The sequence below is a fragment of the Solea solea genome, chromosome 4 (genome assembly GCF_958295425.1).
Source record: "Solea solea chromosome 4, fSolSol10.1, whole genome shotgun sequence".
In the NCBI taxonomy this organism is placed as follows: domain Eukaryota; kingdom Metazoa; phylum Chordata; class Actinopteri; order Pleuronectiformes; family Soleidae; genus Solea; species Solea solea.
Genome location: NC_081137.1, coordinates 22,608,660 through 22,712,533, shown reverse-complemented (window position 1 = coordinate 22,712,533; position 103,874 = coordinate 22,608,660). Strand labels below are relative to the sequence as shown.

The following is a 103,874-nucleotide window of genomic DNA, read 5'->3' as shown; positions in this document are numbered from 1 at the left end:
ACACTTAACCCCATGTTGATGCGTGTGAATGAGTGAATGGCAAAACTATAGTTGGGTGGAGAAACACAGACCATTACCAACGCTTCTTCTTCTTCTGATTTGAATTGGTGGTAAAGAGTAACAAAGATAGTTAGGAGGAGTAAAAGTCAAAGTTGCGAGAGGTAAAGTACAGATACGTGAATTTTGTACTCAAGTACAACCCTGTCTCTAATTATCATCTCTCACACAACCTGCGTGTGATAACAAGTAATAACCCACAGAGTTTTGATAAATGAGCTCAGCAGAACATTTCATGTGCTCTGTCAATGCTTGATATTATGGTTTACAACCCACTTGACTCACAGATAACAAAAATAAAACACATGTGTTCACTTTTTCCACATCTTTTAGTACAGATTTATTTTTGTTTTGCCTCTAAATTCATTCATTTTCTTATTTATTTTTACTTCATAACCTTACACACTCAAGACAACAGGTGGCGCCTTCTGCCCAATGATCCCTGAATGTGATCATCATTACCAGTGTTTCTCTCTCTCACTTCCAGGTCCTGGGGACCCACTGTAGGGTTAGGGTTTAGGGTGTGTTGGAACAGGGAAGCATGGGTCCCCAGGATCAGGATCAATTGAGAAACCCTGATCTATGCAGATTAAATCAGTGGCATATTTGCAGTTGTGGCCCATATCACCTTTCTCTCAGATAGAAATCAGTAAAATAAAGTGGTAAAAAAGACAAATGAAATCATTGTTTGTTTGTTTTTACCTCTGAATTAAAAAATAATGAATGAATTCACATGTTTATTTCACTGATATGTAAAACAAACGACTCTTTGTGTGCAGCCCACTTTGGCCAGCGGGTGTAGCTCTTTCACCAATGTACATTATTACACTCAAATGTGTTTTCCTATTTCCCACAGTGAGTGAATGAATGAGTGTGATCAGTGCAGGTGCAATCTGTTATATTTGCAGAACATTCCAGCTTTCCCACACGCAGCAGCGTTCTCATTGCACAATAATGCAGACTACTCGTGTCGTCATATTTACTGTCAATAAATCTGGCTTTGTTGACACAACATGGTGTTTTTGCCGTGTGCTGATCACAAAGGTATTTTATGAGCCTGAAAATAGGACGACCGACCATCAGGTAATGTGATATAATTACACAAAGGAGAACCAAACACCTGTCAGGTGACACACGGTAAAACATCCACCTCTGATTAATGGTGCCACAGACAGTGTTTTGTGAGTTTGACGTCAGTGCACACCCGTCTGACTCTGTGGCATCATGTTTTGCAGAGTCACATGATCACAAAATGACTAGAGGAAACGTATACGCATGTACTCGCACCCAGTCATTTTAGGTGAGGTTAAGGCTTTCCAGATGTTTCCCATGCAGCGCTTCCCTCCTCCTGAAGGACTCACGCTGCACTTGGCTCAGGCTGGTGAGTTGTGAATCACAAGAGATCACAAGGTCAAAAATGCACAGAGAGAGAGAGAGAGACATGTGTACATGTGTCTTCTCTCCTAACATACTACCTGTGCTTTTTGCTTGTGAGTGAGCCTGAGTGATTGTGAACACACACGATGCAACGTTTTGGGTTTCAGACGCTTTAATCAAACCTCATCAGCTGAACTCAGCGGGCATGACAGTGACTCCGGTGGTCTGTGTGCCATTTATTTCGCCCTCATGTGAGTTTAAATAACACAGTAAGATCTGTGTGTGTGTGTGTGTGTCTGCTCCAGTGACACACGACAACCAGGTAATGAGGCGGAAGAAAGACAAAGGAGGGATTCACTCTGCAGAGCTACAGTCGCAGCATTCCCAGGAGTTTCCTCTCCGTGTGTGTCTGAAATCATGAAGTAAAGCATTAACACAGCGTGTATCGTCGTGGTCTCTCTCCCTCTCTCTCTCTCTCTCTCGTGTGTGTGAGCCATGATGAAGCGATGATTCAGGCCTGCCGTATACCCGAGGGTTGGGTTACATGAGCTGTCCGTCAGCACAGACAAAACGAGCCCCCTCAGGGCACAGGAGACAGTGTTGTTCCCACCTCGCTGATGTCAAATGTGGTTAGGGAGTAATCCTTCAATCCGAGTCCCAAATGGATGTTTGTGTTTCACACCCAATACCTTTTTACGCAACTTTACCAACAGTCCATCCACTCTCTATAGCCACTAATCATGTCCGGGGTAACGAGGGGCTCGTGAAACTGTGGACACTCTGTCACCGCCAGCCAGAAAAAGCAAAAACATTCACAGCTACGGGCGATTTAGATTCACTCGCTCCTCTAAAACTTCACCTCTCTGTAAGTCACTGGAGTGGTAACTGAATGCTTTCTTTCCACAGGGTGTATTATCTGATTTCTTCAATAAAATAATAGATAAAGAGAGAAGTCAAGTATCATAGGTTACAGTGCACCGGATCACAAAGAGCTGAGAAGGCGTGTGAAAGGATGATCTGATTGTCTTTTTACCTTAAAAACGTAAACACAGTATAGACTTTATGTATCTGGTGCTTCATAAAAGCTATGGATTATGGAAAAACACCTAACCACACTTTATATTTACAACACATCAGAGATAAATATGTAGTAGTAATTAGAAGCGTTTGTAATTATGACTGCAGCGACCACATGACACAAGGAGAAACGCCTTCAGCTGGCATGACCCAGTTGCAAGAAGTTTCCCCATTTTCCTGTAGCTGCATCTTCTTTTTCTCTTCTTTGCTCATTTATTTTTCCCTCAAACTACTCAAATTGAAGACAAGAGGGAGGCAGGCAGCGGCCTGTGTTTGACATCTTGATTGACATCAGACAACAGATCTGCGGCCACAGCACGCCCTCCTTCTCTGGCACAGCAGTCACATAAAATAAAATGTGGGTGTCTTATATTCTTTTTTTCAGCACAACCTAGGCAATGAGAAATGGTGAGAAATAAATAATAATACATTTAAACTCAAAAAGTTCTCAAAATATTTAAAAAGGGATTGAATTTGTGAAATTTGGACGTACGTCACAGTTCAAAGGTCACTTGGCTTGTTTTTATGAACAAGAAGAAAAGAAAAACGGGTCTAATTTTGTGACTTGTGCACAATTATTGCTACGTTATATCACGCCTAAAAACGTGATATAAAAAATTAATCCTAACTTTGACTCAACATGTAAGAAGACGAGAAAACCACACATTTTTTGTAAAGCCTGATTATGTGACCTATAAACACACACACCTACAGAATGTCCATATAAGGAGTTGTGTATTATTCCCACGGACACCTGGTCACCCTACTTCTCACAGTGACTCCTGACTGATCTTTAGTAACTCTTTCTCTATTACTTTACTCATTACTTGGTATCAAAAGAAATAAGTAACATTAATATATACAAAACCAACAATAATATGTTCTAAATACAGTAAAAAACTTTTGGAGCAATAACGAGTGGTAAATCTGCAGAACTGCAAACATGGCAGTGTTTTCTGCTTATTCCTTCAGATGTGACTTGCTCTGACCTGCAGCATGAACACACCATCCCATCATAAGCTGGTAAATTAATACAGTGATACTACTGTTATTACTGCCTGACAATGGTCATCTTGTCATTCCTGCTTGTGGATGAGCACCTCCTGTAAATCACTGTCTGCGCTCATCCGACACCAAAGGAACGATCTCTAACAATTCAACTTATCAGTGAGTTACGGCTTCGGCCAATATTTACACAGCTCTTTCCAGTGAAAGACAAAGAACACACGCACAGGCAGGCAGCTGGAGCAGATGCACAAACAGGTCACACGGCCTCTTATATTAGTTGTGAAATACAGGAAGCAGGAAAAACGGGAGTTTGAAACAGATCCTCACTTGACGAGGCCGTGCGTGACGTCATTTGAACAATGCACCACAAAAGCAAAAATGTGTCAGCATGATAGAATCAGTAATGGAAACAAAACTGATGACATCTGTGACTTTAACGACTTTATTTTCAGACTGAATTCTCCCGTCAATAAGATCGACTGCACCTATGATCTGACGCTACTGACTCTGTCCAAGAACTTCTCCCATAACACAAACAAGGCAGTCGTCAAGCGAGGGGGAAACAAAGTATGTCTGTAGGACTGTGGACACTAGGGCTGAAACGATGACTCGATTAATCAATTACTAAATTGCAGAAAGAGTGTTTTCTAAAGAATATAAAGCAGTTTACTGTGATTTTCCAGCTTCTTTAATGTGAATATTTTCTGGTGTCTTCACTCCATTATAACAAAGAAATCATTAAAACGGACTCATTTTGGTTTATGGACAAAATAAGCATCATCATTTCTAGGTTTGGTCTCAGAAAATGCAGAAAAACATTGATCAGTTGATCACTGGTCAATATTTTTGAGCATTTTCTGTCGATTAATCGATTATGCAAATAATCACTGGTCCCTCACGTCTGCTGTGGCCGTCGTTTTTCCCACAGCAATAAAAGACACGGATGAGAAAGGCAGATCAGCAGATGCTGGTTGAGGAATAGACGGTGCTTTGTGACCCACTTGGCCCCGTTTCCTCAAATCAGTGTTTTTTACTCGAGCACACGGACGTTTTTCTTTTCACTTTATTTCCCCCTCTCCGACATGAGAGTGTGTCTTTTTTCTTTTGAGACCACTGACTCTGCCAACACTACAACTCTTAACCTGACTCACACATTGGCAGCAGTCAGGCAACAGGTTCCCATTCAGAAAGCAGGTCGCTCACATAATCCTTGTTGTTTAGAATGATGAGCCGACCAAATCCACAGCAAAACACATTTGCCTGACCTTGGGCTTTTGCAGCGCTGCTGCTGCTGCTGCTGCTGCTGCATCCAAAGCACTTTTATTCTCATTTGGAAAGGGTGGTTGACCAGTAACAGCGCAAGCAGGCATAGAAAAACACACTCCCTCAGACATGTGCTGGAGCAATCAAGCACTGGAGACAACGGAGAGGGAGAGAGGGAGAGAGGGAGAGAGAGAGAAGAGGCTTCCAGGTCTTCTCTCTTCATACTGAATCACAGCTGAACACTTGAAGCCAAAAACCACATGCGTCTTTAAACCGCTGCCTGTTAAAGGAATAGAGGCAGATTCCTGTGAGAGAGAGGAGCACTTTGAGCGATGCCAATCAGATATGACAGTGTTTATTCACTAAGTTAAAAAGATTGAAGGGATTTTCTTCTTCTTCTTCTTTTTTTTTTTTTAGCTGTGTGTAATATTGTAGATCTGAACCTCTCAATCTCTATCTGTCCATCTGTGGCGGAGCTTTTTCTTTTCCGCTGGCAGAGAGAGCAGACATGATGTCACTGACATCAGCAGGAACTGTTTAGCTAAGTAACTATAAAAGAGAAGAAAAAAAGAGGGTGCACCTGTAAGTGAATTAAGTGCAGAGGGTGGAGATTCAATTACATGATTACATGCGAGGAGAAGTTTGGTTAGTAACTCTAATCGCTCCATAGTGGCCTGATTGTTCAAGTTCAGCTACCAAAGAGTTGAGCAGGCAGGGTTCTTAAATATCCTCACTCTGAGTGTGGCCTCTATTTCTGTCCTGGTTGTATGAAGGTGGAACTTTTATGAGGACCCTCTTTTTTTAAAAAAAGGGCCAATGGAAAAAAAATGTGTCCTGACTGGAGGCGACCTAAGTCTGAGAAACCTTTGTTTCTGTGGAATCTGCTTTAATGAATCCATAAAGGCCATAACACCGCTGACTCATTTATTTTAATCACGTCTAAAACCTACTGAGTACTTATATTAAATATTCCAAATTCATAGAGTTTAATTATTTGAATTCATGTCCAATCCAACTTTATTTATAAAACACAGTCGGTACAAAGTGCTGTACACAGACGTGACAAATACATAAGTGAAACAATAAACAACAGAACAGCAAAAGCCAACATCCCAACCTGAGTTAAAAATGTGTTTTAAGAGACTCTTGTGACTTAAAAACAGGAAGTGAGTCTGATGTGCAAGGGCAAACTCATTCCACAGCGACCAGAGCAGGTACTATGCCAGTGGAAACGCAACTTAACTGTGCCGTGCCGTGCCGTGCTGTGCCGAGTGGTGCACTGCTAGTGGAAAAGGGGCTTAAGCGAGTCGTGATCAAAGCACGGATTATAATATCAAATTTAAGTTTTCAAGCTTGATTCAGAATTGATGAACCCCTCAAACTAAAAGCAATAAAAAAAACATTCCTCCCTTTAAATTCAGATTTTGCGATTGCACACACACACACGCACCGAAACGTTGGTATTATGATGGTGTTTAATTTTCAAGTAATAATAAGCAATGTCATGAAAAACTGTTACAATCAGGCATTGAGTTTCTCTGTGGATTTACAGTCTCGTTTTGCTTTCATAGCATATTTTAACTCCAGCGTGGATAGTTTTTGTTGACCCACCAAATATAGCCAGCACAACTTGTACGAATGTCTCCGTTTGGCTTTGTTCGAGACATAAATCAGTCAAACACTAAATCCCCCGGCCACGCCATAAAAATTTGGTTTACTTTGGGGGTTAACTCAGTGATGGACCCTGACTGGGGGTATGCAGTATGGGGGGGGGGAGAGAGAGAGAGAGAGAGCAGCATGTGATGGAAGTCTGGAAGTCATTACTCAAAGGAAACTGTCCCTCATTTCATTCCTCTGAAGCAACTGAAGCCTCCAGGAGGCTGTAAACAGGTTCTCAGATTCTTTACATCCCCACATCCAAACAACACACACGACAATACACTTCCCCTGGAGCCACAGCAAACACACACACACACACACTACACACTTAGATATCGCTATTCTTCTCAGGACACTGCGGTAATCCATTCCTTTGGTCATCTTAAACGAAGCCTTAACCTAAGTACAATTAAAACCTGCAGAAATGAGGTTCTGCTTTAATAGGACCAGGTTTTGGTTCTCATTAAAACCTCTTTTTGACGTCCCTGCTCGAAAATGACATGCAAAAACTAAATAGGGTGTATCTCTGCAATTACAAGCTCTATGTTAATTATATTGGTATCAAAATGCAGATGGAACTCAGCATAAATGAAGCCTTAAAAAATATTACATTTAAAAGTAAATATCACCTTTTAAAATATGCAGTAGGAGCTTAAACACTCAACATCCTTACAAGATGACAGAAAAGCTCTGAAAGAGGCTACAAATACAAGTATACACACACTTTATGTGTACTTTTGTGGTACTTTTGTGGTACCGTCCAACGACCAAACCTTCACGATGTCGGCTAAAATCAAAAATAGTGTCATTATTCAAATTTTGGTATCCAAATCTGGTTAAAGTCAGTGAGCCAATGTTGTTTGACTGAGACCAAACATGAACAGTGCTCATGATTGGTCATCGAGGTGAAAGAGACAGATTTCTGTAACCACGGGAAAAGAGGAAGACGTGTCTGAACACGTGTGTGTGTGTTTTCTTAATGTAATAATGAATGTGAATGGAATAAATACGAGAGCAAATAAATATGCTCTGTGTTTGTCTGGGCTGTAAAAAAGTTTTTAATTAATACCCAGCTCGGGTGGAGTAACATGCAGTAATATTACCTCATTGCTGTTGCTATGAAACTGAAGAGGTGACAACATCTTTTTATTTCCTCCCACGCTCGATACACATTTCGTGTTGAAAGCGCTGATTATTTTTTGCGGTCGGCGCTCAGTAAATGTTTATATGAAACGGAATCAAAAATGTCCTTAATTACTGTATTAAGTTTAATTTCTGCTCCAGTTCCTGTGAACAGGTTTGATGTTTTACACATTGCTCGCGGAGACGTTGCTGGACGGCACGAGCGCAGGCTGCTTTAGCTCAGCTGAGGCTTTTTGCGGCACAAAAGTGGGACGACAGGTAAACAAGCTTTCAAGACACAAAATGAAACAAAAGCCAGACGTGGAGTCATTTCCTGTGAGTGTGTGTGTGTGTGTGTGTGTGTGTGTTGTTTGGTGGTCTCTTTTATGTCGCTCTTTCACAAGTGTTGTCTGACATTCCTTTACAGGGCTCCATCCCAAAAGGATGACAGGAATAACAAAGGTTTAACAGGAAAACATACTTTTATTTATTTAGGGCATGAACACTAATCTTACCAGGACCACTAGTCCTCATGAAGACCAAAACCTGGTCCTTATGAGGCAGAACCTCATGTCTGAGAAACTGGTTGAGGTTAGGGCTGAAGTGTGATTTGTGGTTAAGGTTAAGGTTTCGGGATAAAAATGTGGTTGTTGAACAGAAGTCAATGTCCTGAAAAGGATCGCTGCTGCTGCGTGTGTGTGTGTGTGTGTGTGTGTAGTGCAGCTGTTGACCAGTAGCAGTAATTCATGCCATGTTCCAGAAACTCCTCAGAGAGGAACACTGTGATCTTACAACGTGGACACTTTTTTTTTTCTTCCTCCAGCTTAACTGACTGTGTTGTCTGCAGACAGCGCTCATGTTAAAACCGGAGTTATTTAGGAGTCCAGTGGGAACCGATCGTCATACTTACTTCCACAACAGGCCCAAAAAAGGTCACGTTCGAGATTCAAACCTACTACTTGTTACATTTTCAGGGACATATGAGGTGTGCGTTTCTCTCCCCACCAGTTAAGACATTTATATTTACACTCACTCAAAGACTGACATGTGTGGACTCTCAGTGTGATAATGCAGAAAGTTGGTCCTAAGTCTGTTTGGGGGTCTCTTACATGGACTCACATCCCTGTGTGCATACGACAGGTCACTGGTTCACTTGTGAGTTACTTTCTGTGTTCAGTAGAATGTTAAATACATGCAGGATTACTTAATTCTCTTGCCACACCTTATCTGGGTATCAGGCAAGCGACTATGAATGGTAATATCTTCGGAAATCCAAATAAACGCCGGAGAGAGGGTTAAGGGCTGTAACCCTAACCCTAAAAATATAGTGTCATACTTATACTTTACATATTGTAGAACATGTTTTAACCTAGACGGGCGAGGAACCATGTATGTATAAGTAAAAAAAGGTCCCGCAATGACACTCTAGGGTCAGTATTTCCAAGTTTTTCAATGCAATAAAGTGTTTGAGGTTTATTGGCTTCAACAAATTCACATCTCGTCAACACAAAAAGTACAACCATCAATTAAAAAAATAAAAGTAATCTTGTTTCTGCCTCACACATGCAGAAATGGTGGTATCGGGGATTTCCACCTCTGCTTTTATGACGTGTGTAATCTTTTAACACCTGTTCCTCCTCCTGTGTGTGTGTGTGTGGGGCCTCACACTCAAAGACAGTAATGTTTGTGGTTTGTGTTTCAACTCTGAAGCAAAAGCTGTAAAAAACAGTTGTGTTTTTTTTACACAAAACAAAATGCTCGGGACACACTGGAAATAAATAAATAACCCCGCCCCAGTCCTTAGTGGTAAAGGGTTTATTTGCTTCTTTTTAAAAGGTAAAGTCAACAACGCCACAGAGTGTAACGTTCCAATAATCAACAAAGACTTTTGCAATTACTAACCACAATTAACAGACAGGGGGGATTACAGAGCTTTGAGCTCGTTAAATCCCATAATACCCACTTTGTGGCAGCAATTGCAAAAACATACAGTGAATGAACAGTTTCATGAGGGAACTGGTGGCATGTACTGTTGTTTGATGTGAAGGTGAATTTATTTGCAATTGTTGTGCTCAAACCGTTATTTATTAGTTTTGGTGGATGTTTGGGTGCAAATAAGTGCTTGAAGTAAATGTATAGAAACATCAGAACTGATTTATTTCCATCTAAGATGCGTCGAGAGGCGTTTCTTCAAAATAATTCTGTCACATGTTTTGACGTTCGAGAACGGAGAGAGCAAAACTATATAAAACATTGACATATATGTTATTATTGTTTTGGATTAACATCAATGAGTGTGCTATATATGTATATATATATATATATATATAGAGAGAGAGAGAGAGGCAGGCATCCACAGAGGCACGTGTGCCAGCTGGCATCAGCAGTGCAAGCTTTCAACTCCCTGTTATTGCACGTCCACTGTAAATAAACACAAAAGAAGTGAATGTGCTGAACTCAGTTGTTGACAGCTTGCATGTGTAACGTGAAAAAAAACAAAAAACATTTAAAGCCCAGAAACATCCAGAGTATACGTCACGGTGATCAAATTAGTTAGTAAATCAATATCAGATGATTGTGAAGCCAGAATCAAGCCTCTGGAGCTTTTTGACTCCAGCAGCAGGGGTTCACTTTCTGGTATTAATGTTATATTAATGCATTAATATAACTTCTGCTCCCGACGGAGGCACCTTCCACATGAAATCCAGACTGTTTCCACTTCTTTTCTGTCAGATAAAACTCTATCTGTGGTAGCTTTAATTAAACTAAACGTACGTAGCTATGTGTTTAGTTTCTCAGATATGGGAATACAGGTGAAACACAATCACAGAAGTGGGAAAAGTCGACAAAAAACAGCCGAGAGACACGAAAAGTTTAAGCCAGGAGGTAATGGAATATAGAATTTGGAGCAAATCTGGAGTCAAAAGGTTGAAAAGTCATGGCTTCACAGGCTTTCAAATAGCATAATGATGTAATGATGAGGGCCAGTTCCATCATTGATCTTTATATGTGTCTGAGTAAAAGGTTTAAATGAGCTTCAGATTGGCTCACACTACGCTGTGGGAGCTTTTGGAACCAATTAGGGTTTGTGTTTGAGATACTGGAGAGGAGCTGTCTGACGCTCATTTAACTTTCAGTGGTGGAAATGGTTTGATGATTCATCCTGGTGAGCTAAATTAGACGTTCTGTGTGTGTGTGTGTGTGTGTGTATGAGGGAGGGAATTAAAAAAAGGGAGGGAGAGGAAGGGAAAAGTGTGAGAAAGAAAGAAAGTTTCCCTGAAGATAAAGTCTAATGTGAATGTGAACTAAAGATGGTTAAAACCTTTACATTTAAGGGACAAAAGTCTGTGTCATACAAAAATAAATCATTATTACAAAAGAATATAAGGTTTAGTTGGGTTTTAGGCCCAAAAATGACTGTTTTGAGGTCACTTTGTTGCCATTTTTAGAGACTGACAGTATAGGAAATTAGGAGCAAACAGCAAGTCTCCGTTATTAAAGTCAGAATATTTGTGGCTCGACAGCAGCCACCTGATTGCAAACGTGTGTTTTTTTGTAAATGGGTCTCACACTTTTACACTGTTTTCCGAGTACAGATAAAAAACAATAAAGCACAAAGTCAGCAATTAAACCTCAGTTACTGTTCAAAACAAACCGCTTTTGTATAAACAGGTGACCGACAGCAATAATTATACATTTAAAAGGTTGATTGAGGTGCATTGATAAAGCAGCAACAACACATGAGACTGTAACCACATATAAACAACAGTAAAATTGACTTTTATTGATCTATGATTTGTTCCATAACCCTCTCGCCCATTATCATGACCACAATAACCTCAGGGGAAAAACTTATTATAACCCAAACCATGTTCTTTTCCTTCACTTAATAGTTGCTGTTGTGCCTAAACCCATCCAGATTGTGACCATGGCAATAAAGTTCTGATGATAAGCCAGCGGTTGGTCAGACTGTTTCCGAGGGTGCGGACAAACAACCTGTTCCGTCATTTAGGAGATTTAGGACAGGATAAAACTTCTTGGTAAACTTTGTCTTCCCCCTAAAGTAGATAAAAGGATGCTCCGTGTATTCAGAGAACAAGCTCTCAACATCCTAACATAACCATGTTTGCCACATCCCCAAATGGGAACACTGACGTTGGGCGTCTGTTGTGATTTGTTGCAAAAACAAAAACGACATAATACCATGTTTTAGACGCAGAGAAAAGCAGCTGACCTCTTGCAACCCACTGTACCTAATTATATTGTTTTATGAAAGGCATGTGCATGGTACGGAGAAGGTCATCCTGTGTGGGGGCAAAAACGCCTCCCCCCCTTCACTTATATGTAATATTTCACTTCACTAGTGAGTCCTACAGCTGCAATTATGACCATGTTTTCAATCTGTTGTCAGTTGCTGAGTAAAAATACTGGAATTTACAAGTGCAACGAAAGCAAATTCGACAAAACCTATTTCTAAACACTCACGATGTCATTGTTAACTCTGCACTCGGTCTGTCTCGCGTCCAGGTCAGCGCTCGGTCTCAGCAGAGAGTAAATATTTAATATTCTCGCTCTGGTATTTCATATTAATGGAAGCACATTGCAAAAATCACATCTGTTTGTGATTCCGACAACAGTAATACTGTAGCACCACATTTAATATTCATGGCCAGCATCTGGTCAGAGTGTGTGTGTGTGTGTGTGTGTGTGGTAAAGAAATAAATGTGTGTTAGCATAAATAAGCGGCGTAAAACGGCAAATTTTTATGTTGATAAACAATTTCCAACAGCAAAATAAAAGCACAAAAAAGACCAATAAGTGACATGATTAACTTTGAATAAAGTTGTTCTTTTTTACTGAGCACACAAAAGCTCTTAAGTCCTTCATATTTACTGTATACACTAATACAAAAACACAGCTGATTGCAATTTTTTCCTGAAAGATTGAGGAGTAAATGCGAGTATTGTTCACATAAAGATTAACATTCCCTCCATCGTGTGCGCTCTCGTCCATGCATAATTCATAATCGAATCAACGTCCTATAAGTATTTTATGTACATGTGCATGTACAGTTATGTGTGTGTAGCGTTCTCATGGGATGGTTCTGGGTCTGCGGTGGTCCCTACACGATGAAATCATCTGTTTTTCATTTGTGACTCAGCAATAATGTGACCGCACAAATTAAAGCTTCATGATCCCACGATTATAACGACTCGCTTTCGCCACGGGGAGCTGCAGGCACGGCTTTTCGGTAAGTGGGCACCATTGTTTCACTGCCATGTGTCGTAGCGACCAGTGAACCATTTTTCAATGCGGGGGACATAAAGCTTCTGATTGTTGAGCGAGCTATGTGTTTCTGCGAGCGCAATAAATGTGGCACCAATCAGAAGCCACTGGACATCTGCTGCTAAAGCTGCCTGCCACAAAATTCTGTTCATGATATAGCAAAAATTTTTAAAAGATTAATGTGGGGCATTGGAACTGTTAAAGGAATGCTTCACCGATTAGCATTTAGCTTTGTATTACTAGTATTTTTGAAAAATTGTGTTTCCCAACCTCAGTTTCCCATGAGTTGATAAATATCTTCATTCTTTTCTTTGTAACGTGCCCACCAGTGACACTTGGTCATGTTAGCATAGCTGTTAGCAAAGATGGCGGACACTGTTTACATTCTGGGAATGAGGTTCCATTACCCTACGAGTGGGTCTAAAAAGTGCGTTAAAGTTTCAAGCCTCGGACTAAGTGTCACTAGTGGGCACGTAACAAAAAAACAACGATATTTCTCGACTCAGGGTCCTGTTAGCGTAACTGTTAGCAAAGATGGCGGACACTGTTTACATCCTGGGAATGAGGTCCACCCTACGAGTGCCCACTAGTGACACTTGGTCCAAGCCTTACTCCGAGGCTTGAAACTGCGACGCTAATTCCCCACTTATTAGACCCACTCGTAGGGGGACGGGACCTCATTCCCAGAATGTAAACAGTGTCCGCCATCTTTGCTAACAGCTACGCTAACAGGACCAAGTGTCACTGGTGGGCACGTAACAAAGAAAAGAAGATATTTATCGACTCAGGGGAAACTGAGTTTGGAAAGCACAATTTTTCAAAAATACTACCCCTATTCTACTAATACAAAGCTAAATGCTAATCGATGGAGTGTTCCTTTAAGACTGGTACTCCACAAAAGCATGACTCAAAACAGTTCAGATTTCAAAAACAAAATCACATTACCTGTCTCAAAGGGCAGGTTGTTCAGTACAAACAAATCCAGTCCAGGAAAACTAGATCACGATGAACGACCAGAAAGCTGGAATGTTTGACACAGAAGGGAAAGGGAACACAGCTGGAGGGAGACATCGAGACACAGGTGAATCTAATGAGGGGCGGGGCAGACAATCAAGACTCACAGGGGCAGGAAGTGAAGGGATGTGAAACGAGAGGAGAGGTAAATTTCACAATAAAACAGGAAACAAGAAACATGAGCTTAAGGGGAAGGCCGAGATGTAGCATCAACACAACACAAACTTCAGTCAATGCTTCCACAACACAAGCTGTAGACCAACACTAAGATATTATTAGTTTGTTGATGTGAATAATTTAAAATATTTTTTTAATCTATTTTTACTTATTTTCCTTTATGGAGCAAGGAAGGTCATATTGAGAGTCCTGGTCAAGATAGCAGCACAAAAATAATACTATAAATAGTTTCAGAGACAAAACAATGTCAGATATGATATAAAACACACAGCAGAGTATAAAAGCTGAAGGAAAAGGAAGACATAATAAAGTAAAGTGCAGCAGAATACAGGCCATACTGTACCAATAAGATCCTGAATCCATCCCTTCAAAAACACCATGATGCTCCATAAAACACTTTTGAAGGTGTTTAAAGAAGACAGTGTCTCCAGTGAACCACCACCTGGTGTCTACTTGATGAATTCCGGTTAAATATTTGCATTTTGTACTTAAAATATTTAAAATCGGATTGAATTTGTGAAATTTGGAAAGACGTCACAGCTTTTATGAACAAAAATGAAAGAAAAAAGCAGTCTAATTTTGCAACATCTGCACAATCATTGTTACTTTATATCGCGACTAAAAAAATTGATATAAAATAAAATCATGACTTTGACTCAACAACACATAAGAAGCATTTTGTAAAGCTTGAATATGTGACCTATAAACAAACACACACCCCCAGGATGTCCTTATAAGGAGTTGTGAATCATTCCCACGGCAACATGTGAGCACTAAGGGTTAAAAGAACTATTTAATCAGCTGTTAATTAACGGCTGTAAATCATCCACTGTAAACGTTCTGTACTAATTCCTAAATGTGGCACAATTGGGCCACTAAAAAGCGTTTAAACCCAATATATACTATGAAGAATAAACCTTACTCAGCGCTTGGTAACACATTTTTTGGAGATGAGTGGGAATCGTCTGACGACACTAATAATTCCCGCCGTCTGTTTACAGCCAGTGAATAAAAACACAGGTAATCGACATTTGTGCAACAGCTCAGGTGACGTCGTGCTCTCTGACACCGCGTGATTACAACACTGCTCGTCCTGACCTGCTTCCTCCACGCTCACCTCTGTGACGTACATACAGTGCGAGTTGAAATAATAACAGAGTAAGTAGATTTGTTGGCATTCGAGAAGACTTCTTCTTCTTCTTCTTCTTCTTCTTCTTCTTCTTCTTCTTCTTCTTCTTCTTCGAGCGTCCAATAATGACCATGTGTGTGGAGAAGGAAAAGAACAGAGAGATATGAGTTCTCTGTAGTTTGACTCAGATTTATTGGCGACAAGCTTTGAAGAAGATACATATCCGACATGTCATCCGCGCCGTAAATCTTCAGCACAGGCTGCAGCCGCCTCGTCCCCTCTCCTGTTCTTTGGTTAGTCTGCCTTTGATGTAACAAGTGACAAGCGGTCTACAGATACTGCTGTGTTTTTCATTTATGGTCACAAGGAACCAGGGAGACAGTAAAGTGTTGTGTGTGTTAAAAAATAAAGTGTCTGCATGATTTTTTTTGTCAGTTCATTTCCTTCCTTGAAGAATCTAACTCCTTGGATCATTGTCACGTGCGTGAATCTGCGATTTACACGAGAACATCGCGATGCACGCATGAATACACCTGACGTTTAAATGCACCTGGTTTGACATCAGAGCCTCTTTTTCCTTTTCTGAGACAGTGTAACTGGGACGAGTGACTCAAAGTGAGTCAGAGACGCTTGGACAGAGCGACACACGTCTGCTGATGTCTGAACGATGTCTGAGTGCAGGAATGTCGATGAGCTCATTCCCCTCCTCTCACAAAGGTTGTGCTCTGGTTTTAGCGACTCACTTCTTTTTTTAATTGGAAGTGGAAATTTTAAAAATCAAGATGTAGTGCATTGGCGGCCTTTCACTGTTGACTGCTTTTGCTTAAGACCTTCATCAGTGAGCTGCTGAGTGGCATTAGCTGTAAGAGGATGTCTGGATTATCTTCTTAGGACAACACATGTCGTGGAACCCCCCTCGAGTTTCTTTGTTTCTTTTGACTCAGACACCAGTTTGTGTCTCTTACATGTGGGAACATTTTTTTCTTTAATGTCTCAGCTACTCAGATTCAGGAGACTGCGCCACACTTTAGTTTAAACTATTTATTTAAGCTTTTTTTCCTGCGTTGGAGAGGCTGCCTTCTGGTCGCAGGCCACGGTGTCCGGCCTGTAGGACCCAGAGGAGGAGAGCGACGTGTGTAGAGCTGAAACAATTACTTGATTAATCAGTTTAAAGCTTTCTTCATGATTAAAACAAGTTTTCTCATTGTTTCAGCTTCTTAAATGTGACTATGTTACTTCAAGTCTTTGCTCCAGATGATTGTGGACAAATGATTCGAGAACATCATTATTTCCATGTTTGACAAACACTGAACACACATTTTCTTTGTTTAGTTTTCTGACATTTTATGGACCAAACGATGACTCCATGAATCGAGAAAATAATCGACAGATTCATCGATTAAGGCTGTTCTCCTTTTGAACTCTCTGAACTTTGTATATATGCCGTATATTCTGCTACACATGTCAATTGTTCCACTGCAATATTCCTCCATGTCTGATATTTTGTATCCCTCAATGTTCCGCTCTTTGACTTTGAAATAGATAAAGTTTCCTGGAATTTCAAACACATTTTGCCCAATAATTGCATCCGAATGAACATAAAAACATGTCACATTTTCTTTTTTAAATAATATAGATTTGTAGCCTCAGTATCAGCTTATAAAGAAAATGTAGTTCTTTTGTTGGTATTTTGTGTACATTATTTTGTAAATCATTGACTAAAAAACAGGACAGCAGTAGCCCATGAAGATCATTGAATGAATGAATGACTGAATGAATGAGCAGGAGATGAAAACACTGCATTCAGCTGATGATGATGGAACAGTTACAGTATAATGCTGAGTCCACATTTGTGGCTCCAGTGTTGAACAGAGAGCAGATTACTGTGTGTGTGACTTCCCGCTCCGTCCCCTCCCACTCCACACAGTCAGTCCGGGTGAACGGGAGGGGGGGAGGGAAGGGGGAGGCAGGACGAGCCGTCATCCCACGTCAGAGGCGGCTTTCGTTATTTAAACTTGAATCAAAGAGGGGAGGAAGGTTTTCACGGCTCGCTCAGTGTTGCCTAGCAGCCAGGCTCAGGACTCCGGCTACTCCACTCCACTTCACTTCACTCCACTCCACTTTGGCTACTTTTTTACGGGCTTATCGAGGAAGCGCGCGCGGACATTTCCCCTCCTCAGTCCTGTCTGTGTGTCAGTCATTTGTCTCGCAGTCTCTATGCCAAACATGGCCCAGAGCGTGACTCTAAAGGGACCCTCTCCCTGGGGCTTTCGGCTGGTGGGAGGACGGGATTTCAGCACTCCGTTAACCATCTCCAGGGTAAGTGAAGTAGAGAGTAGTAAGAGTCTGCTGCGCGTTGTCTGTCTGTCTCTCTGGCTCGCCTGTGCTGGGTCCATTCATCCAGCGCCGTGCGTAAAATACGCGCAGAGAGAAGGCTTCTCTTTGGCAACTCAGTTACTGCGCACTAAATCGTGATGATCACACTGAATTATGAACTTCAAATATATATTATGTGTGATTTTTGGATGAATGAACATGAGAAACTGACTGAATTCTCAAATTCTGACACTTTTTTGTCACACTTATTGTCACAATTTGAGTTTACTGACCTTATATTGTACTATACTATACTATATATAAATATATTTAATATGATTCATGTCAAATAGTTTATCCTTGATTTTTGAAATGGATGACTTAAATGAATAAAGTCTTACAATAACAAAAAGATGTTATATGATTGTGTTGTTTAATGATACTGAATTACCACCTCATCACTGCAAAAATGCCTCTAAAAATCTGCCAGTGCAGCAAGAAAATGGCACAAAAACACCTTGAAACAAGTCAAATTATAAGTCATTTCAGCCTTAATAAGTAAATAAGTCCAAAAATATGGTGTGATTATATAAATACACTGAATTAAAGTCAATGACATTAGTTTTTTGCAGTGTTGACATCGTTTCAGGAAGCTCCACTCTTGCTACTGCCACCATATTCTTGACATTGTGGATGATTATATAGATGCAGTTGTGGTTGCACTCTTCTCTTCTGAACACCCCCCGCCGTGAACTTTCCTGACCCTTAGAATATGGGTCAAGAGTCAGAGTGCTGGCAGTGGATCTGGCAGTAGCCTTTTTAGTTTATCCCAGCCAGGGTAAACACAGTGCGGTCCTGCTGCAGGGCTTGTAGAAAGAGAGAGAGAGAGAGAGGTTAGGGGGCTGCTGCTGACATTTGTTTTTCATCAGAGCTCATTGGTGCTGCTGAAGGATTCCAGGTGTTTGTGCTGCTCGGCTCGATCACCAGCCCCGGACTGACCCTTTAACTACAGGGGGCACCTAGCACTTCAAACTAGAGGTGTAATTTTTAGATTTATGCCGGGGCAATTAACGACTTTGGACCTAGAAGCAGACGACTGCTTCAGGTCACCTGAAGTGCTCTTTGTGTTTAAAACACATCAGTGGTGACTCTCTGTATTTGACTCACTGTGGGTGCAAAGTCTATACGGGCAGTTTTGGATTAAAGTGGAACATAATAGGTGAACATTTCATATTTAAAAAGAAAGACAAGAACAAGAACAATGCATGGTAAATATTTTGTTTGAATATAGTTGCTGAAATATTGTGAAATCAGCGTTCTGTGGAGAGGATCACTCACTTTCTCGGAGTGGGAAAATGGGAATTCTTCTCTCTTTAGAACCCAGAGTATTTAGGCTGCGTTTTTTTCCATTACTTTGTCAAAACTTATATGCAGAGGCGATAAGAATGTGCAAATTAGAGTGTCCTCTTTTTCCAGTACAGCCTAAAGTAGGCCAGGGGCCTCAAACTCAAAATGACCTGTGAACTTCTAGTCTGTTCAGGAGGGTCAAGTGAAAAAAGTCCAACAATTCTCGGAAAAATTAGCGGTTTAGTGATTAGAAATTAAAATTATATCCTGATAATTCGTCATGGTGTTGCACTTTCAAAGTAAAAGTGTTTGTATGACGCAAAATGAATCTGTAAATAACAAAAAACCCAGACAGAATTAAAACATGAAATCAAAATGTACATATATATAATTAAATGTTGAATTCAATCATTTCAAAATAAGTGTAGGGCCACAGGACATCGACTGGCAGGGCCACATGTGGTCCCCCGGCTGCAAGTTTGAGACCCCTGCTAAAGGCAATCTGATGACGTGATTTTTTTTCCCTAATTTTCACCAACTATATAAACACACCTGAGCAAAAATCTGACTGAATTTGTGAAATTTGTGAAATACGTCACATTTCAAAGTTTGCTTGGCTTGTTTTTATGAAGAAAAATGGTCTATTTTGTCTATGTAAGAGTTGTATATTATATTATTTTTCCCACAGCAATTTTAAGGGTTAAAGCACAGGTCAAGTAATTTGTACAGTAGCTGTGGTTTTGCTCTAATCAATCAAACAATCACTTGTTGGATTAATCCGTGCATACTGTACTTGACTGCCAGTATATCACTACCACAGAATGTACAGCAAGGAATTTCTTTTGCATTGTGATCACCGTGTAACCCAGTGATGGCGCGACATTAGCTAAATTAATGACAGGGTTTCATTTTCGCAGACACTCGGGTGCCAATGAAAAGCAGCGCTCACATGGAAAAGGCTTCTTGCAACAATAAATAAGGGAATTTTTGGCCCAGATCTTGGCTTGAAAGCCCGAGAAGGAAGCAGCTGTTGAGATGCAAGCATATTTAGCAAAACATGTCATGTCAGAGGCATAAATACACAGTCTCTTGGCAGCGAGCAGCAGCATTACACCTCTTGACGCCCCTTCTTTTTTTTTTTTGCCCTCCATCAACCATTCCAGAGCTGCTCAGTGTCTAATTGAGCGTTTAAACCTCGGCTGTCAACACAAAATGTAGGTCATTGGCAGCACTTATGTAATTGTTTTATTCTTGATGAATAAATACAAAATAAATGAAGGGGTGGAACTTAACAAAAAAAATGTAAGTAATGGAAAAGGAATCCTCTCTCCTCGTCTGCTGGGAAACGGCTCGTCTTTGGAGTTAAAGGCGAGACGTGATTGATCGCCGCTGATAAACTCAAGTATCTCTTCGACTCGCCGCTCCATCATATTATCCCTGCTGCATTCTTGCAGAGCAGTGCGTGCCCCGGGACGGTAATTATACTGTGTCGGACGGGGAAGACAGAGCGTTATATATGGCGGGAGACGAGGAGTGTGATTGTAAAAGTGTTTCAGAGAAGGATACTTTATGTCTTACACGATCCCAAATGCTCCTTGGGGGGAATTTAGTGTCATCTCGGCTTCGTGGAGGGTCCGACGGCGTCTGCTGTGAGCTAAAAAGCTTTCTTTGCTCTTGGTTTTCAGACTGATGCCCTCCCTTTTTTCCCCATGCATACATAAATTAAAGTTAAATGCCATGAAACACCTGCACTAGGAGAAAGTTGTAAATACCAGAGGACGAGTTCTGCGATGGCAGCAGCTGGTTCTTAGCTTCAGGTGATAATATCCCAGCCAGGACAGAGCCATTAGTCTCCTGCCAGCCCGTTACAGCTCCAGCCACTTTATGGCACGTCTACTCCACTCTGGAAACATTTGGTCTGATAGTGTCTGTGTCTGTGTCTGAGTCTGTGCCAGAGAAGAAATATAAAATCACTTACAGTATGTAACTGCCCAAGCATTTAGAGAAGATACGCTGGATATGGCAGCTGCGGTTTTAAGGCCTTTTGTAAACCAATGTCAAGACAGAAGGTGACGCAGGACGCTCGTCAGTCGTGCCAGCTGGCAAACACTCGTCCTCCGGACAGGAATTTACAGCTGAGTGTTGGTCAAATAACAAATCTCCTCTTTAACTGACGTTTCTCTCTCTACGCAGGAACTCAATTCTGTCGTCTTTGGATTGACGTGTGGTTATTTCTTTTATGGTTTGTGTGTATGAAATTGTTGAAATTGAAGGAAAACGGAGGAAACAGTTGCCCAGATCCCCCCCCCCCATCCTCCCCCCGTGTAATCTCTCCAAATACAATTCAAACTAGAAAGCGATTTGGTCGTAGTCGGATGAAATGAAATGAAAATGAAATGAAATGCACAAACAAATCCTCGAGTTTAAGAAGCTGGAGCCGGATCATGTTTATGACATTTATGTTTTGTTGAGCCCCAAAAACCAAGGTTGGGATATTTTCAACACTTGGTTGTTTGGTCTACAAAACACAAGGAAGGAAAAATGTGAAACATGCAATATGGATATCTTTGGCAGTGAATCCAATAAGAAAGTTCAGTTCACTTAGGGAAGGACAGAGAAAGAACTGGGGAATGTTAGTGTTGTTAATGTTAGTTAATACATAGGCAAACTTAAGTCACACCATCTGTAGCTCCTATTTTTCCTCATCTGAACACAATCCAAAGTCCAACCTCAGGCCGGCTGATACATTATCTAAGTAGGACAGGGACCTGTGTCTGTGTGGTCGCGTGTTGTTTATGCATTTAAAAGGATTGGGTACATTTCAAGCACTGTAATGCCCGTATCCTTTTAATGGGGTGGTGGGCGATGCGCCGTAATTGCATCCTGTTCAAAACTCGACCACAAAATAGACGTCTCCTTGTAGTGGTTTGAGTGGTGAATGGATTACAGCACAAGTATGGACTTGAGTAATGATTATGAGGAGCAGAAACTCTTTAAAGGAATATGGTGAACATGTCTCCGAAGGAAGAAATGAGAGAGAGAGAGAGAGAAAGAGCTGGATTGGAGTGGTATCTGCACATTCCTTGCCGTTAATCATTCCCTACCTGTACGCGCTCCACATTTTCCCCTGTTCATGGAATTTCTGGAATTTTATAGCACTGAAGACAGAAGACTCGAGTCATAGCGCTTCATTTTTTTGCATATTGTACGAATTATCTGCGTGTATACTGCGTCAGGAGTTGTCTGTCAAATGAATTTAACGTCCTTTTGTGCCCTCTAATCTCTCGTCCAGCTCTCGGCCCACATACCAGAGACAGAGCATGTGACCTCAAGCCACATGGGTTGTTCCCTCTCACTCTGTCGGTTGTTATATAGCCGCTGCCGCTGCTGCTGCTGCTCTCTCTTCCACAGGCTAGAATTACAGACGCTGAAGAAGCGGAGCTGAAAAGATAACAGATGGTACTCTTGGAAGTATTTCCTGTTGTCATCAAAAAGCTGTGAAGATCCTGAGAAACTGTGAAGGCAACAGAGAGGGAACAATGCGGGTCCTTGGGTTGTTGCGGAGCATTTCCTCCTCATCTGGCTGTGTCGTGTATGGATGTGAGCAGTGCCTTGAAAACACCAAAAAATAGCACCAGTTTATGAATTACAGCTTTGGGAATGAATCTGCTCCTGTACCATTTCATTTTATATTAATTGGACTGAAAGCCGGCTGCAGCTCGGCCTCAGATCTCCTCTAAAGTCATGAACTTTAGTCTTCAGTCATCTGTCTCTCAACGATTCTTAATCCATAAACATGTTGAGGCGTCACACAGCAGGGAGACAGACATGTGAGAAACCCTTGTCATGGTGATTATTCCTGCAAATCCACAGACTTATTGATGAGTCATAAGTAATGAGTAATAATGTGGTCCTAACAGGGCTGTCGTTCAGTTCCAGTGACTCTCCCGTCTCATTACAGTATAACCTCACGTATGAAATCATAAGCGGCGGTGTTGCGGCTCGCTTGTTGCTCTTGGCAGATTCCAGCCTCTTTGTTTGAGTGTGCGTGATAATCACACACTATTCAGAAACTCACACCCGGCGCGATGTAACGTCGTCTCTCCAAAGCGTCACCAAGGTCATAACCATGGCTCTTATCGCGGGACCAAACAAGCAAAACAAAGGCTGTTTGACTCGCTGCCAGCTTCTATTCCGTCTGTTGTTGAGACATGAAACTCAGTATTCCCATAGTGGAAAAGTGACTTAATGGAATTTCTGGTCCTAATGATACATCATAATATAATATAGTCCTGGAAAAGTCAAGGTTAACTATTGTGTGTGTGTATTTTATTTTTATATTCAGCTTTAACCTTGACATCGGTGTCTGCATATGCTGCATATCCAAAAAGAGGAAGAAAATCATTCCCTTGAATGAACTCAACGCTGACTGATTATGCAACTGCAAGAATTACGACTCGTCATATACTGAAATTCCCATGTAAATCTGAGAGGAAGTCCTATTCGACGTCCAGAACAGAAGCTGTTTTCTCAAAGAAGTATTTGATCCTCGACCGGGATCATAAATTTGCTTTACATACAAATGTTACAGGGAAAAAAAAACTCTATAAACACTATAGATCTGCTTCTGTGTCCTCAGCCTCTCTCTCACTCTCTCTCTCAGTGTTTCTGCCTAAGACACCAAAAGACAAAAACACCCACAGTGAAACCACACACATTCATTAGGCGTCAGCGGGGAATCTGTTCGCAATTAACTATGTCGCTGATTTCGATGGGGACTGCTTTTATTGCACCAAAACTCACGATTAGCGCTCGAGCAAATCGAAACAATAACACCGCTCTGGTTCTGCTTCCGACGGCACGTGCGAGGCGACATATAAGGTCATTTCCCGACGTCCTCACAGTAACATAAAGTATTTAAATGTGTCTGTTTTAGATTGGAACGACATTACGAGTGGGTATGTGTTCGGCTGCAGTCGCACACGTGTTAGTGCTGTCACTTCTCGTTTTATTTACTTGACTTAATTGAACTGGTTCTCATTCGTGCCAACGCAACACGAGGGCCAAGTGGAAGTTGTCACGTTTTATTCTAACTGGCAGTTTTGTTTCGGAGTAAGGGCGACAAAAATAGAAAGTAAACAAACACAAAGTGTGGGTCCTCTCATCTGAAGCTGCTGGGAGTAGAATGCCCCCTTGGAAAGAGTTACTTTAACGTGACCAAATACACTCGGACACGGGGGTAATTTCACTCTTTCAGTGTTGATTTAACTGTTTTAAAGCTCCGTCGTTTGAAGTTCATGACATCACCACATCTGCAGGGTAAATATAGTCGATTGGGTTGATGATGTCTGACACCACACAGCGCTACACCCTTTTGCGACGACCTCAGTCATGCCATTGTGGCACCGCTGTGTGTGTGTCTGTGTGTGTATTCATGACCTGACCCTGAAGTACTCACTCACTCACTCACTCACTCACTGCACTTAACACAACCCAGGCAAAAAAAACACAACACACACACTGTTCAGTGTCCGTTCACGCGTAAACTCACGCACAAGAATAACTAACTCACAAGAATCTGCTACGTTTCACAAAACCCCGTTCTTGTTTCCTGCTCGTGGCCCTTTAAAAGTCTGCTCGTTGGAAAACCTCATTCGTGTGATTTATGTCACATTTCCTCACAAAGTGTGCATGAATAAGAGCATGCGGAGACTCACACACACATTTTTCCAGAATGCCACTGACCTCTGACCTCGCCGGAACTGAGTCAGGGACACTTGGGCAGGCAGTCAAGAGCTGTAAATTAGCCACTGCACGTCTGAGCCGCACGACTTAGCTCTTAGAGCTTCATGGGGCGTGAACTTGTGTGCCTTTGCTCGTCCCACTTAACTTTGTGTCTTTTTTTTTTCGTTTTCTTTTGCACAAGCAGCACAACCCTTTCTTCTCCTGTCTAATGCTGCGAGGACAGATCTGTTTTAGACAGTTACGTCTCAATGTTTCTTGGGTTGAATTACACGATAGGTGTTATTTTTACTATTCTAGGTAGGTGCAAACTCTCAAGACGTTGTGGTCAGGGAGTGGGATAAAAGAATCTTTCCCACCTGCGGTTCCAGCTCGCCTCGCCTTGGCACGGCACGGCACGGCAAGGTTTAGGTTGTGTTTCCACAAAGGGGGCGGAGTCATCACCGCGACAGGCAACACACACACACAAACGAGTGACTAGTGACTCGTAAAGCAGTTGTTTTCAGTGTAACTGAATCATTAGAATCAGTTCATTGAATAATATTTGTTCAGTAAATCACATTTTAGAAAAGTAATTTTGAGATTTTAGACATTTCCCTGGTAATTGTTGGAGATTAACCCATGTTTTTTAGGATTGTTAAGTCTTTTTAACCGATCTACAGTTCGGCATTGTTTGGCTTGATTCTTGTGTCGGACGTCTCTTCCTGTGATGGCACTCTGACCAATCAGTGGCCCAGTATCGCATTGCCTCACCTCGCTTGGAACCTCGCCTGAGCAGGAATTAAAAACGTTTATAGAAAAATGCAAAATAACCGTACCGAGACGAGTCGAGTCAAGTCAAGGTCGTGGAAAGACGCTTAAATGCACTCAAAATTCACAGATGACAAAGACTCATTAACAGGAACACTGTCATAAATCTTATCTTGTGCCTGTGCTGTGCAGTGATCGTGGTAAAGTGTTGGAAAAGGAATTCCCTACAAGTTAATTTTTATTTGGTGAAATTTCCATCAAGCTGTCCAGACACAAATAATAGTTTTATATCATTGATGTGTTGGACTAATGGGCATATTTTTAGGCTCCTGGAAAACTGTAATGTGTTTTTTGCATTTTATAAACAAAGCCTTACTGGATTAATAGAGAAAATAATTATATCCCATCTGTCACATTCCCGTGCCAAACATTCCTCCTCCACTGCAGAATCTTCTGGCTGTGTTTAAATGAACGGGTTAAAACCCGTTTTGATCTTCAAACAGGGATTAGCAAATCTCGCCATTATGTAGGTGAAAATGTTGCAGATTAGTGAGCGTCGGGATTCCTCCTCCAAAAGAACAGTACGACTCCTGCAATTGAATCCAGCTGCAGAAACCTTCCTTCCTCACATTTTTTGGTTGGAAAAATACTGTTAAACTAATAATCGCACATGTCGGGACTTGACAGCATGTGCGGCACACAAAGACAACTGGAAACACGTGGATAATTGTTCACATTTGAGGACATTTTTTTCATCTCGTTGCTCGTAAAAGGCATTCTTTCCCTCGGCAGCTTGCTGCCATATGACAGTCACTGTGGATGTCTTGGTTTTGATGGAGGACGATTTGATTGGTTTCCAGTCAGAGGCCTGGAAACAAGGGGAGCATTTGTGCCTGTCAGTGTGTGTGTGTGTGTGTGTGTGTGTGTGTGTGTAATAATGGAAAAATAGTTATCATATGTTACTTAGTGTGTCTAAGAAGGTGAAACATACCATCTGGGACACCCGTCCTCCCCCCTGCTCTGCCCCCACGAGGGGGCTCAAATGTCCTCAGAGCAGCGTGTTTGTGGAATGAAGGAAAGATCACAGGGAGGAACCTGCGCAACCATCCAGCGAGATCATCCTCAAAATTTAGAATGATGTGGACATTAATGAAAGTGAAAAGAAAAAGCCAAGAGAATATATTAAACAGATGCTTGCAAATGAATTTGAACATTACACAGATACGGTTATTAAAGAATCAAGGTTCAGAAACCTTGAAACCGCGTCAGTGTGAAAGGAATACTTCACTGATTAGCATTTAGCTTTATATTACTAGCATAGGGGTCGCATTGTGGAAAAACCTCAGTTTCCCCTGAGTTGAGAAATATCTTCTTCATTCTTTTCTTTGTTACATGCCCACCAGTGACACTTGGTCCTGTTAGCGTAGCTGTTAGCAAAGATGGCGGACACGGTTTACATTCTGGGAATGAGGTCCCGTAAAAAGTGCGGGAATTAGCGTCGCAGGTTCCAGCCTCGGACCGTGTGTCACTGGTTTGGCACGTAGCAAAAAAAGAATGAAGATATTTCTCGACTCAGTGTCCTGTTAGCGTAGCTGTTAGCAAAGATGGCGGATTTTGAAAATGTATACCCTCGGTGCTGCCCAATGCAATATGACATGAATCAAGCCAGAATAACTGCTTATGTTGAATTTGGCCTCTGTGTTATTGACACTACCACACGAAAAGGATTCTGTATTTTCTTTGGCGCTTACACAGTTTGACACCACTTATAATTTTCTCTCCTTTGCTTTTCTTGGGTTGTGTGTGTGTGTGTGTGTGTGTTATCTTTAGGTAACACCAGGCAGCAAGGCGGCCCAGGGCGACCTGTGTCCAGGCGACACCATCCTGGCCATCAACGGTGACAGCACGGAGCACATGACACACATGGACGCTCAAAACCGGATCAAAAACTGCGTTCAGCAGCTCACGCTCAACATCATCAGGTACGAAATGCACACGTTGACTCTTCCTGTCACCACAAAATCATTTTGGTGGAAGTATGTTTTCAATTGCCTGTGGTTTGTGCATCATGGAGCTGTTGCAACCATAAACACACTTCATGAGGGCGACGGGGGATAAAAGTTCTGACATTTCCTCCTGGGACTTTGGCTCTTAATCAGAGTTTTGTTCTCTGAATTAAGACAAAAGACGCCGAATTAACAAAACACATTTAACATTTAATGGCTCCTTTGAAGGAGACCTCTGCTGGGTTGTTTTCTCTTTTTTTTTGTTGTTTTACTGCCGCACATGTGTAAACAGTTGTATAGAGCTGTGTGAGCTCAGATAAACTGCCTCAAGTGAGTGGATCACGTGGTTAAAAAGACTACAATGTTATTAAATGAATAAAATCTGGGGGTGCGCGGAGTTAATAGAAAACGAGCTTACCAGGCCTCAGAAGCTGCTGTTCCTGAGGCTTGAGGTTTGATTATTTTCCACACTGGAAGACTGGTGGGACTTGTAATGTGCAGAATAAACCGATATCAGGAGAAGTTTCAACATTAGTCACTTGCCGTTCAGAAAATTCCCTGGATTATTGCTTTGACCCTGAGTGGAGTCTGCGTATGGTTTTTGCTCAAGTCTCATTAAGTGAATTGAGTTGAAAAACCTGACTCATTTTTACGTCCGAGGTAATTTACTGCTTCTCGTCCTGGAGCACATATTGTTTCTGTTTCCTGTGGGTCCGTTTTCGAATTGGCACGCTGGAGTCATACGCACGGATGACAGGTTTACGGCGGTTAAAACGATCGACTCGCTGCTCCTATAGAGCGCCGTCAATGGGGCTTGCGCATACAGCGATGCAGACGCTGACCTTTTGCAAATGGACTTTACGGGTCTATGTTGTGCATTTTACCACTTCATGGAGTGGAAAATTGTCTTTGCAATCTTCACACTGGTGCATTATTTTTAGACCCCGGCGTCTGAGAATGGACGATTTGACCTTAAGTACGAGACAAGAGCAATTTATTCCTGTCAACGTTAACAGCGGGAATGGAAATCGTCCATCGAAACAGTTAATGACACAGAGGTGGGGAGAAAAAAGGCAGTGTCAGTTGCTTCCCACATTTATATTAGATGGTTTCTCTGGGTTGCCAGAGTGCTGGAAAGTGATGAGTGAATCTGGCAACCTCTGAACCCCGACTTCTCAGATGGGACACTGCGGTTTCAGCCTCACATTACAAGTGACAATTGCCAAAGTGGTGCTTCAGCTCTCTCCTTTTAGGGCCATGGACAACACTGGAGCACGACGTCTACCTGCACATACAGTGGAAATAAGATTTGGGAGTAATCAGACCCGTCAGGAGACGAAAGACACTCTAAATTTAGACAGAAAATACTTTTTTCCTGCCGTATACTCCCATTCATTCATTCATACAGTATATCAGGCTGAGCGCCTGAGCGTTCAGTGGCTTGTCCACATAGGAATAGAGAATTTATTTAAGGATACATAAAGTAGTATTTAGTGTAAAGAGCCGGGGACGCTCCTCCACAGCTGCAGGAGCACAAAGAAAGGACACTCCCACACACACACACATGAACCATGTTTCCCAATTCAACTTTAATTTTCCCCCAAAGTACTAAAAAGTTATTCAACACAACGGGGGAATGAAAAAAATGATGAAGTCTGACAAGAGCATAAGTGATAGATATGCAGTGGAAAATGGATGCAATTGGCTGACACGTTTGCCCTTTTTTTTTAACACTTTACTGGAACCTAAAAGACGTGACGCATGCTTTTCATTGCTTCTTCTTAATTTCCCCTTCTAAAATGACAAGACAACAGTTGAATACAGGCTCATGTGTCATCACAGGCAATAAAAATGCTTCCTGGACTGGAGGAGGAGGAGGGTCTTGGCCTGAGAGATAGGAGGCATGCACCTTTAGCTTCAGTGCGTGGAGCTTAAATGAACTGTTGGTGAAGGAGAAGAAGACACTTTGAAAACACTTATGGTGTCAGTCGTCAGGGAGCGGCTGTAACATGAGAGACAGAGGAACAAAGAGGAACAATAAGAAGAGAGAGAGAGAAAGAGAGGGAAAGTAAAGTCAAGGAGAGGAACAGCGAGAAATCCACATGGGCCCTCTCCTCTGCGCAGAATGCCGTTTTACAGCCAACGTTTTTCTGCTTCGTGCTTTGCTGGAAATCCAGTTACTGTGACCGGTGGAGCTCAGAAATGTAATTCCCTCTCATAAGACATCGTTGGGTTTTTAAAATAATCTATCCATGCGTTGGCTGGGGGAAAGGAGGTGTTGGCACGGTAAAGACTCGTACCAAGCGTTTGTTTGTAACCAGAAGCCAGGCGATGAAGGCACTGACATCCAGTGTCCTACCATGTGGTAGCCCTTTTTCTTTTTTTCTTTTCTTCCCAATGAAAATTGCTGCACAGGAAGTTATGTGTTAACAAACAGCAACGGTTACTACGACGGAGCAGACAAACAAAACAGAGGCATCTATAAAAGGCCCAATTCATTAATATGGAACAAGAGAGTCACAGCGTTGGCGTTGACAACGGCCAAATTACCAGCAGATAACTCACAGTAATGGTAAACAAGGAAGTACAAACGAATACGGGGGACATTAAAACTTTATGTCATCGACCACGTCCTTTGATGTTCATTATCCAGACAATGGGATGTCAAATTTAAAAGTCAAAGACCATTTCTAATTATAGTTATTTTCCAAAAGAGCTGTGAAAGATGGGACTTTCAGTTTATTGGAAACACTCCTCAACTGTGGGCTCCAGCAAGAACCGATGATTATTCAATTACAACCATTGATTCTGGAGTCAAAGAATAAAAAAATGACTTGGGAGTGACTTGGGAAGCCCACGCTGACTCACTAGAAAATGATATTTTGGAGGACATCAGTTTTCAGCGCTCATTAAAAGCCTACGCTGTAAAGCACTCCCAAACACAGAGTCACGTAGTCATAGAAGGAGAAAACAGAGACCTGTAATTTTGTGTTGCTGCCGATGGACAAATAGACGAGTCCGCACGTCTGCTGTGAACCAAAATTACAGCACGCTGGATGCATCTGCACTCGAGGATCTCGTGTAAAGCAAGAATGTTTCTGTGTATCGTTCCCTCATTTATTTATTTCATAAACTCCACAGCTCCACATCTTCTGCCTCCATCTTGCCCCATCCTCCGTCACAACATCCATGATGACACTCGTCTCCACCCACTCCACCTTCCTCTCCTCCTTGCATCTTCACCGTACCACCTCTCTCACTGTTTCTCCTACTAACCTTCATTCCTCTCTCTCTCTCTGTCTCTTTCTCTTCCATCTATCCCCTACTCTCACTACAGATTACAATATCATCTGCAAACAACATAATCCACAGAGACTCCTGCCTGACCTAGTCTGTCAACCCGTCCATCACCACTGCAAACAAAAAAGAGGCTCAGAGCTGATCCTTCACCTTCCATGAACCCATCTGTCTCACCGTCCTCATAATTCTGTCCTGCACCACCCTCACATACTTCTCTGCCACTCCCGACTCCCTCATACGATACCACAGTTCCTCTCTTGGCACCCGATCGTGAGCTTTCTCGAGATCCACAGAGACAAAGGCAACTATGATGAGCTTCATGCCACTGGAATTACTACAGTCCTGCACATCGTCCTTGTTGTTTAGTGGTACTTCATTTTCTCTCCCTCGCTCTCCAAGATGGTGTTAAATAATTCATATTAAGGAGCAAGCTGCTGCGTATTGGAGGGTTTCTTGTGAGTGCTCCTCTGAGGATCATTAAAGATGAATAATTATGGAAAAAGAGGGGATTTGGGCATGTAACCTTCAAACTATACATGTCAGATGTCATTAATCTTTACTTTCCAGAGTTTATTTTTGTTGTGATTGAACACCCTACCACCGCCATCAGCTAACGCAGGAAATCCTGCTTTATTACCTGCATTTAGGTCTGAATTTCATTAAAACACCATCTGTCGATCGCATTAAATTCGGATAAACTGAGGTTGACGTACTGCCGACGTACTACTGTTGCATATCATATCTGTCCTGGTCGGATTTCTGTTTGTTTCTCAGAAAGATGAGAGAATAAATGAAGTGGATTGATGGGTGAGAAGGGAGAAAAAAACAAAAAAAAGAAAAGAAAGATTGAAGGCAGGACAAGGAAACAAAAAAAGCACTGTGAGGCACCGTGAGGTCACCACTTTAACACAACTTTTCATTTTCCATCAGGCCTTATTATGCTGCAGGCCTGTCAGCACTCGACTGTGAGTTAAAACACTTTTTTCACTCCTGGCATCGGCGATCAAATGGAACTCTGTCGTCTTGATGGGGAGGGAAGAGCGGCTACCAATCCCCCCCCCCCCCCCCCCCTCTCCGCAAACGCACACACCCTAAAGTTCACTGTAATGTCAGAGGACCTGGACAGACACACTGGGCTCTTACTGGAATGTGTCACTGTTGCTTCGCTCGGGCTGAGCCTCTGGGAATACATGAACCCGGCTGTTTTTCAGGCGTCCAGACTCTTATCTTAATCATCACACTCCACTAATGTGACTCTGTTGATTCTAAATTAGAACTCCTTTCACTCTTCCCATTTTTTTCCTTCTTCGTTTCTTCACTCTCTGACCTCACGTCCCTTCCCCAACTTTCTTCCCCGGCTGCCAGGACTTGTTGGAGAAAAAAAAAGCGATGTGGTGTGGTTGCAGAGGCCGGAGAAACACGTGACGGTGGTTTGGTGATGTGTGTTTCCACTGCTGGTCAAGCTGTCCGGAAAGAATCATGCTGGGTGGCAAGTGAAATGTGCCGAGAAATAAGTCATGAGGCATGAGCTGTGTGTGTGTTTACCGCGTGTCTATAGTTCTTTTACTCAATATGAAGGTGCATATAGGGGCACCCTCACTTTTGTCTGTCATTTAACCGCAGAACTGTTGTGCAGATGGTTTCCAACTCAATGGTTCTTCGTTCTTGCACAGTCCTGGAACGTATCGAACACATGTTGTCGCTTGATTGTACGAATCTCTGGTTTGTTAGGAGAATTAATCTTAACTTGGAATAAATGACTTGGTGGAAAGTTGCAGCTCAAGCGAAGTGATTCAATGCTTATATACAATTAAAATGAATGTGGAAACATGTGTTCACTTAGCTGGTTTTTACCCTTTGGTTACCTCAGTGTAAACTATAGGATGCCCGATAACAAGTCTGGTGTCGGTTCAAAGTTGGGAATGACTCAAAGGAAGCAACTGGTGTGCTTGCAAACGCGATCAGGAGAGTGAAATCCAAGTGAAACGTTGCTGCGTGGATCGTTCAGAGACAAAAACAGAGAAAAGTCACAGGGTAAGACCTCTCTGCGCTAGGATTTACCCCCACTGTCTCACTCTGACTCAAAGACCCGTGACTCACAGCTGAGGAAGCTGCTGTGACCAAAGGAATACAGGACTCCAGCTGGGACCCAAAAAAAGGAACCCAACTCATGCCTCACACACACACATGCCTCTCCACAACCAGTGTTACCACTGCTTCTCCTTCATCCTTTCATATCGTCATTCCTCTCACGCTCTCCCAAGGTCTCTTTTTTGTGGTGATTATAAAGGAGCTTTAGAGTCTGCCCTGCAGAAAGGGAGGATGGGGGGAGGGGGGGGTAGGCCACAATCCCTCCCTCCCTTTAAGTTCCCTCTTGCGTCGATCTTGTCATCACCCAAATGCAGATTCTCTCCCTCAGGTCGAGACCCTGATAATTGCTCTTCAAACAGTGATTTTCTGCCGTTACTTGTGGGGGGGGGGAGAGTGCGTTCGGGCTCGTCTCGCGTTACAAAATTACATAGGAGCAGCTTTAGCGGTATCTGATGTAAGATGTGCCTAAAAAACCACGCTCGCTCGCTCGGGTTTGATGAGGTGAGGCGAGACTGTGAAGTGAACCCTGTAAATGTTCCGTTGGTCTTAATTTGAAGGCACTCGCTCTTCAGACGTCTGCCTCCCGCTCTCCTCCTTGAACATGGCGATCCCGCGTGTGCAGCCAAAGTAAACTCGTTCAGAACGGTGAAAATCAGGAAATTAAACCTGCCTGCAGAGGCTCGGATGCAAACTGTAAGACCAAAGCAAAGAGCAATGAATTAGCGAGGACTTTCATTGTCTTTTGGTCGTTTTATGAATGGGGCCTTTGCAATTGTGTGTTTTTTTTTTTTTATTTATTATTAATTTATTGTATTATGGTTTATTATGTGGGGTTTCAGAGATTATCCGTCTTTGGAACATTCTTCTCTCTGCTTGTCTGGATTTAATCTCACTCGACAATGATGCATACAGTAAGGAGGAGGAGGAGAAGAGGAGCCAGTGGTTGGAAATCAAAGACAATGCTGTTGGAATGAGGTCGGGACCGTTTGTCCACGTCCAATTTATCATTGTGAATCTCTTTCACGAAGCTGCCGCTGTTATGATTAATCCTCTTTTAGTGCACTGGAGGGGGGTCTAACTGAGGACCATATAAAGTTCCTTCGTCTGCGGCTTGATTTTGAGCTTGATCTAGTTTCCATGAGCCTTATCCAGTAGATCCAGTTCGCTCCGGCTGGATTCATGATTGGATGAGACAGGCAGGAGGAAAGAGAGAAGAGGAACACTTATGAACATTGGAAATTAAGCTTCAATCTTAAATGTAGACTCTAGCACTAGTTCTCATGTAGGTTTCCTGTGCATAATGCTCTGTGTTTGTGACCTGACTGCTCACCTGCGCTGAACCCGCTTAGAACAACGTGAAGAATTGTGTCTGAGCCTCGCATTTAACCACTCACCACTGTGAGGAGGTGTGATCATTTGTCTTTGTGCTGGATCCAGATTCCCTCCTGGACGGGCCCCTGTGTTACCGCTCACACAGCGACCCATTGTGGACTTGTTTCTGCCTACGTTTGTGGAGCATGACATCTGAGTCTAAGTCAATTGCTCAGTATCTGTGAGTTAGAAGCATGAAACCTGATAACACCAAGAAAACAAAGGACGTGAGTGACTTCACACTGAGTGTCCCGAGTGTTGCACTCGCAGACCCGAGTCTGTCTGCGAGTTTCCACTCACTCCACTCACGCCTCTGCGTTCACTATGATGGATGGATGGTAATCTTGTGTTTCCAAAATGTCAGTTCAGAAAAGGCCTCAGTTCAGTGTCTGAACTTTCTCTTGCTCTTCAATAGGCCGTGTGTGTGTGCGTGCGTGCAGCAGTTACCATCGAAACCAAACAATCTAAAAAATATGAAGGCTTTCTGTCCCGGCATCATTAGGAAATGGCAAAGAGGAGTAGGGCGGGGGGGAGGGAGGGGTCTGTGGTGTCGGGGGGTCATCCTACGCAGTAGCTGTTACTTGTTTGCCAGACACTCGGCGCCTCATAAGAGCGTCCTTGATAGCAACACCTCCACGGCTCATATTTGAAGCATTGCTTCAGCTCGGCCAACGCCGTGCCAGCTGCAGTCTGATTACCTCACACTGACAAACCCACACACACACACACACACACACACAGTGTCCTGTATAGTTTGAGCAATGTCCCGCAGTTGGTAGTTGGATGCTTTCCCGCTAAGCAGCCCACGCCATGGCAACAAAAAAACACCATGAACCAAAGGCCTCTCCCTCCCTCCCTCCCTCCCTCCCTCGCTCTCCTCAGACGGATGAAACGGCAGCGTGTGTGTGCGACTCTGCGAGCGACGCTCGTGATGAATGGAGAGGAGGAACGAGCTGCGCGCTCTTCAGTTTCACTCGCTCGCCTTTTAATGTGCAAAATAAATGATGTGCACCCCCCTGCTCATTGGCCCCCGTTCTGCAGCGCAGTAAATAATGTGTTTTATCATTCCTTGTCGTCAGCGAGAACACACTTTTTTTCCCTTTTTTTTAAAGAATGGCCAACTGGAGTCAATTACTGGTAATCTCAAATCCCACTAATTCGCTTATCGCTGCTTTTGAAGGGTTTACGGTGCCAGAGTGCAGCAGTGTGTTCTCTTCAAGAGTAGAAAGAGCATAAACAGTGGAGTTATGATGCGATGATGTCCTTATCTTTGCACCAGTGGATGTTCAAATCCACATGTCACTCATTTGCATGTGTGTGAATGTATACTCGACAACATTATAGGATGTGATGTGACAGAAAAAACCCCAGCTTAGAGTAAATCTCAGAGGATTACAGTCTAAGTGTCTTTCAGATGTTTCTCAGGAGGAATGATTGCATACCTGTGTTTGGGTATTACTCACTTTCTCTCTCCCATGGGTATTGACTTTTAGGTCGGGATCAGGAGACAGAGTGTGGTCGCCAACTCTTAGCGAAGATGGCAAGACAAGCCCTTACATGGAGCCTGACTCACAGGTAACCACTGTTTTCTCTGGATTTGCAGAAACACAAGTTGACGGCGTTTTCGCCCGGATTGAAATTCACACCCACTGCAGATCCTGCAGGAGTTTTCTCATGCACCCAACACAACACAATCTCTCTGTTAGGACTTTGGCCATTGGCCCATTTTATATCACTGTCTGCCTTTTTGGCTGTGTGGCAAGACAAGCAAGTGCTAATGTCACAAAAACAATATATTCATGTTTTTGTCAAATAAATGTGTTTTACTTTAAACAATAACCCCAGTGTTATACAAACATGTGATCCTGTGATGATCTCATGGGAGAGTAATTATATTCTGTCCATCAACTGTCCAAACAGACACACACAGGTTTTAACTACTACAATACCCATGAGCCTCGGCTGCCACGGCTGTCACGAGTGGCAGAGCTGATGCTTTGAGGCTTTGTTGGTGAATTATTTCTATGAAAACATTTTCACCACAATTCAAAACTGTGGCAAACACACTGCATGCATACATTTGTTTTATCAAACAACCAGGCACTGTCTACAACAGCAACAGTAGTATTTTTGATTGATGAGCCCAAAGGGAGAGTTTCACATCCATCCAAGGCACATAACTTTGGTGTAAATTAATATGCCTTTTACCAAAGGTTTTTCCAAAAGGTTTATGATCTTGTCCAGTAATGGCGTCTTTTTTTAGTTCCTGCTCTGACGAGGTTCCAAGAGCTGAGGCGATACGATGCCTATCGTCTCCAGATTTCCGGCCACTGAGTGCAGTCACAGGAAGAGACGTCCTACACAGGAATCAAGCCGAACTGTAGATCAGTTAAAAAGACTTAACAATCCTTAAAAAAACTTGGGTTAATCTCCAACAATTACCAGGGAAATGTCTAAAATCTCAATATTTAATGGAGGAGTCTGGTGTATTTAGTGACAGCACTGATGATCGCGAGTGGTGAGCAAATATTTTTAATTAACTGATTCTAATGATTCAGTTACACTGAAAACACGCTTGTAAAACAAAGTCACCGCAGTTTCATACAGCCGTGCAGTGATGACTCCGCCCATGCTGAGTAGGTACTTTTTTTGTAGTGGAGATGCAACCTAAACCCGTGCCGTGCCGCGCTGTGCCGTGCTGTGCCAAGGCGAGCCGGGACCATAGTGGAAAAGGGCCATAAGTGTACTGTCACACCAATTTAAGGAAAGCGGAATCTAAAGGCTGCATTTCAAAGTTATACACTGTAGATGCCATATTATTCAAGATTAGTGTTGGTAATAAGTGCTCTGTTCTGATCATTCTGAAAATCATCCACATTCATAGGCTGGTGGCGATCCAGCAGCGTGTGATATGGGTGATACAACGTCACCCCCATATCAGTGCATTCTGCATGGGTGTGAGACCCACTTCTCCTTAGTCTGTTTACATCATAAACAGAGTCCATGGAAACTGGCACAACCCTTGATCTGTAAATTGCACATATACACTATAATACACGTGATTATAAGGGAGATAATGTGTCCCACTGTTCGCTCGGTCTTGACATAGTGTCTTGATTGTTCTCCGATCATCCCGGCTGCCAGAAGGAGGGATATTCAGAGCAGGATGAACTCAAGCAAAAATGATCTTTATCCAAAGTTTTCCAGCACTGGCATGCCAGCAGGTTTATGAGCACACATGCTGTGAGTATGTGGAGTGTGTGTGAGCTCAACGGACAGACAATGAGCATACTGTGGCTCAGATATGTGCGAGATGGACCGTTTGTCAAGCTTTGTGGAGTCAGGCGCTGATCTGCGTGTCCTTGTCGAGACAGGGGTGTTCTTGTCCCAGAAAAAGGGCGGAGCGGTTACACAAAGAGCTGAGGTGAAATCGATCCGTCCGACTCATCAATGGGAGTTTGACACCCAATAGGAAAAGTATTGTCTTCAGGGGCAGAGACAAAAGTGAAGGAGGCTCCGGTGTATGTAATAAATCAGTGCTGTTTGTGGTCATGTGACCAGAGTTCTCAAAAGATGATTATACTCGTACTAAAAGGCAGACTAATAGCTTCCCACGGGACTTTAACGTCTGGGAAACCCAATGACGACGCAGTCCGACAACACAAATCTAACTATTAGCTCCAAATAAACTAATATCTCACATCTTTTAAGCTCGCTAGCCTTCTATGTCAAATCAGCAGTGTTCAGCAGCTGCAGCAGTTTTCATATCACAGCCTCAGCACCAGCTCTGGTCTTGCTTTGATTAGAGGAACCTGAGGGGGCGGGGGTTGGGGCGTGGGGGGGGGACCATCAGCTACAGCGGTTTATACAAACACAGACATGCATGGCAGGAAGGCTGTGCATGTGGGTAACACGAGAGCAGCAAATCTGTCTCTCTCATGCTTGTTTTTCCCCGTATCTCCACAACATCCTAAATTGTCCTCCTCACTCGCTCACAGACCGAGGTTTGAAAATAAAATGTTCCCCCGGCGTCTCGTTTAATGAAGTGAGGCCTGGACGCCTGGAAACTTCTCCGTCGGAGCTTCACGCTCAGGTAAACTTTGTCTTTGCATGAAGAAAGGGAAACATCTGACCCCCAGGGGTCACATACAAAAGGCCCAGGCCCTTTTTCTTTTCTTTTTTTCCTGCTGTGCTAAGACACAGCTCGGAGCGCTGTTCTGACACAATGGTGATTGCTCCTCGGACACATGCTGAGGGCCAAATTTAAACCAAACCATTGGGGATGGAGATGTGCTGATTCTGGTTGAGGTGCTTGAAGCGAGCTTCTGGAAGACTTGATTGCAGGTCAAGATCAAGGTCCGCCTTAAACCACACCAGCCCGTCTGGTGCCGCTCTCATCCGGCAGTTGGAGACTTGAAGGTTCCAAACCTCCCCGCTCCACCTGGATGCAGTTTAGTGTCACACCCATGGACTGGCCGGACAGTTCTGCTTATGTATAAACAAATTCTTCTGGAAATGACCACCCGTATCTCAAGCCTACATGGCACTGACATTTTTGCAAAAGGAGCAGCAGATGGCATCGCACTGTTGTTGTTTTTCTTCTTCCTGCAGAAGTGTTCGCACAAAAACTAGAGAGAGGAAAACCGTTTGTAGTTCCCGACCAAACTACCTTATAGCTCCAATCTAGGAATGTAGGAAGTGACACGCGGAAGCTCCGAGGTGTTTCCTCTCACCCTGGAGAAACATAATACACGATATAAAAATGCATGAGGACATGTTGCGTCTTTGTTGAAGTGACAGATTAAAAGCAAACCCATCGTGGAGTGTTTGTTTTGTCTGTCTGTCTGTCTGTCTGTCTGTCTGTCTGTCTGGGGGTTTTCTATGATGTGTTTCCAAGGAACTGCTCTCATGTCTTGGCAAGACTGTCCGTTGGATGTCATACACAATTTCCTGAAGATAAACAGGCCTGGCAGTGGTCGTGATGATGATGATGATGATGATGATGATGTACATACAGTGCATGTGTAGTTTTGACAACCTAGGTTTGACCTAATCTCCATCACATAATCCAGGTAAAACAAATGAGCTGTAAGACAATATTTATGATTGAAAAAGCTTGAATAACATAAATAAACCATGTATATTTAATAATATTTGATATACTAGATGTATCATTTGGGGAAAATACCCTGAAAAGTTGACCTTTTCTTCCTGCAGAAGCCTCTCCGTCTTGTGCACAACCCAGCAAAAGCCTAAATCTCTAAATCTCGATCCTCCCTCGGCCCACCCTTGATTTGCTTTTTTCTTTCATGAATCAAATCCACTTGTAAGCGCTCCACAGTCCCCCCCCTCCCCCGTTCTTGTTAATTCCCACATCATGCGGTTCATGTGTTTGCGTCAAAATACAGACCCACGTTGACTTTTAAGCAAAGACAGTCAAAGATTTTAGGAGTTTTTATTGTTGTACTTTGGACAAAAATAGTTAACAATAATGAGTTTTCATGCCTCGGTTTATTCGTCATGAGTAATCAGATGATATCTGAGTGGTCAAACCTGCAAATGATCACTTGAAACAATAATCAAAGCACAATTTCCAGTATTTCTTTGAAACTATTTGACCAGTATGCTAAGTGCATCTTTCCAGTGGAAAAGACACTGCTTGAGAGTTGATGCCTCCCTGGTTTTATGCACCAGTAAAACAATACCACCATTTATTGACATTTCAGGCTTCACTTTCCCCCCATAAATACTTTCCATTAAATTACACAGTGGTAGCACAGATTAGGTGGGAATGGTGTATCCGTCAGTCAAAGCGTGTTGGCAAGCGCATATCAGAATGCCACTCATGTCGAACTATACCCCGTTATTAAAGTGACGGCTATTGTGGCCTCCTCGCACTTCCAGGGCCCTCTGGAAAGAATGAGGCTCGGCAATGCGGAAGCAGAGCGCCGCGGATCACACGTCACACAGAAGCTTCCAGTCTCAGCGGCCGGGAGCCGGCAGCTGGAGGCGAATTCTCCGAGATGACATTAACAGGAGCTGACAGACGGAGTCCTTGCATGACTTACTGACACAGTCATTCCAATACTGCATGGAATTAAAGTCCAATATACATCTGCCATTGAGAATGATCTAACTTAAAAGCATTAAAAGAGAATCTAAACTTATATTTACATAATTGTAAAGTAGGTGATAAGAGTTTTTGTTTTGTGCTAAAAATCCTTGAACTCACTCGGAGCCAGGATATGTGCACTGTTACCTCTGCCTCTTAATCCCCTGCCAGGAAATCTCAAGTCGAGTGGAGCGTTTCTGAAAAAGCCTTTGCAGTTCCACTTTCATTCTCACAGCAGGCCGTTGAAATCACAGACCCTTTGACCCGACCCCCGCCTATTTGGTTTGTTTGTGTTCACAAATCAGCCAGTAATCCCAGAAATGTTCAAATCGCTCTTTTGGTTTTCAGTGAGAGAGGATTTTTCCCACTCGGCTTGGCTGTCAGCATGCGGGGGTCACTGGTAATCCCATTTTAGTCTACTTTTAGTCAACTAAATATAATCCCATTTTAGTCGACTAAATATAATCCAATTTGTCTACTTTTAGTCGACTATAATCCTATTTTAGTTGACTAAATATAATCCCATTTTAGTTGACTAAATATAATCCAATTTGTCTACTTTTAGTCGACTATAATCCTATTTTAGTTGACTAAATATAATCCCATTTTAGTCGACTAAGTATAATCCCATTACAGTCTACATTTAGTCAACTAAATATAATCCCATTTTAGGCGACTAAATATAATCCAATTTGTCTACTTTTAGTCGACTATAATCCTATTTTAGTTGACTAAATATAATCCCATTTTAGTCGACTAGTCACTGAGAGCACTCGCAGCGGAGTAGAAAGCTCCAAGGAGGGCAATCTCAAGCTCATTCAGATTTGGCGCAAATTTATATAAAGATTTGATATATATATATATATATATATATATATATATACATATATATATATATATATATATATATATATATATATATGTATGCATGTGTGTATATGTGCAGCCATTTTTCTTCCCCCTCTAAATCATGTCACGTGTAGTTACAGCATCCTGTTAACCCAGGGAGTTAAACATATACATTTAGTCCATTATTTAAACTGCTGCCTCCTGATGAATTACAATCCTGAAATTGGCTCCATCATGACACACATTTAATTTGATTTAATCCAATTTAGAAAGTTGAAAAATTGATACATCGCCACACATTTCATGAATTAGACACCTGGACATTAATCTTAATCTACACCCCCACCACTGCCACAGTGAGGCACCCAGACCCAGGCCCAGAGAGCAATGAAGGGGCTGATTTGTGTTTGTTTAGCGGTGCAGACTCAGCGTCACGTGAAAAAAACCTTAATTTCAAAAGGTCCAGAGGGATTAAACCGTGCAGGAGGCAGAAGAGTGTGCGGCAGACATCGGCCGAGGTCCTGGTCTTCAGTTAAACACAGGCATATGATTTCAATTATGGTCGTCGTCCCCCACCTTTTTTCTCTTCTCGTCACTCCCTCCCTTCTTTTCCTCTGGGTGCCCTTTGCTGACCAAACTGTGGCTGTAGCTCGACGTCCTCGTCCATTCAAGTCCTCATTAATCACACGGACTTTCCGTCAGGTTGATGATGAATAGATAACTCTTGGCTTGAAATGTCCTCCGTTTAATACGATTCCCCTTTTTGAATTTCTCTCCTTCTTTGGCGCACACAGACACACGGTCAGTCACCCTGAACCATTAGTCATGCTTGGTTAACGTTGTAAAACAGGTCAGTGAAATCACACAGCAGCCTGGATTTATTGGCATGCAGCGGAAAACACTGCTGCTTCTCATACAATACTCTAGTTATAGTCTTTTATTCCTCCATTTTCAAAGTTTTAGACAATTTAGGAGAAAATGAAAGAGGAGAGAGGAATTAGAAAGTAGAACGTCTCACAGATGTACTCATGCTGCTTATGTAAACCGTTTGGATTATACTGTAAAAACAAGATAAGGTGGCGGGTGATAAGGCTTTCGCGTTAACTATTAATCATACATGTAGTCCAGACATTGAAAGTAAAAAGAAACTGTGCCACTTTTACCTTTTAGAACAACCTGAATGTTACTAAACTGGCATTTTTATAAGGTATAAGCACCAGATGTGCTGCCTTGTAAATCTGCCGTCCAGCCAAGGTGAATATCTGGGCATGTGAGGCATGTAAGGCATGAAGGGAAAGTGTACTTTTATATGAGGAAGAAAGCGGGGAAGCAGAAGGAGTCGTATCGTACCAGGCTGTGAGGAGTGTGAGGGTGAAAATGGCATTCATGTACACACTATAAAGGCCGTAAATGATCGTTGTGACTGCTAAATAAAGCCATATTCTTAAGAATTCTGACCAGGAGGTCATGAGAGACTTTATTATTTATTATCTATTTTTATAACAAAATCCATATTCGTATCCTTTCATTATCCGAGCTGAGGGAGCGCCCGGATTCTTAAAGCCCATCTGTGACAAATTTGTGATTTTTGAGGGCCATGGAAATAAAAAACGACTTTATTTCTTTGACAGGGTCACTTCCCCTGCGGTCCATAAAACAAGATGAGCATGGTCTTTTTTTAAAAACAAAACAAACACATGTTAGCGTGTGATTACCTGTCCTGTGTCACACTGTCATGCCACTGTGTGTAATGTAATACACTCAGGGATTTTCCTCTGCTTTATTCTCCAAACACGGACGTGAATAAACTTGCCTGCTTCATGTGCTTAAATATGATAAATGAATAACGGGTTTCTATCGAGCCCTGAAAAGGCATGCAAGGACAACGAGCTTCCCAGCTCTGGGCTTGTTCTCAGGAAGTTTAAAAAAAAAAAAAAAAAAAAAAAGGACATGAGATGAATTGGCGGTGAGATAAAAGATTGCAAGAGGTTGAAAGGGCACTTTAAAGGAAAGTCATGTCATCTGAAAATGAAGCGTGCATAGAAAACACTTAATATCCAGGATTAGGGCTCCACGATTCTCGAGAATGGACGACTTTTTTCCACAAAGCTTAGGTTTATTGCACTCTTGAACAAAAGATTTTAAACATTTAATTGGAAATTCAAGTAAAACGCCAGACAGTGTGATTCCTTTAGGCCCCGAAGATACAGTAAATGAGCTTAAGTGACATATGGCGTGTCATAACCAGGGAAAATGGGGGCCGTGCACTGATTGGTCACTGAGTGTTGTTGTCACTGGAGGAGGCACAAGAATCAAGTCGAACAATGCCGAACTGTAGAGCCGTTAAAAAAGACTTAACAATCCTGAAAATGTGGGTTAATAAGTCTGTAAACTTTCCTCTGATTTGTTTTGCATTTTTATCACAGAAAAATCCAAGAAAATCAAACGACGTGAGTCTGAGTCAGAAAAAAAATAAAGTAAATTCAGAAAGAAGTCCAGGTTTTTTTCTCCAATCTTTGCTACACACCTGACTCAATCACGGTGGGATCGACGTCAGCTCCCGTTTACGTCACAAAGGATCCGCTCCATGTTTTTTTGATCACATCCTCAGCTGCTTGCACTTTACCTGTAATCCCCGCTCTTATTATAGGAAGTAGCAGAATGTTATAAAAAGTGTTTCATAAAATGTGATATTTAAGGCAGCGGGTGAAGGTCGGATTAGTCACAGCCCACCAACTGTGTGGCAAACGGCACTGGAGCTATAACAAGTAGGATCTGGTTTTGTGCTGTGGTGAGAAACCCGGCTACAGAGGGGAACCGGGGTGTTTTTTGATATTCTGTCCAAAGGGGATTGGCTCTGAGGGTGAAGCTACAGTACAACGAGGGCTGACTTCCCAGCCGACTCCTTAGAGCCTGAACCAGGACTGGTTACCCGTCTGTCCTTATTGCACAAGGTTTTTTTCTATTTCCAGGGAAAGAGACGGAGGAGTTCTTGGCAGTGACAGGATATGTTTTAAAACTCAAGAAGTGAGCTTGTGTGTGTGTCACTGTTTGTGTGTGTGTGTGTGTGGTCCCAGTCAGGACAGGAGGACAGGAGGACATGCAGCAGTCCCATCTGTTGAAATGACAGGAGTCCTCCTGTCTGGTGAGGCTGTGAACTCCTACCTCCTGTGGCTAAGCCACTTTAAAACTCGCCCAGAGCGCACAGCCACACACACACACACACAGTCTCATGTAGCCGCGTCGCCTGCACTCGTAAACAACTCTTGTTCCCAGTTGAAAAGTTTATAGTGCATAGATACTATGTGTCATCATTCAAATCCGCCCCGGTTATCTCCCCGCATACGAATCACATCATCAGAAGTGGTGACATCATCGCTGGCCACGCTGTAAAACTTTTATCTGTTAAAAAAAGATTTTATCTCAGAAGACAGACAGAAGTAGAAGAGGGAGCTGGCACTTAGCGTCAAGTTTGGCTGATAGCAGCGGTAAACACTGATGATGTCATGGTGTTGACCTCAGGATGAACACACAGTAGAGTACAAAGTCTGCTACAGCATGTCACAGCGCTATTATCAGTAATATTATTGTTATTGTTAGTAGTACATCAGCTCTGTCGGCTTCTATCAACTGTTTTTTGAAGGTTTTTCAATATTTACTACACACAAGTTCACTTGTTTTGACAGAAACACAATGCACACGCACTTAATAACCCTCACTATTAAAAGTCAAAATGCAGAAATATAAATAAAGTGGAACAAATGGAACATTTTCTCTCAAACCTCACTCCCACAAAGCCACGTTTGGGGAAAAAACATTCTTTTATTTTGTAAAGATGTGTGGGTTTTTAAGTCAGGGTGCCACCACACTGGTCAAGAGGGGATCAGTCTAGAGAACAAAAAGTGGGGGGAAAAACAGCTGTTCTGTAGCGGTTAAAACTGCTAATAAATGAAAATAAATCTATTAATATCATTTATTTGTGTGCTGTATTCTATCTCCTCACCTACATTGTCACTGCAGCAAAGACAGTAAAGATACATATAATAAACAATAAACATGCATTTCCACATAATGTGAAAGTGCAACATAGAAAGATATTAACAATATTAAGTAGTATAATAATATAATATAAAATAGCTTGATATTTAGTGTATAAACACGGATGTATATTGCAATGTGCTGTGTTCATGTTTTCATTATAACATGATATTAAGTGGTGGGCCGCATGTTTGACTCCTCTGGATTAATGGAACAACCTCATTTAACCATCACCTCTCTCCTTTCTGCACTTTGTCTGTAGAATTTCCGTCCCATCACCAGTGGACACAGCGGTTACAGCCGCAAAACTTCATACACACCTGAGCTACAGTCCCCTCAGCCGACTCAGCTGACCCAGCCGACCCCACCGACCCCGCTGACCCCGCTGACCCAGCCCGCTCACATGAACAACGGACACTCCAAACCGCCGAGCTACAGCCCCACCTCCGTGTACGGAAATGGATCCGGGCACAACCAGTACAACAACCCGGCGGGACTGTACGGCGGCGGCAGCGGCAGCAACGGCGACCGACATCTGCCCAACAAGATGGGGAACCTCAGCCTTAGCACCACGCACAGGTAAGATAGTAGTTGCATTATCACAATAGGAGTTGAATACATAGTTTTTCAAGCATTGGGAGTTACATTCAAGAAGAAATACTCATTTGGATCAGGTGTTTTGGAGCAACATCTAAAACATGCAGGCCAGGTGACCCTGAGGACCAGGATTGGGAAACACTGGCTTAGCCCATTAGAGTAGCTTAACCTCCCCCTGCAAGCTTTACTTAGGGTGCATTCATTCACACCAGCCCGGTTTGCTCAGAAAGTCCGGTTCGTTAAGGGAGGTGCAGATCTCCCTTAACGAGATCAGAGTTTGGTGCAGATCAACCGAACTCTGATCTGCACCAAAGAAGCCTAAACTCTGGTCCGCCTAAGAACATAGGTCCATTAGGAGACCATTAGGTGTCAAAACGACTCCTACTTCCACATGGCACCGTCTTCTCCGGTAGTTAGTTTGAGGTTTACGGGGGTAATTATGTCTAAATTGACTCTTCCTGTAGAGTTTACCGTTGTCTGTGTTTTTCTAATGAAATACAACACAACAATGTCACATATGGCAGCGTTTTTTTATTTTATTTCTGCTAAAAAAGAACAGAGAAAACAGTGCATCAGATCCGTTGCTGTGTGTTAACAGTAGGAAGTGTTGTGTTAGGGTTAGTCGGATGTCTCCTCCTGACACACCTGCACACATGGCAGAGACATTTGTTTGTTGTTGTTGTTGTTGTGCGCCCCCTCAAGTGGACGATAAATGTGTGTTTAGTCTCTCAGAGAACATCCTCCCTCAGAGTTCCCCTGGACTGGCCCACACACACACACACACACAGAGTCTGGTTTCCAGGACTTCAGAGGACATTACATTCATTTCCTTGGAGCCTTACTCTAACCTTAACCATAACTACTGCTCGCCTAATCCTAATCTCAGTTTCACCCTAACCTCATCGTAACCATGCAACATGTCGTAATTTATGGCTTGTTCTTTTTGAAGATAATCCCACAGCATGTGAGTAATACCTGGAACACACACACAGTGTTTCCTTAGAGTCACATGTGTCAGAATTTAAAGTCATCCGTCAGCAGCCGTGGTTTTTTGAACGTATCACATGAACGCGATCCATGCTGCGCGGTCGGTCGGGGAGTAACTTGATGGATGGATGAACGCGGCGGATCCGCACAGAGCAGCGCCGTTGTGATACTTTAGAGTCACACGGCGACTCTAAAGTATCCACTACAAGAAGAGAAAGATCTACGACACTAAGATCTGTTTAAGGAAAAGAGATATGCTGGGTTTTTTCAGCTGCCTGTCACTCAAGTTGTCTGTCTTCCTTTGGTGGTCTGACATCTGTTCTTCTATCCTTTTGTTTAGGCTACTCCAGCTACTGTCATTCCTTCCTCCCTTTACTGTGCACCACCTGTTAAAGAAATGGCCCCAATTAGACATCGTGAAAAGAGAAAAAACCTTTCCTCTCCTTGTCTCTCTTTTCTTTCTTTTAGCCCAGAGCCTCCCGTGCACTCTCCCACGGGCCGCAACGGTGTCGACACACAGTCGGACGTCTACAAGATGTTGCAGCACTACGAGGAGCCCGCCTCTCAACCCAAACAGTCCGGCTCCTTCAAATATCTCCAGGGAATCCTGGAGGCCGAGGACGGAGGTATGGATTTCTGCTCTACATCTCGTGCTTGTGTTTGCAGGAACGCACAAATGATACTTTTTAAGAAAGTCAATCACTTTCACTTTTTAAAATCTCGGATAAACTCCGTGCCTGACAGTTATAACTCGTCTACTTATGTGCCAACATGCACATGTCATAAAGTGCACTTTATATCTACATGTGGAGACATCTGAATAAATATTATCCTTCCGCGTGGAGATGGAAGCGACTCCTGCTCACGCTGCTTCTCCTCTCAAATCCTCCGTCTTCACTGGCATAGTTTTCCTTATATAGAAAAGACACACAGAGAGAGAGAGAGAGAGAGAAAACAAGACACGGACAGAGGAGCCGGAAAAAAAAAGTACGGTGAATTGCTTACGTGCAGATGAACAAGGGAGGGAAGTTTTCGTAAAAGGCATTTTACTGCAAAAACAACTTCATAAAGGACATTAAAGTGAGAAATACGGCTTTCCTGTCTGCCTTCTGACCACTGAGCCGTTCAACTTTTGAGACAAGGGTCATGTGACGCTGACAGCAGCAGAGCACTGATAATCCCTCAGACTAAAAACCCTCTCTTCTCTTCTGGTTCCTTGTTTATCACTAAACTAAGGGGGCGTGAAGTTGTGAAGTTGTTGTAAATGTCACAGCAGAAGAGACGAGGTTACGACCTCTTTGACCTTTTACCCTCGGCAGCTTAAAAAGCTTATCTTCAACTGAATGCTTTTGGTTTTGTGTTTTGTGAATTTTCAGGAGAGCTTTTTTGTCTGTCCACAGTTTAATATTCTGTGAGAGTTCACTTGCACTGCGGTTCTCAGGATTAACTCTTGTAGGTTTCGGATTCCAGTGGCGGCGGCGCACATGTTTTCGTTTCGAGAATCAAATGGCCTGATACTTTGTAGCAATTTGAGTTTTCCTTGTGCAACAACAGGACAACAAAAAAAACGTTGAATTTGTAGCACGAACGCACGAACGCGGTGCCTTTGCATCCTTTCTCTCTCGTCATGCTTCGATTTGAAGGAAATCACAAAAGACGAAGCAGAAACACAATACATGAACACGGGATAGCACAGTAGGGACAGTAAAGGTTTAAATGTATGAAATATAAGGAGTTAAGTCATGTGTGTCTATTAAAAGCAGGAGATAACAGATGACCTGGACGACTGAGAACATTCTCAGACAAACAGATAATAGATAGATTTAATAGATTTAGATTTTATAGATAGACAGATAACTTCTCCAAATGGAGATTCAGCTGGAAAAGCCTCAGGGTTTTTTGGTTTTTTTTTAACATTGTAGGGGGGCGGGGGGAGGGAAAAAGAGTGATGACTGATCCTCTATCTTTCTACTCCTGGGTAAGAATGAAAACCTTCCTTTTAGGTTATCACACCTCTGGGGTCAGCGTTTGATGTGAGGATAATCCACAGCACATGGAACAACACGGCCTGCTCCCGCAGTGAAGCCGGGGACTTCTGCCAGACTCTTTCAAACAGAATAACATAATTTACTGCTTAATAATACACTGCTTAAAGCAATGAGAGGGAGGGAGGGAGGGAGGGTGCTAATGATGGACAATGGAGCTGATGGATTAAAGAGATTAGAGGGAAACTGTTTATCTGCTGCCAGGCATCCTCCTGTTTAGGAGACGGGTTGATTGACAGACTAAGTCCTTGATGAAATAAAGGTCATGAACCTCGCGTTCATTTTTAAAAAGCTACCTGTCTCCGCGTTCACGTTCGGCGCCGTCACTTAATCTCCGCCCTCGCGTTGTTAATTGCACATTAGGAGAAGAAACCGAGTCGGATTAACGAGTACGATCCGTCCCGTGTTTGCGTGCATACCTTGTTGTCAGGCTTTTAAATCACTGTAGTTGCTCCCTGTTTGAAAGGAATCCCCCTGCAGAGGCCATGTTGACTTTCAGGGGCTTTTAAAGTCAAAGCAAACACGAGTGTCAGTTTACCCAGAATTCCACAGGCCTTACCATAATTGGATTGCAGTGTCGATGGAAGAGGGTGGAGTTTTGAAGCAATAGCACACTGGTAGACTGTAGAAAGTTGTACCTGTCTGTTTACACTGCAAAAAATGCCTCTAAAAAACATGAAAATATAAAATATAACCACTATTAGTGGAAATAAAGTCAAATTATCTTAAGTATCTTATTTTAGATTAGATAAATACACTTAATTCAAGTCAATTACACTGGTACATATTTTAATTTTTTTTGCAGTTTTTTCATGAAAACACACACAGATTTTCTACCTTATGCTTGTTTATTTCCAGAAAATGGGGTATTTTTCACCGTATGGCAACACTGGTGAGCGATGGCCACAAAGTTTCATTACACACAGTGAATTAAAACATCCACACTGCAAAAACTCAAAATATTGCCAAGTATATTTTTCTAATTTCTAGTCAAAATATGTCATCACACTTAATATAAGACAAAATCACCCAAAGAGTAAGATTTAATGAGATAAAGGACCTCGTTTTTAGACGGTGCATATTGCCTAATACGAGTCAGGAACTTCAAGACATTTTGTCTCAAAATGCCAGTTTCTAATCTAATTTCAAGTAGGTGGTGGACTTCAATTGTCACAATTATAGAACTAAAAATGTGTTATATACACTTGAAACAAACAGGATGACAAAAAAGATGCTACTTTTGAGGTGAAAATACTATTTTTGAGCATCACAAGCTTATTATGAGACACAAAACATCACCATACTCGTAAAATATAGCTAAAAAGGAGTTTTCCCTGCTAATTTCAACATCTCCTATTTTCACCTGTTCCATTGGCAGATGTTTTTTTGCTTATTTTTGGAGTGGCCTGTTTTTCCAGTGCATCATCATCTGTCAGGGAACGTTACACTTTCAGAGAGTGTGATTATCGATCGCCTGCAGGATAATAAAACGTAAACCCTGAAATGCTCACATAATATAAGAGCCGTTAGACCTTCATGGTCTTTTGCTCATGTGAAACATATGGCCGGGTTTATGTCGAGTGACCCACAACTCACACAGGCAAAGGCCAAGGCCGGTGTTTATTTGTGTAGCACGTTTGACTAGCGAGGCAAGACGAGGTGCTTTACACAAAACATACACAAGAGAAGAAGAAGAAGAAGAAGAAGAAGAAAAGAAACAGTTACAATGTTAAAGTGCAAAAAAGAGAGAGAGAATTTCCAAATCTGTGACTCTGGGGACAAAAAATAAACCTGCTGCTGCAAATTATAATTTTATTCAGGCCGTGAAACTGTGAAGTGCTTTATAAACCGACTTGATACGATCTAGTTTATTTATAGGTTCACTGATGGAGAAAAACAAATCACATCCATAATGTTCCCCCCATTTAAAGCCACGGCAGAGGAATTCAAAATCCTGGACGTGGATGTGAAGTTTTTAAAGAAATATATCAAGTGACAGCAGAGGGAATGTTCTCGCTCACATAATTATTCCACAGGGATGAAAAGATATGAGATTTAAAGCCTCTGTAACATTCCTGGTCCTGTGGTTGTTAAACGGGAGTTCAAGGGTTAACGCTCCAACTGTCTGATGGCACATTTATTTCTTCTAAATAAAACAAATGCCCTGTACACTCAGTTTGCAGTGATAGGCAACAAACACAACTAAACCTTGGTTTTAGAACATTAGCTTTGACCTTTTTTTCTTCCTTCTTGTGCAAACATTTTCCCCGAGATTATCATCATACTTCTTCCTTAAAAATACATGTTTACAAACTCTTGGACGATTTGAAAAGCTGTCGTCCATGCGATGGAGAACAAATCAGGACTTTGTCTTAGTTGTAATGGAATTATTTCCCAGCAGCCGTATAAACTTACATTATTACAGCTGTTTATTGTGATTCACTTTTCGCCCCGAATTCCCCGCGGCTCCAAACTCTCGCTCTCGATTGGTCCGCGTCACACGGAGGAGCAACGTGAGCGTGTAACTGTTTTACGATCACGTCTGGTCGAGGTTAGTCACAGTGAGGGACACACTGTGCGCCGGGATGGTTTTGGTGGGGCGAGATATTTGTTCTAGTTTGCCAGCTCGTCACGCTGGGTCGGATAAAATGTGGTGCGGGTCTTAGGTTTGTGTACAAGCAAGCCCCCCCCCCCCCCACACACACACACATTCCTAACTTTGAAGACTTTTTATTAGTAAACTTGCAAACATAAAAGCTTTATCCTAAGGTAATAGAATCATTAATCCCAGGAACAGCATAACTCGCTAATGTCAGCTCCTTAAACGTCTAACGCCTTTGAGTCATGTGCCAAAATGAAAAGGTAATTAGTCTGTGGTGGTTATCAGGGATCGTGGCCTGTGGGGACGGACAGCCTCTCTGACACATTAGCAGAGTTTATGACTTCTGTTCTGCCCCACTGATCCACCGCGGTGTGCCGGGGAACCACTGAAGAAGTTCCAGATATCCAGCATTAAGTAAAACCCCCCTCAACACTTTCCAGTCAGGCTTTAAAACAATGCTTAAAGGCAGCAACCGCCATCCAATCTTAGTCATATATGGAGAAAATGGCCCCAGCTCATTGAGTTATGTGAAATAAAACTACAAAAAGGTTTGTTTCTTATAGCTATACGTGCCTTAAACAACATTTTGGAAGGCCATGAGCAGAAATGGAATATCTATTATACCCATACGTATATTTATGCAAGTGTATATTCACTTTAAACTCAAACTTGTTTATTTTAGCCTGAGATTAAGCCTTGTTTATGTACTTTTTAAAGTGTATCTACTGTCTATTTATTCTGTTGTTGTTGTTGTTGTTGTTATTTCCAGGTGTGTCTCCGACAGAGAGAATGAGAAGCCTGAGGTCTCCGGTCCGATCCCCAATCCCCAAACTGGGAAGCCCCATTCCCACCGTTCCCAGCCCCATGCCTGGTCTTCAGAAGCTGCCCCAGTGCACACGCTGCTGTAACGGCATTGTGTAAGTGTTACACACACACACACACACACACACACATTTGCTTTATAGTGTGTCAAGCACCACATCTTAAAAGAAATGGTTCAGTCCTCACTGCAGCAGCTTAAGCTTTATCTTTCTCTACTATGGACCGATGATTTACTCTTAGATATTATTTTTATTAAGCCGTTTCATTTAACATCTGGAAAGGATCCGACTTGTTTAATCGCTTGTGGTCGTAAAAGTGAAAAAGTTGAGCTCCATCAGGTGACTCATGTTTCTTCCCTGGAATAAGAAGTAAACGTGTGTAGGTGGACATGCACCGACAGGCCTTCAAAAACACACAAAAAACGATTCCCATTTATCATTTTAATGATGAAACCACATCCTTTCCCACACACGGTTTCTTACCTGCACATACACAATGGCACACTAAGATTTATCACACACACACACACACACAAAAACCTCCTCATCATCATCATCATCATCATCATCATACACCGGTAATCCCAGCAGCTGCAGGTAAGCACGGTGAAGTCATTTGCTTGCTTTGCACATGAATAAGAGCACATTCATTGTACGATTTTTTTTTTGTATGGCGTAATAAAGCGAGCTGTTAAGACCTGGCAGCAATTTACAGGTTTTTTTTTAAACAAAGTATGTCAAGAGTTTATCCAGCGAGTGATGTGGTTAAAATCAAAGACTGGACCCAAATTCTCAGTGCAGAAAGGGGAAAATCTGACATAGGGAATTAACGACTGCAGCCACTGTGACACTGAGTAAAGTTCCCTGAAGTATGAGATATCATGTGGAGATATGTATTCAAATGCTTGCTTGGTTACAGTTGCTATATAAAACGCAGTAAATGTTAGTTTGCATATAAAGATAAGATAATAAGATGTGCTTCACTTTGTAGAGCTTATAAAAAGCAAATAAATGTTTCTGCTAATCTTTCACATATATCTGGCCATAATAATCCAGCCAAAAATAATCCAGTTTGCTGAAAAGAATTCATTATTTTGTGTTTTTTGATCAGAAAATGAAGGTGCATTATGAAAAAAAATTTAAGGGTTAAATGTTTAAAAAAAACAATGTATGGACGGGACTGAAATGTTTACAATGTTTATAGCATCTGCACAAATATCACGCAGTTTTCTGTCAAAATAATCGAATTAGATGTTTATTCAAAGTTCTTTCAGCCCTATTTATGAGCCTGTAAAGATGAGAGGGAAAACAACTCCATGTCAGGCGTGAGTCACCTCTGCTCCGTGTAATCTAATCTGTGATAATAATGATAATGAAGGCAATAACTGGATCTATGAAAGAGCCTCTTTCAGTTTGCTCAACAACGCACCGTTTCATCCACAGGAGCGCATCACCATGTTTGGCTATTTTTGTTTTGGTTTTGCTTCCACTCATACGCATATAAGGCCGTGTTATTCCTGTACGCTGCTAGTAAAAATACTCCAAAACACTGAACTCATCACTCTCAAGATGGATGTAGAAGGACGGGGAGTTGTCGTCCAAAAATAAACATAAAAACACACCAGGAAATGTTAAAATTAAAACATCTAGAGCTACAGTCCAAGAAGTCAAGATACAACTATTGTTCTTTATTGGTTTTTCTTCCTAACTCTTCCGTCTCCCTTCATGTCTCCGTCCAGTGGCACCATCGTGAAGGCCAGGGACAAGCTCTACCACCCCGACTGCTTCATGTGCGACGACTGCGGCGTCAACCTCAAGCAGCGCGGCTACTTCTTCATCGAGGACAGTCTGTACTGCGAGACCCACGCCATGGCGCGCGTGCAGCCGCCCGAGGGCTACGACGTGGTCGCCGTGTACCCCAACTCCAAGGTGGAGCTCGTCTGATGTCGTCGCGTATCTGCTATGATAACGTTAAACCCGGGAAACACAAAAATTACTGAGCGTCGTAGCCTCACGTGTATCAGGTTCTGTCGGTCTTGGACCGGCGTGTCTGCGACGACAGAGCCGACTCATGCTATGTATATTCAGCATTTTCACACCTGAAAACTCCCAAAAACTCCATTTACAATCTGACAGTCGTCATCTCTCAATCAGCGATGTAGCATATATATATAAATAACTGTGTTTTACCAGATTATCTCGTATGATAAACATGGAATGAGATTGATGCGAAACAAAACAAACACAAATCCGAAACACTACGCCAGCAGCCGTCTGTTTTCTCACTGACATTTAAATCACCAGCATCATATTCATCATAACATTGTATCACTGTCTGTGTTTGTGCCTTCTGAGTGATGGTGCAGTGACGTGTCGTTTAGAGTTTTGATTCAGGTCATTTCATTTCTAAACTATCTTGCAGTTTTTACTCCTGTTGCAGTTTTGACTTTCGCAGAACATACTACTACTTTTCAGACTTTTATCACAGAGGATCACCTCGAGTTAAGTTCACTTTTCAGTTAACCGTCAATAACTATAGTTCACTATGTGCGGCAGTGCGCTTCAGGGTGCAGGTTTTTAACTATAGCCTAAAATCTCTTTGTAGAGTGATGTAAGTGATGAACACGCCCTGACAGGTAGACAAAGGACATGTCATTTTAGGATTTGTGAGCGTCTAAATCTACAGAAACGGTTTCCAGCTTGTGATCACAACAGCCGATAACTCGGCAAATCTCCATTTCAGAGATTTGACATTTTCAACAATGAAGATAGAAGAATTCAGGTTACGTACAAAAGAGAACGCAGCTGGGTGTTTTAATTCAAGAACACCTGACGTTAACACACCAATAATCTAATAAACCATAGGAACATGTCAGAAACTCCTAAAGTGGCAAGAGCAGAGATTCACGACGATGACGTATAGACTGGTTTCCTCTTTATGGAAGATTGGAAAAAGACGGGGGGGTTTATCGTATAGTTTTAACTTTAATTTAGAAATGACATCTACATTTCCTGAGAGAGCGAGGAAGGGAAGGACAAGGGAGCAGTGAACAGGAGAGGTGACACACATTCAGAGAAACGTGTCATTATCGCTGCATCGCTCTCAGCATGTTGTGAATAGTGGGGGTGAATCTGGGGTGAATAAGAGTAATAAGAATGTTTTTGGTGTTTATTTCCATCATTTCTCTTTTTCCTTTTCTAAATGTCAACCGTGTTGTGTAGCCACTGGTATGCCACCTGTACTAGTCCACTTGTAAATGATGTGAAAAAATTATATTGCCACAACGTTGTTGTCTCTCTGGTCTTGTATATATTTGTTCTATTGTTGATCGACTTTAATACGTTAGTAAGTAAGTAACACGACGTCACTCACATGCCTCTGCATCGTCTGTGTCTATGAATGAATGAATGATTGAATGAATGAATGAATGAGTGATTTTCTCTTACACAGCGTCGTCATCATCTTCTTAACTTATTTTTCTACCAACACATGATGTTTCTGGATATTTTCCTGTGTGCTTTTTTGTTTCTAAACTCTAAATAAAATGAGAAGTGCATCGACTTGATTGTTTGTTGTTTTTAATGCCAGAATTTACTCATTTACAAAAGCACTGTATTTATATATCATATTATATTATATTATATTATATTATATTATATTATATTATATTATATTATATCATATCATATCATATCATATTATATTATATTATATTATATTATATTATATTATATTATATTATACAATGGTCAGATACAAAATTCACAAGGATGAGGAAAGTCATCTAATACCTCCATTAACCCTTAGAACACACTTAGTATTTTTGGCTGTTTTTTTCCCCATTACTATGTTTAAACGTTACAGTATATGCAGAGATTATAAGATTATTTATCATTTTCACCAACTATATAAACACACCTTGAGCAAAAAAGTACTCAAATGTTTAAAAACCGGGTTGAATTTGTGAAATTTGGAAATATGGCACAGTTTTAAACTTCACGTGACTCATTTTTATGAACAAAAATGAAAGAAAAACGGTCTAATTGTTGTGACTGCTGCACAATTATTGCTACTTTATATCACAAGTTATGATTCACATATAAAATGAATCATAACTTTGGCTCAACGACACATTTTTAAAACCTTAATATGTGACCTATAAACACACACAACCCAGGATGTCCATATAAGGAGGCAAATTACCATGAGTTAACTGCAGAATTTCCTCATTTACAAAAGCACTATCTTGCTACAGTGTGTCTTACAAACACTTTACATGTGACTTAATTCTTTTTATAAAATTGTCAGATACCAAATTCACACATTCACAGAGCATGGCACGAGTTCAAGGATGTGGCAAATCATCTAATACCCCCATGAAATGACTTAAGTAAAAGTTGAGTCAAAACTTTAAAGTGAATGAATGTCTGCAGATTTCTAAATGAGAGACATCCGTAGTGTCTGGAAACAACAAATAATTGATCCTCTTTTGGGGTTTTCTTATAAATCAGCATTAGCATGTGGGAAACATTAGTAAAAAATGTTCAGAGTTCAAGTGGGAACTTTTGCCACAGGCAAAATTCAGGTGACTGGAGTTGTGAGTGTGTTTGTTTTCTTTCATGCAGGAGGTTCATGCACGCTCAGTGCAAAGGGAATTTCATATTCCAGGAAAACAGACGTCGAGATACTGGAGAGCACGCTCAGCCCAGAACGCACATATTCATTTACTCTTTCAGGGAAAATATGAAAAGGCCTTAAAATTAGTTCACTTAACAGAACTGAGAGAGAGAGAGAGAGAGAGAGGGGGGGAGAGAGAGAGGGGTGGGGGGAGAGGTTCATGCCTGGAAAGAATTCAGCCTCACTGACATCTATAAACATTTAGTCCATTTTAAACATAAACATTTCAAGTTGCACAGAAACAGATCTGACTGTGTTCTGTGGAGAGAGAGAGAGAGAGAGAGAGAGAGACGGCCTCATCGCTTCTTCTTCACCGGCGTCCCGTCACATCTGTGAACACTGAATAATCTAACAAACCGAGCGACCTAATCAAATAAATTCTTCACGTGGACCTGTGGAGACATCATAACTGTGTCCCTTTGTGTTTCTATTCATTCATTTCAAACATGCAATTTGGTGTTGTGCAAGTGAGGGATTTTCCCACACTCCAAACTGACCGTACTCCAACCAAGTTTGTCATCAAGGAACAAAATCACATTAGATATGAAAATATTTTCTCTTCATTCGTCAGATTTCCCTTCTGCTGGCGTTTTGTGAAGTTCTGTTTTGAGTTCTTTTTCTTCTTTTTCTTAAAATGAAGAGAAACTAACTTTTTATTTTGAAAAAAAACAAATACAATTGAAATTTGAACTGTATAAAACTATTTAAAATTACATTAGTTTGAGTCTTTGTGTCCATGTCCAAAAACAGGCCAAAAAAATGGAAACTATGTATAGCCGTTTTTCCAACTCTACATTATGGTCCTTACTCGACTCGCCTCGGCACGGCACGGTTTAGGTTGTTTTCCTCAACAAAAAAAGTACCTAACTCAGCGTGGGCGGAGTCATCACTGCACGGCTACACACACACACAAACGAGTGTCTAGTGACCGGATACACCAGACTCCTCTGTTAAATATTGAGATTTTAGACATTTCCCCTGGTAATTGTTGGAGATTAACGCACGTTTTTTAGGATTGTTGAGTCTTTTTAACTCACCTACCGTTCGGCATTGTTCGGCTCAATTCTTGTGTCGTTACATTTCTTTCTACTCTTTCATGTTTACTCCTCCCATCTTTATGAGGCATGCATACATACATACATACATACATGACGTTCTTCCGCGGTTTGCAGGTTCCATACGGTACCAACCTGTTCGCCCCTTGACAGCCGTGATTTGTGAAGTCCTACTGGACGAAACGCCGGGCCATACCTGGGCGTAGGACTCGTAACATACAGCAGAGCAACATTCTGGCCATTCCTCCAGAGAGATATATGTTAGAGACATGAACTATAACTCAAGAGGATTTTATAAGCGGCACATAAATCCTGGACATATGTGGAGCGCTGTTAGAAAGGCATTTTGGTGGATGATGAAGATGTCTGGAGATGATCATTTGGTTTAAAGCCGATTATTGTGCAGGTTCATTCAAATTGCCGCGGTGTTACAGTGACTTTAGTTGTACGTATCAAAGATAAACTAACTGAGAATATTCTCCAAGACTGGATAAATAATCTCAGAGAGAAGACGTCCGGCCTCAAGCCTGCAACCGTGAGATCATTTCAGTGTGTCCTTTACTTTGTTTACACTTTATTTTGTTGTTTAAAGGGAATTTTTCTGTCTTTCTAAAAATATTGTTTATGAAAATTTGCCAATAAACCAATGTTACCAAGGACAGTTCAGGAGTCGTCTGCAGGGTCATACTTGAAACTTGCTTTGTAACGGTTTTTCTTTATTATTAGTTTATTTTTAGTTTAGTATAGTTTTGAATGGAAGTTCATTCTAGCCTGCATAGTCTTTATTTACACTTTTTATACAAAGATCCAAAATAGTGAGCCAGTCTTTTGAACGTCTCATGATCCGGCTCCCTTCAAAGAGCCATAAATCCCATCTCTAGGCCCTTATCATGCAGTCCGAGTTCCCACTGATTTCCTCTGCACTGCATTCAGTTATTCACAGTCACATGTCCGTGGCTCAGAGCACCTGCCTCCCAGTGACAAAGATCGGAAGTCATCGTCAATTCACAATGACGGCGTAATCCCATTTTCCGATCGAAAACAAGCAAAAGTGCATCCGCCGCTTTGAAGTTGAAAGGTTTTTTTGGTGAGAACCGAAAACACAGCGGCATCTGTTTGGTATTTATTTCCCCACGTTGATTTAAACAGATTTGAGAGAGAGGATATGTGTTGCATGTGTCTGGAGAGTGGAACGCACTGTGTGGTGATCGCTTTTTCTCGTTCAGCGGCCGATGGCCACGTTTGGCTGTTTACGCTCGGCAGAGTAAACAAAGGAGCTCTTCCTCTGTTTGACAGCACATGTAACGTAGGTTGTGCACATCGTCAACGATGCCAACACGAATAAATACTGACGGGGAGTTTAACTGAGTCTTCAGAAAGACTGACGTTATAACTCGATGCCAAAGCCACAGACGTTTCAGACTTTTCTGACGATTCTGTCGAGATCTTTGAAACGCATAATTGACAGATGCGTCAAAAGAATGTCTGATTTTTTTTACACTTCACCACATGATATTGATTCAGTCAACATCTTTTTAAGTTTGTTTATCTGACAAACAAACAGGACTGAAGTAATAACAATTTTCTTTCTGTGACTGAAGATTTTGTTTGTGTTTGTTATGGGCAATTAATTCCCTTTTAAATATGACATTTTTCCACCATGCTCAGATTAAATTGGGTTACGCTTTTCGCTCAAAAGCAAAGAGGCAGAAAATGTGCGGGCTCCTCTGTGGAGCACAACTTGTCACTTTCATTCATTCAAAAAAATGTACTGTATTATATCCTTACGGCACATTATGTGCCATCATCTCTCCATTAAAACCTGCAGAACCACATGTCTCCAGACCCATTTAATGAGAATCCTAGGCTCGGTCGAAGCTTCACCAAAACAATAGGAGACACACACAAATAAAAAGGTATGGACGTGTGTGAATCATAACTGAGGAATGACCGAAATTCACAAAATTGCAATCACAAACTCGCTCACTTATGTAGGGCGCAAATCGCCAAAAATGGACGTCCAAATTCAGAATGGACGACTTCCTGCTGAGTTTAGGCCACGGTTACGGTCGACTTTTTTGTTTGTCTCGGTCTATAACATCTTCCCACCAAGTTTCAGGAAATTCAGTGGATCTCAATTTTGCCTTTAGGGGGCGCTACATAACCCTTGAGCAACGCACAGGTCCGGGAACTATATGCGGATGTCACATTTTCGCCAGACCTGACCCTCCATGCAAAGTTTCAATAGTTTTAATGCACGTTAATGCCCTGAAAAATGACCGGAAATCCACAGATATAAAGATAATCTGAAGGATAGGGTTAGGCTCCTCCCACAAATTACCAAACAAACGTGCAAGAGATTAGAAGAATAATTACTTATTATTACATAAAACATAGTAAGAAAGGAATCATAACAATGATGAAACTATATCAATATTTTTTTTCCCGGATGTATATGTGGAAGTAAAATGATATAGGGAAAGGTCAAAGGTCAGGGAACCAGTAAGCTTGGATATAATTTAGGGACTGGAAACATCCAGAATTCATTCAGAAAAATATGAACTTTATTGTTACCAAACCGTACAATCCAAAAAATGTGTATAGGAAATTCAGAGCACACTTATCTAATGGATTAGATACAAGCAATTTAGAATAAAATGTGTGTTTTGTTAAGATGTAGTAGTCAGATATTTCGTTCGGCCATTATTTTGTTTTAAGGGTCCGTTTAAATTTGACTCCACATGATTTGACGAGTGTGAAAGACTGGGCACATACAGTAAGACTGAGGCCGCAGCTCTGATTCACATGTTAGGATGTTATCTTGCATGTGACATGTATGTAGAGACACTACAGTGTATGAAACCTGGTTCTGGTTCTGGTCAGGACTCATTATCTTGCAAATGTAGGCAAAGTTAGAGAGAGATGTAGAGACAAAAAAAACACAAAAGAGAAATAGCAGTTGTGCTAAAGCAATACAGGCCAAGAAAACAACAAACAGATGTCAAAAACTTTCAAAGAAAATCCCTTTGCCATTTTTGTCTCCTTTACTGTCTTTTCCCCTTTTTATCCGAGCCTTAAACTCCTTTATACTACTTCCCCTGATTCTCTTTAACTTTTTTTAACGGTTCTTTTTAACGACACGACTGAAAAACACCACCACGATACCATGGCGGCGGGTTGACGAGGCTCTGTGGATGTTTGGTTCCGTCGGACAAACACTGTGCAGGATACAAACAGCAGCTCTCTCTCGTTCCAAGTCTTTCATCCTAAGTCAGAAGTCTGTAACTGAGTGTAAAAAGCCTTCATTTCTGCAAACAACTCAGTCTGGGCCTCGTGAAGCAGACACGCGATAGATGCAATCACTGCGGGAGCTAAGTATAGTACGAGGCCACTCCATAATGCTAACATTGGCTGTGCTTACACTACGCATTACAGCGATCTCCTCACTTTAAGAGAATAAATCATCTTCAATGAATTGAATTGTTTCATAAATGGCATAAATCACTTGAAACAAACTAAACTAAAAACTGTAACCAAAGTGTACTCAGGCCTTTCAGGACTGGATTCAGCAAAGTGGGAAATTAAATCACAAAAATCAGCAACAGCCGTGGGTAAGAGACGCTGAACCGGACAGAATACAAGCATCCACAAAGGGAAATACCGTGATCTGCAGAGGTAAATTTCATTATATATGATTGGCTATCATCTACTCAAGCTACCAGTGGTTTGTCATGCATTCATTTTCCTTCTTTTCAAAGTCCAAACATGCAGTAACTTGATTTTGTCATTGTTTGCTTCAAAAACTACACGTTTCATAAATAAAGAAGCGTCACAGTCACAGAAATGTCTCCATTTATTTGAGTCAGAATCCATGACTCGTATCAGCCTTGAGTGACATTATTTAAACAGCGTACTGTCAGGTTTACACCACACACACACACACACAGTCACTCAGCTTCAAGTTATCCACCCTGTGTTAATGACAGGGAGTTTCTAATTATAGTTGTGATAACATGACATAATCTTCAATCCATGCACAGATGTGAGGGACTTTTCTTTTTTCTGTTTTTCCCTTCAGTACCGACTGGAGGAAACCATGCTGCAGGAAGTATGAGCTCATCTCCATTTTCAGACTTCAAGAGTGATTTTATGTTCTTCTTCTTCTTCAGCGGTCTTGTTTTTCCTTTTTTAAAAACCTGTACCACTCTCTTTCTCTGATTGGTTACATTGTCTCTTGGTGTGAGGCTAATTTACGACCTCTACTGTAACACTTGGTACAAAACAAACTTTTCAGACGCTCTAACTGCAGCACGTGAACATCTGTCAGGGCAGACACATCAGTAACACACCATCATTGTCAAACAGTACATTTATAAGATTATTAGCCTGATTTTTGCCTGATAACCGTCATTCTCTGCTGACTTGAAAAAGGACGCGACAGGATTTTGATATGGTTCAGTTCAGAGAGTAAAAAGAAAAAGGAGAAACCATTACTACATCACTTGAGTGCTGTAATTCCACAATAAACCTCTTTGTGTTTGACGACAACAACTAGCGTGCTGCCAAATCGAGAGAGAAGCACATAAAGCGGTCGTGTCACTGCAGCTGTCTGACACGACTTTCCAGTCCGACATTAATCCCAATGACCCCGGGTTCCATTACTGGCAAATATAATGCACTTTTAATTCCCACAATCATCCAGTTGAGCTTCACCTCAACTATGAGAAATTAGTCAAAGTGGGCGAATAAAAGAGTTTGAGCAGTTTCCCACAACCAAAACCAAACAATCAGAACAATGGGAAAAATAAAATGATGTCATTAGAGCACAAGCCACTTATTTGTGACAGTGCTATTAATATTGGAACATATTGTCAGCAGAAATTAGAGCATAAAAAAAATCATTGTCCATCTCATCCAAAACAGATATTTGGAAAGTCCCTAATGCCAAACCCTGGCATTCCCAAAGTTGTTGCGTTTTTTTAATCAAATAAAATTATCTTAAATCTTAAATCGTAACTTATTATGAGCAAAATATAAAGCCTGCATAATATCACACTTCATTAGAAGACAACTGCTGTGAGAGATTATACTGATATTCTGCTTTTCAAACACAGATTAAAGTAAATCTAGGGCAAATGTATTGATAACAGCGGCCTGGTACAGTAGATCTCACACGGAAGCCATAAAACTGAATGTCTGCCAAAAGGAGCAAACATGCGTTTGTTTTGGCGTTTCCACGGTAACCGTGGGGCAGGGCCTTGAAGAAGCGGTTGTGTTCAATTTCTAGTACGTGCACTTCCTCATCACATCACACATACACACAAGACCCTCGATTTATATTCATTTCATTCGACTCCCAAGATTGTTTTTTTTTAATCAGTTGTTTGACTGAGTGCTTTAAAAGCAGCGGTTTCCTCTTCCTTTGTGCCTCTGAACTGGGCGGGTCTGGGTGTTCACCTGTGTTCCACTGCCCAAACAACCGTTGCTGGGGGAGATAAGAGCCTTCATTGTCTGAGAGTGACCCGCACTGTCACATGTTGCTCATTCCAGCGGTGCAGAATGCCACATTAATAACAGCGCTCGCAAACCTTGACCTCCTTTATCTTTCATCCAAGCTGAGGAGAAACTCAAACACGGTAGTGTTCTCGGCCTCAGAGGGGTTTGGATAAGTTTCTGATAAGAAAAACAGAAAGACGGCATATAGAGGAGATGGGTGCATGTGGGGGAATGTGGGGCCCAATTGTTGCACCTTGACCTCTCCATGTCATTTACTGGGTCATGGACCAATCAGCAGACAGGCGTTGTTAAGTGGTTATAATGAAAACAAAAGATTAAAAAATTATAACTTTGAGAAGTAACAGCTGAATGTCACTGAAGGAAGATTAACCTCTTGAAATCTCTTGTGGTAGTCTGTACATTTGAGTGTTTGAGTCCTGGAACGTGTTTGAACAAATGATGCGATGTGACTGAGAAAATAGAATTGTTTCGTTATGTTAGACGTCAGATTAACGCCAGGTTTCAGCGCACCATCATCTCATTCAAATGCTGCGGTTTCCTTTTGCCGTTTTCTTTGCGATTTTGGCGATAGTACCGGGTACTTTTTTCTAAGTTCCTGCTCTGGTGAGGTTCCAAGCGAGCTGAGGCCATACTATGTGTGACACTGATTTGGTCAGAGTGAGACACAAGACACAAGAATCAAGCCGAACTGTAGATCAGTTAAACAATCCTAAAAAAACGCGGGTTAATCTCCAACAATTACCAGGGAAAGGTCTAACAGAGGAGTGTCATGGAGGAAATGCACACCTGCAGCTCATCTCACACTCAGATGTGTGCGTACCTCCAAACTTAATGGTTTAACTCTGACCACAATTCAAAAGAAAGTTGCCTCTGGATTCATAACACAAAACGCACTGAGGTTAACTAGTCAGAGGTGGAAAATAAAATACATTTTTACTTAAGTACAAGTAAAAGTACTGGTCTTTTGTAGTGGAAAACCAACCTAAACCGCGCCGTGCCATCAAAATATCAAGTAGGTAAAATCTTCACACAGTAGCTGTGTGTAAAGTTCAGTTTCAATAGTTTATAGATCACTTTACTGCCAATTTAAATGCCATATGTGCGTTTACACACAGAAAACACAATGACGACATTTGCACATGTCACATGTCAATCCAAAATTAACATTACAGGTTTTACCTGAATGGAGAAGTGGCCCACTAGGAAAAACTGGATTATATTGTTTTCTCCCTGCACCTCTGAGTGAATGTGGGTCAGTGTATTAATGCTCGGATTGTGTTTCCCTGTGTCCTCGTGGCCGCCTGCCAGGCCTATACAGTAAAAACGCTGAGCCTGAATGGAGGATAAAAGCTGCAGCTGTGGAAGCAGCAGGATGTCAGACAACAGTAAATGGAGTCATTCTCTAAATCAAGGCCAACTCGCTGGACTGTTGCAGTTGTAACCCAATTATTCCCAGGCCACATGTTCTCAAAGCAGGGATGTCAGGCTGAGGGGGAAGCCCTCTCTCTCTCTCACTCTCCCCCTCTCCTGCAGTCACCCTGTAAATACACTGGAGGGGTGGAGAGGGGAGGGTGGCAGGGAGAGAACATAGGGAAAGCCATAAGCGATATTCCATACGACCATACGAGTGTAAAGGCAGTTTCAAACATTGCGGCTGTGTGCTGTGCAAGGGTTGACACATGTTGTGGTGTGTGGCACTAATTTAAGGGCAGATGGACGAGTGAAGAATGTATGGGAAATCCCCCTTTTTTGGTAAAACGACCAGAGAGATGCACAGAGCCTCAGAGTGCAAGTTCTCAGCATCACTCAATCAAAAACAACAACAAAAGAGCTTGTTTGATGATTTTAGGAAGCAGTGTGGGAGCGTGGGACAAACACAGTACAGGGAAACCTGACCTTTATGCACAGATGGCACTAACATTTGGCATTTGGAGAAAATTGAATAATATATTCATATAAAAAGGCACTACAAACAAAAATAGTAATAGTAATAGTAATAGTAAACCCACTCAGATCCAACAAAACAAGTTTGTCCTGGTCTTTAAAATACACTTTGTCATTGGTTTAAAGTCAGGTGGGTCACAAAAGGTGTTAAATTGTGTTTATTTTAGTGCTAAAATGTAAATAAAAGCACTTACATGATAATATTTATATATAAGAAACAATCCAAACAGAAAGAGAAGACATGTGTCCGGTTTGTAATCAGGAGAGGATATATGGCTCCATCTTGTGGTTAAAAAACAAAAAACCCCATTTGATAGCTTTCATTTATGTGCAGGAACAGCATGTGTCCTCCACATGTCAGTGTTTGCAAATATTTATTAAAAGTACACGTATTTATACATATAGGGTCAGTATTACACTAATCTAATATTGGATGTTAAGAACATTTTATCAGGCAAACAGCATAGCATAGCTTCTCAGTATACATTTGCATTTCATGTTTTGTGAAGAGCATTGGCCTCTTATCAGCTACTGACAAAGTTATTTACTTTTCAAAACATGCAGATTGGTACAAATCGTATTCATTTCATTTTTGTTTGTGTGGACAAGGGACAAGAGTATTTTATGGATGCTTAGCACGACAACTTTCAAGACAATGACGTCACAAAACCCCTGGATGAATGATATCAAAGAAAATTAAACCAAACTAAAACAAATCCCAGCAGTGTTCAATTGTCCCTGAGGTCCCGGCCTGCAGGAGAACCTAAGCACAACATGAGAATCAGTCTCCCTTTCTCCCAACTCAACACAACTCCCGAGAAAACAACCCACAAAAACACAACAAACAATAAAGTCAACAAACAAGAACAAGATTGTTGCTGGCAGTCAAGCTATGAGTGGAACCCAAGTGAAACCCACTGCAAGGATGGTCCAGCCTCTTATACTGGAACTTCCTGTGTGCAGGACCAATCAGGTTTCACCTAAATCCTCTCTCTCACACACACACACACACACACACACACACACACACACACACTCAATCATGCACACCTGCAGCTCGTCTCACACTCAGATGACCATTTGAATCAGGTGTGCTGGAGCAGGATGAGGACAAAAAACCCTTACCTTACCTTACCTTAAAAAAACTTAATGTTTAACTCTAACCTGACCACAGTTCAAAGGAAAATTGCCCCGAATTCAATTTTTTTAGTACAAGTAAAAGTACTGGTTAGTTAAAGTTAAGTTAAAAAAAAGGAGCTTGTTTAAAATGTACTTTAAAGGTAAGTAAGTAAAAGTTACTTAGTTACCATTGTAACAAGGTTGGGGTTCTTTCTTGTGTTGTGCAAAAAGGACAACTCACTGACATTTGTGATTGTAATGCAGTGAAGTACAGTTCTTCCTAAAAAAAAAAAAAACTATACTTAAGTAAAAGTAAAAAAAAATTAAAGTAAAAGTAAAAAAAAAATTACAAAAACCTACTCAATTACAGCAACGCGGGTAAATGTAATCCATGACTTTCCACCTCTGCTACCAGTGACAGTTATATACATGTTATATGCTATAACTGGGGCTAAGATACTTAGCATTTAATTGTGCATTATGTTGCAAGAGCTACACACTGCACATTTGATTATGAATCAGAGACTGCATACTTTACAATCAACATTCACTAAACCTTGCACTCTGTCTGGGTTGCACTGGTGATGAGGTCCTCCAACGGCTTCAGAGACTTCATCCAAAAAACGTGAGGAATTCCCAGTCGTGTAGTGTCGCTGGCAAACAGTCAGTGTTTGCTGTTTCAACAGAGAGGGCAAATATAAGGGGTGGGAGCAACAGGAAGCACAGCAGATATAGGTACATAACTGCAAACCAGCTGTACCTGTTTAAATGTGAGTTACTTATGTTCCTCAAAATCCCTTGTTTAAGTGGGTAAGCTTGCGTGTGGGATGCCACAGCAGGAAACCAAGGAGGTTGGTCACACATAGATAAGCCGGACGAGCAGGAACAAACACACAATCAGGAAAGCTTTTATTAAATCCTAACAAGGCACAACAAAGAGCTGACCACAGGCACCACTGATAAGGAAAACAGACGGAGCACCATCAGTGGAATTTCCAGAAACACGAGATCCGTATTAACTTCGAAACCAACAGCCACACCCTGAAGCTGTTAATCCCAAGGACAAGACACCAAGTCTCAAACTGAGCAATGTGAAGTATGCAGTGCGGTGCAACCTTGATTTCATGCTGTGGTATCATAAACCAGTTACCCACTTGCCAAGGGCTTCAGAAGGAAGGATGAGGTGCAGGACTTTCACGTCTTGAACCCAACGCAAATAATGTAATTCTGAAGCGAAGCTGCAGCAACGTTAAACAACAACAACGCAGATAGCCCCAAACATGGCCGACATGCCCATGATGCGGTGTCACCCCAATTCCCACCTTCTTGTGGCTCATGTGACCTTGATGATTATGTATGTATGAACTCAAGAGGCAAAACGGTGTCTTCAGAAGTCCATTTGCCTTCATTTCTTAGCATTTGAAGCTCACACACACCAGAAAACCAGAACACGCTCCACTGAGCAAGCATTTTAATGTTAACTATACAGAAAGCAGGCACAGGCAGACGTTTGCAAACACACAAAACCTTCTTTTTGGGAAAATCCCGTCATAACACGAGTCACATGCAGTCCATGTTCTCGTAACTTCATTCATTCCGTGACCGCAGAAGCCCTTTGGTCGCTCTTCTTTTCAGTTTTCAGCTGCATGTGAGTTGAATCATATGCAACAGACCCTAAAGCTTGTTCATTACAAACAATAGTCAGAGAGTGTTGCACTTGCTTAAAGCCGTTTACTTATGGTGTGAATCTGTTTGTCGTTCGTCATATCTATATGTTTTTAAGACTGTAACTAAGAGTCTAAGAGAAGCACTTTGAGCTGCAATCCTTGTATGGAAGTAGGAAAATTAGAAGAGAAACTGGCAGAGAGACTGAGTGATGAGGGAAGGAGACTGCAGGTGTGGCTAATTGAACACAGGTGAAAGTAGTCAGGGTTAATCAAACTGGTGGGTGTGGAATCATGACAGGAAGTAGACTAATCTGCAATGAGAAGAATGTTAGATTTCAGAATAAAACAGGAAATGGAACAGAATGAATAGATGTTACAAACTTAACAGACTTAACAGGCACAACATAAGACATCACAGATGTGTTTTGAAAAAAAGGAAAATGAGGCTACAATAAATAACACAACACATTTAAAAAGACTTTTATCCTGTGCCAACTATCTGTCTTCCAAGTGAGTAGGGCTGAAACAAATGACTGCAGTGTTTGTTGAAAAGCTTTTTAAGGTCAGGTTTAAACGTCAGCCACAGTTATGACACGTCACACTGTAATAATTACACGGTCAAAATGTTCTTTCTTGGGTTGATCAGAGCCGCTGCGACTGAGCCAACACCTCGAGGGACCAACCTGAGCGAACATGTTTTGATGGTGGGAGGAAACTGTAGGAAGGGCCTTCTTCTAACAAAGCCAGACAAAAAAATATTACCTCTGTGGTTAAATTAACATAATTTTTTGAAAACCTGTTTTCCAAAAACTCACAAAGCTATTCAAATTTGAGGGAAAATTCAATGTCAACTTGGCAACATAAGGCATCTTTTTTTACATAAAAGCAAAGCTCGAAGCAGCAATCATCAGTTTGGAAAAAGATAATAACAAAAGCCTTGGGTTAGGCTGAGGATTGGAGATTAACGTTAACAGCTTTACTATAATATATGTATGCTGTTTTTTTTGAAAGAAGGGTCGTCTTCCTCCTTTGACAACGGTTGTCGTGTGTGCCTATTGTTGTCATGCTCACCAACATAGGCAGGTTTGTTTCTCTATGGAGGAAAAAAGTCCTGGAGGAATAAGATCTTTCTTGCTGCCCCTCCACCCTCATGGTATGCAAGCCTTCCTGTATTACCAGGTACTGTGTGCGTTATACAATATTGTATATCATCAAGGGTGTATGTTTGTGTGTGGACAGTGAGGACATGTTTCTACCAATGTCTGGAGAAAGCCAGATTGTTCTCAGCAATATTAGAGACCGGGCAATGCATCACTGAACCATGCCCTTGTATATCATACTTCTTGCTTTTTTTATTTTATTTGGTTAATGTCTATTATTCTGCTTTAGTCCACCTGCTTCAAGTTTGGTCACGTGAGCAGGGAAGGGGTGGGGCCAATAATCATGTGGGCAAGGAAATTGAAATGAATGCAGGAAGAGTTCAAAATTACAGAAGAGTATTAGGTAAAAAAAATAATAAAAAAACAGCATGAATTCTGACTTTAATCTCAGAATTCTGACTTTAAAAAAAAAAAAACTGAATTCTGAGAAAAAAGTCAAAATTCTGAGATTAAAGAAAAAGTCTGAATTGTGAGATTAAAGTGAGAATTCTGAGGAAAAGGTCAGAATTCTGAGGAACAAGTCAGAATTCTGAGATTCAAGAAAAAGTCTGAATTCATGCTGTTTTATTTTATAAATGTTTTATGTTTTACATGTGGCCCTATTAATCTTCCTTAATTTTGAACTCTCTGCAACCATTTAAATATCCTCGTCCACATGATCTTTGGCCCCACCCCTCCCCTGCTCACGTGACCAAACTTGAAGCAGATGGATTTACAGCAGAACAACAGACAATAACCTCGTAAAAAAAAAGAAGAAGTATGCTATATATAGAGACGCATTGCCCTGTCTCTAATATTGGTGAGGACAAATTGACTTCCTCCTGACATTGGTAGAAACATGTCCTTACCGTTCACACGCAAACCTACGCCCTCGACGATATACAATATTGTACAACGCGTACAGTACCTGGTAATACAGGAAGGCTCGCATACTATGAGGGCGTAGGGGCGGGGAGAAAGATCTTATTCCTCGAGGACTTTTTTCCTCTGCAGAGAAACAAACCTGGTGATGTTTTAAAAGTAGGCGAGCATGACAACAATTGGCACACACAACAACTGTTGCCAGAAGACGAAAAAGACGCTTCTTTGACTATGAGGTACTATGAGGACAGCATCGCTTTTCTGGGACAATGGGGACGTTTCCAAAAAGTGGTCTTCGTCCTACTCAGCGCCAGCATCGTCCCCAACGGTTTCGGCGCCTTCAACCTCGTCTTCTTGACGGACGTACCGAGTCACCACTGTCGGGTACGTGACGTCAACCTCACGGAGGACTGGCAAAAAAACATCATTCCATTCAAGGTGAGAATGTGCTTTAGTGACATTTGTAGTATTCTCCGGAAGGAAAGTGATGTGATTCTGTGGTTATGTGGATTATTACAAAGTAAAAGTTTTGATGTCTAATTTGTCCTACGTTTTCGAGTTGCACTGAACGCAGCATACCTTCCAAGTCCCCGAGGTCTAACAGATAATTGGCTGAGAGCGGTGTCAATCAAATATGTCTAATCTGTGATTGGTTCAAAACGTAAACACGGCTGCTGCCGCCGTTTACCGGCTGTGAAGAAAAATGCCGAAACGTAAAACATCTTTTAATTATTAGTAAAAGTATTAAGAGCTACTTTCGTGGGTTTTGCACTATTTGTTTTAGCTGTGACGTCGATGTAAGTACGTTTTCCACAGATAAACACGAGGTACCTTTTTTGAGAAGCTTCCACGTGTACCACGTTACATTTAAGCAAAACAGATGTTCTTTTTGTGAGTATAGGCTGTAATTAAATTGTTTACTCCTGTTCTGTTACGCATTCATCGTGATATTAGGGCTGCAACTGCTACTGTTATTTTCATAGTTGAATAATCTGTTGATTATTGTCTTGATTAATCGATTAATAGTTGTTAGGTCCATAAAATGTCAGAAAATGTTCTCAAACCTGGAAATGATGACGATGTTTTTTTGTTATGTGGAACAAAGAAACCAGAACATGTTCACATTTAGGAAGCTGAGAAATCAGAGAAACTTGCTTTTATTATTAGAAAAAAACACTCAAACCGATTTTATTTTCAAGCTAGGGAAATGGCCACCCTATTTTAACTTAGTTAATTGTTAAAAAAAACACAACCCTGTTTTTTATTTATCTAGTTAAATGTCAAAGTCAAAAATACTGCCATGAGATATTTGATTTGGTTTGATCTGACTATTAAACTGTCACGTAAATAGATAAGGTTTGAACTTCTCCAACTTAATGTATGGTAATTATTTGATAAACTGGTATGGCCACATTTGTGGTGTAACGATGATATATTTGCATATGCTGATTAATCCAGGTCATGTATGAGGTCCTCTAAGGATACCCTAGTATCCCATGCCTCTTGCTGCATTTTTAATAGTTTTCCATACATACTGTGGTGTTTGATTGCTGACGGGCTGTGCTTATAAATTAATGAGGCTTGTGTGGTTGTGAGGTGGTGGATGGGAAACCAGAGCTGAGCAGATGTAGCAGATACAGGCTGGATGTGGTCCGAAACCTTTCAGCTCAGGGATTACTTCCTGACAAGGATGTCAACCTCACAGACCTGGAGCAGGAGGCCTGTGTGGACGGGTGGATTTACAACACAGACATCTACCTAGCCACCATAGTCTCTGAGGTGAGTGACTTATTCTGCTCCTTCTCAGCCTACATTATCCTTAGTAACACCCGGGTTGTGTATTTTCTTGAGTATGTCTCTGCTGCACATTTTTCCCCTGCAGGATTTGAAACATCTGTTTGTTCGGTGTTATTGAGTCTGTTAGCCAAATACCAATGATGTCAAGCTGTTTCTTGGAAACTATAGACCAGTAATCATAAACTTTTGTAATTAACTTTGATGATTTGGTGTAACTACAAGTTCCTCTGGTTCTGTTTAGTAAGGCATGTCTGCCTTTCTTTTGTTTTTCTTTTTTTTGACTGTTGCACAATTGGATTGTTTGACAGTTGCTTGTGTGTTGAGTGAGAAAGATGGTGGGAAACTGAATGACAGCAGTCGCACATTAAACCAGTAAAACCATCATTGTGTCTGTTTATTTTAATATTCCTTTTTATTGCAGTTTGACCTGGTGTGTGATGATGAGTGGAAGCAGCCCTTTTCAGCCTCAGTCTTCTTCTTGGGAAGTCTGTGTGGGTCGTTCATGTCAGGACAGCTCTCAGACAAGTACTTAAACACCCGCCTCCATGTGAAATACACACAGCACGTCCAGAACGTGATGGGTGCTGTGAGAGAATGATGGCGTGTATGAAACCTGTTCCACAGTGTGACATTGAATTGTTCTCATAATCCCTGGGAAGAACATGCAACATCATAAAAAGTATTATGTTTCATTCTACGGAAACTCTGCTACATTTCCACATTTATTGCCACTCTTTACTTGGATTGTGTTACAATTATGCTGTATTCATAAAACTGACTGTGACACAATCCTAACAAAAGGTTTATTCATGCAACAGAAATAAAAATACCACATTTAACCCAGCAATATCTGAATGTAATCTTTTAGGAAAAAGATTTTCTTTATTTTCATTCCTTCTTGCTCTGTTTAACATCTCTCTCTCTGCAGATTTGGAAGGAAACCTGTTCTTTTTGCAACCATTATCCTCCAGACGATTTGTACTTTTGCTCAGGTCTACTCTACTTCATGGCTTATGTTCACCATCCTCCTCTTCATCAATGGTTTGGGGCAGATATCCAACTTTGTAGCTGCTCTCGTGCTGGGTGAATATGAATTTCTCATTCTTCTCGGGACAGTCGTTTTATTTGTTGAATGACCGCAGTATAAATCACTGTTTGTCCTCGTCCTGCATCCATGTCACTGTGGTTTCCTTCTCTTCTGTGTGCAGGAGCTGAGGTCTTGACTGACAAAGTGCGAGTGCTTTACTCCTCACTGGGCACGTGTTTTGGCTTTGCTCTCGGCTACATGATGCTGCCACTCTTTGCATATTTTATAAGAGACTGGAGATATCTGCTGCTGGCTCTGTCTGTGGTTGGCACCGCCTACCTCCCCGCTTGGTGGTATGTTGCACTGCTACAAGAAAGCTGATGTTATGTGTTTAAGTGTCATGAAGGAGGATCTCACAGTCTTGGTTGTACTGCTCTCTTACCTGAACTGAAACACAGCTGAGCAGTGTCTATACACAAACCCCATCTTCAGGAACTAGAACTGCTGCTGTTGCAAGAAAACACACCAACCTACCTCAGTAGTTCAACCACTAACTTAATTAACTATCACTCAGTTTGGAACCTGCTCACCAAAGTTACATAAGTTGTGAAGTGAAAATGAAAGGGGAACGCTTTTGGCACGTTCACAACAGCTGTAAGAATGTGCAATATAAACTTGTCTTATATCCTTTTTATCAGCACAACCTATGGGCAATTTTTATTTTTTAGCATTTTCACCAACTGAGCAAAAAGTACAGAAATTTGGAAACATGTCATGTTTCAAAGTTGGCTTGGCTAATTTTTATGAACAGAAATAGAAGAAAAACCGTCTATTTATTAAGCATTTGAATTTGCAATACAGAATGAATCATCACTTTGACTAAATGTTACATAAGAACACGCAAAACCACATTTTGCAAAACCTGAAATGTGATCTATAAACACACACACGCACACACACCCAGCATGTTCAAGTTTCTTGCCATGTCACATAAGTGATAGGATTGTGTCTTGGTTTTGATCTCAGACGGACACAATACAGGTCATACACAAACACCACAACAAAATGAAGTTACACAAACAACCAAACAAGAGAAAAATATATACAGGAAGTACTTAGCAGCGGCCTATTATGTGTAAGTGCGAGTAAACTGAAGCGAGATGTTTTAACTTTAATGCTTCTGTATCTCCTGCCTGATGTTTATATCAATTATTAATCCCACAGCAATTCACCAAGGGTGTGTCTGTGAGCGCTTAGGGATGATAATAATAATTTTAATGTGAGCTGTGCATGACAGGTGTGTCTCTAGCACACATGCTCTAACACGCACCTAAAGCAACGTGGGGAAAAAAAGCAGTGAAGCATTTACCTCAACACATGCAGGGGTGTGACTTACAGAAATGTTCAGCTCAAAATTAAAGTCACAGTGACAAAGTGTCTTCACACAGAAGTCTTATGTGGAGCGAACATGAAAGCACTTTTAATTGTCTTCATATAAAACACATGACTGAGTCATCAAATTCCACCGCCTGCAACACAATGGCACATTCATCAAACGTGAAAATACTTTCTGCTGCAGCCTCTGTGGAAAATGGTCAATCAACATTTTTGACAATGAGTGAATCTGTTGTTTTAACATGTGTTTTTAATTTTTATTCTGCAGTTTTTTGCGATTCTGTGACATTATTCTACAATAAAATACTGATTCAGTATTTTGTAGATCAGTGTTCAGATTCTTGGAGGTGAGATGAACAGCTCCAGTATTTACCAATGCTGAAAACCTTAATTCACTTATTAGAATGAATCCACTAATGTTTCCATAGGAAATTGACTGCTGCTATATTAATTAATAAAATGCACATTTTAAGACCTGATAAATGATATAAATGAGAGTGTTAAACTTTCCTATGAGATGTATTTTAGGTTTTTATTGACTTAATCCCTCTGTGTGTGTGTGTGTGTGTGTGTGACAGGTTAATCCCAGAGTCTCCCCGGTGGCTGCTCTCTCAGGGAAGAGTGAAAGAGGCTGAAGCCATCGTGAAGAAGGCTGCAAAATGGAACAAACTTCAGACGCCTGCGATCATCTTTGAAGAAAGCTGCGTGAGTTGACTCTGACTTAAACCATCTGGATTTCAACACAGATATCTATATATATAGATATATTGGCACATATGTTCTAAGGACTGTGCTCATCTGGACAGAGCTCTCAGATGTTATTCCCAGAATGTGTTGGAACAACTGTCTCAGTTTGGGGGTTACACCACATTTGCCTTTACTTAGCTCCTCTCCATCGCTGACTCGATGTAGGTCTTTGGCTGTGGCAGATCTCCTCGCTGCGTCTTCATGGTTCCCATTTGCTTGTGGAACCCCCACGGTTGACCTGTGCAAAGGGCTTTGAGTTGGCCCCTAGAGTCGTCCTACACAGTCCCATTGAGTTCTTGATGAAGGTCTTTGGAGCTCCAAGCATTACACTATCCATGTGTGTGGCACTGAGTCGTAGGCTTTGTTTTAGTCAACCCATGCAGAGATTAGCACAAAGTACAAAGTGCGTGGTCCACATTTGATATTATGTTCCTATTCAGGTTTAAAAACATGCAAGTGTCTTAATTCTAAGACAATTTAAAAAAAAATACCATATGTAAGTATTAAGCATGGCCCGAGCGCTTGTGAATTTATAATAACCCACATATTTATTCATGCCTCATCGTATTAAGTTTTTTTTTTTTTATTAATTAAAACAACCTTCTACTTGTGTTTTGCAGTATAATGAGACAAAGACAGACGTTAAGGAAAAATACAATGTCTTGGATCTGCTGAAGAATCAAGCCCGAGGCACAACGCTCATTGTCAGCTTGGTGTCGTGAGTGTTTAATTTATCACAATTTTAATTTTTAAATAATTGGCATTATTATTGTTATTATACATGCATTGATACATTTAATGGATAGCTACCAAGGGTAAAAGTGATTGGATTGTCATATTTAGAGGCAGTAAAATTAGGAAATACTCTGATCTGTGTTTATATAAATATTGTTTCATGGTGGTACAAGGCCCCAAGTCCAACTCTACACTAAATGGATGATGTGCTTTATTAAATGCTACCTCGCAATATATTCAGACTTGAAATCTCTGCTTAAGGTTCACTATAACCGCTGGATACTATGGCCTCTCCTTTGACACACCGCAGCTCCACACAAACCCCTTCGTCAGCTGTTTCATCTCAGCAGCCGTGGAGTTTCCGTCGTACGTCTCCAGCTGGCTAGCGCTGCTGTATTTACCGCGGCGGCTGTCTGTCATGGGTTCCCTGTTCATTGGAGCAGTGCCGTTGTTTCTCCTTCAGCTGGTGCCTCATGGTAAGCTAATAAATGAAACCCAAATTGATCAAAAATGTCCGTGACATTAAACCAGTGTCAAATGAGTTGACACGATGCCCATCAGCTGCACACAACTCATCTCGTGTTTCTCAGTTTTGTGCCACTTAGTTCCGGTTCTCTACACAGGAAGTGCAACAACAGCAACGTTTGCAATACTAAAGGGAGGCGGCTGTGACAGGAAATGTTATTTAAGTGTTCTTGTCCTGTGCTGCTGGTGTTTACATACAAATGTTACTGTATGACGGATGAAGCATCTATTCATAAAGGCCAGACAGAGGCTGAACAACAATAATAACAATAACAACTTCAAAAACAAGTGTTGTGTATATTCTTAAAATGGAAACCAGTCTTGATAACAATAGAGCCATTAATTCAGCGTAGAATCTTGGTTTCCCACAACATCTTAGATTGGAGAGTGGTAAGAGTCACATGACTCATTCGACTGATAATTTACAGACTAAAAAATGTTTTATTTTGGTTGCAGTACATATTACAAGCCACCAGATGTCAAAAAGCGTCTGACTTGTTGAGCCCTTGTATGTGTCTTCTATTCTGTTGTTTAAACTGATGTTTTTCCTTTTATCTTTTTAGATCTTTCCTACCTCTCTCTTTCACTGGAGATGTTGGGTAAATACGGATTTACCAGCGGTCTCTCCATGATGTTTGCCTACACAGCTGAGCTTTACCCAACGCCACTCAGGAACACGGCAACGGGGACAACTGGAACGGTTTCCAGATTGGGAAGCTGTATTGCACCGTTCATGTTAAAGATGAGTGAGTACACACACACACACACACACACGGACTGTAACATATGAAAGACCCAGGCTTTACACCAATCTAAATAATACCCACTTCTGCTTTTTTTAGGATTATGGTTTAAGTATCTTCCTTATATTCTTCTGGGGACTCTGTCCATTCTATCGGCCTTTGCTGCCTTCTTCCTCCCCGAAACGTTTGGACAACATCTACCAGAAAACTTTGAACAGATGCAAAGGGGAAAAGGGTATTTTTTTATATTTAATAACTTCAGGATACCTTTTAAGAGTTTACAAACATTTTAATTTGTGTTACACTTAATAGATTTCAGCAGTTTATTAAGAAAAAAAACACTGTTAAATGCATTAAAATGTGTACTTTGTATTTAGCCGCTAAAGAGGCCAGAATGTGTAAAACATGATATTATGTCTGACTTTTTTTCTGTTTGTCTTTACAACAGGATGAAGTGTCCATGCGTCAATGGGGGGAAAAAGAACAGAACACGAAGAGTGCCCAAACAGTCAAATATAGCCTACAGTGTTTAGTGTCAATCATCATATACATTATCTTAAGGGACAAACCACTATATAAAGTACATTATTTGTAAGGCAGCCTACAGGCGGTCTTGTATAATGTACCTGAAAGTAGAAAATGACTTTGGTAGAAGTTGAAGTCACTTTTTGTAATGTCACTTAAGTAAGGTACTTTTACTTAAGTATCAGAAGTCATTTTCTAATATAAAATGTACTTAAGTTTCAGAAGTACAAGTAAAAGTATTAAAAAAAGTAAGGATTGAGCCATAGTAGCTCAGTGGTAGAGCGAGTTGTGGGTTCACAATTCCTGAGTCTAAATGGGTCCTTGAGCAAAGACACTTAACCCCCATGTTAACTCTTCGGATTTTATTTGGTAGTAACGAGTAACAGAGATAGTTTGTAGTGGAGTAAAAGTTGCTACAATTATAAATACCAAAGTCAAGTACAGATACGTGGAAGTATTTGTACTTTTTTACGTTACAGCACTGCTTACAGAGTAAGGTCATATTACTTGGGTCAAGAAATGGTGCAGCTCGGTCACAAAGGGCTTTGTAGGTAAGATAAGGTTTTTGTTTTTTTCTGGATAATACATATATGCTTTCACTGTAGTTAAGTTACTACTCATTCTATAGAATGCTAAATCAAACGGTGGATCTCCACCAGAGTTATAGACGTCCTAGTAATAAGGATTTTAAAGTAGTTCATTATACGGGTAACATATGTATGTGTGGTTAAGAAATTGTTACTGTTGTTTACTCATTTTCCTGTGATCGCTCAGACTCATGTGTTCACAAAGGGAAATCTCTCATTTCTCTCTTTCTCTCTATGTTTTTATGTGTTTTATGTGGGCACTGAAATCATGACGGACATTGTGCAGGCCTCATGTTCTTTAGCTTCCGTGTGTCCATCTATGCATGTATGCGCCTTACTGATCTCTTAGCTCCATGTTTAAGCCAGGACTGGTCTTTGCCTGACCTCTGGTGGTAGATTTGACTCAGTACAAGGAAATATCTATAATATCAGGGTTCTTTACATACTTTAATACACTGTCTTTGTTGTATTGTAATACCAACACTGCCTTTGCATAAGCAACTCAACTGTAGTCAAATTTTGTGTCAAATTCATTACTTTTACTTTTGCGCCTGAGGATTTGTTTGGTTTTTTGTCTCCGCTCAGTATACGAGATGTTTACATAAGAAGACTGTGACAAAAGGTTGTTCTGTTTACATGCAAGTAAAACCAATGCCATCATGATGTTGACTGTTCAAAACACTATTCACATGAAGGACTTCATATTAATAATAAAAACAAATGGTGTATTATTTCAAAATATAATCATTTTTCTTACTTTTTTTTAATCTATCATATTGCATTAACAAACAATCCACTAAAATAACAAATTTCATTAAATATTCAATGCAAATGTTGGTGCTTGGAGGCTTTAGTAGCGTTTAGTAGCATTTGGACTCAGATTTACCCTCCTTTTGACTGTGTTTTTTGAGAAACTCATATTTCCTCCAGACATTTTAATGATATGTTCTTATGTTCCTCAGCGTCCTCGGTTCGTGTCCCGCAGAGTGACTCTAACGCGAACTCTCTTTTGAGCATTTAGAAGACGTGTGCGGAGAGACTGGATACAAGTCCTGCTCCTTCTTCATCAATCCACTCAAAGGATTTTCTTCATCGTCTGTTTCCGTGAGTGTGTGCGGTGTCTTCTGAACACACCTATATTTAAAAACAAACAAACATACACATATATATATATATATATATATATATATATAATTTAATCTGGCACTCGTTCATTAAGATAATAAGAGAATCTCATAGTTTAGCTTGTGGTTTAATTCTGACCTGAAACCAAAACCTTCAATCAACTTATCCAATGTAACACAATGGTCCCTGCAAATTTATAGCAACCGTAAGTCTGTAGGACACCGCGTGTGTGTGTGTGTGTGTCTTACCCAGGGAAGTGTTGCATGTGAGCGATGGTGTCTGGCAGAGGCATTCCAAAGCTCTCGGGCAGCAGGAGGCTCAGCAACGCCGACACGGTCGTGATGCTTCCCATGACGATGTAAGGCAGTGAAGGCGAATAGTTTCCTGTGGCAGCACATCAGAAGGGGGGACTTTTAAGAGACTCCGTAAATCTGGTCCAATAAATCGTATCAGAAACCAGATCTGAGTGCTAATTAAGTCTGCTTCCCTTTGTGGATAGAGACCGGCTTCTAGTGCAAGTTACTTTGGATAAAGGACAGCACTGCATGTTAATAATTTCATTCACTAAACTCATAAGGAGTGGTCATTCATTCAGATAAAACTGCCTTTAACATACTAAACCAGTAATCTTAGTCTCTTTTACTTTCCTTTTCCTTTTAAATTAAAGCTCTATTGAAGAATAGTGTTGCCACACTAGGGAAGTCAATGATCAACAGTTTGTCGATGAATTGCCGTGAAGAATATCCATCAATGACGTCTTTTTCCTTTCATTTGTGGGTCACCTCTCTGAACCTCACATACTGCGTGTCGTTATAATTTACACCAGCAGAGGGCGCACAACAATAAAGACGTTCCAGAGGAACAGAGCAGCAACCATGGTGCTACTACTTTTCAAATGCATCCAACAGCAAAGAAACTGGCAAACTCTGTCCTCTGGATAAAAGCGAACGCACAATGTTTCCCCCAGATTAGTCATTAGGTCTGTGCATCACATAAAGCCCCTTCACACTGGCACGGTTCAGGGTTATCCTGAACCAGCTATTACGTCATCAGTGGGCATGTAAGCTGTAGACCAGAGGAAGACGGAAGGACCACATAGTCCAATGTCCACCTTTAGTGATGTAGGGCAGTGGAACATTGGTTCTGCTTAACTGATTAGTGAAAAAGCCTCAAGAGCGCCCTGGTTCCAAGTGGAACTAGAACCCAAGGTGCAAACGTGCTAAGAGAGTGTTTCTTTGCAGCCTGACTGAACAACAGAACAACACAAGTGACAATGTGTGTGGACTTAAGACACACAAGGATTCTTACTGAGGTAAATGAAGTAAGGAGAAGTGATGCTGCCTATTCTGCAGGCCATGGAGCAGGCACCGACAGCTGTGTTCCTTAGCACAGTTGGGTAAAGCTCCGCCGTGTAGGCGTACACAAAGGAGTAAGCTGTCGTCACTGCAAACTTCCCCGTCATCTCAAACAATATGGCAAGAGCGACCTGGTCTGGAAAATAGTAAAATGACATTGTGAGCCCTTACAACAAGTTAGATTTTTTAAACAATAAGGGTTTCTTGAAGGTCGTCACACCTGTTGGTATGAGCTGCGTGAAGAGCAGCAACGCTCCGCCGGTGAAGAGAGTCGATGAGAGACTCGGTCGCCTCAAACACCAGCGGAACAAGACCCACGACAAAAAGTAGGCGGGCAGCTCCACCAGAGCCGACAGGAAACAGTTGAAGTACGCGTTGCCGTGGAGGTTCGCCGTGTTCAAGGAAAGCCCGGAGTAGGCGATGGACAGGCTGTTCCTGTGGGGATAGTTTGTTTAGAAAGAAGTGTTAAACAGTAACATTGTCAGGAATAGAAACAGACTTGTAACTACTTGTTCGTCTGGAAAGTACAATGTGTCCAATTCTGTCAGACGTGTTTGTGAATCTATGAAAATAGACTGTGTTAATAACATGTTCTATATATAATATATATATATATAATATAATAATATAAGACCAAATGTAAAAGTGAATATTAGACTTGTATTAACTGGGTGGACAAAAACAGTTAAAACTAAGTATAGGGGACGTATTTTCCATGACAACAAAACTAAGTCTTCTGTAAATGTAAACAGATAGTAAAGCAGATAGTGTAAATTACAAAAATATTAGACTGAAAAGAACATAAATCGGTTGTATAAAGTTAAAAAGTCCTATAATAGCTGCACCACTGGTTGTGATTTCCTCAGTGTCACCTTGTCTTGTGACAAAGACACAAACTTAAGCTGCATTTAAAGTGAGTAAAATGAGCACAGGACGAAACACAAGCACGCTGTGCCGTTACATAACGTCTGATTTTTGATCTCGAGTCGCAGGCTTCACAGCGTCTGACAGGTCATTATTTGTTGTTAGTGAGAAAAGGCTGACGTGCCGTCGAGGTGATGCGTGTGCACTGTATACGTTAACGTGTGTGTGCATAGCTGTGTGTGCAGGGTCACTGTGCTGAATGTGGAGGTCAGATGGGACGACAGCGGGGGACTCACCACACCAGCCACAGCATGAGAGAAATCCCGCGGATGTTTCGCGACTCTAACAGCTTGCAGATGTTGTACGCCGTCTTCTTCTCAGGCTCGCAGTCTTTCTGTGGGGCAGCCGAGCACGTGGAATAACAGACAGACACGGACGCACGAGCAAGAGGCAAGAGTGAATAGATGAATAAATACACGCATGTGCACACATATAATACTTTCAGGAGATACACTATAACTTTACACTGCTAGTTTTATATATTTTATGTGATATGCATCTTAACAAAGATAGATTTTTGTGAGATTATAGAGTAAATCCTGCCGCAGCATCATCCAGATCTCAGTTATGGAGCTGAAATTTAGCTCAGAATGATCATGCAGTCCAGTGATCAGTGGGGTAGGTGGTAGAAGATATGGAACACAAGGTTCATTCTCTTTCTCACATGGATTAAAGGGTTATGGGTTGTTGTTTTTTTTTTTTTTACATGACCGGCCTCTTCATGACCAGACTGGACACTTATTATTGGCCCTTAGGTCGTTTGAGTTTGAGACCCCTGGGTTATGGGGTTAAGCAAGAGATGTTATTGTTACTGTTGTTTTAACACAGTTGTGTAATATCCTGAAGTGTGAAATAGTACTATTATAAAGTTGAGGAAAACACCACTTAAAATCCCCACTCTCTTCCCTCCAGTAAGGTGTCCATCACATTGTTAATGCAGTCATATTTCATACAGTATATGTCAGTTTTCATTGAGTTCTCTCACCCCAGAAGGATTAAATATGACTGGTGGAGGCTCTATGTTGTTCCTATGAGCAGCTTCTCTCACTATGGCCTCAGCCTCTTCCACTCTGCCCTGAGAGAGCAGCCACCGAGGAGACTCTGGGATGAACCTGAAAGAGTGGACAGTGAGAAAAAGAGCATCAGTCTGTTGATCTCACTTAGCATGTGCATGTCTAAATAATGATAAAGTCTTGTTCACACAAAAATAAGCAGATACACCCAGGATTTCTTTTTTTTTAAACCCACTATAAAAGGTGTTTAACACCATTCCCATTGCCAGAGGTTGGGCTACCTTTTATTTCCCACTCCACATGCATGCAAGGAAGATTCACCTGCACAAACATTAATTGTATGGCTAGTGCCTAGAAATGTGCTTCCTGTGATATTTGCATTGCTGCTGAATGAAGCAGACAAAGAAGAAAATTAGCATTTTTATTTTATTTTTTTAATTAAACCCCTTTTCCCACTGTTTCTTTTAGCGCAGGGAATGGGTATACTTTTCAAGGGGCAACATTGACCCTTAACTATCCAACATGTAGCCACTTTGACAGGAAAAATCCACCACCTGTGTCACAGCATTAACAAAACCAATGCTATCATAATATGACTATTTCTTTACCTTTAGTTTTATCAGTCTCTCTTTTTTTAATTGATATGAGAGCCAAACAGCAGAATGCCCAACACTAAACCGCTGCACATTAACTGCCCATATGTCTTATTATGAATGATTTTAATCATGAAATAGTATTTTTACTATTTTAGTATTTCGCTATTTATTAATTCAAGCCCTAAGCCTATTTTGCACACTCATATAATGAAATGAGTATATATTATCTTCAACCACAAGTTCTATTTGAATAATTTGGGTGTCATAGTAAATGTGAGATGTGTGTAAATATCTGTAGGTGTTTCTGGCGACGTAAAGAGTAAATGAAGATGGCACTATATTCTGTCATATTTAGTGCAGTATTCCACCGAGTGCTTATCTATCACAAATATGCAAACACACACTTATCCACACAGACAAGACACACACCTACCTACCACCAGAGAGGCACATAGAGGAATCCAGGCAGGGAGAGGACGAGGAGAAGCATCCTCCAGTCTCTGATAAAGAAAGCACACAGAGGCAGCAGCATGTAGCCTGCAACAAAGAACAGGTTTGCGCCCACGGTAGAGTATATAGTCCGCACATGTGGGCTTAAAGTCTCCATTCCTAAACACAAGAGAATTAAAAAACAAAGATTTTGTTAGTTTTTGTAGGGCCATAAACAAGTATGCAATAGGAGTGGGAATCAGACCGTGAGTTGAGGCAAATGAAAGCTACCTAACACAAATGCAGCCACATAATTGGAGATGTGTCCCATCCCAACAACAAAGTGCAACACGCAGAACACAACCCAGGACTGAGCGAAGACCTGCAGGAGTGTGAACACACTTTGGAGCAAGATGGTAACGAACAGGACCATTTTCCTCCCATACCTGGAAAAGGACACAAAGGAAGCAATATGTCAAATAGTGATATAGAGACAAATATACATACAAAAGACTTATTCTAATTTTTATTTTTAAGTGATTATATGTCATTGTCTGCCCCTGGACATTTCGTCAATCAGTTTCAACTTTTCCACGTGTCTGCTGCGGGTTTTACGCTTTTGACGTCACATCTCTTGTGTCTTTGGCGTTGATTTACTTCCTGTCAGTGTCCTGTATTTTCCCCCTCATGTGAGTGTCTGTTTCAGTGTTTTTTCTTTTGGATTTTGCTTTGCTGTGTTCTGTCCTCGTGTTGTTTTTGTTCACTTAAAAATAAACAAACTTGTGCTTCAGTTTGAGCTCTGCGTGTACATCCTCTCTTTTGTCTGCCTCATTACAGAACGAGCCAAACCACCATGGACCCAGCAGGAGGTGCTCTCTTTGACGGAGATCATCAGGGACTCGTGGTCTCGCATGCAGTATTATTGTCTGGTGAGTGGGAAAAGAGCGTGCACACAATGTCCGGCAATGGCTCATGACATTATACACGTACTTAAACATACTTTGGCTTTGTTGTGTTGATCATTCATTCTTTCATTCTTTCATTCATTCAGTCATTCAGTCATTCTTTCATATTCTACCGTTTTATCCTCCACATGAGGGTCGCGTTGGGCTCTGGTGCACAAACCCAGCTGACATAGGGCAAAAGGCGAGTAGGGAACACCCCAGAGAAGGTCACCAGTCCATTACAGGGCTTTAAAATTTGACATCGGACCCAAATGATCCTCTTCTTTTATTAAACATATTCCTGGAAAAAAACCTGGAACACACCGTACATAATCCCAAACTCACAGTAGCAAACATATCCAGAGAGGTGACGATTAGGTTTATAAAGGTCTGCTAACCTTTTCAAAACTAGTTGTCTCGAGCCCCAAACAACACTGCATGAGTTGAAGCAACGTCTCAGGCGCCTGGTTCACGTCTGGGTTGACCTGCTTTTATCTGCCTTGCTTCTCTAATTGTGTGGACAGGGAAGGATTTGACAGGAGCGTGGAGTGGCACATGAGAAAATCAAGTTCCATCTGGCTCTGATTTCCCTCCACAGAGATTAACACACTTAAAAAGATACTTCACTTACAACCACATGTCTCTTTTCACCTGAGTCTATCATATCAAGACATTCTTGCTGCTATGGCACTAAGAAATTTAATTTTCACGAGCAGGAATCAGATGTGTACCCTCAAAAATAAGTACTCATACCTTTTTATGTAGAAGATAAAAAAGAAATAACACTTTACAGGACTTTAGGGCTCAATATCACATATTTTGTTACGTATGGTGACCTTTTCCCTGCAGTCAGGATACAAAGTCTATAAACATGTTAACATGTGAAACACCTAATAATTGACTGACCGTTTGACATTCGTGTTGAGATCGGGGTTAAAGTTAAAGAGTATACGAGCAAACTCGCAGGCGCTTACAGATTAACCTTAGGTTTAATTAATCGTTGGAGCATCATCACCTGTCAGAGAGCTGGCCTGAAATCAGGGAACCAGCGAGAAGTCCACAGAAGAAGACGGAGGTAGTCAGTGGGTTCTTCCACCCATTATCACACACCAGGTCCCACTGAAACACACATAGTGCAGTATACACCAGAGAGTAAAGTAAAAGTGTGATATAATCAGTATCTAAAACTGCAAGACTGTGCTGAAAAACAGAAATTCAATAAATAATAGTTAGCATTATGTTGATGTAAATATAGTGTCTAGTTATTTGGTTTTGTCTTCATTAGGTTTATTATCTATGCTGTTAAAAGTGAAGCTGGTTGATTCATTCATGGCTGAGTTTTAGAGAAGGGGTGGGTGATTTAGGTTTTTTACTTCAGCCATTACAACATCATTGTTTTCTTCCTTTTGTTTACTGCTGTTTACATGTTCAAAATAAAAGTATTTGCCATTAGATAGATAATCACGTCTTAAAACCTTGTTTTTATAGAAGCATTCAGGAAGATTATTTGTTTTTCTGTTTATTTTTGGTAAAAACCAAACTTTAAAGTGCACTTTATTTGCACTGAAGCATTGTAAATAAAAGCTTTAAGTTATTTATTGTAGTCCACTACAACAGATGAATAAACGGGCTATAATGAATATTATGCATATTGAATAGGTTATAGCTGCAGTTCGTGTGTGTTTATTTAGAAACAAACCTCAAAAATCTAAATGGGAGACAAGAAAATGTCAACATGACAGCAGCAGCTGGGATCTCTGCACGTGCAAACTACACAAACCTCAGATGTGATAGTAGACGCGTAAACGCTGCGGTCATACTCCCAGCCGTCCAAACAGCCTTCTTTTGGCACATTCGTCAGATTGACATCAACGCCGGGCATTAAACCTGTCTCCGAGTACCGCAGTATGTCCTCCAGCTTGTATCGGAGGCACTTGCTGGGCACCAGCGCGCCGCTCTTCTCCTCCACCTCCAGCAGCGGGATGCTGCTGTTCCTCCACGCCGCGGTGAGGTTGACGTGCGCCGGCACGGCGCAGCGGTGCGCCGGCGTGTCGGCGACGAACACGATGGCGACGCCGGCGAAGCCGTTGGGGACGATGGTCACGCAGAGGAGATAAAACACCTGTCGCTGGAAACGTCCCCAGTCTCCGAGGAAAGCGGTGTCCGCTTCGTAGTCGATCATACTCGAGCGTAAGAGTTGACCCAGCAGTGGACGGATGAAGGACTTTGCAGTGGGTGTTGAAACGCACTTTTCCTTTTCCGTACTTGCGCCACTACAGACTCAGACGCACTAAGTAAAAAAAAAAATACTTAATGTCGAAGGTCAAAGCAGTGGACTTTCATTGCTACAAACACCAAAGATCTCCAATCTGTCATCTCTGAACGCTTTTGTCCAGTGGCTCACACAGATGTGACAGGAAAAAGACCCCCCACGCCCCCCATCATATTGTATATTCTACATTGCCTCACCTTTAGAAAAAAACAAATTCTCATTTGCGCAGAACACTGTGTACATGACTACACACGTATCTGTAGTGATTCATTTGCTCATTAACGTAGAACCAACCCTTTTTCCAGCAGACACATCCATGTCAATGAACAGCTCAGTGTCATAAAGGGGGGACATTCATGTTTTTTCTGCAGTTACTTAAGTTAGTAAGTGGGTGATATCTCCATCATGTTAGTATTACTATATTTTAAGTGCATCACAGTTAAGGGTTATCCTCTAATGGACAAACCCTTGTTGTGTCCCTGTGTTGCCACATGAATACTTAACTGCACAGACCTTACCTTGTGTGTGTGTGTGTGTTCATGTGCTCTACATGTGATGTCACTTTCACTCACTCTGTGATTATTAGACCTGAGTGTGACTTCCTCAGCTGATAGGAGATTCCCATGCATGTCAAAGCCACGGTTAATAATCGGGATAACTGAATTATTGAACTGAGGGATGTCGTGTGATAGTGCTGCGTGTGTAAAGGAGACTTAAGTGTTTGTTTCTGAGGGGTTAAAAGCCCTTAAATTTTTAAAGGACCCACCCAACTTACTGCCTTTTTAAACCTTCACCCCTCACCTAATTTCCAAGTAACATGATGGGTTTAGATCATGGGGCTGTAAAATCTTTGTTTTGTGCAATGTTTATTTATTATTATTAATTTTATTATGCAGTTTTTAACATGTTCTGATGTCTTTACTACTATTTTATTATCTCTTTTTATGGCCTGGATTTAATTTTAAGTATCTTAAATTAGCGTTTATTTGTCTGTTTTTATGAACGTTGACATCTGCTTTTTGGTTAAACTGATGTTCCGTTGTCACATGATCGCTATAACATAGTTTAGCTCCTTAAGCTCCTTAATTCAGTTTTTGAAAGACCCCGATCGCACACGGTAACCAACTCACGCCCAATTATTATGTGAAGAACGACAGAAGTCTGGTGTAGAGTGAATCACTCACAGTCTGTGGACTTTGATCAGTTGAGTCTCGGGTGCTATTGGCTGATAGAAAAAGACCACAGGAGACTGTGCTCTAATCTTGTCACACACATAATGACATTAATCCCACGAGATTCACAGCCCAACTTCCTGTACCTCGACTGAAAGATTCCTTTTCATCTTCATGACTTTACATGGTCACCAGAGACACCGGGTATCCAGGACCCCAAACATGAAAAGCTCTACCTAAAAGTCTTGAGATCAAATGTTCGCTTTTATCTTTACATACTGACGATTTTAATGCTTTATTCTAATGTCTGTGTAGCAGCAGCAGACTGGGTCACCAGTACTTTTTGGAAAGTGAGATGCAGAGCCTTTTAGTTCTTTGCCGGTCAGTAAAAGTCACACCATTCAGGCCGGACAGGGAGACACCTGAAGCTCACCACGGCTCAGTTTGTGCGTGTGCGACACCACTAGGTGTCACACTGTTGCCTCAGGAGGAGGCAGGATGCCTGTGTACATGTGTACTGATGCTGTCAATCAGTGTGTTCTCAAACACCTCACTTTTTGAATTTCAATATTTCTTGCGTTTTTTTTTTTGATTGTTTGATTAAGGGAAATCACCCTTAACTGGCGTATTAATTTAGTTTATTTAATTCACAAATTCACAATCACAAATAAAAAAACAGAAAACAATTGAAAAGGAGCAGAAAGAAGAGTCATTTTATTTACTCTGAACCCTTTAACCCAATAAATACATTTACATAGTATTTAAAACAAAATGACAATAATATACACAAACAAAAGTAAATAATATATTTAGTTATAGTCCAACACAGCCACTCACTTTACAGTTGTTAAGACAAAACTTCAAAAGACTAAACAAGTTTTATCTTAAAGTTCAGTTGATTTTTTGGGGGGTTAATTTAGCAGTTTGACAAATAAATACTTAAAACTAGTTCATCTTTGTGCAAAATAAAGCCCAACATGCAGATTTCTTTTACAATTTATGCTTGTCCCTGTAGTGTGGCTACAGTGTGAGTCCTAATGCTACTTAGCAGTAGTTAGATTACTGGCACGTGCACTTCTTCGGGGGTATTTACAAGTGTAGAAAGAATAGAGAAAATTCCTCTTTGACTCCATTATTGTGCAGGGGCTGCGTGACTTTGATGAATCACTCTGGCACTTTTTGATCATTCTGATGAGTCGTTAATCAGATCAGAGAGTGATTAAGTGATAAGTGGCGTCCCATTTTACTAATAGTTGTCCGTCTTCTTATAAAATGAGACACTTTGTATGTGGAAGTCTTTACTCTTTAGTCACCGTGAAGGTGATTTCTCCCAGAAAGGAAGTTTAAGCAACAGGACTACAGAGACCAAAGTGTTTTAATTGTGACTCCGTCCCCCCTGAAGGATCAGCTTCCTCTGACCCACAGAGAGCTCAACCCTACACACTCTGGTACTAAGCTGTCGACTCTAAGAGGGATACGACGTCTCAGACTCTGAAGAATTTCAGAGTTTTCTTTTCTCCCTCAAGGACAGGGAGCTGTTTTTTTCCCCTTCTCTCCAGAGAATGGGAGACTATGATGAAGACACAGCGTTCCTCGGACAGACCGGTCCTTACTTCTGGACCACATTCTTCCTCCTTAACACGGTGTTCATCTCGACTGGATTCAACGGGCTCTACTTTGTCTTTGTTGGAGCGGTGCCGAAGCACCACTGTCTCGTTCCGGACTCCAACCTGACAGAGGAGTGGAGGACTGCCATCATTCCCGTCACGGCAGCGGACGGAGAAGCCGTGCAGAGCCAGTGCAGCAGATACAGGCTGGACGTGGTCAGAAACCTCTCCGCTGAGGGACTCGCTCCCGGGAGGGATGTTAATCTCACTGACCTGGAGACGGAAGCCTGTTTAGATGGATGGAACTACAGCAAAGAAATCTACCACTCCAACATAGTCACAGAGGTCAGAATACATTTGTGTTTTCAAGTGTAAATCATGAAAGTTCTGAGGATTTTTTTGAATGTAATTTCTGTCTTTTTCACAGTGGGACCTTGTTTGTGACAACCACTGGAAAGTTCCCTTCTCATCCTCCATGCTGTATGTGGGATATCTTTTAGGATCTTTAATCTCGGGACAGCTTTCGGACAGGTATGTTAGTCTCTTTAATTTTTCTTTAAATCAGTGAAATTCCCTAAAACTCAAAAACAGTCATTTTATTATTCCCATGAATATACACACTAGTGTTATTTCATGTAAGAGGTTTTTAAAGTTCGTAAAAGTGAAATAATGTGGGGGGGAAATTATCATAAATGAAGTGGATTGTGGTTTTGAAAGTGGGGACTGAATGTTGTAGCAAATATTACTGGAAATGTGGACTTGATTTGGTGTCATTAAAACAACAACAGCTCCACCTGGTGTTGGATTAGTCTTTCTCCAAGGGTTAATTTGAGACTACATGGATGTGATTGTGCAGCGATTACATCCTACAAGCTTGAGGGCAAATTTGTGCAGTAATAATAGTGAAATTCCCAAAATGAGGCCTGTGATTTTTGTTTATAGTAATCTTGAAACAATGGCTGCACAGTCAGGAGTCAGGAACAATCCTTCTATTTAATTAACTTTTAGAAATCAGTTGCTCCCAGAAATACTAAAGCATGTGGCTCGGGGAACAAAGCGATGGGGAGCGCTTCACTTCACTGGCAGCTGTGAAAACTGAGCATGTGGTGGCTGAGGAAGCTGTGAGGTTTTGATTATTGTGTCACATCATGGAATTTAATATTCAGTTCCTGAGAATATGTCCTCGTTCAGTCCTGGTGTGAAACGACTGCCGTTAAACTGCTAAGCATTCGGAAAAAGGGTTCAGAAAGGTCAGGTCTGCGGTCACAGGCACAGAAATAATCCACTCCAGATTGCCCCTTGGATTTTAGTGTCACTCATAAGATATCTATGGTATATAAAGTCAATAATGTATTTTTTTTCCCACAGGTTTGGTAGGAAGAAGGTTGTTTTCATCTCCCTCGCGGCCCAGTGTGTCTCCGTCTTGCTTCAGTCCTTCTCACATTCGTGGATCATGTTCTGCGTCATGTTCCTCTTCATCGGAGCCTCCCAGATATCCCTCTATATCTCTGCATTTGTACTCGGTATGACCTTTGACCTTCCAGGCAGACGTTATTGTCAGCAGCAGCAGCAGTTATTAATGTCTTCATTTTGCCCCCTAACAGGGACAGAGGTGTTGAGTAAGACCATGCGAGTGCTTTTCTCAACTCTCGGAGCCTTTCTCTTCTATTGCATCGGGTACATGACGCTGCCCTGGATCGCATACGGCATCAGAGAGTGGAGGACTCTGCTCGCCGTTCTGTCCACATTTTCTGTGGTCTACATCCCCCTCTGGTGGTACGTTGCTTCAAGTACTAAATAGTCAGGCATCCATGATTAAATCCACAAACACAAACGTTTGTATTTTGCTTTTTGTCCCGTGCAGGTTCATCCCAGAGTCCCCGCGCTGGCTCATCACTCAGGGAAGAATAGAGGAGGTGGAGGCGTTTTTGAGAGACGCTGCGAGAAAAAATAAAGTTGAAGCTCCGTCTGTGATTTTTAAGAAATCTGAGGTGAGGTTCACATAATATGACACAAGTATGTGTGGCCTCAAACTTTTTATGTTTTCTGCTGCAGCATTTATTGAAAGAAACATCAATTGTTTAAGCAATACAAATAACCTCAATATTGCTTCCTGAGAAAGCAATTTTCAAATAAGAATATGACATGTACAATTCTATAACAAAGTAATCTTTTTTAAACAATTAATACATTACGATAACAAAGAATACTTTAACAATATCAATAATTTGCTGTGCAAATAACATTTAATGTTTTAGCTCCATTGTTCACTTTGGCTGACGTTGGCTTGTTGTTAGTTTCCGAAACTTCTTCTTCTTCTTCTTCTTCTTTCGGCTGCTCCCTTCAGGGGTCGCCACAGCGAATCAACCTCCTCCATCTCGCCCTGTTCTCTGTATCCCCCTCTCTCACACCAACTAACTTCACGTCCTCTTTCACTACATCCATAAACCTTCTCTTTGGTCTTCCTCCGGACCTCCTGCCTGGCAGTTCCAACCCCAGCATCCTTCTACCGATATACTCACTATCCCTCCTCTGTACATGACCAAACCATCTCATTCTGGCCTCTCTGACCTTATCTCCAAAACATCTAACATGTGCTGTTCCTCTGATTGACTCATTCCTGATCCTATCCATCTTCGTCACTCCCAAAGAGAACCTCAACATCTTCATCTCTGCTACCTCCAGCTCTGCTTCCTGTCTTTTCCTCAGTGCCACTGTCTCTAGACCATACAGCATCGCTGGTCTCACCACTGTCTTGTATATCTTTCCTTTCATTCTGGCTGATACTCTTTTATCACACATTACCCCTGACACTTTTCTCCACTTTTCTTTTTTTCTAGTTAGTTTCTGAAACTTTTTTTTAGCCCCCGTCAGAAACGTCAACATCATCCAAACCTTTGTTGTGGTACGTCACTAAAATTAATCCGGGTTACCGCGAGAGCAAAAGTTCCACCTGCTAAACTTTAGTTAGGGTTTTTTTTTTTAAAAAAAAGTAGAATTTAGAACACAGTCCAACTTGGTCCTCTGCTGCTTTATGTTAGTTTATTTCTCATATGTCCATATGTTTCCAAACATTTACCTGTTACCTGTCTGAAGGTTCCTAATTAAATCAATTCATGTGACCCCCGACACAACAGTGACACCTAGTGGACGATTTGTGTCCAACACAATATATATGTATATACACCTTTATATCTTTATTTTTCCTAGTTTGTGCCAAAATGAGTTGAAATGTCAATGATGTTTTTGTTTAACCACATGTTTCTTTGTTTCTCTTAGCTACAGGACATATCCAAACACAAGACGTACACTATACTCGACGTTCTGAAATCCAAAAACATCCGTTGCATCACACTAATGTGTCTCCTCTTGTGGTGAGTGGTCAAGTTTTTTCTCATTCATGAAGATGAAGTGTGTGTGTGTGTGTGTGTGTGTGTGTGTGGCCGTTGATTTATGAGGTAAAAAAAAAAGCACTTAGTCTGAACGAGCACTCAAAGCACTTTACATGTCACGTCCACCGCGTGTCACATGTAATTCACACAATCACTACCTCATCATGGGTAATTTAAGGTTCACCATCACTTTAGCTTCGTGGGCAACCCTCCCACGACCTCAAGAGAAATTATAAGACAGTACTTTTTTATTTTTCCTTCAGGATGGCAATAAACATCGGATACTTTGGTTTATCACTAAACACTTCCAACCTGAGTGGAAATCCCTTCATGAACTGTTTTCTCTCGGCGGCGTCCGAGGTCCCCGCCTACGTTGTTTCCACGTGGCTGCTGAAGAAATGTCCGAGGAGGGCACTCCTGTCCTCCTTCCTCATCATTGGAGGAGGAGTTCTGCTGCTGATCCAGTTCATCCCTGACAGTAAGTTCTCCTGATTTCCTAAATCTACACCGCAGCCAGGAGTGCTGAGTGCTCTGGTTTACGTGGCTGTGTTGACAGCTCAGCAAATGCTTGGTCAGGTTTCTTACTGCGTCAATAAAATGTAAAAACAATACACTGGTTCTGCTTGTAGGAACGATTTACTTTGTACTACTTTATTTATATTGTCCTAAAATCTGCTAAATATGTGCTTTGGCACTTAAATAAAGTGGGTTTTATCTAATAATGTGCAGTAATAAACAGTTTGACATAAGCGTTTCGTAAGCAATTGAATATTTGGGTCAAAACTTTGTATCATCAACAGGAAAAGTCGCCTTAAAACGTCGTCAGTCACAAACAAAGTGATTTTGCAGAAATCAGTTCACATGTCTTCCGCTCCTCTTGCTCCTCAGCTCTTTACAACTTCGCCCTGGCTCTGGAAATGACTGGGAAGTTTGGCTTCACCATCGCCTTCAGCATCGTCTACATCTACACGGCCGAGATTTACCCCACTGTGCTCAGGAACGTCGGCATGGGAATGTGCTCGTCCGCGGCGCGTATTGGCAGCATCACGGCTCCTTATATCATCTATTTAGGTACGAGGACTTCACTGAACTGCATCTATATCAACCTATCTACATGGCAAGATATATATATAGATATATATAACTTTCCTTTTTTTGTTTATCTATTTATTTACAGGCACTTACAGTAAGGCTCTGCCTTATATCCTCATGGGGAGTCTGACCATTGCCTCCTCTGTGGTGAATTTGTTTCTCCCAGAGACTCTGAATAAAGATCTCCCAGAAACGTTGGCACAGATGCAAGAATGTCAGGGGTGAGTGCATTTTCTTACTTAGGTCTCTCATTTACGTAGGGTGCAAATCGCCAAAAATGGACGGCAAAATTCAAAATGGCCGACTTCCCGTTGTGTTGAGGGCATAGTTACTGTCGACTTTTTTGTTTGTCTTGATCTATAACATCTTTCCACCAAGTTTCGGGAAATTTGGTGGAACTCAATTTTGCTGTGTTTTCACCTTAGGGGGCGCTGTAGAGCCCTTGAGCAACACACGGTCCTTGAACTATGCCAATATCGCATTTTTCGCCAGACTTCACCTCCATGCCAAGTTTCAAGAGTTTTAATGCACGTTAACCCCCTCAAAAATTACAGCAAAACCACTGATAGAATGATAATCTGAAGGATTACAATACAAATTTGTGCCAGGAGCTGTTTTCGGCCCCTGCCATTCGTGGCGCGGGCCCTTAAATATGTCATCGTCTGACGTCTGTGTTGCCAATTACCTGGTTCCAGGTTGTGCAGTGGAACCAAGAAGAGGAAATACGTTGAAAATGAAGTAAACCCTCCGACACAACATGAGGGGAAAGCTGATGTACCAGGGCTTACCGTGTAATCTCCAAGAGGAAGAAAGACAGATGCACACCGAGGATTAAACAATCAATTTCAAAGAACTGCTTTTTTTTTTACACACGTATATATATAATTTTAATAATTACTATTTTTTTATACAGTAGGTGCTGTTGATGTAATTCACAAACTTTTTCCAAATTTTTTGTATTTGGGGGGAGTTGGTAATCTGAGTAGATTATAATTGTGTTTCAAACAATAGATGTAAAAAAATGAATATATGAAACCTTGAATTTCGTTTTGTGTGTTTTTTTTCCCCCATTCTTCACCCAAACGCTGCAAATCTATAAATAAATACAGAAATAAACAAACAAATAAATCGATAAAGGAGCGAATGAATAGGAATAATTCTAAAATAATCATTCTATTTCTATTTCTATTTAATTATTTTATGTATTTCCGCATTTATTTATTCATACATTGAATTCATTCATATTTCTGTGTCATATGCTAATCAGGTTCGGCCATATTAGGTGATCATTATGGTAATATATATCTCTTTGAAACTTTTTTTTTGTAAATAAAGAAAGCCAAAGAGTTTTTTAGATTAAAAGTCCGAATTTTGAATTATCAATAATAGTTTTTCTGTTGATTTAAAACATTTTTTTAGACCAATAGTGACATGTAAATAAAATGAAATGGTTTAAATAATTTGGTACCTAAGACATCTCCAATGGCACACATGGTGCCAAACTGTGCCAAAACTAGAGAATGCCTGGGCATCTCTTTACTAAAACCTCTTTTACTTGGCTTTTTACTTGCTTTTTAATTTTACTCTGCTTCTCTTCAGCAGCATCAGTCTTCGCACAGCTCATATCCACATGTTGTTACATGATTTACCTGAAATAGGTGCTTTTTAAGCGCTTATTGCATATTTTTAAAGGTGATATTTACTTTAAAATGCAATTTTTTTTATTTATTTTTTTAAATGGAAAAAATGTACTGGTGTAATAATGGTAATGATAATAATAATAATAATAATAATACAATGTGGCACTGGTTCGTACAGGAATTGAATCTATACGAAAAACAGTTCCACGTGGAGGCCACTGATGTCACTGCAGTGACACATTTTCCACCTAAAGCTCTGACTGAAATAAAAGTGAAAGTAAATGTTTCACACTGACTGCATGGACATGGACAACTTACAGCTACAGCTACAGCTACATTTACCTTCTTTGTTCAAATCTGGTGACATTTGTGGATTATTAACGCACTCCCTACCTTCATATGGATTCATTCATGTGGCTGAAGCACGAGCTAAGGTTGGTTTTTCCTCTGTTGTAGATTTAAGTGGCTGTGGGTTTTTTTTTTATGTCAACAGGCTCATTGTGTTTTGTGTGCAATCGTTTTCGTTCACAGTGATCTCAAATAACATCTTATTTGTTTATTTAGGTTAGATTAGATTAGATGAGATTAGATTTTTGTCCCCTCTTTAAGGAGGAAGCCCTTTACACTTGTGGAAGGAAACTATGTTACACACAACATGGTTTACTGAATATGAATTCGAATGTATTGTTGTTGAATGATCCACGGCAGCTACATTAAAATGTTCCTGTGGCCAAAATCTGACAGGATTTTGTATGTATGTATTTTTCTTTAGATTATACTAACGTTACTCTGTGTTTATTCCGATTATTATTTCAGCTTTTTAAGTCTTTGTTTTGTTTTTGTAAAGCATTTTAAAACTTTGCTTATTTTTTTACTGAATTTAATTATTTATATATTATTTATAACCATATTTATCTTATTTTCTTTTCTTTCTTTTTTTTTCTTTTCTATTAACTCATCAACAAGCCAGATTCCCTCAGTGAACACCAGATGTCGCCATTGGTCCGGGTGTTTGAAGATAAAAGCTGAATCGCCACGAACCACTAGATGGCGCCAAAGTCCAGGCTACAACACAACACATGAACCATGGCACTTCTCATGGTGGTAAATGCTCGGGTTTGGGGGAAAAGGGAAGTGTTGTTGTGGTTTTCTTATTTGCTCACATTGAAACTGGTCGTCTTGCACGATGTTGTTTTTATATATATATGAAGAACCACAATGGCACTGCAGAGCACAGCGAAGCCAAGCACCTGGGTATATATATAGTATATAATAGTCATACTGGCATAACAGGAAGTGCATTTTCTTATCTGGGCCAGTGGTATTTGCTGGTTAAACCCAAACAGGCACAGATTCACAGAGAGACAGCATCACCTGGCGAATGCAGTGCACAGTTCACTGGTGACTGATGGCTGCACTGGTTATCATTTATGATCAGTTGCTTTGAAGAGAGAGAGAGAAAGAGAGAGAGATAACAACCACGGGACAGTCAAATAAAAAAAAAAATAGGCTGCCATGGTTTCACAAAGATGACAAACAGATAGGAGATAAAAGAGGCAAACAGTGTCTGAGGCATCGGAGCTGTCTCGGTTGTTGTTATTTGTTACTTAATAGTTGTTGCATGTGGCCTTTTTGAAGGGTTTGGGATTAAGGGCCTTAATCTTATACTTCAATGCTACTTTTTTTGTATTCTGTGGTTTTATATCTGGAAATCGTCACGTCTCCGTCACTATTTCTGCTGCTATCTTGACCGGGACTCCCTGGAAGAAGAGATCTTATATGTCAATGGGAGACTTCCTTATAAAACAAAAGAAAAAAGAAAAGAAGAAGAAATTCTATGCATATAAGCAGTAAAACATCCTCTTGTTTTCCTATTTAAAGCACAGGTTATTACCACTGAGGTCATAAGGTGACCTTTGTGTATCACAGCTTTACCGTGATGGTGGCATTACATTATCGATGCTTCGTGCTTTCAGTAAAATCAGTAAATAGAAATAAAGCTATGATGTGAATTCCAATTCTTTGCAAACATGATCTGTGATGTTTCATCACTCCTGTGTTTTCACTGCCAACACTCTCTTCATTTAAATTCCACAGCCAGTGAAAATATTCCGGTGAATCTGAGCCAGCAGTGAGTAGGATTTCTCAACTCTGGAGGCAATTTCCCAGAAACGCCTTTGTGAGCCCCACACGACAAGCGCCACCCGCTGGTCAGAGTTGGGAACTGCAAGTCAGAGCTTTCCTCCTAGTCACGTGATTTAGAAGAAGTCGAGACTCTGAAGCATGTCAAACTCTGTGTGTGTGTGTGTGGAGCCCAGCTCTGAGCAGAGCACAGAGGCTGAGGCAGAGAAGCCCCTGACTCAGCTTGATGCATCATGTGTTTGCTGACTTTTATTTGTCTTCTCTAAATGTTTTAGAAGTGGGATATACTATCTAAATTATATGGGGGGGGGGGGGGGGGGGGGGGGGTGTTCTGGAAAAGTATGTTCACTACTGCATTTGCGTTGAAAGCACAAAGAATATTGTATTAAGAATCCAAAAAATGCCTCTAAAAAATCTGAAAAAATATATCCACTATCAGGGGAAAAGTATGTGTTTCAAGATAACTGATCAGCCAGTGCAGCAAGAACATGGCACTTAAGTTAAGTTTTCTTGAAACAAGTCAATTTATCTTAAGTATCTTCTTCTTAATAATAAGTAAATAAGTCCAAAAGAAATGCTGTGATTAGATAAATACACTGAATCCAAGTCAATTGCACTAGTACATATTTAAATGTTGGCTGCAGGAGGAAGAAGTCTTAACAATGAGGATGTTCACTAAATCATAATTCACCAACCAGCCTGAGGTTCAGATCAGATTAGCCATAAGAACAGCCGAAGCACAAAGAAGGCACTTGCAATCATAAATAAATAAAACAAAACATCTAAGGCATGTATTTTAAACAAAGTCTCGCTGGCCTGCATATTTGGCCTTTGCTGTCTTCCTGTTTTTGGCTTCTTATTTTATCAGTGTTGGTACGTTCCACGTCACAGTACCAGTCGGCGACTTGATCCGGAACAACATGAGTTTAGAGAAGCCGAGGCCTTCAAGGTCTTAGTCAAAGGACCTGTGACACATGTGCCTGCATAACATGTACTGTGTTGGTTGGTGTGGAAATACCGTGACCTCTCGCGATTAATACCGCGTTAAACTCACAGCACTAATAAAAACGTAAATAAGAATCTGCAAAAGCATTTTAGCTGAGTCATGTTTGGGCTGTTTATTTCTTCTTTTTTGTGGGGAAGAACCATATTTGTGACACAGTTGGAGAATGACTCGGCACAAATGTGTTCGCGGCTTCATAAATGTCGGAATGATGTCAGTCATCGGTAGATACTCTGCATATTTAGCTAAAGGCAGTCACAGAACAACAGAAAGTCATAAATTATGACAATTTGGTGAAGTCACGTCATTAGTAGCTTCAAACCGCGCGATGTAACAGATATCAAACTATCCGTGTGTGTGAAGGGTGTCTATCATCACATCCGTGCTGGTGTCTTCACAGGAGAAGCCTGCCGGTTGGTTGTTGCTTGTTGATTAAAATGTTATGATGTCAAATCCCATGTGGTTAGTGCCTGATGGCAAACCAACTGCTACTTGTTGTGTGGTGATATAGGCGCTGTGCCAATCCCCCGCCCTCAGCGTGTGTGTGTGTGTGTGTGTTTGTAAGATAGAGGCAGAGGTTCTGGTCTTTCCGGTAAATCAGCCAAGCCAAGCAAACTGTCTCGGCGCTTTTTGCTCTCTCTTAATTTCCCACATACTTTACCCATGCCAACCTCCAAACCCCTAACCCACAGCCAACGAGCCCTGCAAAGCTGTGCGGCACACAGAAACGAGGCTTTGGTCTTTCCTGAAAGTCAGCTGACTTATTTTTTCTCTCTCTCTCTCTCACTCACTCACTCACACACACACACACACACACACACGCACACCTTCTGCCCAAATTTATCTCACACCCACACACACACACACACTAACCCTGCAATGCTTGGATTTTCTTTTCTCTATTTAAGGAAGTATCGCAGCTAAATAGAATATATTACAGTAAATATGTTAACATTATTTAACAAAATTACATAGTGATACCTACCTACCTAATCTAACCTACCTAACTTCCTACCTACCTATTTACATACATACATCTACCTACGTAATCTATCCTACTAACCTACCTACCTACTTAATCTACCCTACTAACCTACCTACCTATCTAATCTATCCTACTAACCTACCTACCCATCTATCCTACTAACCTTCCTACCTATCTATCCCACTAACCTACCTACCTAATCTATCCTACTTTACCTACCTACCTAATCTATCCTACCTACCTACCTACCTACCTACCAATCTATCCTACTTTACCTACCTAATGTATTTTACTAACCTACCTAATCTATCCTACTAACCTACCTCCCTACCTAATCTATCCTACTAACCTACCTACCTATTCTATCCTACTAACCTACCTACCTAATCTATCCTACTAACCTACCTACCTACCTACCTACCTACCTAATCTATCCTACTTTACCTACCTACCTACCTAATCTATCCTACTAACCTACCTAATCTATCCTACCTTACCTACCTAATCTATCCTACTAACCTACCTAATCTATCCTACCTTACCTACCTAATCTATCCTACTAACCTACCTAATCTATCCTACCTTACCTACCTAATTTATCCTACTAACCTACCTAATCTATCCTACCTTACCTACCTAATCTATCCTACTAACCACCAGAATATATCCTACTAACCTACCTACCTAATCTATCCTACTAACCTACCTAATCTATCCTACTAACCTACCTAATCTCTCCTACTAACCTACCTATGACAAAGCCACAGAAACATGGCTTTGGTCTTTCCTGAAAGTCAGCTGACTTATTTTCTCTCTCTCTCTCTCTCTCTCTCTCTCTCTCTCTCTCTCTCTCCCTCACACACACACACACACACACACATTCTGTCCAAGTTTATCTCACACCCACACACACGCGCACACACACACACTAACCCTGCAATGTTTGGATTTTCTTATCTCTATTTAAGGAAGTATCGCAGCTAAATAGAATGTTGTTGCAGTAAATATGTTTACATTATTCAACAAAAGCACATAGTGGCTACTGTAACATTAAACATGCATTTAGATTCGTTTCATGTCTAAAGAACATTATATCACTGTAGCTTTTTCTAGGTCTTTATAGAATATCAGCCCGATTTCTTTTGCGCGTAAAATCGAAATCTGTCAAATGACTGTAGTGAAGTAACGTTGCATAAGTCGGACAACCAAAGATCAGAAACCTTACTGTGCATTTACAGCATATTAAAGTTCAACACAAGGCTGATATGGTTTTCATCCACTTGTATGTTTACTTACTGCATACATGCATTAGTCAATCATTACATTACACACAGCGCCGTAAAAACGTTATACTAAAGTATTCAGACTTTTGCAAAATATCAATACAAAACAACATTTGTCTGTCATGCAAAGGATTTATAGATAACTTTCTGAGCCTCCGTGTTAAAACATGGAAATCCAACTCTTAACGCAGCAGTATGAACCTGTAATCCAGTTTTAAACCTCACTTAACCTTTAGAGACTGGACAAAGCCACATATTCTCTGCAACGACTGCCTTTGTGTGTGTGTGTGTGTGTGTGTGTGCATACAACGGAATTGGTACAGGGTTCCTGTCAGAGTCAGTACACATTGTAACGTGGGTTACTTTCCATTTTTACTACTGAGTAAGTGAACTACGATATTACAAAAAAAAACCTACATCCAGAAACATGAGGACGCTCTACAAGATCAATAAGAACTTAAAAATGTGTAATTCGAGTCTTTATTTAACAAAGAAAGGGCTTTTACTGACTGACTTACTTTTTTTTACCGATCATTCTATTTCTGTGCGCATATTTGATAGAGGGAGACCTCTATTTTGCATCGTATACAGTTTCAGGTTGCATTTCCTCATACTCCCAAGCCCAAGTGTGGTTATGTCCGTCGTAGCCAGTTATGCACCGACACCACATGTCATATAAAATGTCCTAATGACAGCAGTCTTTCCCCCATCTCTCTAAACCTTTTCATGATATTATTTACTGTAGATGGTGAAAGACAGTGCTTGACTAATGATGGATGTTTCTTATATACGCCCAATGTCCAAACCCTCTAGAGCTGAAACAATTCAACGATAACTACTTTTATCATGGATTAATCGGTTTGAAGCTTTTTTCCATGATTAAAACAAGATTTCTGATTGTTTCCGCTTCTTAAAATGGGAATATTTTCTTCGTTTCTTTGCTCCGTGAAACAAAGGTTTGACAAACACTGATCAACGGAAATAATCGACAGATTAATCGATTGTGAAAATCATTGTTAGTTGACCTGCTAATGGTGGAACCTTCTAGAAAAAGACAGATATTAGATTTTATTGCATATTAGGCGTCTCCTGTCTTAAGTCACATTTAACCTCACATATCGCTCACTCAGTGCAGACACAGCTGTCTGGAGCTCAGTTTCTTGTTATTGACACTTATTTAAAGTCACTTCCATCCCTTTGTGCTTCACACAACACAACACAGCTGTGGTGTTTCCAGTAAATCAGGTGACCAGGTTAATGTTTTATGTCGCCCCCCCCCCCCCCCCCCCCCCCCACCCTCCTTCTCTGCCTCTGTCATTGTCTTATCTCTGTATCTGTATGAGACACACGTGCAAATACAAATCCATCCTATTAATATGATTCAATCTAATCTCCCAGTGTAGTCCCTAAACCACCGTATTATTATTCTATGATTGCTTACAGCTTGACATTTATTGACCTTGTAAATGTTGTTACTGGTTCCAGATCTCAGCACTGTTGTGTAGCAGTGATGTCCAACATCTTGTGACGGCCTCGGCTGTGATTGTTAGCAGTTGTTGGGATGTGTGTGTGTGTGTGTGAATATCCTGACAGCTCTGATGGGGCTTCATCTATAAGTCATGCTTTCTTCGAAACAATCCCGTATGAACCTGAGACTATGTGTAACAGCTGATCTGTGTAGATAGGCTGCGGAACATAGAAAATGAATAACTGTCAGGTCCTGATGATCCAGTGTACCTGGTACAGTCCCTGATATACCTCAGCATCACGTTACTGGACACCTGAACGGGCTCAATCTCAGACTGCAAGGTGCAGGACAAACTGTTTTGGACATGTTTGAGACATGGACGGCTTTTGTCGTTAAGCTGACAGTATTCTCAGGTGACAGATTCACCTTTGCTGTCCGTTAGTTCCAACACCTGAAAGAGCAACATCAGCACCGCTGAAATAACCACGTACATGCGTGAGCTGGGGGTTCACAGTGCGATTTGTAAAGGTACGGACCAATGTTCTCTTCTTGATCAAGCTTTGATGGACATGATTTGGATGCTACTCTGATTGACTGGATGGATACAAAGGACATGGAAAAAATACAGTTGCACTTTTTTTATTACTTTTATTATTATTATTATTATTATTATTATTATTGTTAATAATAATAATAATAATAATAATAATAACAATAATAATACTACTACTACTAATAATAATAACAATAATACTACTACTAATAATAACATTATTATTGTTATTATAATTATTAATAAGCTTGAGCAGATACAGCACTGAGATGCGTTCTCAAAATCCCAGGTATATTGGAAATGATTTTGTATTTTGTGTGATAATTTAACTAAGTGTTATTGTTGATAAAGGCACAGAGATGAGACTAGATGAGAAGAACATTTCAAACTGGCCCTCCATGTCACAAAGGTTACCGACTCCTGGCCTAAACAAGCAGCTGTTAAACTCAAAATTGTTCCTCATAAAGTAAATCATTATTTGTACATTGAGACGAGCGTGCGCACAGGCGTCCGCTGCGGTGGCACGTGGCATGACACTTATCACACGTCACCCTTCATTATTTGGGGCACTCACAATACGCATGCCTGTACGCATGTGTATCGCATGTGTATGTGTTTTTCTGTCTTCATGCAGCCATAGGCGATGCAGTTAAG

General features: G+C 41.2%; 4 protein-coding genes across 8 annotated transcripts; 3 read left to right on the top strand and 1 right to left on the bottom strand.

Moving 5' to 3' along the window:
• Positions 1-17,191: 17,191 nt before the first annotated feature.
• Positions 17,192-55,704, top strand: pdlim4 (PDZ and LIM domain 4). Its single transcript, XM_058627672.1, has 7 exons — positions 17,192-17,488; positions 27,155-27,306; positions 35,586-35,667; positions 45,354-45,670; positions 47,144-47,301; positions 52,092-52,239; positions 53,883-55,704. Exons 1-7 carry the CDS (start codon positions 17,387-17,389, stop codon positions 54,085-54,087), a joined length of 1,164 nt encoding a protein of 387 aa, XP_058483655.1. The 5' UTR covers positions 17,192-17,386; the 3' UTR covers positions 54,088-55,704.
• Positions 55,705-70,121: 14,417 nt separating this feature from the next.
• On the top strand, positions 70,122-78,969 carry LOC131458811 (solute carrier family 22 member 4-like). Its single transcript, XM_058628091.1, has 11 exons — positions 70,122-70,582; positions 71,741-71,923; positions 72,363-72,466; positions 72,870-73,024; positions 73,150-73,321; positions 74,942-75,068; positions 75,731-75,828; positions 76,107-76,321; positions 76,934-77,116; positions 77,213-77,348; positions 77,562-78,969. Exons 1-11 carry the CDS (start codon positions 70,376-70,378, stop codon positions 77,644-77,646), a joined length of 1,665 nt encoding a protein of 554 aa, XP_058484074.1. The 5' UTR covers positions 70,122-70,375; the 3' UTR covers positions 77,647-78,969.
• Positions 78,970-79,104: 135 nt separating this feature from the next.
• slc22a21 (solute carrier family 22 member 21) lies at positions 79,105-87,057 on the bottom strand. Its single transcript, XM_058628085.1, has 10 exons — positions 86,392-87,057; positions 85,627-85,730; positions 83,959-84,113; positions 83,676-83,847; positions 82,615-82,741; positions 81,866-81,963; positions 80,926-81,140; positions 80,659-80,841; positions 79,599-79,734; positions 79,105-79,359 (listed from the first exon to the last, which is right to left on the bottom strand). Exons 1-10 carry the CDS (start codon positions 86,791-86,793, stop codon positions 79,218-79,220), a joined length of 1,734 nt encoding a protein of 577 aa, XP_058484068.1. The 5' UTR covers positions 86,794-87,057; the 3' UTR covers positions 79,105-79,217.
• slc22a5 (solute carrier family 22 member 5) lies at positions 79,237-95,188 on the top strand. Of its 5 annotated transcripts, XM_058628087.1 has the most exons (13): positions 79,237-79,329; positions 81,803-82,019; positions 84,505-84,596; positions 89,582-90,007; positions 90,090-90,193; positions 91,031-91,185; positions 91,267-91,438; positions 91,527-91,653; positions 92,942-93,036; positions 93,318-93,532; positions 93,943-94,125; positions 94,232-94,367; positions 94,842-95,188. In XM_058628087.1, exons 3-13 carry the CDS (start codon positions 84,579-84,581, stop codon positions 94,939-94,941), a joined length of 1,731 nt encoding a protein of 576 aa, XP_058484070.1. In that variant the 5' UTR covers positions 79,237-79,329; positions 81,803-82,019; positions 84,505-84,578; the 3' UTR covers positions 94,942-95,188. The 5 variants fall into 5 exon arrangements, with proteins under 5 accessions (XP_058484070.1, XP_058484071.1, XP_058484069.1 ...); XM_058628088.1 differs by lacking the exon at positions 79,237-79,329 and having other exon boundaries at positions 81,076-82,019; positions 89,615-90,007; XM_058628086.1 differs by lacking the exon at positions 79,237-79,329 and having other exon boundaries at positions 81,076-82,019.
• The last annotated feature ends 8,686 nt before the right edge of the window (positions 95,189-103,874 follow it).

Excerpts from the sequence above, each read along its gene's own strand:
- slc22a21 (XM_058628085.1), bottom strand. The coding sequence starts at position 86,793 with ATGATCGACTACGAAGCGGACACCGCTTTCCTCGGAGACTGGGGACGT. Across the intron at positions 80,842-80,925 it reads CACGCAGCTCATACCAACAG|ACCAGGTCGCTCTTGCCATA; the intron begins GTGTGACGACCT and ends ACTATTTTCCAG. Across the intron at positions 79,360-79,598 it reads CACATGCAACACTTCCCTGG|GTGTGTTCAGAAGACACCGC; the intron begins GTAAGACACACA and ends TTTTAAATATAG.
- pdlim4 (XM_058627672.1), top strand. The coding sequence starts at position 17,387 with ATGCCAAACATGGCCCAGAGCGTGACTCTAAAGGGACCCTCTCCCTGG. Across the intron at positions 17,489-27,154 it reads CTCCGTTAACCATCTCCAGG|GTAACACCAGGCAGCAAGGC; the intron begins GTAAGTGAAGTA and ends TGTTATCTTTAG. Across the intron at positions 27,307-35,585 it reads CTCACGCTCAACATCATCAG|GTCGGGATCAGGAGACAGAG; the intron begins GTACGAAATGCA and ends ATTGACTTTTAG.
- slc22a5 (XM_058628087.1), top strand. Across the intron at positions 91,186-91,266 it reads TATCTCTGCATTTGTACTCG|GGACAGAGGTGTTGAGTAAG; the intron begins GTATGACCTTTG and ends GCCCCCTAACAG. Across the intron at positions 93,533-93,942 it reads GATCCAGTTCATCCCTGACA|CTCTTTACAACTTCGCCCTG; the intron begins GTAAGTTCTCCT and ends CTTGCTCCTCAG.
- LOC131458811 (XM_058628091.1), top strand. The coding sequence starts at position 70,376 with ATGAGGTACTATGAGGACAGCATCGCTTTTCTGGGACAATGGGGACGT. Across the intron at positions 70,583-71,740 it reads AAAACATCATTCCATTCAAG|GTGGTGGATGGGAAACCAGA; the intron begins GTGAGAATGTGC and ends TGTGGTTGTGAG. Across the intron at positions 73,322-74,941 it reads GCCTACCTCCCCGCTTGGTG|GTTAATCCCAGAGTCTCCCC; the intron begins GTATGTTGCACT and ends TGTGTGTGACAG.